The 138,496-nt window shown below is 49.3% G+C and overlaps 2 protein-coding genes and 1 long non-coding RNA gene across 8 annotated transcripts; 2 read left to right on the top strand and 1 right to left on the bottom strand.

The window, feature by feature from the left end:
* Positions 1–67,055: 67,055 nt before the first annotated feature.
* Zcchc24 (zinc finger CCHC-type containing 24) lies at positions 67,056–119,177 on the top strand. 2 transcript variants are annotated; one of them, XM_021663176.2, is made up of 4 exons: positions 67,078–67,540; positions 78,878–79,078; positions 111,888–112,052; positions 115,371–119,177. In XM_021663176.2, exons 1-4 carry the CDS (start codon positions 67,295–67,297, stop codon positions 115,482–115,484), a joined length of 726 nt encoding a protein of 241 aa, XP_021518851.1. In that variant the 5' UTR covers positions 67,078–67,294; the 3' UTR covers positions 115,485–119,177. The 2 variants fall into 2 exon arrangements, with proteins under 2 accessions (XP_060246688.1, XP_021518851.1); XM_060390705.1 differs by lacking the exons at positions 111,888–112,052; positions 115,371–119,177 and adding an exon at positions 83,877–84,160 and having other exon boundaries at positions 67,056–67,540.
* Positions 119,178–129,419: 10,242 nt separating this feature from the next.
* On the bottom strand, positions 129,420–135,474 carry Ppif (peptidylprolyl isomerase F). 4 transcript variants are annotated; one of them, XR_009594145.1, is made up of 7 exons: positions 135,152–135,474; positions 133,989–134,019; positions 133,454–133,542; positions 132,001–132,112; positions 131,375–131,450; positions 130,181–130,370; positions 129,420–129,682 (listed from the first exon to the last, which is right to left on the bottom strand). XR_009594145.1 is itself a non-coding variant. In XM_060390704.1 (6 exons), the coding sequence occupies exons 1-6, from the start codon at positions 135,335–135,337 to the stop codon at positions 130,235–130,237; spliced, it is 630 nt and encodes a 209-aa protein (XP_060246687.1). In that variant the 5' UTR covers positions 135,338–135,474; the 3' UTR covers positions 129,420–130,234. The 4 variants fall into 4 exon arrangements, 2 of the variants coding, with proteins under 2 accessions (XP_060246687.1, XP_021518853.1); XR_002477401.2 differs by having other exon boundaries at positions 132,001–132,097; XM_060390704.1 differs by having other exon boundaries at positions 129,420–130,370.
* A 332-nt stretch (positions 135,475–135,806) lies between these two features.
* LOC132656406 (uncharacterized) lies at positions 135,807–138,028 on the top strand. 2 transcript variants are annotated; one of them, XR_009594146.1, is made up of 2 exons: positions 135,807–135,957; positions 137,548–138,028. It is a non-coding gene; the product is annotated as an uncharacterized LOC132656406 (long non-coding RNA). The 2 variants fall into 2 exon arrangements; XR_009594147.1 differs by having other exon boundaries at positions 135,819–135,957; positions 137,586–138,028.
* The last annotated feature ends 468 nt before the right edge of the window (positions 138,029–138,496 follow it).

Here is a 138,496-nt window from a genome sequence, read left to right as displayed (position 1 = left end):
CTCTTCCGGAGGTCCTGGGTTCAATTCCCAGCAACCAGAACAGGGCGGCTCACAACCAGTCTACACTGGGATCTGATGCCCTCTTCTGGCATGCAGGTGTACATGCAGATAGAGCACTCATATACATAAAATAAATAAAACCTTAAAAAAAAACAATGACTGCTAAAAGGTATATAGATTTCAATAACAATACGTCAATATTGGTTCATTCATTGTAGCAAAACTGCGAGTATGTTAATCACAGAGTGTTTTGTTTGTTTGTGTAGAAAGAGGTTGTGTAGTGAGACATGACTGTGTAACATTTTTAAAAATTAAAAATCCTCTCACTCTCCCCAGCTCACTTTTAGGCGCCGCCTTCTAGGTGTCTGTCAACACGCTGTCTATACGTGCGTTGTTTAGGGTGCTTAGTAAACGTGTTTGTTTATAAAACAGGATTGCAGTACTTTTTTCCCTCGCTGTTTCTTGCAGTGTCCTTTCAGCGGGCGCCCGGGGCTCACCAGGTCCTTCCCAAGGGCTGCACAGGGTTCTCCCTTCCCGTTTGCGGTCCGTTTTCTTTAGTGTCTAGCTCCCAGCTGGTGCACACTTACTGCATTGCCTACTTTTGTCTTGCAAACTAGCCACTCGTCATTTGCATTCCAGGGGTGCAAAGAACAGCAAGAGCCGGAAGAGCCGCGTGGACGGGTGTGTTTCGGTGGTCTGCCCCGCCGCGGGAGGGCTCCGCGTGCAGGCGGGAGCCGCGCGGGACGGCTGGCTATGGCCGCACACGGCCGGTTCTCTAGGGCTGCCGTCTACAGCCTAACACACGCCCCTGCAGGCAGAGCTCCCTCCGGATTGGATAGCGCGCTTCGGAGGCAAGCGGGGAAACTCGGGCAAAGGATTCCAGAGTGAACGAAAAAAGAAATAAAGAGGAAAGGAACACGGTTGCCCCTAGGTATGGTGGAGAAGAAAGTTCCTGGTAGATAAAAGAAGACGTAGTCAGAGGCGGTCACGTCTGGGAAAGGCCTGAGCGGTCATGACCTGAGCCACGTGAGGAGACAGGGGAGGGGAACCTGGAACCGCAACCGGGAGGTCAGAGACACAGAAAAGGGGGCGGGGAACCAAAATAATCCGATTAAGTAGGGAAGAGCAGCCCAGCACCCTGAGCTGGAGAGTTCAGGGTAGAGGGCCAGGTAGGCCGGGTAGGGATTGAGGGGTTGGGGAAAACCGGGCGGCCAGGTCCGCGCTGACAGGGTAAGTAGGGGCATCAGCCTTTTCCCTGGGGTTTGCCACTTAACGCAGAGAAGCAGAGAGAAAGCATCTCCTGAACCAAAAAGACGAGCAGAGGGGCAGAAAGAACAGGAGCTGGCTGTTAAAATTGTTGAAGTCCGCCACCGAACCAGCTCCAAGCTTTGCTGGACTTTAAGGAGCTGCTGTCACCCAGCACTCTCTCAGAGGCAGGGGAATTCTCCGGAAATGTCACCTGGTTGCGACCCAGATCCTCTGCCCCATTCCTGCTCAGTGCTCGCCACTGCAACGCGGGCTTCTGACGGCCCACTCTCCTCTGAAGTGGAGCCAACGCTTCTTGGAACATGACGTGTGAAAGACAAATCGTTTAGGGCAGAGTTTCTCAACCTGTGGATCGCGACCCCTCAGAGTCGATCACCCTTTCACAGGGGCCACCCAAGACCATCTGCAAACCAGCTAGCAAAATTACAGTCACAAAGTAACAACAAACGTTTTTGTAGTTGGGGGTCACCACAACCCTGGAATTGTATTAAAGGGTCGCATTAGGAAAACGGAGAACCACTAGTTTAGGGTGAAACTCCTCTCTGTGACACATGCCTTTCTGCCTCTTCAAAGCCAGAATGTCGAATAAGCTGCCTTTTGTAATTTTTCCTTTTTTATTATTATCATTTATTACAATTTATTCAATTTGTATCCCGGCTGTGGCCTTCTCCCTGGCCCCCTCCCTCATCTCCTCCGGGTCCCACGACCCCTCCCACTTCTCCCCCTATGTCCTTCCCCCTATGTCTACTGCTAGGGGAGGTCCTCCTCCCCTTCTTTCTGACCCTAGTCTCTCAGGTCTCATCAGCCTTTTATAATTTTAATCTTTTTTTATAATTTTAATTTTTTTTTTTTTAAGACAGGGTCTTAGGTATTGCAGGCTGGCATGGAACTAACTGATTATGTAGATGTGAATACAATTCCTGAAAAGAAACTGTCTGGCTGTGAACAACGATAACAAGAAGAGGAGGAGGAGGAGGAGGAGAAAAGAGAAGAGAAGAGAAGGAGAAGGAGAAAAGAAAAAGAAAAAAAAAGAAAGAAAAATTCCAGTACTGTTGCGAGATTAGAATTTTGCAGGTTCAGCCAAGCCGTGGTAGCTCATGCCTTTAATTCCAGCACTTGTAAGGCAAAGGCAGGCAAATCTATGTGAGGTTGAGGCCAGGCAGTTCTGCAGAACAAGCTCCAGGCCAACAAGAGATACCCGGAGGAACCCTGTCTTGAAAAATGAAAAAAGAAAAAATATATATTCCAGAGCAGCCTTGGCCCACTCTGTGTGTGAATTAACGCCTCACAATAAAAATTAAAACCTCTTAGAAGCTATTAACTTAGAACTAAAAAAAAAACCTTAGAAACTATCAACCTAGAAGAACACTAGCTTCCACCAAGAGCTAAGAATGTGGTCAGATAACATCTTGAGCCTATAAACTAGCTCCCTGTCTGTTTGTCCTTCTGTTGAACCCAAACATGTGAGGAGAAAGACCACCGACCCAAACCGTCATGGCCAGATCAATTAAAGCAGGCAATTAATTCAAGCAGCTTTTTTTATTCCTGTATACAGGCTGCCTCCCCCTAAGTAGGCATTCTAAGGGAGCACTCTATAAACTGAGCTATATTTCCAGCCTCAACCCTTTATTTTCAACAAACTTGTTGCAGCCCAGGCCTAGGGTCTGTGAAGTGCTAGGAGCTAAGTTGGTGCTTCTAGCCCTGTAAGCCCAGTTGTGGGGGCAGTGGCCAGAGTCACCCAGGCAACGATGGGTGAGTGAAAAGGTGTGAAACTTGGTGTTTTAATCTCATTCTGACATTTACCAGTAATGCTGGCTTAGTTAGGGTTTAGTGCTGTGAAGAGACACCGTGACCACCTCAACTCTCATAAAGGAAAACATTTAACTGGGATTGGCTTACTGTTTCAGAGGTGTAGTCCATTATTGCCTTGGGAGGAAGCATGGCAATATGCAGGCAGACATAGCGCTGGAGAAGAACTTTGAGAATTCTACATCTGGATCTGAAGGCAACAGGAAGAGAAAGGGTGCCTCTGGGCCTGGCCACAGCATTTGAAACCCCAAATTCCACCCCCAGTGACACACTTCCTTTAATAAGGCCACGCTTACTCCAACGAGCCACACCCACTAATGCCACCCCTAAGCACTCAGATATGAGTCTATGAGGGACATCTTATTCAAACCAGCACAGATGGATGCTGCCAGCTTTGGCTTTCTTGCCTATAAATTCTTCTTCCATAGCATGACACAGCTTCACTGTGCTCAGGGATGCTACAGACACAAGAGAAAGTAAATGCTCAGGAGGAGCATGGTATTATCCATTTGCTTTCTTACATCAAACTATTCAATACATAACAGTTGAGCGCACCTAAGGTGACTTTCCCAGGGCTTGGGAGGCCTAGAACACAAGTATCATTGCAAGTTCCTGTAAGAAAAATGAGGCACGGGAGGGGAGGAGGGAGGGGCTGATGGGGGGGTACAAAGTGAATAAAGTGTAATTAATAAAAAATAATTAAAATAATAATAATAATAATAAAGAAAAATGAGGCAGAGCTGGTATACCCCTTTAATCCCAGCACTGGGGAGGCAGAGACAAGCAGATTTCTGTGAGTTTTCAGCCAGCTTGGTCTACAAAATGAGTTGCAGGACGGCCAAGGCTATTACACAGAGAAACCCTGGGGGTGGGGGGGAGACACACATAGATGAGGTAGAGAAGCAGACAGACTTAATTTCACTACAATGAGACTGCTTTGTTGGAACAGTGAGAGGCCTCAACCTTTCTGTGGGATGAAGGGGAGTACTCTTTTCATGCTTACAGGGGCTGGGGCACATACAACGGTGACTAACAGGAAATTACAGGTATTCTTTTGTGTCTTGACTAGAAACAGGGCGTTTTTGATACCTGCGTAGATTGTTTCTGCAGGTGGATGGAAACGGTCAGGCTGGGGCTAGGTCATTCTTTATGACTAGAGGCCATTGCCCAGAGCAACCTGACTCAATTCCTCATGGCCTGAGGCCATCACCCAGCAGATCCTATAGCCGGGTATGTTGGCTCATGGCTACTATCCCAGCACTCTGGAAGTTGAAGCACGCAGACTGCTGATGCAATGAGGAGGCGGTCTAGACTACATAGTAATTTGCAGTGGAGGAGAGGGGAATTCTTGCCTTCTTAGTGCAAGTGTGTCTAATGGGAAAACAATACATCGTAGATGCCACTTGTAATAAAGATCTTCAAGAACCTCTAGGGGTAGGTGAGATGTATCTAGAAAGTCTTCTAAACCCCCTCACCAGCACCCATGTAAAAGTTGGACAAATCTGGGGGGTAGGGGGTGGGGAGTGGCAGGTATTGCTTGTCTTTAATCCCAGAACTCCGGAAAAAGAGGAAGGCAAATCTCTGAGTTTGAGTTAGCCCGGTCTACAGACCAAGTTCCAGGACATTCAGGGCTACACAGAGAAACCCTGTCTTGGGAGGAAAAAAGTTGGCTGTATCACAGACGTTTCCACAGGAAGCTGGAGATAGACAGAGGGATTCCTGAGGCTTGCTGGCCAGCCAGTCTGACCAACCAGTGAGCTCCAGTCTCAGCGAGAGAGACCTTCTCTCCAACAAGGTAGAAAGTAACTGAGGAAGACTCCTGATGCTGACCTCTGACCTCCACACAAATCACACCTTACATTGCACATACACCAACTTTTAGTTATTTTAATCATGTTGATTCTTTTTGAGGTGGCTTTTTGCTATGCTTTTATCTTTGTGGTTGCTTCCCTTAGGCTCATTCCAATGATCTGGTTTCTAGAATTCAGCATCAAGATGGAGTGTTTTCAAAGCCTTTGGCTCTTTTCTAGTAAATGTGTCTATAAATATCCCTCTAAATCCTTCTTTAGGTTCATGCCAAGTTTAAATACTCCGTACTTTTGTCACCTCTCAGTTATAAATAAATACTTGGGGATGTTAGGATTTTATCCTTAATCTATGGGTTAGAAGTACATTTCCAATTTTTATTTAAAAATTAATGGTTTTCTTTTCTTAAATCAATCCTTCTTGCCATTTATTTCTCTCTTTAATGCTTGGAGATAAGAAAATGCACTCCTTTTAGAAGGCCATCTTCCTTGGCGGCCTCATTTTTGTCTCTGCCGTTGTCAGTGAATGTATATTTGCTATAGGTGCAAAACTCCACTTTTAAATTGTTCTGTGAACTTGCTAGGCAGGCTATTTAGGCCTTTCATCTAATTTTCTCTTTTGCTTTCTGTTCCATCTATTACTTTCTAAGAGGATAGATCGATATTTCCCACTTTTACTGCTATCTAGTCGCAGCGTTCACCTAGTTCATAATCTTTCTTCTCTTATTATTGTTGCATCAGTTGCTTCATGGAAATAACAACACTTTTCACAAGGTTTTAAAAATTCATCTGAGTATCTGCCATTAGGTAGCACATTTAATCAGTTCATGTTGATAATACTGCACAAAAATATTTGGATTCATTTTATGAGCGATAGTATATGCTCATTAGAACTCATTATTGTAGCCTTGTGAACTACTACATGCTGGAATTCTCCCATCATGACTAGTAGACAATTGTGGCCATAAAACCTTCAAAACCCCCCTCCCTCCATCCCCATCACCAGGGTTCTTCTGATCTGGCAACCTCAGAGCCAGTGCCCAGCACAGGAAGACCTTTGCAAGACCATGTGGTGTTCAGAGCATCAAACTCAAGTCAGGAGGCTTCACAGTATGCACCGTTACCCTCCGAGCCATCTCATTAACCCTAAAAATATAACTGTTAATGTTAGAATTCACATATTTGAAAGAAGCCTCAATTATCAATGGCTTTATGAAGCAAGACCGAAAACATTTTGTAAAAACGGAGTTGTATTTATTTAGTGTGAATAGCTGCTAATGAGGCTATTAATATCTGAAAGTTCATTAGTATTTTACTGTAATTAGTGTTTTGTTAAGTAGCTATTGCTTTTGTAAAATATATACCGTGCTTAAGACTTCTTTAATTATCTATATTTAACTTTTTATTACATTTATCTACTTATTGTGTGTGTGTTAGCATGTGTGTTCACTCATGTGGAGGTCAGAGAACTACTGATTTTCTCCTTCTACCACTTGAGTCTCAGGGATCAAATCTGTCAGGTTTGGCAGCAAATGAGTTTACCTGCTGAGCCAACTCACTGGCCCAGCTGTCTGCACTTTCAAAAGTTTATATTAAGTGTTCATGCAGTATAAGTGTATAAACTAATGACATGACCACTCCATGGGGTTAAGGGAAAGGTTTTTTATTGAGAGAGAGAGAGAGAGAGAGAGAGAGAGAGAGAGAGAGAGAGAGAAGCCAGGAGCATCTAGAAGAGTCCAGAACAGAGAAAGAAAGCAGTAGACTAACATGAGCACCGGAGTGGACATGGTCAGGCTATCTGCAAGAAAAGGGGGAACAGCAGGGGATGAAGAAGAAAGAAAACATGCTGAGAGAAACAGGAGCAAAGCAGAGAGCAAGAGAAAGAGAGGTGGGACCCTGCTGTCTAAGTCTGACGTTTCTGGATAGCCTCTGAGCTCTGTACAAGATGAGGGACTCTTTTTCTAAGCTGAGTCCCCTCTCAGCCTGATCTGGGGAACCCCAGATCTTCTAAGGAGTGTCACATAGCCTCAGGGAGATTACTGCTCAACCCTTTCCTGATAAGACATCATTCAGTGTGCACCTGGGGATTCCTGGAAACACTCACCCTATGCTAATAAGGTGTCTTGGTGTCTTGGCTTTCAGCCAACGACTTTTAACCATACCTGGGGTTCTTCCCCCACCCATAGGATAATTAAGCACTGCTCCCCCCGCTTAGGACCGGGCTGTGTTGTAAATGAAGTTTCCCTGGCTCCCCTAGCCCCAGTGAATCAAACACGTTGTTATGCCCAGTTCGTGAGACCCCCCAAACACCACCAGGAATCAACTCCGCTGCAAATACATGAGTGTTTATTTAATTCAAGCTCAAGCCTGGGTCACAGACCCCTCCCTGGTGAAGAGGAGGAGTGCGGCAGGGCAGTCTAGGGGAACAAGGTTTTTAAAGGGAAAACTCGAAATCAGGGAGTTATTTGCCTTGGAGTTACAAGACTGGGTAAGGGAAATTGACTTTTGAAATGATTGGTTTACTTTAGGCCCCAAGTCCATAAATGTTCTGGCCTGGCCATCTGGGCTGGTTTCCTAGCAACCATTTCTCTAGTAGGCAGGAAAAGAATGTGGTGAGGCTAGTTCCTCCCCAAAGGTGGCTGGACATGTCTCCACCTGGCTGTTCAGGCTTGTGCTTTATACTTTAAACTAATACCCAAAAAAAAAAAAAACCTAATTTTTGATTCTTTTGTCTCTCAACATTCATCCTCAAAACTCCTTCCACTGCCAAAAGGTTTATAAGTCCCTGTTTAGCTCAAAATAAATGGACCAGTATCATCTGTTTCACCACAACTGGCTGAACCTCTTCACTTATTCTGGGAAGGACAGGCTCCCTTCCTCCCTGAAGAATTCATCACTGGACCCCCAGAGCTTGGCTGCTGGGCAGGCAGCTCTGCCCAGCACAGTAACCCTCTGCTGGAGCAAGCTGCTGGCTGTTCCCAAAGCAGCCATTTTGTCTGCTCAGACAAAACTGGGCTCCTACCTCTGCCTCTCCATTTTGGAGCTCTGATTGAGCCTGTGTTACTGGCTGCTCACGAAGCAGCCACCAACTGTCCCAAGTCAGGCCCTTGTTGCTTCATGGCTTGGGTTTCAGCGCTCTGAGATCCTTTGACTGTGGCACTTCACCCTTTTCTGCCCCTGAGCATGCACTTCCTGTCCAGCAGCAGTGGCAGGGAATGCCAGCCTGTCCCAGGATAGCCCAGGCTCCTCCCACCAGATGGAGAATAAGTAGAGAATCACAGAGAGAGAGAGAGAGAGAGAGAGAGAGAGGGGAAGGGAGGGGAGGGGAGGGGAGGGGAGGGGAGGGGAGGGGAGGGGAGGGGAAGAGGAGAGGAGAGGAGAGGAGAGGAGAGGAGAGGAGAAAGAGAAAACAAATAGCAGGGTTATAAGGAAAATGAGTAGCTGGGGTCAGGGAAGCCTGTGAGCTGGAGGGAGTTTACAGTAAGGAAGGAGGTGAGGAGGGCTAGGATGCTAGCATGGGCTTTGAAATGTATAACATAGTTGTGATGTGAAGGCGTCTGGAGGCCAGCATGAATTTTGATGTGCTAATAAGAACCACAGGTAGCTGCGTGTCCCTTCTGCCAGACGTAAGGGAAATGAATCCTTTTGTAGAAGGGCGACCAGTTTCTTAAGTTCCTGAGGAACGAGGATTGTATCTAACCACCAGAAATCTTCCTGGAGTTCAAGTTGCCCTCATTTTTGGATATTTGGAGTTACCTTTGGATCTGAAAATAAGAAATTGTACTAATTCCATTTTGATTGATCTGTATGTTCTTGGACCCTGAAATAAATCTTGACTGAATGAAAATATATACATAAATAAATTCTTAGAGCTGGTTATGCTTACCTAGCATGTACAAAGCCCCTTGTTCAGTCCCCAGCTCCCATGGTAGGACACACCTGTAACCCCAATGCTTTGGAAGCAAAGTAGAATCAGAAGTTCAAAGCCATCCCAGTTACACACCACCTTTTAGGCTAGCCTGGTCTACATAAGACCATGACAGAACCTAATTTTTTTTTCATATCAGAAAACAAAGTTGTCACCTCTCCCCACAAACCTGCTTTTCCTCCTATGTTCTGAGTCTCTGGGGTTCACTCTTTCCTGCTACTATCATTCCAAACAGTAATTTAAGAGCAACTAGAATTTTCTTATCAGAATCACTTTTCATGACATGTCAAATAGGGATAGATTCATCCAGAAGCTTCAGGGCTCCTTCCTGGCAGAATTCCTTACAAGGTTATGGTGAGAGGGGCTCAGGCATGTTTTTATCTTGCCTTACTTTATTACAGAATTTACAAAAATGAACTATCTTATATTCATGTAGTTAACTAAGATGGCTGGCTTCCTTTGCATCTCATTTCTGAAGTCCTTCAACCTGAAGTGTCCATAGGAGATGTAGTCAGAGACAGGAAATGATGGTGATATTTACTGTCAGTTCAACATAGAGCTGCTACATATCCCTTCCTGGGTAGGAATGCCTCCCAGGAATGCCACTGTGACTCAGAGATGGTATCTCTATCTCACCAATGACTGCCCTATAGTACCAGTATTCAGGAATGTGTTTGCATGGAGGAGGAACAGGATCTGACACTCGTGGAATCAGAAACTGATCTATGGAAACTCTTCCCGCCACCCTGTTTATACAGTTGTAAGCGTGAGACACTGTGCTGCGTCCATACTATTTAAAATGGAAATTCTCTCTATGGGGATTGGCTCAACACAGAAACATACACAACTATGTGAAATATATTTATAAGTACTTTTTAAAGCAACTTTGGGAAATGCACTTTATTAAAATTTCTGTACAAATCACGAAAGTAGTGGGAACAGAATTGTGTGTGAAGTGGAATCTTCTTCCTGTTGTGTGACTTTTCCTGGGGATGTAGGAACAAATAAGAGTCATTCCAGACAAGAGCACCAATGACTAATAGTTTTTAAAAATTATTCTACCTGAGTCTAACTTAGTGAAGCAGTGAGTTCATTTGGGGTTAGTTGCATGACTATGGGTGAGAGGCTGCTTCTAGGAATGCCTCAAAGAGAGCTGCGTCACCACAAAGACTCACAGAAGCTGGAGCAGGCAGGCTAGAGAGTTCCTCTGCCCCTGCAGTGATTACTGCTTATAGGACCTTAGGAAGGAGCTAATTGTGAATCTTGTCATTTCAGGACTTTTCTCAGGCTTCTAAGTTTCCTTTGCTTTCTAAACTTGTAAATTAAAGTTACTTCTTGAGTCTTGCCTGGCATTTAGGAGAGAAGGTTTCAGTTAGAGAAAAGAGCTACACCATATCTCCTTATCCACCAAATCTTGATTTATCTGATCTACTTTTTCTGATGTTCTAAATCATTTAAAAAAGAATAAACTCAATAATAACTTGTTAGGAAACATTTCTACGAGGATAACAGAGATCTTGACCCACCACTAGAGTAAAAACATCCAGTAAGTACAAGAACAGGAGAACACCAAAGTCGTGATGTTATAGCTGATGCATGAAACGATACAGAAATGATTCCAACACTGACGCTATCAGTAAAGTTTTCATGTTAAAAATCACAATCGTGGCCCATGACTATAATACCAACAATTAAGAACGCAAGGCAGGAGGATCAAGAATTTGAGGCCACCATGAGCTATGTAGAGATCCTTTTCAAAAACATAAGAAAGAAAGCATGTATTTTCAATTAAAATAGCTAACTTTGGCAGGATGTGGTCGCACACACCTGTAATTCCAGCACTGGAGAAGATGAGGCAGGAGGATTGAGAGTTTGAGGCCAGCCTGTGCTACATAGCAAGTTCAAGGCTAATGTGGACTGTATAATACAACCCTGCCTCAAAAACAAACAAACAAACAAAAAAAAAAAAAAACAACAAAACGCTGGGCTGTAGCTGAGAGAGTTTAGCATGTGTAAGGGTCTGGGTTCAATCACCAGTACTAGAAGAAAGGAAGGAGGGAGTGAGAGAAGAAGATATATCATGTGACCATTCTGAGAAAACTGAAGAATCTTAGATTTCATGAAAACATTGTCAGAAAACCCTCCTTAGCTACTGACGTTGTTTCCTGTATATTTTCTGACTCTAAGCCCTATTCTCCATTCTCTAGATACCGCTATCCCGGGCTGCAGGCCCTTGTGGTCTAGGCTGTGCCTCTGCTAAGCTGACCTGGCCTGGGGCTTTCATACAGATAGGTCTCCTTCCCCCAAATCTCCCCTCCAAGTCGGACAAGTTGCAGATCTAATCTTGCCACTATCTAGAAACCTTTGTGGATTCTCCAGGAACAAGTTCAGACCCTATCTGTTCAGCTGCTGTCAATTGTATCGACATGAGGAGAAAGACTATCAACCCAAATCATAGCCAAATGAAAACATGCTTTATTTGTGTACATGTCGGAACTGAATCGATAGCTGTCTCCCCCTAAGGTGGGATTCAACAGACTAGCCCCGAGCTAACTTTTCAAACTCTTTTTGCAAGGCAAAACCAGAGAGTGGAGAATTTTGCATCTAAGAGTGGTTACAGAAGTAAGACCAGGCAGTTAAGGAAAGCGGGTCATGGAACAATGGATGTAGAACATTTTCAAGAACAAGTGACTGAGGGAAGCGGGAGGCTTGTTTGTGGTACATTCTAGGGTTGCTGGGGGAGAGTGCAGCTCAGCTCTGAGAAATAGACTCACGTTTCATAGTAAACAGAAACTTAACTTGGCTACAGACTCAAAATGGCTCCTAGGCCAAAATGGAGAAGGGCTGGTTTCTCACTTAATTTCCTCTATTCAGCCTCAGCTCTGCAGCCATCATGGCCTGCATGTGTCCTCCCTACTTCTGCTATGTCCTGTCTCTATCCTTCACTCATATCCTCTCATCTTTTCTCTCTGGGTAGTTGTCTTAGTTGGGGTTTTATTGCTGTGAAGAGACACCATGACCACAGCAACTCTTATACAGGAAAGCCTTTAACTGGACTGCCTTACAGCTTCAGAGGTTTGGTCCATTATCATCATGACAGGAAGCATGCAGTGCGTAGGCAGGCATGGTACTGGAGGAGCTGAGAGTTTAACATGTTGAACTGCAAGCAGCAGAAGGAGACTGTGAGCCACTGGGCACAGCCTGAGCATAGGAGACCGCACAGCCCCTCTCCACAGTGACACACTTCCTCCAGCAAGGCCACACACCTCCTACTAGTGCCACTGAAGTACATATGTGCTTCTGTACTTTATGTATTTGGGGGTCTCGTTGGAATGTACACCTGCACATCAGAAGAGGGCATCGGATGATTTTGTGGGACTACAGTTATAGACTTGTGAGACACCACTATGTGGGTGCTTGGAATTGAACTCAGGACCCCTGGGAGAGCAACACATGCTCTTAAGGATCTGCTGCTAAAACAGGCTATTTGTGGTCTGGTGCACAAACAGGCCATGGGCGTACATACCCACTTTACACATTTTCCGAGGAGATTCGTATTGCTAGTGCAATGCTGACCCATTCATACATACTGAAGAACTTTCCCCAAGTTCCTCCTGCAAAGAAGTCGGCTCTGCAGAGAGCGTCCTTGACCTTCTCACAGCTACATGCTTTCCCTGATGCTTGAGTTTTCATGAGCGTGTCTAAGTGAAGCCCCAGCTCAGCTTATTTTTAAAGTATGACTCATCCCTTAATTGGCAGTGGGAAGTGCCATGCCAAGGAGAATCTCAGCCTCACAGCCACACGGCATCTTTGAAAAGCTGGGGGGGGGGCGGGAGTCTCTCTATGGATAAGTGCCTTCAGAGCACTCTTCAGGCTTGCTCTGAAATAGAGGGTGGCTTCAGCAGAACAGCGGAGGAATGTGCTCATCCATCTTGAGGAAGTACTTTAACACTTTGCACTTTGATTGGCAGCCCTTGACCCACGTGGAGGAGTAGTAAACAAAAATGTGATTTTTGGACATTAGACCCCTCTGTGGGTTGCTCCTGGAGATGGTGACCCGCCTCAGGACTCCGGAAGAATATGCTTTTTGGTCTCAGCAGATGGAGCAGGCAGCCTGCAAGTACTCGGCAGCATGTGTGGGGCCTATTTCTTTCTCCACATCAGCTACTGAGAGCTAAACTGGAAACGACAGGAGACCATGCAACAGGACAAACCATTCTGATCTGGACAGTTATGGACTATGGGACATGGGTGTGTGTCTTTGGCAAGATACTCTAAAGCAGTGGTTCTGAACATTCCTACTGCTATGACCTTTGAATACAGTTCCTCAGGTTGTGGTGATGCCCAACCATAAAATAATTTTGTTGCTACTTCATCACTGTAATTTTGCGAGTTATGAATCATGTGTAAATATCTGATATGGACCCCTGCAAAGGCGTTGTGACCCACAGGTTGAGAACGGCTGCTCTAACGCCTTAGCTTGGTATGGGCAAGATGTTGAGGACTGGGAAATCTCCTATGAGGTCGGAGTTGGAGACAAACAGATCCTACAAATGGCTCTTGTGAAAGGGACTGCCACTCTGTCCTCCATCTCAGAGCTAGGTGTTGGAGAGGATGGAAGCCTTCAGAGGAGGAGCCTAGAGCGTGGTGAAAATATCCTGTACTGTGGGCACTGCTGTCTGAAGGAATTGAGGCCACTCGCATGGGACCCCAGTCAGCTCCGGAGAGAGTGAACTGCTAGAAAGGGACCAGACAGGACCCTCTCTGTCTTTGGCTTCTCTCATCGTATCATCTCTCACGTCTTCTTGTACTCCTGTAATGATGCCACTTACTATCTAGTGGTGCAACCATGGGTTCTGGCTGGGGACAAAGCCATGTTTGGATTTTCAGCTCCAAAGCTGTAGGTTGAATGGGCCTCCTTTCCTTGTGAGGCACCTAGCCTCTGGCATTTCATTATAGCAGCAAAAACCAGATCGACACAGAAATCCTAGCATCAAGGATGGCCTCCTCCCTTCTCCCTCAAGAGTCTACTTTCTTATTAACACAATGGGTCGCACCACAGGGAGCAGCAGGGACTGGAGGTGAATCCGATACTGTACGTTTCCCACTGTTTCACTCCAGTTCCCAGGTCTAGGTACATTCTCACACCAAAATTCATCCATATTATGTGAGCCAAGTGGAAAAAAATTTAAAGTGAACTCTGGAGTCAGAAAGTCAATTGCTGAACTCGGGCTCCACCCTTCATCAGCCGAGTGGCTGTGGGTGAAAATATTTAGTTGTTATCTGTGCAGCAGAAACAAAACCTGCTTCCCACACACGACAATTCCACAAAACTCTTCAGGCAGAGCTGGCTGCAGCTGTACACAGTTTCTGCCTGCAAACATACCATGGTGGCTGAGAGTCTGGCTCTGAGGGCTGGTCTCAGCGAGTGGGCATGACCGCACTCAAATTCTACCTCTCCTCGACTCGGCTGTAAAAATCTTACATCTCATCGACAGGGCTGCTTGCACACACAGAAGCCAAGGTCTGGAGCACACATGTGTTGATAACATCTCTAAATGCTAGTTCTTTTTCAGTGAATGAGAACAGGAACTGGAAACTGGCTTCAGGGCAGAGACCACCAAGAGCAGCAATTCTGATAAAGAAATTGAGTTCCTATTTCCTTACCTCTGAAATAATCTCCTCTCTGTAAAGATTCTAAAGTCCTGGTTCTTAACCTTTCTAATGCTGCCACCCTTTAATACAGTTCCTCATGAGGTGGTGACTCCCTAGGCATAAAATTATTTTGTTGCTACTTCATAACTGTAATCTTGCTATTCTTATGAATCATAGTGTTAGGAATCTTCTATATGACCCTCAATGAATCATTTGATATGCAACCTCAAAGAAGTTGAGACCCACAGTTTGAGAACCACTTCTCTAAAGGCTCCCCCCCTCCTCAACAAGACCACACACACCTCAGAGAGTGAGAGGGGGCACCCGGGCACCTGGCTGGGCCGACTGGGCTGGCCGGAACATCACCTTGCTCACAGCTTCTTTCGTGAATCCTAAAATCCCACAGACTAGCAGCCTGATGGCACTGCACCCCCCAGAGCCCCACTCGCTGTAGGGATATCCAGTCCGCTCTCTCTTTTTCTCTTAAGTCTCCTGTTATAAAATACTTCTTTCTAAAACCTATCCTTGCAGTCTGTAAATCTAATTCTTCATCCATCAGGCAGATGGCTATCTGTGTGGCCTGTTAGCATACCAAATCTCATATTGACCTCCAGCCTCTCTCACCATCGCAAGTACCTGTTCCAGAGTCCATGCTGGCTTCCTGGCTTTTCTCTGTCTTCTCACCTTGCCCTCGATCCGAAATTTCTCCAGCTCATGGGATTCTCTCTCCCAGCTTCTCATTCCCATATAACATTCCCATTTTGGCCATGCTCTCTCTTTGGTCTTCCTCTCTCCACACACACCACCTTTACCTCTCTTTCTCATGTTTCTTGGCCCACACTTTCTTTCGCTTCCTTTCTCACTCACTTCCTTTCTTCCTTTCTCATTGCCCAGTCCAGGCTGTTGACCATGTCCAATCTACTGCTTTCTCTCCCTGCTTTGGACACTTCCAGATGCCTCTGACTGTATTCTCCCTCATATTTACAATAAAACCTTCCCCTCAACCGTATTTCGGAGTGGCCATATCCTCAGTTTATACAAAGACAAGAACCTAAAAGCCACTGGCCTAGTGTGGCTTTGGTGGCTGTTGAGTCTCTGGGACCCTAGCCTCTCAAACTGATCAAACTGACACAACAGGAATTGGGAAAGATCTGCCTCTCTTTCTCAAAGATACCCCGATACTCCTGAATCACAGTTATACCAGGAGAAAAGGCAGCTCCAGCTCTGTTAGAAGAATCGTGTCTCAGCTCTGTCTCTCAGCTCTCTCAGCTCCCTCCTGGAGCTTATTGGAGTGCTCTCTCTGGTGGGGTTCCTGTTTTTTACCCTTTCCCCTATGCTTCTCATCACCCGCCCCAGGAGCTGCCTGTTCAGTATTTGCTTCCAGTGTCTTAGAGACTAAGGGACTCAGACAGCGAGGCCTCCCTCTGTAGAGCTCCTGTTTGTGGTGCTTCTCACTCAGCGCCTCCCACAATGTCTTCTCTTCCTGTTGCTCTAGCTCTCAGCTGGCTTATGTCTCTACAGCCATGGTTTCTTCCCACTCAGGAATACTCCTCACCTACTCCTCACCTACCTTCTCTAATTTCCTCTTCAGACTCAAAGATACATTAAATGGCTTGTCCTCGGTACAGCTCTATTAATAACCAAAGATGGCACACTTAATTTCCAAATTCTCACATATTTCTGCCATTGTCCAAATAAACCAAATCTCTTTTCTTTTAAGTATTTTTAAGATTATATACACTTGGATTTATTTAAGATTTATTTATTTATTAATTATATAGTATTCTGCCTGCAGGTGCTAGATCTCATGATAGATGGCTATTAGCCACCATGCGGTTGCTGGAATTGAACTCAGGACCTTAGGAAGAACAGCCAGTGCTCTTAACCTCTGAGCCAACTCTCCAGCCCCTCAAAACTCTTATCTTTAGACTTTCTCTATTCTCCACTCTTATCTTTAAACTCTTATCTTTAAGCCTTCTTTGGTCCCTGCTCTTATGTCTGAGCCTTCTTTGTTCTCTACTTGCCCTGGTCTCTTCCTCTAATCACTAGATTTAGTCTTACAAAGATTCAAATATCTTTTGGGTATGAGTAGTATTTAAAAAAATGTTTTATGCTCCATAAAAGAGCTGTCTCTAGAGTTGGATTGTGACCCTCCCTCTCCAGACTGAAGCCTTTGTATTTGAAAGCTTCCTCTAAAATCTCTACCCTGGATCAGGCAGGCCACTTGGCTCTGTAACAGGGAGAAAGAAAGCAAAACAGAACAGCACAGGAAAAGGCACTACGTGCTTTAACACAGTTACAAAGTAAACTATCCCCAAAACGGCTTATAACTGATTATCTCACACTCCTCTTCTGGGTTATATTCCCCTCTCTAAAACTCTAAAACTTGTGCCAAAGTATAAACTTTATCTCAATATATGTAGGAACTATTGTGTAAGTTCACTGGGTATGATTTAAAATTCTGTAAAATCCCTAACAAGAAATCAGTTTAAAACTTGTAACAAAAAGGCTGACAGTTAAAAAAAAAAGTCTATACATAGAAAAATTTTGTTTATTTTTCTATTTATTTGTTTATTTACACACACACACACACACACACACATATTTGTGTTTTTGAGACAGGGTTTCTCTGTGTGGCCTCAGCTGTCCTGGACTTGATTTGTAGACCAGGCTGGCCTTGAACTCCTAGAGATCTGCCTGCCTCTGCTTCCCTGAGTGCTGGGATTATAGGCGTGTACTACCATGCCTGACCTACATAAGAAATCTTTAATTTGCTGCACCATGCTTCTATGTAATTTAGATTCAACTCTTGTTTATAAAAATAGTACTTATTAGTAACATTATGTTTGGTGAATAAGGTATTTTTGATAAATAAGGTTTATCAGTTCCAAAGGTTTATTCAGTTTAGCAGAAACTGACTTTCAGATGTATGTATATCCGCTTTGTCTTGTGAAACGTCATTAAACTTTAGCTATTTAGATAAATGGAGTCACATTTATCCAAATCAGGAAAGTTCCCAGTGTTATAATAATAATGAGTAATATGCCACGCAACAGATGTGGTATAAAGGAGAGGGAGAAGGGGGGGAGAGAAGGGAGCCTATCACAGAGAAAGAGAAAGAGGGAGGGAAACTGAGAGCTTGGGGGGGGAGTCATTTTATCCCGCATACACCTGGCAGTGCGCCTGCCTGTGGCGACAGATAATGACCTCAGAAGTTGCTAGGTCCTTAAAAAGCAAGCTAGGGGGAATGCCTGCACGCTAGCGTTTCTCCCTTTTTGTTTAATTAAAAACCTGACAAACTTAAGAAAGGAGTGGTGAGGTAGGAGTGAGGATATTGTGTTCAAAAATGCTTTTTCCTGCTGGCTTCAGGGTGATGACATCTTTGGGGACCCTAAGACAATGGGGGGCTGAAGTCCTGAGAGAGCCACCTCCATTATTGCTGCCCAGGATGTGTGAGAACATCTGTGGCAGGAAAGGAGCATGCAGGTCCAGCTGATGCAATCTGCAAGGAGAGCCTGGGGGTAGCTGTTTTGGTGCTGCCCTGGATATAGAAAACAGCTGGACTGTTATCATACTTTAAAAAAAAGAAAAAAAAACACTTTAAATTTACATTTCTTAAATCTCTTTCCCCTCACTCCACCTTAATCCCTTCCAACATCCCAACACCAGGTAGGAGAGAGAAAGGGTTGGTGGAAGAAGGGCACAATTCTCTTCGCTGCTTCCTGCTGGTTAGGGCTGTCAGGTTCCTTGGAGCCAGTCCAGTCCTTGTTTCAGGAGATCTCCAACTTCTCCAAGTTCTACACAATAGCATAACCATGGTTTGTACTTTGCAGTGAAATACACGTTGTAGAAAAAGGCAGTAGACCTATTCCTTTGTGTCATTGCTTAGTAAAGGCTTGGAAAATGATTTGGGTTAACAGCACCAACACTCTTTAAGGTGAGCGCAATCTGGGGTGACTGACACCACTCGTCCATGTAAGAAGTTGGGGAGGGGTGCCAAATGCTTGGGGATCAAGTAAATAGTTACCCACAGCTGCACACGATGGGCCGGTCAGCGTTACGCACGGCAGCTCGGAACATCTGAGGCCATCACAGACCTGCTGTGAGCACACAGGCATTCCCGCTAACCTCTGGTGTCATCACCACCGGTGTGCTGCTAGGTGTGCGCCAGATAAAAGGACCCTCCCCCTCCCCCTCCCCCTGCCCCAGATCTGTTGCCTGGCATATTAACCATTATTATAACTCCCCGTCTCTCTGTAGGCTGTATTTGTCGTTAAAAGTTTTATTTTGATGCTAATAGAGTCAATTAGATCTTCAATTCCAAAGCTTAAGGCTCAAACCTAACAGGGATAAAACCGTAAAATCCTAGTCTTATGAAAGCTACTAACTTGCAGTAAATTGTCATAGATAACACGTGCAAGTTAACATTCATTAGTTGTGTTATGATATATAGTTATGATGCAGTACCAGGCCAGGGTGTACTCCCTGCGGAATTACACCACAAAACAGATCTGGTATAAGGGGGCTTACTGTGATGAAGGGAGAGAGGAGTTAGGGCCTGGAGGCAGACAAGCAAGCTATGAAGGCAGAGAGAGAGGGAGGGGGGAGCAGAGAAGGACAGAGAAAAAAGAGAGAGAGAAAAACAACAGTAACAGAAAGAGAAAATGTGAGATCAGAGGGAAGCTGCACTAAGAGAGAGCTAGGATGGTTGGGCAGCCCACTTGGTTCTGCACCTACCTGGCCGCAGTAGGTGACCGCCTAAGAAGTTGCTAGGTCCCTAAGAGGAGCCTGGATACTAACAAGTTGCCTTATAAATGATAAAATTATTTAATGCATTCAGAACTAGTCATGCTAAGTACAAATGTAATTCATTCGCAGGGAAATCCTTTAGCCTGCTGTATATTCCATTCAGGTTAAGCCTGAAGCAAGTAACTGAAAACAAGTAGAGCTTGTTAAAATCTGGTATACTTAACAGATCAGATGGTGGCCCTTAACCCCTCCAGAGGAATCTGTTAAATATGGCACTGAAAGTGTTTAATGAAAAAGGCTTCTGATGGACAAAATGCCAGGGCCTATCAGTTCCCCTAAGTTCTCCTCCAAAGACCATGACAAGGCACAAACAAAATCCTCTGGGAGCTTGCTTCAAACAGTCATTTGGAGAAGAACTGTCCTTCACACCCACCACGACCCTGCTTGAACTGTGGACAACAGAACACTGGAGAACTGACCCCACTCTTCGCCTGTCCATTTCATACATATGTTAAAAACCAGGTCTTGCCTTTTCTAGAGCTACTAAGTCTCCTGGTGAGAAAGGCAGATTTACAGACAGATTTAAACTCTGTAAACAGAGTTTCAATGTAAAAACAGGTTTCAATGTAAAAACAAACTCAAGCTATGATGCTGCTACTTACTAACTAAAACTTTACTTTTTACTATTTCTTTATTTAAAAGAAATTACTTTTCAGTAACTGCTTCCAGGAATCAAGTTAACTCTGAATTACTTCAAAACCAGCTCACTACTGACCTCAGTGGTCCCACAAAATCAAAGGGCCCTCAACTTGCTACCTGCTGAAAGGGGAGGCACTTGCCCTTCCTCAAAGAAGAATGTTGCTGCTATGCAAATCATTCTGGCCAGATTCAAGAAAGTGTTAAAGATTGATAGGAGCTGGCAAAAGCTCTACAGGCCCCAGGAGCCAACCCTTTCGCAGAACTCTTATTTTGGTCTCCCGTGAGCTCCTAGCTAGTATATCTCCCCATCCCCTGTGGTGTTTGTAATAGTGATTGTCCCCTGTCACTTCAGGTCCTTCCTTTCAGGAGAGAATTGACAAATGGACCTAGATGCTTTCTCAGGTCTCCTACTCTTATCTACTGAGCCTTGCTTTGGACCAGCATTCTGAACTGTTTCAAAGCAGCCTGAAGCTCCCTATCTTCAGGTGGTTACGCAGAACCTGTACAATTGAAAGAGATGTCCTCAGCTCTTGCCTGGGTCCCTTCCCCCACCCCCAGCCTTTGAATGGGTCTTTATTGCTGTTTTAGGGTTATGGTTAGGGTTTTTATTGCTGTGAAGAGACACCACAACCACAGCAACTCGTATAAGGGAAAGCGTTTATTTGGGGCTGGCTTATAGTTTCAGAGGTTTAGTCATGGCAAAAAGCATGGCAGCATTCAGGCAGACACGGTGCTGAAGAAGGAACTGAGAGTTCTACGTCTTCATTCTCAAGCAGCAGAAGGAGACTGTGTGCATAGGAGGCCTAGCTTGAGCATATACGAGACCTCAAAAACCAGCCTCATAATGATACATTTCCTTCAACAAGGAATAATACTAGTGCTAATCTCCATGGGTCAAACATTCAAACACATGTGTCTGTGGGGACCATTTGGATTCAAACCACCACAACTGGCGTTGCAGCCTTCCTGAGCCCTGACAAGAACATCCTAAGCTCAGCTGAGAAGCAATTACAGAAAAAATAATGTTGCTCCCTTTTCCTCAACAAAAGTCTGTAATGTTAGGTCCAAAGGAAACTCCATTTCCCTAAATTCCAAAAGGCAGAAGGGATAAATGTGGTGCAGAAGGAATAATTGTGATGAAATATAAATGCAGCGAGGTGGTACCAAGGTGGGCCCATGCCAAGGTGTGCCCCTGAGAAATTACATCATGCAGCAGATCTGGTATAAAGGGTGTTTATTAGGGAAAGGCAGAGGAGTGAGAACCTGGGAAAGGGTGGAGGCAGCAAACCAACCCTGAAGGCAAAGAAGTGGGGGTGAGGGTGGGGTGCAGAGGAAGACAGAAAGCGGGAGAGAGACCTCCTGGAACAGAGGGGAGGAGGATGTCCTTTTATTCAGCACACACCTGGCGCACCTGGCCACCTGGCCGTGGCAGGTGAAGACTTAAGCAATTTCTAGGTCCCCGAGGGCAGGCGAGCAGAATCACCTGTTCCCTCACAGCTATTAGCATATCAAAGTGCATGCTGGCCTTCAGGCTCCTCCAGCATCTGAAATGCCTCTTTCACATTTCAAAGTCCATGCTAACATCCCAGCTCTTCTCACCTCCTCCCTTACCCTAAATTTTCTCAAATTCAGAAGACAACCCCTTCCCCCAAACAGCTACTCATTCTCTTTATAAACCTGCTATTTCAGCTAGGCTCCCTACCCGCTTTGCCTCTTCTCCCTCTGGCCCCCTCTGCCTCCCTCTCTCCTTTTCTGTCCCCCCTCTCGCTCTTGCTCTTCTGTTTCTCTCAATGTCCTCCCCACCTCCCCAGTTATATTCCTGCTTTTCTCCTGGCCAAGTCCAACCTGTTGGCCATGTTCAGTCCACCAGTTCCTCTCTCTGCTCTGGACTCCAGATGCCTCTGGCTGTTCTTTCTCTCATATCTACAATGAAAACCTCCCCCTTAACCATACTGTGGAGCGGTCACGTCAGCAGTTTATACAGAAGTGTTGCAGCCTACCAAACTATAATTATTCTTAAGAATACTTTAAAACTATCTTGGGTAAATTGGCCTCCAGTCACCTAGATGAGCCATAAACTCACTGGTCATGTACACTAGCCATAAATTCCTATATAATGTGTCCCTGACCTCAAGGCCGTGAGAACTGCCTGGCCACTTAACAGCTGCCTCTTTGCTTCTGCAAACAACGCTTGCTTGGTGCAAATGTCCGCAGCTGCTTTTCTGTATACGTCACAAGTGAGGTTTTTGCCTTTAAAACTTGGACAAATGTGGAAGTCGGGGCTGCTTCCTGCTACTCTGCCTGGGACAGCCCCATCGTGCATAAGCGCTTCATATAACTTGACCAGGGTGGATTTTTCTTCAGTACATGTCCCACAAAAGAAATGTCTGTCCTTTGTTGTTCACTCTCAGGGAGGTCACCTATGGTAGAGAAACAAAGAGCAAACAAAAGATCTTCAGTGGCTTCTGCTCTTGTTCCCAGACTTCACTGCACACTGGCACTGCTACTCTCTCCAGGCTTAAACCTGGCTTCCCAAAAGAGCTTCTCTAGCCATCTAGCACTTTTGGAGCCTGGGTTATGGACAAATTTGGGTTTGGACTTTTGGTTCTGCCACTGTGAGGATCCTAACACCCTCTCAGCCTTAATTTATCTTAATCATAAAGTCAGACCAACACCTAACATCTGGGAATTTATTGTCCAGTGGGTTGAGTGAAAGGCATAGAAAACACTCAACCCAGCTGGGGCACAAACTATGCAATTATGACTCCCAGGAAGCTAGTGACAGGTGAGAGGAGCACGCAGGTCCCCTCACATCTCCGTTTGCTTGGGAAAGGAGCACAGCAGTGATACAGGTGCACAGAATGAGCTGGATTCCAGACCGGCTGAGCTAAAGGGTAAGAGTTCTACAGCTGATTAGTGATGTCTGTCAGAGGCCCGGGAGCTGGAGGGAGGGTGGAGAAAGAAGCCCACCCAGGCTGCTCTGATGCTGATCCATTATTTACACCACTGTGAATTTGCTTTTGCACATCAAGGAGGAGGGGAGTGCATCTCTTTCCAGGAACTCTTCTCTGACCCCACAGTTCCTCTCACACTCCAACCCAGCAAATGGTACAGCCTGTTCTCTGGAGCCCTGTTACCCCTTTCTAGGCTGTTCTTAATATTATTCTCAAAACAAAACAAAACAAACAACAACAACCAGAAAAAATGAAACAACAAAAATATTATTCTCAGTGTAGCAGTTTGGGTTTGTTTGTTTGTTTGTTTGTTTGTTTGTTTTTTAGCTTTTAGGTCTGCTTGCTGCACTTAAGTGGTGGTGCGAATGAAACTGAACCCCATAGGGTCACATTCAAGTGTTTGGTTCCTGTTTAGTGGACTGTTTGAAAGGTGTGGCCTTGTTGGAAAGTGGGATGCCTTTACAGGGGGTAGGCTTTGAGGTTTCTCAAGCCCACGCCAGGCCCAGTCTTGCTCTCTCTCTCTTCCTGCCACCTGCTGCCTGCAGATTATGGCGTAAAGTTCCCAGTTCCAGGCCTGTCTGCTTCCCACCGCGGTGATCATGAACTGTAAGCAAGCCCCCAGTCATCGCTTCCTTTCATTAGAGTTGACTTGGTCACGTGTCTCTTCACAGCACTAGAACAGTGACTAGGACACCGTTTGAACTGAACATTCCTGCTAGGCAGCCTGAGAGTGTGCTGTACTTCTCTTCTTTGTTTGTTTTCAAGACTGCTTTTCTCTGCATGACCCTGGCTGCCTTGTCACTGGCTTTACAGTCCAGGCTGGCCTGCCCTTGCCCCTGCCTTCGCGTGCTTGAATCGCCACACACTTTATTGCCCTGTGTATGTGCGTGTGTTTATAGTGTAGCTGGTGTTCACCGAGGTCGGAGGCACTGGGTCCGCTCGGAATTGGAGATTCCGGCTGTTGTGAGTTCCCTGACACAGATGCTGGGGACGAAACTTTGATCCCCTTTAAGAACAGTGCAGGTTTTTAACCGCTCTGTCCTCTTGCCACTCCTAACTGGGCTCTTTCAATTGGTTTGTTAAGGACTGGCTTACTGCACAGGCTGACTCCCAAGTTCTGCAACACTAAGGCCGGCTAAGTTGGGCACCTTCCTGCTTATTTAGGTTTTTAGCGCCCCCAGTGTCCTGCCGCAGCCACTTCTCTACTTCTAAAGCTTGCTATGGGGAGGAATTAGGAGCCAGGAAAGCTAAATACTGCCCTCTGCCGGTCACTTTTCGTGTAGCCGCATCTACACCGTTTGGTGCCGTGTTTAAACTGAGTTAATTTCTCTGCTCCAGATAACTAGTATCGCTTGTCTCAGTTTTTATCTACGATCTCTCTCTCTGTCTCTCTGTTTCTCTCTCTCTTTATTTTGGGGGTCCTCCTGGGACTCTTTAGAGATCCATCTGCTTCTGCCTCCAGAGTTCTGGGATTTAAAAAGTGCACCACCACGCCTAGCTTGAGAAGCTTTTTTTTTCCTTCTAAACAAAAGGTTTCATATATTTATTACTGAACTACTGAAATGAACCTACAAGACAACAGACACAAAGAAAACTCATATTTTCAGCAAACACACTCAGCTGTCCAGACAATGGTAATGTTTTAAACTTGATACAGCCTAAATGTGTGTGGTTCATTATAGACCCGGTTTGGTTCGTGGCCAGTGTTGCTCATCGCTTAGAGTTGTACATGATTTTATTGCCAGTTTTCATCCGAATCCACTGTGGAATGGCACCATTTTGCTTTTGCTTCTTAGCCAGATCCTGACGGTCTCGTGGGAAGCCTTGGTGAGGAACAGAGCCAGAGAGGCACACACCACCCACTGAATGAAGAGGACCACTCAGAATTTCTTGAGAAGGCAGGGTGGAGGTTCAGATCGAAGGCCCGATTCTTCCAGGTATCCTGCAAGCGCTTCACAGTGCGAGCCCTGGGCCGCGCCCCAGAACCGGTGCCCCAAGAAGCAGGTGTTTTTGACAAATTCACCAGGGTGTTTTTATTTGTTAGTATTTTAAAATCCTTTTGCAAAAATGTTTATTTGGGGTCTGTTTTCCATTGTTCTGGCTTTCCTATTAATGCAGAAGACATTAAAATATATTCTACACACACCCTTTACCTCTTCTTTGTGTGCGTCTGTGTGTATTCTCATTTTTTTCTTTCTGTAGCTTGCCTTTTGAATTTCTCAAGCATGTGCTCCTCCATGTATGACGGGACTGCATCAGAGGAGTTACCTGCGGTGTGATGCTGTCTGAGTAACGATGCATCTGAGTAACGAGGGCTGCAGAGATGCTCGCTGCTTAAGGGCACCTGCAGCTCTTGCAAAGGCCCCCCGGGGAGTCCCTCACACCCACATGGCAGCACCCACATGGCAGCCCATGGCCATCAGCAACTCCAGTCTCCGGCTTCTCTTTTGGCCTCCCCAGGAACTGCAGGCATGTGATACACTTACATACACACAGGCAAAACACTAATGCATATAAAATAAGAGTAAGACAAATAGAGCGCTTGAGAGTTGGTTCGTCAGTTAAGAGCATGTGATGCTTTTTGCGAAGGACTCGAGTGTGATTCCAACAACGTGTCAGTCAGCTCACAACAGCTCGCTGCTCCAGCTCCAGGGTGTCCAGTTCCTTTGGCCTTTTTTTCTTTTTAAGGTTTATTTATTATGTGTACAGTAGAGGTCACCAGATGTCATTACAGATGGTTGTGAGCCACCATGTGGTTGCTGGGAATTTTACTTAGGACCTTTGGAAGGGCAGCCAGTGCTCTTAACCTCTGAGCCATCTCTCCAGCCCATCCTTTGGCCTTCTAGAGCACTTACACACACACACACACACACACACACACACACACACACACAATAAATTTCAAAATGAAACAAACTGATATTTTATTTTGACTCTCTCTCCTTTTTTTTTTTTTTTTTTTTGAAACGGGTTTCTCTGTGTAATCCTGGCTATCCTGGAACTCATGCTGTAGACCAGGCTTAAACTCAGAGATCCACCTGCCTCTGCCACTTGAGTGCTGGGATTAAAGAAAAGCATGGGCCACCAACTGCCTGGCTAACAAATTACATAAACAAACAAACAAACAAAAATCTGGGCATGGTGATGCACACCTTTAATCCCAGTACTCATGGAGGTAGAGGTAGAGGCAGGCAGATCTCTGAGAATTCAAGGCCAATTTGTTCTACAAATTGAGCCCAGGACAGCCAAGTCTATACAGAAAAACCCTGCCTCAAAAAAACCAACCAACCAAACAAACAAACAGAAAAAAAACAAAACAAACAAAAAACCACTTAAGTCATGGACTTACTGAACACCCCATCCCAGGACTGATGACCTTGAACATTCTCAGAGCACTCACATCAGCCTAGAGTAGGGAAGGACCATTGAACGCAAGCCTAATTTATAATAATGTGTGTGTGTTTTAAAGATTTATTTATTATGCATACAATGTTGTGTTTGTATGTACATCTGCACACCAGAAGAGGGCACCAGATTTCATTACAGATGGTTGTGAGCCACCATGTGGTCGCTGGGAATTGAACTCATGGCCTCTGGAAGAGGAGCCAGTGCTCTTAAGCTCTGAGCCATCTCTCCAGCCTACTAATTTATAATAATGTTTTGACCTCTCAAGCAATGTTTGTATCCACAGAATGCTGCAACTCATTATACAGAACAGGATCTGCTGTTTCTCTGTGTGCTCTGCGTGGCCTTACCCGAGGCTTACAATTACCAGTCTCACAGGAGCCTCAGAAGCCCAGACCACAAGCCCAGGGAAAGGACAAGATTCAAAACTGGAAGTACAGCTTCTACCGTGGGGCCCTGTGCATGCTGGGTAAGTGCTCTACCAGTGGGCAACGCTCCTACCCTTCCCTGTTGTTCATGGAATAGCCCATCACTTCCTCAGATTTGTGATTTCAGTCCAGTCATGCATGCAGTTTTCATATTAAGGATGATCCGAGCTGTCACACGGATGCTGACAAGTCCTCAAAAGCCCATTTACAGAGGTCTATGAACAAACTGTAGCACTGTTGGGAGCTGGGGGAATTTTTAAGGGTTCAAACCTACCGGAAGAAAGTGAGGCAATCAGAAGCATGTTCCTAAAGGGGATATCCAGACCTTTTTTCTCTCTGGTTCCTGGAGGTCATGAGGTGAACAAGTTGCTCCACCACAAGCTTGCTCCCATGCTGTTCTACCTTACCACAGTCCCAAAGAAAATAGACCCTCGAACCTCAGACCGAAAACTGAGAGGCAAAAGAACCGTTTCCTCAGTGGGGCACAGTGGCACATACCTGTAATCCCAGCACTCAAGGATGCAGAGACAGGCAGATCTCTGAGTTCAAGGCCAGCCTGGTCTACAGAGTGAATCCAGGACAGCCAAGGCTACACAGAGAAGCCCTGTCTCGAAAACAAAAAGGAAAAGAAAAACAACAAAACATAACCATTTCCTCTACCTAGATCAGTTGTTTCAGGTATTTTGTTAGTAACAGAAAGCTAATACAATGTGTCTCGGGACTCTTTACTTTGTGTGATTATTTAATTTGTTCATCATTATCTAACTGTCCTAAACCATACTGCCTTAATGATTATACTATAACACTTCAGTTGGTTGGTAAAGCAACTTACCTATCCTGTTCTTTTCATAAGAAAGCACCCAGGTTTGTTGTTAGTGAGTCTCAAGCATTCGGACAAGTATTCTGCCCTGAGCTCCATCTCCACTCCTGCCAAGAGTTTGTTTTGATTTTCCAGCAACACCAAATTCTAATTTTTTTGTTTTGTTTTAGTCTGGTGAGGGGTGCGTGTATGTGTGTGTGTATGTAGGACTGTTATTCCTAACCTTTTTGTTTTAGACAGATTCTTCCGATGGGACCTGGGATTGGTTGATTAGGCAGGCCAGCAAGCCCTGGGGGTTGGACCCGGAACTTCCTACCTACAGGCAGGCCCTCTGCTGACTGAGCTCTACCCCAATCCCGTTTCTCTCTACTTATAAATCCTATGTCACACTTTCAAAAGCGTTCACATGCACACATTCATGGGGAGACATGAGCGCTGGTGTGTGCGCGCATCACAAGTGCACAGGGTGGAGGTTAGAGGTCAAGGTGGGTGTCGGTCCTCAGGCACTTCCTCAGGCACTTTTGTTTGCGACAGGGTTTTTCACCGGTCTGGAGCTTTCCCGTGTAGTTAAGATGTGGTTCTACTTCCAGCTCCCCCCACCACGTGAACATCGAGCTCTATCATAGCAAAATAAACTTCCTTAACCTGCTTTTGGTCATGGCATTTTATCACAGCAGCAAAAAAGTAACTAATACAGGCGGATTGCCAGGATGTCTGGTTTTGTTGTTGTGGTTCAGCCTCTTAGTTTTTTGTTCTCCTGGCCCATGTGAACACCGCTGATGTAGCAAATGCATGCAGAATTTTAGAAGGCCTCCGCTACTCCTTTATTAAGCCCCATCCCGGAGCCTCCAACTCTTCCCTATCCTGCTTCGCTTCTTTCTTTTTTGATTTGGAGTTTCTTGTAGCCCAGGCTGGTCTCAAGCTCATTGTGAAGCTGAGGTTGTCCTTGAACTTCTGATCCTCCTGAGCCACCTCCTAAGTGCTGTTATAACAGTATGTACTATTATACCCAGTTTATGTACTTCTGGGGCCCAAACCCAGAGCTTCAAGACAAGCACTGCCATCTGAGACACACCCCAGGCCCCGCCTCTCCCCCTGATAACTCTTTTTAGCGCTCACTGCTTTGGTACTGGTGGACTGATTTTTATTTCCTCCCCAAGGAGCATTCTCTAAAGCCAAATCAAATATTTGTTGCTTAAATTGTATGTCCAGGGCTGACATTTCACAAACGTTCCAGGAAGAAAATGTAGTTGCGAATTCCAGGATCATCTTAACTTTTGTTTTATTTTGTTTGCTTTGTTTTGTTTTTTTAACTCTTTGGTCATTTCCTTGGCAGGATCATGTGTTCTGCTCAGATCCTCACCCTCACCGTGGTCCAGAGTGGCCTCCCGACAGAAGAGCAGGGAAGCTTCCGAGACACCACGCTGGCATCTCTCGGGGAAGGCGATCTTGCGCCACCTCTCACCCAGTGTCTAAACTACGTTTTGCCAGTGTCACAAGGGTCACTCTGCCTCCTGTTATCTTGTCAGTCGTTGTTTTGTTTTCGTTTTATCCAAGTTCAATATTGTATTAGTTTTTATTACTTCTCTCCTGCTGTGATGAAACACCATGACCAAGGCATTTCACAGAAGAAATGGTTTATTTGGGGTTACAGTTCCAGAGGGATTAGAGTCTGTGATGGCGGAGCAGAGGCATGGTGGCAGGAGGCTGAAGGTTCACATCTTGAACTACAAGCATGATGCAGAGAAAGCAAACAAAAATGGTTGCATCTTAAGACTCTCAAAGCCTGCTCCAGGGAACAGACTTCTTCCAGCAGGCCTCACCTCCTAAAGCTGCCTCTACATCACTATCAACCTGGGAACAGCTCATTCAAACCACCACACAGGTCTTTTTTTTTTTTTTTCCTGTGTAGCTCTGGCTGTCTTGGACTTGCTTTGTAGACCAGGCTGGCCTCAATTTACAGAGATCCACCTGCCTTTTACTCCCCAAGTGCTGGGATCACAGGCGTGCACCACCATGACCTGTTACGTAATCTTGAAAAGGCTGTTAGATCTACAAGGTTTCTCAGGAGGCCATTTCTGTCTTCTCACTCCAGAGAATTAAAAGAAAAAAAACTTAATAAACATCAGTGATGACTGATCCATTTTTAACAGCAGAGAGAGGTTAATGACAAAAGCCACTAACATAAATGTCTTAATTTTGAAATTTATTATTATTGTGTCTATGAGTGTGTATGATGTATTGTGTAAGTCTGGACACAGTCATGAGCTGACATGTATGGAAATCACAGGACAACTTTTGTGGATCTAAAACGGGATCTAGGAAACCGAATTCAGATCACCAGGCTTGTGCAGAAAGCGTTTTTGCCCTCCCAGCCACATTATTGGTCCCTCCCCAGAGGTAACACATCTGGGGTTTCTTCTCATCTCCTCAGGATTTTAAATGGCATGCTCTTCCTGCTATTTAACTCTGAAATATGAGAATTAATAATTACCAGCCAGGAGAAGTGCTGCACATCTGTGATTCCAGTACTCGGGGAGGCAGAGGCAGGTGAATCTCTGTGAGTTCGAGGCCAGCCTGGTCTACAAAGTGAGTCCAGGACAGCCAAGGCTACATAGAGAAACCCTGCCTGGAAAACCCAAACCAAACCAAACCAAAACAAAACAAAACAAAACAAAACAAAAAAGAATCCCCTCTACCCCACCCAGCCACAAGTTTGAGAACATCAGCATATTCTCCCAGCATATTGATACCCAATGTTTTTCCAGATCCACATTCTGTGGGAACTCTCCAAATGTCCCTCACGGCTGAGTCTGAATTTTACAATAATTGCTTTCCTGGTTAAGCACAACTGAGAAACTTCCTAAGAATACTTTTTATTCATTTGCTGTGTTTTATATGCATTTAGCAATTTAAAAAATATTTATTTTTATTTCGTGTGTGTGGGTGTTTTGCCTGCACGCAATGCATGTCTGTGTAACTCATTCTGCAATGTCTACAGAAGGCAGCAAAGTTCCAGACAGTTGTGCATTTGCTGTGTGGGTGCTGGGAACCAAGTCTGAGTCCTCAGTGACAGCAACCAGTGTTTTCAAATGCTGAACCATTTCTCCAGTCCATTTTTAATGCTTTTTATCTCCACTTTTGTTTTTGTTTTTTTGAGACAGGGTTCCTCTGTGTAGCCTTGGCTGTCCTGGACTCACTTTGTAGACCAGGATGGCCATGACTCACAGAGATCCTCCTGCCTCTACCTTCCAGAGTGGTGGGATTACCTTCATGCACCACCATGCCATGCTGGTTTTTATCTCCACTTTAGTGGTTTTTATCTGCTAGGGTTTTACACCTCCAAATAGGAACCCTATTGATTCTCCTCCCGGGTGCCGATTCTGGACTGCTGACATGGAGATCAGACCGCCCTTGAAGTCCTAGAGACCCACCTCTGGAAGCACTGAAACGAAAGACATGTATGCTGCTGAGTCTGGCTGCCGAGTCGTCTCTCCAGCCCCGGGAAGATCTATTTATAGTTGCTGTGCTTCTCCTGCATTTTCACGTAGCATTGAACAAGGCAGGTTCTTTTCCTTTTAGGCATTTGCGCTGAGTTCTCTGAGGAGGAGGAGGGCAGAGCTGTGTCCAGGACAGCTGGAGCCCTCCCTATGACCTGAGGCTGTGCAGCTGAGTTATTTGAGCCTTGAGTTTTTCCAGGCCAACATGACTTAGCAATTGCAGGGCTCTATGCATTTCACAACCTTCCTCCCAAGTCTGCTTCCCTGACAGCAGACTCCATGCAAGAACGGCATTGGTATGCATGAGTGTGTGTGTGTGTGTGTGTGTGTTTCTTACTTATTTTCATTAACTCTACTTCCTCTTAAAACTGGGTTCTTAAAAGTTCCTTCTGTTCTTGTATTTACATACTCTTTTTTTCATGTATTTTTCATGTTCTGTACCCTAATACGCAACAATCCACAGTGTAACTTAAAATATAATCCCAGGGCTGGGAGATGGCTCAGGAGGTACAGACATGCTTGCACAAACATGGCCCCATCACCACCGTTCAAACCAGGCATTTCCAGGTGATGGGTCTGTGAAAATAGGGGGCTCCCAGAGAGATCAAAGGTTCGTCAAACTAGCCAAACGGCTGCCAGAGGCTCAGCGAAATGCTGTTTCAAGGGAATCAGGTGGAGGGACTGGAGCGACGGCTCAGCAGTTGTGAATGCTGACTGCTCTTCTGGAGGACCAGGCTTGATTCCCAGCAGTCACTCGGTGGCTCACAACTGTCTAGAATGCCGCTCCCAGGCCACCTCCCGCCTTCTTCTGGCCTTCATGGACACTTGCATTCACACATGCACAGGCATAATTAAAAATAAACAAATTTTGCTCTACTTCAAGTAGTTAAGAGGCAGAAGCAGGTGGGTCTCTGTCAATTCAAGGTAGTCAGTCCTGGTTTCCATAGGAAGTTGTAGGATGCCCAGAGGTTTATAAATACCATGTCTCAGAGACAGAGCAGAGGGGAGGGGAGGAGAGGGGGCTGAAGAGGAAGATAAGCCAAGGTGAGGTAAGCTAAGCCAAGGGCAGAGAAGAGAAAAGAAGAGAAAGGACGGGAGAGATGGTTCGGTGGCCAGGATCATTGGCTGCTCTCTGAGGGGATCCAGGTTTTAGTCTCAGCACTCACATGGTAGCTCATAACTATCTGTAACTCTAGTCTGGCCTTGGTGGGCCCTACATGCAGGCAAAACACCCATACACAGAAACCAAATAGTTTTTTAAAAGGTGGAGAATGATGGAGGAAAACATCAGAGCATCAACCTCTGGCCTGCACAGGCACAGACATGGCTGCACATACCTGCACACCCACCCACACCCACACCCACCCACACCCACCCACCCACCCACCCACACACACACACACACACACACACACGCACATGCATGGAGTTTACTTAAAATGACACCAAAGAGAAGCTAATCCTGAGAATTAGATTTAGGAACTGAAAAGACGCCCTGTGTGCCCAGCTGGGAAGCTTTAGCACTGTCAGGAGGTCAGTCCTGTTGACACGATCTGCCGATCTAGCGCAGTCGCTTCCAAAGTCTCATGAACTCTGTTCTTTCCAGGAATCAACAAACACATCTCAAAGTTCTTCCAGCCACCCCCAGTGCTCAGCAGAGGCAAAACAGTCATGCAAAGGACCAAAGCTTAGAGAAGCCATACTGTCCAACTTCAAAGATTAGTACAAAGCCACAGGCATCAGGACCGTATGAGATGGATGTAAAGAAGGACATAAAAAACAAGACAGCAAGACCTTCTCATGAATGCGATCTGTTTTTGATGAGGGGCCCAAGCAAATTCACTGAGAAAAGAGCTGATTTTCAACAAATGATGTTGGTGTAAGTCGTCAGCTGCAGACACAGTGGACAGCGCTGAAGCTTCCTCAGCCTGCCTGGAAACACTGGTCTGAAACTGATGTTATTCCTACATGCAAAGTGAAAACTTAAAATTCACAGAAGATAATATAGGGGTAAACCTTGATGAGCGTGGGTCAAAACCTTTAGTGAAAAAAAAAAAAAAAGCAGACAAATTGAAATAAAGAGGAAATTAAACCTTTTGCTTCTCAAGGGATACATACTATCCACAATGGGACCTACCCCGGGATATGAGAAAAGCTGGCATATCACAGCACTGTGATAATTAATACTGATCATCAGCCTTATGAGATCTGCAATCAGCTAGGACACAGACACTCTGGGTGTGTATGCAAGGAACTTTCTAGATTGGGCTAATTGAAGCAGGAAGGCCCGCCCTGAATGTGGTGACAGCGTTGCCTGCGTTGGGGTTCCGAGTGAAAAGGCGGGAGGAGAAACCGAGCCAAGAGACAATATCCATCCATTGCTGTTTTCTAACTGTGCGTGCAATGTGACCAGCCTGTCTGTCACAGCGACAGACAGAACAAACGGTAGGGCAGACTCACCCTGTGAGAAAATGAGCCCTCCCTTCCTTAAGTTGCTTTTGTCAGGTGCTTTGTTGCAAGAAAAAAAGTAACCACACACTTGCCATGTGGTGCGTCTTTGTTACAGCAGCCTAACTTGTGTCTTGACTTACACAATAGAGGTGCCCATTGATGTGGTATTAGACACACAGGTGAAGCTCGTTCTGGTTCTGGTTTTCCCAGAGCCCTGCACAGCTCCATCGCCCTGAACGCTAAAAAGTGGATTATGTAGAAAGATTTTATTATTATTATTATTATTATTATTATTGTAATTTTTAGGTGAAAAGGGGTTGGAGAGGTGTCTCAGCCATTAAGAACACTGGCTGCTCTTGCAGAGGGTGGAGTTTTGCCTGGAATTCCAGGTCCAGGGAATCTGGCGCCCTCCTCTGGCCCCCATGGGCAATGCATGCATGAGTTGCGCAGACATACCCGAGAGCAAAACACCACCACCTTACAAAGATCTGTACGCAGGACTGCACAACACTCCTCTGTGTCTCAAAGCCCTTCTTTCGCTCGGCCGTATTTTTATTTTAATGTCTTTGTTGGAAGTACGTCTTATCTGCTTTGTTCTTGTTATTAAGGATGTGTGTGTGCTATGTATATTTTACATGCTTGTGTGTGTTTGAGCATGCTTTAGGATGTGATGGGCTATATATGTGCATGTGCAATGAGTCTGTGTAGTGTGTGTGTGTGTGTGTGTGTGTGTGTGTGTGTGTGTGTGTGCAGGTCTGGATTGAGGGAAACAGGATAAGACATCCATGCCTCTAGCCACACTGGTAGCTTGAACTGCTCTATGAAGCACACATCATATTCCCCAGGTGGGGCAAACACGGCTCCATTCACCCTCCCTTGGGTTGCTTCTATTTCTGGCCGAGGCCTGCTTCAATTCACCAACGGGGTATATTTGCTGTAGAGGAGAGCTGACTGTGGGCTTGGGCGTAAACTTCACACTGCCCAGTCTCTAGCTGCTGGCCCCTTCAAAGCCACATCAGCATCCCTGAGCCCCAACAGGACTTCCACTCATGCAGGAAGAAAGGGCACCATCTCCTAGCCTGCCTCCGGGGAGCTGGGGAGCCCTGTCAAGAGCCTGCTGGCTTCTCTAGTTTCTGGAGACATGGGAAGGAATACTGAGTACCAGTGCTCTAAGAATATCAGTTATTGGGTGAGGGGGTTTTCCCAGCTGTCATTCTTTCAAGGATGCCTGTCTAGACCGGTGTCTTCCTCTTCCACTGCTGCTCTTCCTCTCTGCCTAGCACACTCCTGGGGCCCCACACTGTTCTACTGAGATTTTTTTTTTTTTTTTAAACTGAGGTTGAGATCAGAGGAGCCTCACACATGTTCCACAAATGCTCACCATTCAGCCACGGCCCCAGCCTCCTTTTGAAATTTTATTCATTTGTTTGTGCGTGTGTTTGTAGGAGAGTGCTATGCTTGTGAGGTCAGAGAGCAACTCCGGGGACTCAGTTCTCTCCTGTGGAATCTGGAGATGGAGCGCTGGTGGTCAGGCTTGGCTGTAAGTGCCTTTCCACTGAGCCCCCCACCCCTTTTCTCCTTTGTAGCACTTTCTACCTTCTGACATGTTTCTCTTCTTTGTAGAGTGCAGAGTGCAGAGGGGCCGATGCCTACCTCTGCTTCTCCGTGTGCTGAGCAGAGTATCCGGCATTTAGAGGGGGCTAAAAACTGTCTGCAAGGACAGGAGGGACTAGTCACAGATTCCCACAGGCTCAGGGAGCCTGTGCCTCCCTACTGCCCAAAGGCCAGCCGAGCCAGGGAGCGCACCAGTGACTGAGCATGGGAGGTCCTGTCAACTTTCCTCTGCCTAATGGGAAGACCCAGCTGTGGGTGGGAGGGGCACAGGATGGAAGAATGTGCAGTTTGTGGGGACAAAGCTGCTGGCCAGGGACGCACTTATTTAGTCCAAATCTGGCAAGGCCAGGGCAGAGTAATGAAGATCAGGTGCAGCCCTTTCCTCAAGCGAGGCTGAAGTGTATTGCTGGCCAAAGGGAGCCTGGGCTAGGCCCAGAGGGCTGGAGGTAAACACACCCTTAGGACCTGAACTTTTTTTTTCTTTTTTCAAGAGAGGGAGTCTTCTGACTGGACTCAAGGAGCCAAAAGGGCTGGTGTGTTCGTTTTCCTTCAGCTTAGAGTCTCACTGCCTTCAAGCTCCTTTCATGTGGATGATCTCATGTCTGTGGTGGAACAGAGGTGAGCATTTTATAGGTGAAGAGAGGGCGGCAGAAAGATCTGCGGGAGCAGCTGTTGGCACGGCACGCAGGTGGAACCCAGGGCCTGGGGCCAGCACCAGCCCTTCCCCCACACCACCAAGGAGCCATACGGCGCCATGCTGATTTCAGGAAAACAAAAGGGAATTCATGCTGGACCCAGAGTACCAAGGGTTGATTCCCCACTCGAGTGCATATTATGCAAATGACCACCATTCTTTGGGACTCAGTTTCCCCATCTAGACAAGCCTGCAGCTGATGGCATACAGAACCTTCAGCACCAGTCAGGAGCTTTCAGGAGCTTCTGGGGGGCTTGCTCTCCCCCTTCCCCTGCCTTCCCTTGCCTTCCCTTTTTCTTCACTTCTGTCCTGAGCCTTGCAGGCAGAACAGAAGACAGCTCAGACACCCTTCAAGGCTACCGCCAAACAGCTGCTTCATTAAACACCACGGCAGCATGGCAGCTGCCTGCACAGGACCCATCAGAGGCCGATACTTTACAACAGTATATCCTAGATCCTCAGACTTTCATTTCAGAACAGGGGTAACCTCAGCATTCACAGAAACAAGGTGTGGCCTAGGGCTCATGAAGTGGCTCAGAGGGTAAAGTTGCTTGCCACCCAGGTTGGCAACCTAAGTGGAAGGAGCGAACCAGCTCCGACAAGTTATCTTCTGACCTCTATACACAGGCTGTGGCATGCATGCCCTGTCCCCCCTAAGTAAATAAATACAGAACCCAAAAAATTTAAAAATAATATGGTTTATGTGCATAGTGGTTTTGCAGCCCTACAAAGGAATAAAGTATGGACACACTGCGCAACCAAGTGGGCCTGGGGAGCCTCTCTCCCAGTGGAGGAAGCCAGACAAACAGCATTTATGTGGAAATGTGTTCGACCTCGGCAGAGGGCAGCTAAGGCAGTGGGTAGATGTCCTAGCACTGGCTGTCCTGTCTGTGTTGTCCCTCTGTCTCTACTGTCCCTGACATTCTCTCTCTCAGCCCTGGTGCTCACTGGGCTCCATGTTCAGGCAGGCACTGCACAGCTGCCCACCTGCTTCTGAATAGTTAGTGAGCAGAAGACTACTGGCTCAGAGGTCGCCTAGGGGACCTTCCCCTCTCGGCTTTGACTGACATTTGTCCCTTTTCCCTGCATAAGTCAAGTTTCTTGCTTTGTCTTTTGGCTTATCGGGTTCTCATTCGTCAAATGGAGAAACGAAGTGGTTAAAGAGAGAATAAAAGGAGTTTTTCCTATCACAGGCATTCAGGACACAGGAGTGAGTGCAAGAATATGTGGGCCCAGTGCACACGCGTGCAGACAGACAGACAGACAGACAGACAGACACACACACACACACACACACACCTCTAGTGGGAGTATGATAGAAACAAGGAAGGGACAGTCAGATGCCAGTCCCTTAGGAGACAAACCAGAGGAACCCTTGGAACCTGTGGGCCAGCAGAAGCCGAGGGAGCTTACAGGTGGGGTTCTGCTTACATCGAGAGGCCCCCACCTCAGGTCATGTTGCACCATCCCAGATGGAAGCCATCCTGGGAGGCCCAGCCAGTCAAGAGAGCATAGAATTGGCAGAATGCCACAAATCAGAGCTGGGCCCGAGATTGTTGGCCAAGTGACAAGCAGCAGGAGAGCCCTGCATCCTGAAAGGTCCCGCGGAACCCCAGGTATCTGAGACCCCCAGGCATCACAACAACTTGGATTGAATGGCTACAGCCTCTGGATTTTTTCCAGATCCCAGCCTGAGCCTGCCCTGCTGCCTCTGATACTCCTGTTGGGAGGACAGGGGAAAGTCAGGGGTGGGGTAGGTGGGAGGGGAAGCCAACAGCTGTTCCTGAGCTGGGGGCCTGGGAAACTTGAGCCCAGCCACAGGCGGCCACAGGCAGGAGAAGACTGACTGCTGAGCTTTAGCCCAGCCTCCCCAGCAGTCCTGGGATTAGCTCAGAAGCCTTCCCTGGGCCCTGGACATCTGCAGCCTCCAGGCTGCTTCCCTGTCTCCCAGGTCCATGGGGGCGAAGGAGACAGTGACAGCTGTGTCTTAGAGCCTAGAGCTCAGATTCTAAGGCCTAGCAATGGCGTTGAAGCTGTCTGGCCTCATTCCAGAAAGGCCTTTCCTTTCCCCTTGGTCATGAGCTTGGAGGAGCTTGGATGGGGAGGAAAAGCAGGGAATGACACTGTGTGGCCCACCAGACACTAGGGCGCTCTGGGCACTCTACCTCATTCTTAAAACTGTCTCAAGGCCATCAGAATGTGTTGCCTTAACTTAGAAGACAGAGAGATTAAGGGACTTTCCCAGAGTGACCCAGTGGAAATGTCAAGATAAAAAGCCAGGTTAAAAGCAGTTTCCTTCTGAATCTTAAAGCCCGTTTGTAAGTCAAAGAATCAAAAACAGGTAACAGGTTGTCCTGTTGCTGACTGAGAGCATCTGATGATGACCCTGGCTGTATAACTGGGGTGGCATGCTGCAGAGAGAGGCTTTGCAAAGCTGGCCGGATGACCCTGTCCAGTTCCTGCCATGCAACAGATCTGGGAAAAGAGATAGACAGAGAAGTTACCAAGTAGAAAGCTCAAATGGAAATAAAATAGAGGTGACTTGATTTAGAGAAGTCTTTGTGGAGGATGGATTGTTGCTGGTCTGGAGCAAACTAACTTCATGGGGACCCAGTTCATCCAGGATAGGTTGGGTTTTGCTGCAATAACAAGTAATCCTCATATCCCATTGGCTCCCACAACTCTTTTGTGTCTTGTTCTTGCTACTCATTCAGTGCAGGAGCACAGGTCAGCACTGGGAGTGGTGTGGGCTTGGCACCTTGCGTCCTGCTAGCTCATGGATCCAGACCAATGGAAACTTCATCCAAATAGTCTCCCCCAAATTTCAGCAGAAAGACTGGCTTTTAAAATTTCTGCAGTTTTCCCTGGTCAAAGGAAGTCACACACTATGTTAGACAGCTTCCATTCACTGGAAAACATCTGATTTAACAACTTAGGGAACAGTTTTGTTTTGGCGTATGGGTGTTTGGTGTCATTGCTTTGGGCCTGGGTTGAGACTGTTTACCTCCTTTAAGGCCATTCCCTCTCTTAGGGTTTCTATTGCTGTGAAGAGACAGCACAACCATGGCAACATTAACCAAAAAAAAAAAAAAAAAAAAAAAAAAAAAACATTCCATTGTGGATGGCTCACAGTTTCAGAGGTTTAATCCATTGTCATCATGGCAGGAAGCATGGTGGCATGCAGGCAGACGTGGTGCTGGAGAGAGAGGCCAGAGTTCTTCATCTGGATTGGCAGGCAACAGGAAGAGAGAGTGGCACTGGGCCTGCCTTGAGCTTCTGAAACCTCAAAGCCCATCAGCCAGTGATACACTTCCTCCAGCAAGGCCATATTTACCCCAACAAAGCCATCTATCCCTGTGAGGGGCCATCTATCCCTATGGGGGCCGTTTTCATTTTGGCCACCACATACCTCAATGGGACCTTCAACTAGACCTCACCTGTTAAAGACCCCACTATTTCCCAATAGGGCCAATCATCATTATCACTCACCAAAACCAGAACCAGGGATGTTGATGCTGGACATAAACACACACACACACACACACACACACACACACACACACACACACCCCACCCTGCCACAACCCAGGAGCAGATGGGAATGTCTGGCGGACAGCCACAGTGACTACCACAAAGCCAGAGGGGCAACAGGAAAGGAGGTGGGGGAAGGCAGAGCTGAGCATGATCTTCCCCGGAAGCAGTGTCTGTCAGCAGCAGCGTGTAGGCCACAGCAGGTAGGTGCGTCCAAGGAAGGCACTGGAAGTTTCTCCACAGTCACTGCAGACAGCAAGGACGAGAGCTTCAAAGCCAGAAGTACTTATGCTCAGTCCCTGTTCTTTCTTAGTGGCCGTTGCCATGTGCAGGCTGTTGGCCGGCTATGACTCTCACCTCTTCTCCAGAATGTGGGAGTGAGAAGTCCAGTAGATTGAGGTGGAGACTAAATGAGGTGCTATAAAAATGCCTACACCATGCCCTACACCTGGGAAACCCTCTCCAAGCCCATTGTTCTTGTTGTTCCTGTGGCCTGCCCCTCCCAGAATCCTTGGCAGCAGCCCTTCCTCAGCATCTCACATCCCGAAGACATTAGTCAGCAGCCAGGGCAAGGCAGGGAGAAATCTGCACGCTGGCCAAGAACACTAATTTTTCTGCATTACTGCCCCAGGGGCCGATGAGGTTGAGGCCCTCTCTGTACAGCTTCTCAGCACTCACCCACCCCTATGCCCAGGTGTTCTTCTGGTCCCGTGCTCTAGATGCCTGCGAAGCAGCCACCTTGTTTAGCTCATCTTCCGCTCTTCCCTGGCAGTCACTGATCCAGTTTGCACCCCCGTGTTTTTGCCATATAAATGGAGCTTTTCTGTCAGAGCTTGTGTGGAGTCAAGTGCTATATCTGTGGCTGGACTGGTGGGAGGGAGGTTCCCCCTCCTCACTCCTATCCACCACGTCACTAGTATTTTCACTCGGCAGGCTTTTCTGCTTGCAAATTTGAACAGCATTCCTGATTTAAGTTTCTGATATAAAACTGTCCATGCCCCGACCCTTCGCATAAACTTGAATAAGTCCATTTGGAGACATCAAAAGATGTGGTGTGGCACCAAAAATGGGGTCTGTCGAAGCACAGAGGAAGGGCGGGACTTCAGGAAGCTTTCGGAGGCAGGCTATGCTGAGCCTAACCTACTTGCATTCCTACAGGCAGAGGGCTCTCCAGTCGCTGCAGGTCGGTGAGGCTGCTCTGCAGTTCCGGCTTTGGACAGTAGGGGAGGACCAGCGACTGTGCTGGGTCCACCTGGCCGGGCAGGCCCAGAACCCGGTTTCAGCCTTCTCCCCTAAGTCCATCGAGCCGCAGGGGGCGGCAAGGGGCTAGGCTCTCAGCTCAGCTTTCCACTTTCCAGGAGGCTCCCGTCCAAAAGTGCCGTCGGAACTGCGGCTTCCGCTGCTGTTTCCTAGAACTGACTCATCTGCATGCCTCACCTCCCAGGGTGTGGGTTCTTGTAAAGAAATCTGCATATTTAACACTCGGAGTTTGTGTGTCTCCTGACAGGGTAGCCTGGCAACCCCAGGTTCAAGGCTGTCCATGATCTCAGCCCTTAGCACCGGTGCAACCCCCTACCCCCCCCCCCCCATATATGACAGGTCATTTGGGAAAACAGGTGTTTTCCAGCTCTGGCTCATAGCATCCTGTTAAACCCAACATTTCCCCAAATTATTTGACAAGCAACAGAGATTAGACACTAGAGACCACCTTTAGGTCTGACCTCAAGACACTCCTCATGGCCCCTCAGCTCCCTCAGGAAGGCATCTCGGACCTCAGCGGCCCACCTGACTCTGGTCTTCTTGGGACTTTTGGTGACTCTTGATGTTCCAGTTCCAGCCATGCTAATTAAGGGGCGTGCGCTCGGCTCTCCATTTTGTTCTTGCGTGCAGCAAAGCCCCAGCCTTGTTAAGAGACCCTCTGAGGAACAAAAGGACATGGGTTATTCCACCTTCCAAGAGTCCAGCCCACTCTTGTAGCTCAATCCCCAGCAGCCCCACCCCCAAACCCTTCCAGTTCACCGTCCCTCCTCCCCGCCCCCATCTCATCCGTCAGTACCATCTGAGGCAGAGTGCATGCTTGCTTGCCACCATCCTGGGCCCGTCTTGAGAGCAGCAGAGTGCACTGCAGGGGCTCAGAGGGAGCTGAAATCTGCTGCAGCTAATCAGGGGCCACCTGGATTTCCACTTACCGTCAGCAGGCACAGTGGTTTCCACGGTGGGGGTGTGTCCTTTGAAAGTTCAGGTGTCAGAAATTCAAGCCTCAGTCACTTGATTTTGGTGTTTGGAGATGGGACGTTTAGCAAGGAATTTGGATTAGATGAGCACATGAGGGGTGAGGCCTCAGGATGGCATTCAAATTTATCTATCAAGAGGAAGAGAGCTGAGGCCAGCATTTGCTCTCCCAGGTTGGGGCTCATCCCAAAGTTCCCACCAGATTCCAGTGCTGTGCTCTGGACTCTCCAGCCTCCAAAACTGTTAGCCAAATAAACGCTCGTATGTTATAAATTAGCTCGGCAGACCAAGTCAGCAAACACACTGTGCATCTGACCCATATGAAGTGCACAAGAAGGATCCTAACTTTTTATTTTAATTTTTAAAAATTTTACTTTTATCATTATTATTGTTTCTGTGTGTGTGTGTGTGTGTGTGTGTGTGTGTGCGCGCACGCGCGCGTGTGATGTATGTATATGGGTATGAGCATGTTCACGGAGGTCAGAGGACCATGTTTGGGAGTTGGTTCTTTCCTTCCACCTGTTACAGTACGAGAATTGCCATGCAAATCATTCAAACACCGATCTCAGCGAGACATTGATGGTTTATTGAATGCAACACCCCCAAACTGACCACGGTCAGGGACACGTGGGCTCAGGAGGTAGACTGTGATCCTCGTCTGTTTCTAAGGCAGGCTTTTTATATGAAGAACTGTAACCAGGTAACTGGGTGTAGGAAGTGGGGGGTGGGTGGGGTTGGGGTGAGGTGCAGCATTATATCAATGCCAGCCAAACAAAGCATTGCTAAGTACATTGTACCTAGGTAGCTAGGCAAAGCATTTCAAGCTGATTGGCTAGGATATAGGCTTGGGGACTTTCCACTTCCCCACCATTCCAGGAGAAAGGAACATAGCAGGGCATTATGGTTTTGTTTAGGTAGAACATATATCACTAATTCAAGCAGAACATTTAACAGGTATTGAGTTCTAAGTAAAAAACTATTTAAGTTCTCAGGCAGTCAGAGACTGAGAACCTGAACTTAATTTTACTTTATGTTCAAAATGGAGACTTAAAAACAAAATGGCTTCTGTTATGCTAAAGACTAAAGCAGGTGTTAACAAAGGATGTTAACAGAGAATCAATAGCTATGTTAAGAACTAAATTAGGTCTCAATGAAGGCGCTATAGAGTTTAAGTAGGTTAAGCAGTTTGCAACACACCATGGGATCCAAGAGTCAAATTCAGGTCATCAGGTCTGTGCTTTATCCAGTGAATCTTATCACTGGAGCACATTTAAAATTTATTTGCTAATAACTTTTATTTGCTAATGTGCTTTTTAATACATTATCTGCACTCCAGTTTTCCCAAAGTGTGGTTCTTGGAGCATTTGAGTGAAAATCATCTATCATTGTGCCAAATAATTTTAAGACAAAAAGTAATGATGTTTTTATTTAATCATTAAAATACGTAAAAGTAACAGAGTTTTAGAAAAAAGAGGAAAAGCTAAAACAAATTTAACAGTGTAAAGTTTGCTTTATTATCATCATTAAAAAAATTCTGTCTAAGCAAGTGAGAACCTTATTGCAACATCTTTGGGTCAGGGCTTGGGAACTCAGGGGTGTGTTCACCTGCTGGGCCAGGTCCACCTGGGGACAACGTTATAATCCCAATGCAAGGCTGATGAGTAGCTCTACACTTCTCAACTTTGTGGTCCTGCTTCTCATGTATGTTGATTTGTGATCTTACAGTGTCATTGATGCTTGATTGTCCACCTGTCTATCCACCTTACCACCTCATTCGCCTGACTGAACTCCTCAAAGAGAAGTCTTCATGTGGCCACCCAAGCACTGGCCACCAGGCATCTGACAGTGTGTGAATGGCGAATGGGCGGAGCATGCGGACTTCCGAGGAGGCTAAGCTGCTGGGTTGGTGGCCTGAGGACCAGATCCTGGCCACAGGCCTGACAGCTGTGGAGGAGGCTGCTCCGTCAGATCCAAACTCACCCCTAAGGCACTCTCCCACCCCTGGCCAAGGTTCTGTGCCACCCTGGCTTCCTCCCTCAACCCAAGGCTTATCTGCAAATCTCAACACTCCCCAAGGCATGCTCAGAGCCAAGTGGAGCCTTCCATCTGGACTGAATTAAATCGCTGAAAGACTTATGTCCTGGAGTCAGCAGAGTTAGAGGAAGACTTTCAGAAAGAAACTTGACCTTCCTCCTCAGAGAACTGCCTGAAAAGAAAAACATCGTACTGGCGAGAGCCATCCAAAGGGGTAGGGAATGTGGGAGAATGGATGATGGAAGAGGTCTTTGCTCGCTGTGGAGGTTTTGAGTCTTGGGGCCTCTTTTCTCACCTGGGCAGTGTGGATGGTAGTGATTCATGCTTTGTGATGGGGACTGAGTGAGGCAACTAGAGGAGGCGTATGTACGATCGAGCAGACAAATCATTATTATGACAACACGCCCAGCTTCCTACCCTGTGGCCCCTTCCACAGGGTAGCAATCACTACAGAGGAGCAATCACTCTCAGACCTTTTAAAAACAATTCTTTTGATTTTGTCTCTATATCTTGAAATAACTTGTTTGCATTAATGCTATTGGAGTTTGCGTTTTAAGTCTTCCCAATTGTTTTTTTTTTAATTATTTTTATTATTTTTAACCGTGGAGATGAAGGGGTGGGTTCACACAGTTCTCCGCCATCACCCTTCATCTGTCCCTCTGTTTATCTTTGACACATGCACTTACATGTACACACACACACACACACGCACACGCATGCACGCACACACTCTCTTCCTGTGCTTGACCCCCATTGCGACTGTGTCCCGATGCTGACAAGAGTCACTTTTAGGATTTACATCTCTTGTAATGACATAAGCAGTATCCTCCTCTCAGTCGCTTTTTCTCCCCTAAGCAGCACTTTTTTTTTCTTGTGGGATTAGCAGTGGGATTAGCAGTTATGATCTTGTTCAGTTGGGTTTTGAATTGCTTGGTGAGGTTTGCCATAGTCCCCAACCAACCCCCCATCATGCACACATTGTGTAATCGCCCCGCTCCCAGCCACATCTGGGAATCCAGCCCTGTCCTCTGTGGTCCCTCCCTCCCACCAGCTGGCCGCTGGCCATCTCTTGCTCTCTGCACACTCAGCGGCAGGGATCCTCTTTCTCTTTCTTTCTTTCTTTTTTTCTTTCTTTCTTTCTTCCCCCTTCTGTCTTGTGTTTGGTCTCCAGCTTTCTAGATCTGAATGAACTCTTTCTCATTTGTCAGTTTATAGCCTCATTTTTGGTAGGACAAACCCACAGATAGTGTTTTTTTAAAAAAAGGCAGTCGATGAGGTAAATAATCAAAGATTGTTTTCCCACCACCCACTTGTGATTGACGGATTAGCTGAGCCTGGAGTAAAATTCTATTCAACTAGATGCCTGGGCATGATTTTCTTTACAACCTCAAGTTCCAGCACTTTCTTCTAGGTTACAGAATGGAGTACTGGTGTGCGGATGGCTGCTTCTGCTTATAGCCAGGGCCGTAACTCCAAAATCACCAGGACTTCCTTTTTGTTCCGTGTGTCCCCAGCATTTCTTCCTGTCGTTTTCTAGGTATGGATCTATTTTCAGCCATTGTGCAGGGTGGTTGCCGATACTCTTTGACCTGGGAACACACAGTTTGGTTCTAGGAGATGCTCTTGAGTTATTTGGGGGTTATTTTTCTTTGTATTGTTCTTTCTGATCTCTGGTTTCTGGTGCTATGATTACTCATATGTTGGACCCTGAGTGGGCATCCCTCTGCCTCAGCTTTTCCACCATGATTTCTATATATGTATTTTTTTGTTTTCATTTTTCCTAGATACTTATTCACTCCTTCCTTCCTTCCTTCCTTCCTTCCTTCCTTCCTTCCTTCCTTGCTTGCTTCCTTCCTTCCTTCCTTCTTTCCTTCCTTCCTTCCTGTAATCTCAGTACTCAGAAGATCGAAACAGGAAGATCCTTATGTATTTTAAGCTGGCCAGGGTGTCTTAGTTAGGGTTTCTATTGCTGTGAAGAGGAATCATGACCACAGCAACTTTTATAAAGGAAAACATTTAATGAGCCTGGCTTACAGTTCAGAGGTTTAGTCCATTATCATCATGGCAGGAAGCATGGTGGCATGAAGGCAGACATGGTGATGGAAAAGTAGACTAGAGTTTTACATCTGGATCCACAGGCAGCAGGAAGAGAGAGTGACACTAGCCCTGGCTTGAGCTTCTGAGACCTCAAAGCCCACACCCTAATGACACACTTCCTCCAACAAAGCCAGACCTACCTACTCCAACAATTCCTAATAGTGACACTCCCTATGGACCTATGGGGGCCACTTTTATTCAAACCATCACACAGGGCAGTATAGAAACACTCATAACAGGGGCTGATGAGATGGCTCAGGAGGTTTTTAGGGCTCCTCCATGCTTTTGTGTAGTTTGACAGTGTGGTTCTTTTTTTAACTCATTGTAAAACATTTCACTATTTGGTTGTACTTGGCTGCCTCCAGCACGGAGCAATCACAAATAAAGCAGCTCCAAACACTTATGCATAAGTTTTTGTATTGACATTATTTTCAAGTCACTTGGCTTAACTTAGTGAGAAACGGTGAGTGTCACCTTGTTCTGTCACTGGAAATAAATGAGGGCCCCTGAGACCCACACATGCTCAGCAGCATTTGGTTCTTGTAGTGTTTGGGGTTTTTGCTGTTCTAGGAAATTCATGGTAGTGGGCCATTAATTCTTGGTGCTGGGCACCTCTCTATTTGCTTATTTCCTCTATTTGCTGTCTAGTAGTTTGTCCTCCCTCATTTGTGGAAATATGTTCCAGCAGGTTCCATGGGTTCCTGAAATCTCCGATAGTGCCAAACTCCAAATGGGGCATATGTCTCCTGACCTGGGGGAAGCTGAATTTCTATTAGGCCAGTATAAGATGGACAAAGACAGGAAAACCACAAGTTTTAACATTATACTATAATGCAAGTTATTCCAAATTCATGAACCATTTATTATAGAATTTTCCATATAACATGTTTGGAGCATGGCTGACTAAAATTAACACACTTTGGAAGACATAACTGAGAATGGAGGGGAACCACCTTTTGTTTTCCTTGTGGTTACGCTGTTTCATCACAGCAACAGAGACCCTGCTATGACAGACTTGACTGTGTGTTTTGGGGGAAATCATGGAAAGACTTCAGAACTTTGGCCTAGAAAACTCACTGAGGGTTCAGAGCTTGGTAAGGAACTTACCAAGGATCAAGTTCCTGTTGAGGGAACTTGGACGGTGATGCTGAGAGCACTGGGGAGGACAGAGGCTGGTTTGTGAAGTTCCAAGAGAAGAGACTGTACCAGGGCTATCTCCCAGGGCTGGATTACAGGGCTGGTTATATGTTGGCTTTGTGTGGCACTGGGGAGCAAACCTAGGGCTTCATGCATAGTAGGTAAGCACTTCATCAGATGAACCATATTCTTAGATCTTAATAACCCTCTTATAGTAAAAATATGATATTATTTTTGTTACCTTAAAACAAGATTCTACTACAAGGACTTTCAAAGTCTGGTTTGGTAGCTCACAGCTTTAATCCCAGCACTTAGGAAGCAGAGGCAGGAGGATTGTGAATTCTAGGCCAATCTGGGTTACTGGGTTATCTCACAAGACTCTGTCTTAAAGGACACACACACACACACACACACACACACACACACACACCTGCATTTTGAAGATCCAGCTTTTTAACTTGAAGTGTGTTCAAACAATGGATGAGTTTGGAAATATTGTTAATAATTTATTCACTTTTGGTTTTTTGAGACAGGGTTTCTCTGTGTAACCCTGGATGTCCTGTATCTCCCTTGGAAGACCAGGCTGGTTTTGAATTTACAGAGATCTACTTGCCTCTGCCTCCTGAGTGCTGGGATTAAAGGTGTGTGCCACCACTGCCTGGCTGAAAAAAAAATATTATTATCAGATGCTATTTCAGTAGCTTCTGTTTAGTCTTTTGTTTTGTTTTGTTTTTTTTTGTTTTGTTTTGTTTTCTGAGACAGGGTCTTTCTACGTAGGCCTGGCTATCCTGGAACTTGCTAAGCAAATCAGGATGGCTTTAAACTCACAGAGATCCTCTTGCCTCTGCCTTCCAAGTGTTAGGATTAAATACATGCATTTTCCCTTAGGAAAGTCAAGATTGAAGATCATATTCTTGAGCATTTCTTGTTCCCATTTGTTTATTATATGAGTGTTTTGTCTGCACATACATAAGTGCACCATATGTGTGCGTAGTGCCTGTGGACACCAGAAGAGGGCATCAGAGCCTCTGGAGCTGGAGTTACAGATGGTTATAAATTGCCACGCGAGTGCTGGGAATGAAACCCAGGTCCTTGGCAAGGGTGGGATTCTAGTTTGCTTTCTGTTGCTGTGATAAAACACTGACCAAGACCAACTTGGGGGAAGAAAGGGCTTGTTTGACTTACAGGTTTCTGTTCATTACTTCAGGAAACCTGGGATTGAACTCATGTTGTCAGGCTTGTTGGCAAGCTGCTATGCCATCTCTTTATTTTCTCTTCTCTCTTTCTCTCTCTCTCTGTGTATGCCACAGTGGTTGGTTCTCTTCTTCAACCATGTGCTTCCCAGGGATTGAACTCAGGTCATGAGGTTTGGTGGCAAGTGTCTTTACCTACTGAGGCAGCTCATCAGGTGTTGTTTTGTTTTCTTTTTAGACCAAGTCTCACTATAGAGCTCTGGCTGGCCTGGAAGTTCCAGTACTTGAAATAGATTATGTATCTTGTCATATCTTCACTGTTTCCCAAGATCTGCTAATATCTTAAATGGTTAAAAAAATTGAACACATTTAGGTTCATTTTGTGTGTGTGTGTGTGTTGTAATGTGTTTTGACAAATGCATCATAAAAATGATGATGCAAAATAGTTCCACAGCCCTAAGATGTCTCATAAACATGTCCCCTGTTCTTTCCCGTCCCCTTTGCAATCATTGACCTTGTTTCTTTCTCCGTAGTTTTGCCTTTCTTGGAATGGTGCGTGTCAGGAATCATACAGTCCCCAGCCTTTTCAAACCCGGCTCTTTCAGCAGCCTGCGTTGAAGAATCGCGCATGTCTCTTTAGGCTTGGTGCATCTGTTTAACTGCATGACGGCGCCATGGTTTACTAGTCCCTTTACACAGTGCAGGACACATTGGTCAATCCCGATCATGAACAATGATAATTTGTGGACCAGAGTTTGTGTGAGTAGACATTTTCAGTGTTTGGAAAATTAAGCAGACTGTTGGCCAAACACTTTTCTTTCTGCTTCCATCTTCATATCTGTCTCTATCAGAAAAAAATAAAGAAATAAAAATAAAAATAAAAAAAGTCTGCTGCTGAGCCCACAATGCAAGTCAGCTTGCTTCATGGCTTCTCAAAGCCTGAAGCTTTACCAGCCACCTTCCTTTAGCTCACTAATTCAGTTATGTTCTTCCATCAGTTTTCCATCTGGTCAAATTGTGATTGCACCCCATACCTGACCCAATCCCCATTATTCTAGTGAGTTTCTTATGTCTTCTTGTTCCTTGCTGTTATTTTAAGTAGAATGGAGTGGTGGACTGGAAATAAGTATCGGTATCCAGCTTCCTAACCTCAGTCAGTACTAACTTCCTTTTCATTCCCTAAGGATCAAGAAGTATCCCCAGGGATAAAGAAGTATCTTGGGCTTTTTCCCTGTGGCCATGACAAAGTGCCTGAGGCTGAATATATTACACAGAAGAGAGACTAACTACAATGAGACCCATTACTCTGTACGATAACCTAAAATTTCAACAACAACAACAATAATGAAACTTACTTAGCTGACTGCTTTGAGGTTGAAAGTGTGAGACTGGGCAGTCCTCTCTGTTCAGTTTAGAGTGAGGGACTCTTTGGCTGGGTTGCAACCTGGCTGAAAATAGCCAATTACATGCAGAAGAGGCTGCAGAGGGATTCTTTATAACAACCCGCTGCTGATCAGCCAGTACCAACCCCTTCCCAAGGGAGCGTCCCATGATGTAACCATGCCCCATGTCCTAAAGGTTCCACACTCCCTCAGTGCCACAGACTGGAGTCCAAGTTTCAAGCATGTGAATTTTGTGTGTGTGTGTGTGGTCGGTGTCACCACATTCTAACCCTCACCAGCAGACAGGATATTAGTGAAGTCTGGTTCTCTTAGACCTTGTGCCTACAAGTCCCCACCCCTTGTCCCTGTCAGGGGACTTTACCCAGGCTTAGGGCTTTATTGGCCCAGACCCATGGCGGGAACATGCTCAGTACTCTGAGCTGAAGGTCTCAGGGCATATGGTGCTGTATGGACATGGAGAATGGGTACAAATGGGGAGATAGGAGCGCTGTCAATGCAGGAGGAGCACCATGAATAGATTGGTGGGTGTAGCTCAGTGAGAGCATCTTAAGGCCTTGGGACACACACACGCGCACACACACACGCGCACACACACACACACACACATGCACACACACACACACACACACACACACACACACATCACGGGCACAAACATAAAGCGCCCCTGAGTAGATCGGTGACTCTCGACTTCTTGCTAATCTCTGTTTGTTGCACCATTCACATTTCCGAAGAGTGTCTTGTGGCTAGCCTGTCAGTTCTGGGGAAGCGGCAGAGATTTCGATGGGGTAGGAAAAGCAGGTAATGATGAATCAGTCACTGAGAGGAGCCACCTCCCTGCTCACCCTTACTAGCTCTGCTCTTTTCTTTGGCATCTTCCCCTCTTCCATGACATCTCCCCTTGGGGTATGCCAGCCACATGGTGTGCTCACCTACAGCCTCATCCTCAGGACTGTCCTGGTGACATCTCCAGCCATAGTTCCCTTCCCGAGAACTTGCTGGGGGAAACAGCATACCATAGTAGTCCCAGCCATATTTATTTCATGCAGACCTCTCCTCAGTAATGTTTGTCTGTTTGGGTTTTCTTGAGGCTTCCTTGGCATGTTTAGATCACTTACATCTTCTCTTGATTCTGATAACTGTTATGTATTTCTTTGGTAACATTAAAATATCTTTGTTAGTTGGGTGGCAGTGGCTCACACTTTTAATTCCAGCGTTTGGGAGGCAGAGGCAGATGGATCACTGTGAGTTCGAATCCAGTCTGGTCTAGAGTTTCAGGACAGCCAGGAATACACAGAGAAATCCTGACTTGAAAAACCAAACCAAAACAAACAAACAAAATTTGTTAGAATATTTTAGCAAAATTTGTGTGAAAGCAAATACTCCTCTTCCTCCTCTTCTTTCTTCTTCTTTTCCACTTCCTCCTCTTTTTCCTCCTCTCCTTATGAGTTCAAGGGCAGTCTGGTCTACTAAATGAAACTCTGTCTAAAAACAACAACCATAACAAAGAAACAAAAATACCAAAAGGGTGTTGCCGTCCTCCTTGTTTCCTCTTCCTCTTCCTTTTCCTCATCCTTCTCTGCTAGTCCTCTCCTCCTGCTCCTACTCTTCTCTTCTTCCTGCTCCCTTTCTCTTATTATTCTTCCTCCTCTTCCTTTTTTTGAGATAAGTACTTACTTACCTGTGGTGCAGGCTGACTTTGAACTCAAGACAATCTTCCTGCCTCTGATACTGGGATTACTGTTATGAGCCACCATACTGTTCCTGGGATTCAGACTTGAAGGGCCCTGTGATCTCCCTCCAGGCGGAATCTCTTTTGCTGTTTTCGTTTCTTTCTTTGTTGCTGTTTTTTAAGATAGGATTGCATTAAGTAGGCCTGACTGTTTCGAACTCAGAGATCCACCTGCCTCCAGAGTGCTGGGCCTAAAGCCATGTGCTTGTTGTTTGTTTTGTTTTAAAACTGAGGCTCATCACATTCTGGGATGGTTTAGAACTGGCTATGTAGACCAGGCTAGCCTCATACTTGCAGGAATCGTCCTGCCTCAGCCTCTTGAATGTTGAGATTCCCAACTGAAACAGCTTTTGAACAAGCCCAGGACTCTCTCCTGTGGGGGAAAGATGATTGCCAACTGCTTTTCAGAGCCCACTTTGGGGTCTCTCAGTCTGTAGACACTTTTCTAGGGTTTATTTTAACTGCTGCTTCTCCTGCCTTACCGAGCCATTTTCAGCTGGGGTCAGGAGACTCCCAGTTGTCCTGTTTCCTCTCTGGAAAACACTCTAGGGGTTTTGTTCCCATGGGAAGGATGAGATGAAAATCTGGTTCCAGGATGACTCCATAGCTATTTAACCAATTACTGGGGGTTTGGGCAGTGTTCCTGCTGTCCTCAAGCCTGTGCCAGTAAACCATCAGTTTTCAGCACACACACCTCCTTCTCTGATCGCAGCTACCCGCCATTTCCACATTGATATTTTCTCTGGCTGTGAAGAGTCCATGGGAATGAATTTAGGATGGTGGGGTGCAGCCTGGGTCAAAGTCAGATTCTACCACACAGAGCTGCGGCGAGGTGTCGCTCAGGCAGCTTTGCTGTGTGCGTCAGTTTCAGTCCCTGTAAAGTGGGAAGCGACAGCCTGCTCCACTGGGTTCCGGGAAGACCAATGGGAAGGGCTCAGAGCAGTCTGTGCTCTGCTGAGGTTAGCTCTGGTCTTCCTGCCTCACTTCCTGAAACAGGCTTCCTCTAGGGTCCAGCTGCTCCCCTCCAGCTCTGGAGCTGCCCTTGGCCAGTCTACAGGGATCTAGAGAGCTGAGTTTCATCCTCTGAAGCACTGGCCATTCTCCAGGTCAGCTGCAGTTTACTGCTCAGAACCAAATGGCCTCCATCACAGGGAGGAGCCCCAGCTCCTCTGAGGCTGTGCTTCCTTGGAGGGTGTGACCGCTAAGTCACCTCCTTCAGCAGTTCCCACAGGCCCTGGAGTGCCTGGGGTGGCCATGTGTTCTGTGGCATCTGTTGCTGAATCTAAGCTGCCCCAGTCTGGCCTCACACTCAGCACCCCCCTCTGATCTGAATCCCGCATCTCGTTAGGAGGTGGGTTAAGGAAGACACCAGTGCACACTGAAATAGACTAAGCTTCTGAACATCCTCGACTGGGTCTTGCTCTGCTGGGCAAGTTCCTTTGACTCTCAGGGCTTCGTCCCTCCCTCTGAGGGGGGTAGGGGGAGGAGAAAAAGTCACTTGTGAGGTGCACTGAGAATCTGAAAGCCCGCAGCAGTCCTAGAGGGCTGCAGAGATCATTGGGAAGATGTCCCCATACTCCTCTGAAGTTGGAAAATACATTGATTCTTCCAATCTTGAAACACAATAACACAGCTTACAACTCTCCAACTCTCCTTCCTTCCCCTTCCATCTCTCCCTCCCTCCAGGCCCTGGTCATCTCATCTTTTTTATTTTATTTTATTTTATTTAGAATTTCATGCACAAATACATTGTATTTACATCATTTCTACTCTTTCTTCTCCTCCTGCAATTCTTCCCATGCCCCCTCATCCTCTTGCAAATGTATTATCTCTTCTATAATTATTATTACACACACACACACACACACACACACACACACACACACAACCTGTTGAATCCAGTCAGTGCTGTCTATATATATGCACATGTGTTTAGGACTGCTCACTTAGGATCTGGAAATCTATCAGAGGGATCATTCCTGAAGAAAACTGATTATCTCTCCCTGAGCAGCCTCTGACTCCCTGCAGCTCTTCATCTAAGTGTGCAGCCTTGTTAAATTTTCCCGCCCCCAGCCAGGCTGGAATGTCTACTGGCCATCTTGTACGAGCGTCCCTGTCATTTCTAGAAGGTACTGTCTCTAAGTCATCCTGCTCCTCCGGCTTTTACAGCCTTTCTCTCCCCTCTTCTAAGATGTTTCCTGAGTCTTTGGCATTGGGGGGTTTTGCTGTAGATGTCCAAATTAGGTTTGGGATCCTTATTGTTACTTATTCTCTGCCTTTTGACCAGTTGTAGATCTCTGTAATAGCCTCTGTCTGCTGCAAAAAATAAACTTATGAAGGGTGAAAGCTGCATGATCTAAGAGAACAAGAGTAAATACACAGTTGGAGGCAGGATTAGGTAGAGTTTTCTTGCTGTAAGGAGACATCATGAACAAGGCGGCTCTCATTAAGGAAAACATTTAATTGGGGATGCCTTAAAGTTTCAGAGGTTTAGTCTGTTATCAGCATGGTGGGAAGCATGGCAGCATTCAGGCAGACATGGTGCTGAAGAAGGAGAGTTCTACATCTTTATCTGCAGACAGCAGAAAGAGCTGTGTGTCCCACTAGGAGTAGCTTGAGCATATGAGACCTCAAAGCCCACCTCCAGTGACACACTTCCTCCGACAAGGCCACGCCTCCTGGTAGAGCCACTCCCTATGAGCCAAGCATTCAAATACAGGAGTCTATGGGCCATAGATATTCAAACCACCACAGAGGCGATATAGGAAAATGCCCAGTGCACGTTCCCCTCTGTCCCATGGGTCTTCATAGCTGGTTTGGACAGAGTTTTTTTCAGATTCTTCAGTTTACAGCAAGACTTCCAAAGAACTGGAAAAACAGAGATTCAGCTGGTGTCTTTAAGCCTTGTCTCTCCCAAAACCTAACAGTACAACCAAGAGATCAGGAACGTCCCTGTCCCACCCCTTTCAGAGGTCCAGGTGCTTGGGGTAGAGGCTTGACCAAGGGGAAGGATTTCCAAAGCCTCGCTGGTCTCCCAGCATGCAAGTCAAACATCTGGTGGTGCTTAGCTTGTAGGTGAGCAAAGAAAGCTTTCAGGGAGGCGGGGGGGGGGGGGGGGGGAGGGTGCGGCACAGCTGTGGGATGGCAGCAGCCATGCTGGGAGAAGTCTGGATGGAGCCGGCTGTGAGAAGGGTGCTGTGCATCAAAGTAGCCTCCTTCTGAGCTTTCTCTCTCTCTCGAATGCACTGCTCCCACGGGCACCATTGTGCCCAGCCTTGTAGCAGCTCTTCGCTTTTGCTCAAGCAGCTGTGGCAGGGCCCCAGGGCTGCCACCGGTGCTATCCGCATCTTTAAACAAAGCCCAAGATGACAAAAGCCCATACTCACCCATAGGGAGTGCTTGAGAGGCACTTCCTGTTGTGACCTTGGCAGTTGTTCAGCCTTCTTACTTTGATATGAGGATTCACCCCCTTAAAGTATGTGGTTGTTTCTTACTGTAGTCCTGAGATAGACAACTATTACTATTAAATTCAAGATCATTTTCAGCCCCAAATGAAAACCCAGGTCCATTAAGAAGTCATTTGCCCTTGCCTCTCTCCCCCATCCCCCATCCCCCATCCCTCAGTCCCTGCAGATTGCAATCTGGGTCAATTAACTTTTCTATTTCAGACTTTCTTTTAAGAAGAATCCCCTCAAAATTGACCTTTTTCTGCATGGCTTTTGCACTCACCCTGATGTTTTCTAGGTTTGTCCATGCAGTACCTGTCCCAGCACTTTATTTCTTCTCTTGGATGAATATCTACATTTTCTACCCCTCCATCAGGTCATGGAGTTCATGGTCATGGCCTCTTGTAATATGAGTTCTGCTACCATGAACATTTGTGTACATTTGAGTCCCTGTTTTTGGCTGTTCCGGGTAGATCCTTATGGCTGGGTCAAGTCATAATTCTGTCTTATCCTTTAAGCAACCTTCAAAATATGTGTGCAATGGCTGCCTCATTTCCAATGACAGTATTCAGACTTCAGCTTCTCCAAGTCTTCCCGAGTCCTCGTAGATGTGAGGATGTATTTCACTGTGGTTTTGTTTGTAGTTCCCTGGTAACTAATGAGGTTCTGTATTTTTCAGCGACTCATGTATCTTCTTTGTAGTAATGGCTATTCCGATTATTTGCTCATTGAAAACAATTGTTGATCTCTTAAAATAGATTATTTGCTATTTACAATTTATTATAAAATTATAAACATATATCACACACACACATATGGGGTGACTGGGTGTATACGGCCCAGGTTTGCCTCAAACTCCCTATGTAGTAGTTGAGAGTAACCTGGAACTGACGATCCTCCTGCCTCTGACTCCCAACGGCTGGGATTACAAATGTGCACTCCCATACCATACCTGGTTTATGAGGTCCTGAGGCTAGACCTCAGGTAAGCATCCTACCAGCTAAACTCTCTGACTGTCTGTCTGTGTGTATGTGTGTGTGATGTCTGCCTGTATGTGCACATATATGATGGTATACTCTGCCTGCACACGTAGAGGCCAGAGGTCCATGTCAGGTGTCTGCTTCCCTACTTTATTTTTTAACTTTTAAATTCCATTGGTTGAGTGATTGATTGTGAGGGGGGGTATGTAGAGGACAGATGACAACTTGCAGCAGATGGTAGTTATTTCTTTCCGTCTTTTGGGTCAAATTCAGGTCATCAGGCTTGGCAACAGGTACCTTGACCTGCTGAGAAATCTCCCCAGCCCTTCACTTTATTTTTTAGACAAGGTCTCTCAATGAACTTCTTCAGATAGAAGCTAGACTGGCTTGCCAATAAAGCCCCCGGGATTTTCCTGTATCCTCTGCTGCGGCATTGGGCTATAGGCACAAACACCACAGTTTTTCTGTGAGTGTAGGATCTAAATTTATGTCCCCATCTTGCACAGCCAGCATTTTTTTCCATTCAGCCATCTCCTCAGCACCTCTGTTGCTTTTTATTTGTCTATTATTTATTTATTATTCATTCATTCATTTTTAGTTTTTTTGAGTCAGGGTTTCTATGTGTAGCTTTGGCTGTCCTGGAACTCTCTTCGTAGCCATGCTGACTTTGAACTCACAGAGATCCACCTGCCTCTATCTCCCAAGGGCTAGGATTAAATGTGTGGGCCACCACACCCAGTTATGTTGCTTTTTATTAAAGACCTGAAATTGTTCTTCGTCTGTTGTGGACACAAGTCCCTCTTGAGGTACACGAACTACAATGTTCCCCTTGTTCTGTGGGCTGCCATCTCGCTTCCTTGATAGTGTGCCCACAAAAGTTTCTCATCCTCATAAAGTCCCACTTGTCTACTGGGCAAGTGAGCCTCTGGTATCATATCCAGGTCATAGGTCGTTTTCCCTCTGTTCAGATCCTTTCCATCTGGAACATGAGTTCCAGATTCTTCCTCATGTTTGCAAGCCTTGCTTCTAATGCTTGCATCTTGAACAAGTTTATCTGTCTCAGATAACAAATTCCCCCAGGGACAGTTACAGACCAACCCTGACGAAACAAGCCAACTGTATGCAATTAATTAAAGCTTTTAATGATGACTGTTGATGATGACCAAAGGTCACTAAGTTCTCCCCTGAGTCTGCTTCACACAGCAGAATAAATCTATTTTATTTTCACAGACAACAACCCTGAGAGAAGGGACACCCTGGCATTCAGTAGAAGGGGTCCAAAGATGACCACCATCCCTCTTGCTTCCTATCAAGCCCAGGGCAATGCTTTTGCTGGGGTAATGGTGTGAGATCCTGCTTCAAGACAAACAAACAAAACAAAACAAAAGTGGTGCTTTCGCAGGCTCAGAGCCCAGTACTCTGAGCCCAGGCTTGGGAGGTGGGAACTCTGGAGGGTGCTGCTTAGCTCAGGAGCAGATACTCTGCTGGCTGGAAATTGGAGCCTGTCCTTACTGGAAGCTGTTGCTGGGGGGGGGGGGGGTACAAGATCAGTGAAGAGCTTTTTCCAGGACACAGGGGCCCACAGTATACCAACCTTAGATTCTAGGCCTTCCACTCTGAGAGGCCCACAGTATTTCATGGCAAGTTCTTCCCTGGCCTCTGCCCGGCTAGCATACCTGCGTGACTCTGAGGCCATGGGAAGGGTCCAAGCTTGTCATATTGGATTGCCGCTGAACCAAGCTGATGTAGAGAAAAGAAAAGAAAAAACCTCACACAACTGAGAGAATGGGTGACTGCCCCGTCAGCGATAGTGATGTGAGTGAGCCCAGGAGGAAAGACACTTGCAGGAGCTGGGTGCTCCACAGAAACAGCAGACTGGATAGAAAACAATTGCAGACAGAGGAAGGGATAGTCGGGGCTCATAATTCCGGAGGCTCAGTATTCACTCACATGGCAGGCCAGCAAGCCCAAGGCACCATGCTCCGCCCAGGAATCTAAAGCTCTGCTGGTCTTGGTCTTGTCATCTCTGCTTCAGGAACAGAGTCAGAATAGCCCCAGTTTACCACCCAGCCACCAAACAGCTCTTCTCAGCAGGTCTTGGCGTCTCTTGCCTGGATTTCTGCGGTGTCACTTTCCAGTGCCCATCCTTCCCTTGCTGGCTTTTAGTCTTGCTCAGATAATGCTATTCATTCAGGACCCTTGGGGATCCCTCCATTCCATTCATGAGAAGAGCTGCCATCTTTGCAGTGACCCAAAAGCTCTGCACTGCTCTCATTCTCTCTCTATTCTCTACCCTTCACTGGGCTCCTTGGTTCTTCTTTATGTCCTCTGGACACTTGAAACGCAGTTTCACCTTGCAGCCTTTGACTTTCTGATTTCTGGCCATGGACCATCTTTCTCATGATGTTTCCAAACTACACTTCATCCCTTTATTCAGGTCTTTATTTGTTGATTCTCAGAGACAATGTTCCCAGTGGCTTCGTTAAAACAATTCTTGGTTCAATTTTTTTTTCTTTTAGTTTGAGACAGTGATTCTCTATGTAGGCAGGCCTTGAACTTTTCTTTTAGATAGGGTTTCTCTGTGTAGCCCCAGCTTTTGGCTGCCCTGGAATTCATTCTGTAGACAAGGCTGTCCTCAACCCAGAGATTAGCAGTGTGCACCACCGCTCCTGGCTTGGCGTTGAATTTGTGATCCTCTTGCCTCAGCTTTCCAAGAAGCTTGGATTAAGACAAGGGCCATCATGTACAAGTGGATTTTCTCTCTCTCTCCTGTTCCTCCTCCTCTTCTTCCTCCTCCTCCTCCTCCTCCTCTTCTTCTTCTTGAGACATGATTATAGTTTCAGGCCAGAATGGTTGAGGCCATAGGCTGGCCTCAAACTCACTATGTTGCTGAGGATGACCTTGAACTTTTTGCCCTCACCAAGTGTTAAGATTATGGGCCTGTGCCACCATGCCTGGCTTCTGGAAAATGAATCTAAGGTTTTATGGATGCTAGCCAAGTGTTCTACCAACTAAGCCATAGCCTCAACCCTCAGCACCTGGAAGGGCTTTTCTGTTCCACCTTCTTGCTTTGTTACTCTTCATTTTCTTTTAGTGTTTCCTTCCTTCCTTCCTTCCTTCCTTCCTTCCTTCCTTCCTTCCCTCTTTTTTTTTTGTTTTGTTTGTTTGTTTGTTTGTTTTTGTTTTTTGAGACAGGATTTCTCTGTGTAGCCTTGGCTAGTCTGGACTCACTTTGTAGACCAGGCTGGTCCCAAACTCAAAGAGAGCTGCCTGGCTCTGCCTCCCCAAGTGCTGGGATTAAAGGCATGTGCCACCACACTTGGCTTTTAGTTTTTCTTAATCTACTGTCCTTTCTTTATTCTTTGATGCCTTCATACAAGTAAACAATGTATCTTGAACATATCCATCCCAACTCCCCCACTCCCTGCTTCATGCCTCTTTTTGTTGTTATTGTTGTTGTTTTTAAAGAACACATGGAGTTCGTTTCTCCTCTTTTTTTCTTTCTTTTCTAATAACACACTGTGAGTCAGGATTGCCTGTTGGAATGTTGACTAATCTCATTGGCTTGCTCTCAGCAGGGAGCCATAGCTGCAGTGACTTCATGTGTGCAATGACCATGTCATGTCCAGAAGATGGCATTTTATAGTCCTCTCCCACATCTTCCAGCTCTTACATTCTTTCTGCCCTCTCTTCCCTGTTGTTTCCTGGGCCTTAGAGGGAGGATTGATAGAGAGGTCCTATTTAGTGGTGAGCACTCAATAGTCATTGTTAATAGCACTTTGGCCACTTATGGGTCTCTTCATTACTGCAGATCATGGAAGAGAGAAGTTTCTTTTGTTTGCACTCTATCTATCTGTCTGTCTGTCTGTCTGTCTATCTATCCATCCATCCATCCATCCATAAATGTTTAACAACATGGCCACTTAGCAAGATAATAGTTGTAGGTATTGCCTTGGACCTATGACTGCCCCAGCCACAGGCATGTGACCACATTTATGGTACCAGGCCTGAGTTCCTTCCTGTGGCTCAGGTTTCAAATCCAGTTAGAACCGACTGCCACGATTGCACTAGTGGGCGCATCTTTCCTGGCGGGTTCATGTTGGAGCATGCTGGCTTTGTTGCTAGTTGATGCCATTGATGGCTTTTCTTAGCGACGTGCATAGCACATTCAGGACAGTGGACTTTAGCCAGCTGGAGGGAAGTTCTCCGTCAGTTCCAGCTTGATGTCTCTGTCTCGCAATCAGAGTGTGCTGTGTGTTCATCAATGGGGCTTTCCCAGTATCCACACTCTCTAACATGCTGTTTATCACACTTATTTATTTACAGTGTGAGTCCCTCCAGGAAAACGTAAGCTACTGAAGGCAGAAACTTTTATATTTTGCATGTGGCCTTATTCCTAGCGCATGGGACATATGTGCTTTGCTACACAAAACAGAGACTCTGTGAATTTGGATGAATGAGTAACACCCCCCCTCTCTCTCCCAGACCACTCCAAGCTCAAAGAGCAGCCAGTGTCGAGACAGAGCACTCTGATCACACCACTTCCTCCCTTAACACTTTTCAGCCTCTGCTACTTCCCCCCACACCTACATATAAGTAGATAGTCTTCAAGATCATCCACAACCCAGGCTCTGGCCATCTATTAGTAGGTCCTGTCTGTCTACTTCATCGTGAAACTCTATGAAGACAAAAACACACATATATGTGCATGTGTGCATACACACATAGAGACACACGTACACACACATCTGCACACCTGCAGTGAAGACCAACACAGACAAATCTCCTCTCGAGATTATGGGCAGCACAGCTGTCCTCTACCTAGAACCCCAAAGGTGAGGGAACCTTCCATCACCAGAGCTGAGTTGAGCTGTGACCTTTGTAAAGGCTGCTGCCCCGCAATCTTCACCCCAAGACCCAGAGATGCAGCCGCTTTCCATTTTCAATGCATTTCCCCAGAAGGGGCATCTTAGAGTGGACGATCTCCAGCTAGGTCGACCTGAGAACCAGGAAGCTGAGTGCTGGGGGTTGGAAAGAGCCTTGTTTACGGCCATACATAACGGGACAAGCTAACATCTTGAGAGGAGAGGTGGTCACTGGCTGAACTCGGCCCTGTGGCACTAGGTATTCAGATGGCAGACACCACATCCAAGTAGCCTTTTTTGGGGAGGGGGGAAGGGGCACATAGGAGCAGCGTCTCGCTCTTAGCCCAAGCCTGAACCTCATTGGGTAGCAAGGGTCATCTTCATTCTTCCCACCCTCTCCCCCCTGTGGTTCCCTGAGCCTCGGGGGAAGGATCAATGGAGAGAAACCGCCTAGTGTTGAGCGCTCAGTGTCACTGTGTTAAGCACTTTGGCCACTTATAGGTTTCTGCATTAATTGCTGACTACTGAGATCCCTTTGCCTCAGTCTCCATAATTTCCATCATGTTCAATAAGAGATCCTACCTCGAAAAACAAACAAACAAACAAACAAAAACAAAGGGGGGTAGAGAGCGACTGACTGAGACACATGCTGTACATGCAAGCTGCTCACTCGCACACACCTGCATAGAATTGTATGCACACTCTCACACACATACAGAAGGAGGCAGCAAACTAGTGTGCTGGCTAGTTTTCTGTCAACTTGACATTAGCTAGAGTTATCTGAAGGGAGGCAACCTCCATTGAGAAAATGTCTCCATAAGATCATGGCTGTAAAGTATTTCCTTACTTAGTGATTGATTGGTGAGGGCTCGGCCCATTGTGGGTGGGGCCATCCCTGGCTGGTGGTCCTCAGTTCTACAGGAAATCAGGTTAAACAAGCCATGAGGAGTAAGCCAGTAAGCAGCTCCCCTCCATGGCCTCTGTACCAACTCCTGCCTCCAGGCTTCAGGCCTGCTTGAGTTCCTGCCCTGAATTCCTTCAGTGATGGACTTCAATGTGGAACTGTAAGCCAAATAAACCCTTTCCTCCCCAGCTTGCTTTAGATCATCACAGACAGAGAAAACCTAACTAGGGCAGTTGGCATTTATGGTAAGGCTCATCCCTTCAAAGTGAATTAGTCCACTCAGGAGGCAGAGCCCTCATGACCTAATCATCCTTCTCCTCTTGAGATGTTGGGGATCAAGCCCAGGTCCTCACAAGTGCCTGGCAAACATTCCACTCTTGAGTCACATCCCCAGTGTCTAATAGCCCCTTGAAGGTTCTGCCTCTCAACATGGATATTGCAAGGACTGCACGTCCAGGACATGAACCTTGGGGCACATTCAAATGTAACAGAGGACACAGATGGCCAGCACATGCTGGCAGCTTGCAGTCCCTGCTGGAGCTTCTTGCCATTCTTCGATCGCTGCGTCTCTGAGCTGATCCACGACTCGCCCAATAGTCTGCCTATCTGAACCAGTTAACCACAAGGATGCACCGAGTTTGTTACTTCATCCCTTAACTAGACAGAAGGCCTGCTCTGCGCAGAGCTGAGTGAGCAGAGGAACTGAGAACCAAGCAGCTCACAGTCCAGTGCTGGGCTGGGTGGGGAGCGAGAGGAGGGTCAAGAATAGAGGGGGGCTACCTTGCGGGTAGGAGGGCAGCGGCTGTGATCACAAAGTTAGTGTGCAGCTGATTTGAAGGGTGGGGTGCTGCAGGAGACTCCCTCAGGAGGCCGTTCTATGGGGAAAAGCCAGTCGTCCCACTCATCTTGAGGATGGGGCACACAAGTGCTAGAGCTGGGGGGTAACCAGTACCCCCGGGAGACCTGAGATCCCTCTAGAGGTCCAGGCTTGCCAACTGACCGCCATCTGCCTTTCCTTTTTCTCTTTTCATTTCTTGAAAGTGGGTATGACTTTGGAAGGGTGGGAACAGAGTGGCTGCTCTCCACCCACTGCTTTTTGAAGCCTAGGCCTGGCTCTGTGATTTTTCAGGCTCCAGAAACTTAGGGAAACTGCCAGATTGCCTGGGCCAGGTGTGCAGGTTATCCAGGCCTCTGGCACATGGGTTGCTTCTCTCATCTTCCTCTCTCACTGTCTTGCAGTCCTGAGACCAAACAGGTACCCACTGAGGCCTTCCAGTAGCAGGCCGTCAGGCCTTCATTCCTTCCTGAGTGGTCCTGGGATGTTTTCTCCATCAGGATTCTGTTCGGGTGGGGTACACAGCTTGTTAATATCTCACAGATGGGCTGAGCTTGATCTCTAAGGGACCACGCCCTTTCCACCACTCGGAACCTGCAACCTAGGAGACTCAGCCCATGGTTGGTGAGTAGGCTCAACTTTCGCCCCTCTCTTCCTCCTCTCCCCTTGCCATCTCTCTCTCTCCTTCTCTCTTTATCTCTTCTCTCTCTCCCCTCTCTCTCCCTCTCTCTCTTTCTCCTCTTTCCTTCTCCCCTTCTCCTTTTTCTCCCTCTTCTTTCTCCTTCTCCCTCTCTTTCCTTCTCTCTCCCTCTCTCCGCCTCTTTTGCCCTCTCTCTCCCTCTCTTCTCTCCTCCTCTCTTCCCCCTCTCTCTCCCTCTCCCCTTTTCTCTCTCCCCCTCTCTTCCCTCCCTCTCTGTCTCTCTTTCCCTCCCTTCTCTCTTCCTCTCTCTCTCTCCATCTCTCTCCCTCCCTCTTTCTCTCTCCCTCACTCTCAGGGTTGGGTATAGAATACAAGGCTTCACACATGCTAGGCCAACAACCTTCTACTGAGCCAGCCTTGTCTCTTGCTGCTTTCTTAAAGGCCTGACAAGAGTGTGTGGGAGGGCTCTAGTGTAGTCAGGTTGCTCTTATGGCTTTACCATCTGCTCTCTGCAGAAGGACATCTGGGGTCAGGAGGGAAGAGATCTAACCAGTGTCTGGTAAGCTGTGGGCCCTGATGAGAAGGGTCGGTGTCCCTGGCTGAGAGGTTGCATTCACTGTTCGCAAGCGTGGAAGGAGAGCAGAAAGCTGGAATGCAAAGTTATTTTCACTTTGTGGGTCAAAGCCAGCTTCTTATGGATGGGAACCTAGACTATTGTGTTAAGGAAGACCTGAAGTCAGGCCTGGGAAGATCTGTCCACCCGGAGAGAGCTAACCTGGTGGGGGATGGGACAGGAACAGGAGTAAGGAGAGCATTTGTCATTTTGCCCTCTCTGCTGTAAACTGACACCTTCTGTGTCAACACGCAGTCTGAAGGCGCCCAAGTGCCTGGCCCTGGCCCAGGGGGAGAAGAACCTCAGCCTGGTCCAGTGTGGGCTCTTCATCGTATTCTTGATGTTACTTGGGAACACCAAGAGCTCTGCAGAGTCCTGGATTCCTCTGTGTGGTGAACCTCCAGGCACTGTTTCGCCGAGAGAGAAGAGGCATGGCTAGCGAAGCCCTTCCTCCCTGCACTTCTCCTTTGCCTTACAGGCCGTAATTGAATCGAGCACCGATTCCTTCCCCAGGGCCCAGCTCCCTCGCCTTTTTCCATTTCCTTCTATTCTTCTGACATCAGATTTTTGGTCTAAAACCCCTCTAAGACTTCTCAGACACGTTTTCTGGGTGACTTCGGGACAAAGATGTCTCTACTCACTACCTCTTCCCTCATTTTCCTAGACAGTGTGAGTATTATTGTTATCAAAATGGCCAGCTAGCAAATGGTCACTACCAGCTAGCAAAGCATGCTCTGGTCACACCTCTTTTAACTCCACTCATCCCTGGAGAAATGGGTAGGGATGAGTTAGCAATCTTCAGAGTTTAAAAGAGGTAGGGACCTGCCCAAGTTTCTCCTGATTTCTCTCCCTTGTCCCATCTTGTAGATCATAGACTAGATAGAAATCCCCAGCTGTGAATGACCTGAAGCCTGGAGCCTCACAGGAACACTCTCTCCTACTTGCAGTTCCAAAGTTACCAGCTGGGACAAAGTTGCCAGTGTGGGACTAGTAAGGAAACTCAAGGTATGTGTGGTCGAGAGCAGGTGGCTTAGTAATCAAGATTACTGTGTGGCCCCAATCAGTCCCTTTTCTTGCCGGGGCCACAATACTTCCCCTTGCTAAAGTGTATGTCTGGGTAGAGAGGCCAGAGATGGGTCTGGCCCAGCCTATTGGCCGAGTACCAGTCCTCTGGTTCCTTCCTGTCACTTCTATCCACAAGCCCATCCCACAGCCCATGTTATCTCAGGAAATTTGTAGTATTTGTCTCCAGCAGCCATCTGGGGGCTGACCTCAGGCCCGCTAGTGGCTATCCAAACAAGCTCCCAGTGGTCACTCACATTTATTGATCACTTTTGGGTACAGAGCCCACGTGTTGAGCAAATATGCTAAGGACAGAGGGAAGGAGAGGCATGCAAACCCCACAGAGGCCACCCAGGCTTCGAGGGAGCCTGACCTCACTATCCTTTCACCTGCCCATCTCTCAACCCACCAGACACTTCCCTATCAAACCCTAGCCATGCACCGGGCTCTGTGTAGGAACCGCAAGGAGAGGAAAGGGAGAAAGAGGCAGAGGTTATCACCCTTCTTGCACCAAAGTCATTCGGAAGGTCAGAAGAGACCACTCTCTCTCTCTCTCTCTAAGTAGGCGTCAGGCCCTTAATCTCAGGGTGAGAATGAGACAGACGTGTTGTTTGGCCAGTGCCGCTCCCCAGCTTCCTGCCATGCATTTAGGAGATATCAACCATCTTTGTAGAAACTTATTATTTTACTTTGAATATGTGTGTGTGTGTGTGCGCGTGCGCGGTAGTACCAGCTATGGAAGTGTTGAGATCAGGTACCCAAAGAAACCAGAAGAGGGAATCAGAGTCCTTGGAGCTGAAGTTTCTGGTTGTTGTGAGCCCTTAGACAGGGACCCTGGGAACCAAATTCAGGTCTTCTGCAAAAGCAATCCTTGCTTGCTCTTAATGGCTAAGCCATCTCCTCAGCCCTAATCGCCTGTCTTTATAAACTCTGAGGAGGGTGGTTTCAAATCCTAAGCATATTTTTAGGAGCTTGAAATCTCTTTCAGAAATGTAGAGATGCTGGGGTGTTTGTTTGAGACAGGGTCTCATGTAGCCCAGGCTAGCCTCAGCTCACTCTGTAGGCAAGGATGACCTTGAATTTCTGATATTCCTAACTCCACCTCCCTGAGGTTGAGATTTCAGACATGCACCACTACCTCCAGCGTATAGATACGTGTTTGATGAAGAAAAATATTGAGAGTTTATTGGCATACATGTTGTCATTTGAATTAGCAACCTCCAATTGTTTGATATGTGAACTCGTTCAAAACAGGGAGATCTGAGATCAAAGGGGCTCTGGGTGGGTGACACTGGCAATTCTTTGTCACCACTGTCTGGCCCGAGGTGTCTTGGCATGGTGGTTGGCTGGGGGAGAAGTGGCCTTCCTGAGACAGCTTCGGTATATCAAACTCAAACGCTTTCACTCAACAGATACCCAAGTGAATACATGATCATTCCCACTTTACCGCGAACGCAGGCTGGTTCGCAGGGGTGAGGTGGCTACTCAGAAGTCCCTTTTCTGACACCAGGCTGAATGGCTCCAGGACCAAACTGGAGGTGGAGGTGACTTGAGTCCCCACAGGGCAGTCAGTTCCTCTGAGCTGGCCCCAAGAGGCTGGGCCTGGTTGCTGGAACCAGGGTATGGAACCGCACAGACCGCTCCGGGACTGTGAGGTGAAGGCCTCAGGATATGGGAAGTCCCTAGCGCGTCCGGGCTCCTCCAGGCAGATGTGAGTTCTTCTAGGCCAGGTTGGGGTCCTGAAACCCCTTCAGGAGATTACGGGGGGCTGGGGATGGAGCCAGGGAGCAGAGGAGGAGAAAGAGCCGAGGCCAGTCTGGAGTAGAAACAGGAGAAGTGCAAGAAATGGAGGGGGAGAGAAGGGGAGCCCTTCCTTGGGCAGGAACCCGGGGGCCCCTTCAGCGCAGGCTGTCCGCAAAGCGATTCTGCAGATGGAAGGAATTAAGTGGGAGGAGGAGGGTCCTATGGTGATAGCGAGAGGAGGGTGTGTGTGTGTGTGTGTGTGTGTGCGCGCGCGCGCGCGCGCGCGCGTGCGTGTGTATATTTGAGGGAGGTAAGGGAGACAGAAGGAAGCTCCAAACGAGACACGTCTAAAGAGGCGTCAGGGATCACTGAGGCCGTCACAGAAATATAATCAGACTAACAGCAAGAAGAGGGAAGGGGAGAGGGAAAAGGTGCGAGAACGAAGTGATTGGGGAGCGCTGGGAGTGATGGGAACCAGCCTTAGAGCAGGCTGAGTGTTTGGGCCCAGTTGGTTCTGAGCTCCGGGCTGGGGAGGTGCGCAGGCCCGGGATGGGGCTGGGGGTCTCGGAAGGGGCCCCTCCTGGTGTAGGGGTCGGTGGGGTGCTGCATGTGAGGACCCGCCCTCTTTCTTGTCTCGCTCCTCCCCTACATCCATATTCAATGAAACAACCAATGGGGGAACGAGGACCGGGACGGACCGGTCGGGGTGGGGCGGGGTCTCAGTGGACCCCACCCTAGGAGCGGTCCCGGAGGGGTCAGCGCAGAGGCAGATAGCGGATCCCGGGGCGGGGAGGAGCGGGCGGCGGGCGGGGCGGGGCCAAAAGTTTCCTGCCCAACTTTCTCTGCCTCCTTCCTCCGCCCGCGCGCGCCCACGGCTGCAGTCCGGGGAGGCGGCGGCGGCGGCAGCGGCGGCTGCGGGCAGCGCGCGGGGCGCGGGGCGCGGGACGCGGGGCGATAGCAGTCAGGGCCGGGGCGGCTGGCAGTGGGCACAGGCTCCCCGGTGCCCGCCCCTCCGCCGGGAGGGGGGCGCGAGCGGGCGGCCGGGGAGGGGCCGGCACCGCCACGGCAAGATGAGCCTGCTGTCTGCCATCGATACGAGCGCCGCCTCGGTGTACCAGCCGGCCCAGCTCCTCAACTGGGTCTACCTGTCGCTTCAGGACACACACCAGGCTAGTGCCTTCGATGCCTTCCGGCCCGAGCCACCCGCCGGCGCCGCGCCCCCGGAGCTTTCCTTCGGCAAGGGCCGCCCGGAGCAGCTGGGTTCTCCCCTGCACTCCAGCTATCTTAACAGCGTCTTCCAGCTGCAGCGCGGAGAGGTGGGTGCCCCAAGCGCGCGCCAGCTCCGCGCCCGCTGCTTCAGGCCCCTCTTCTATCTGCTCCTCTCTTCCTGGCTTGTCCCGGGCTGGCCCCGCATTGCCCGGCTCGGCTTGGCTTGCCTTGGATCAGCTCTGCCAAACTTGCCGCCCGAAGTCCCTGGGGCGCCTGGAGCGCGTCACCTCCCGGCAGAGCAGCCCGGAGCAGCTCAGGCCTAGGCAGGGCCCTCCCGCCCCCTCTCCGAGTCCGGAGTCCTTCTCGGAGTAAGCAAGCTCAGGGGTGTCTCCGGATTAGGTTCAGACTGCCGGGGTGCGGCTAGGGCGGGGAGCCCCTTCTTAGTCTTTCCTTCTCCCAACCCTATCAACTTTTCTGGCTGCCGCCAGCTGGGACGAAGGGTTGCCGAGCCTGCCCTGAACTCTTCTGGAAGGGCCTAAAAGAATTCTCCCCACCCCCGACCTCTACCGTTCTTCGGTTCTTCGCCTGGAGGGCTCCTCCGAAAGCTGTGGCTCTTCCAGGGGCTTTTGCTCCTGTTCCCACCACTTGGGAACCCCTAGATCCACCCTGCAGCTGCTCGCCCTCCCCCAGCCACATAGGAAGTGGTTTTTGAGGGCTTGACCTAGCAGACCGTTCTGTCCCCTGCCTTCCCAAGCTGGAAGGAAATGAAAGGGAAATCCATGGGGGGGGGGGGGGGGATGTTTGGCTGTGCCGATGGGAGAGAGGGCTCCAGCTGCCTAGTGCCTTCTCCCAAAACCTGGGATGTGTTGCAAAGGCTGCTTGTTCAATGGATTCGGTTACAAAGTCTACTGGGAAGTGCATGTCCTCAGCTAGATCAATACACTGATGGCCATGACCTCCCAGGCCCCTTTGCAGGGTCTTATCCAGAGCCTTCCCAGAATCCATCTACCAATGATTCCCCCTCCCTACCCCCATTTACTCCAGTAGGGAACTGCTGATACCCTCTGTGTCGCTTTCACTTGTCGCCTTGTGGTTTCCCTGTGTTAAAAGGTGCACGAGGTAGCGGGACGCACGCGGGGCGGGGGCACTTTCACATTTCTTCTGACCTCGAGGTGGGCTGGGAATAAGGCCTGTATATGCTGAGGTGTGCTGGGTTTGAGATGTGGAGCCAGGAGGCCTCCCTTTCTGGTCTCAGGTATGTGTTCAACACGGCCACAATCTACTGGAGGACCCATGGACATGTAAGACATTGGCGTAAGGTCAACACCTCCAGGCTGCCCTGCTGCCCTGTGGAAGAGAAGTGGTACAGGAGGGCTGGGCCTAGCGGCAAGACTGGAAAAGGTGCCTGCAGAGCCAGGGGAAGCGTGTGTGTGTGTGTGTGTGTGTGTGTGTGTGTGTGTGCGCGCCAAGGCTCTTTATAAATCATAACACGTGCTCTCTGCCCTGAGGAATGGTCCCTGGCTAGGATCTTCCTTTCTTGTGACAATTTGTTGTCGCTTGGGGCTGGCTTTAGGTGGCGAATGACTTTGGAGGACTGTTTGTAGAGTATTCCTTCATTGCTTGGGTCTCTTCCATTATTAATTCTCTTACCAAACCTATGTTGAGTTCTATGCAAGGATGGGAATGAGGAGTCTGGGGCTAAGAGGGGAGTCATAGACAATACATTTGTGAAAGGAAGGTGGGTGGATGGGGTGCTGTCGTGGCTCATAGTTGGTGCTCATACAGGTACGCTCAAGGGAGGGTCTTTCATCTAGGGAGAAGCTGACCATGACCCAGAGGTCCGGCAGGGTCCCTAACAAGTCTTTACTGGACTCCCTTTGCTCCAACCCCGGCATTACCTTATTCCTCACATACGCTCTCTGCTATGTTGCCCATCAATCTGTGATCCTCTTTGAAAATTTCAAGCCTCCAGGACCCCAGCTGTGGCTCAGATGCCAGACCTGTCTCCTACCACTTCATTGCTGTGTTCCTCAGTTTCCCCCTAACAAGGGACCCAGGGTGGGAGGAGCTGGAGCAATGGGGGGGGGGGAATCCTCTTGTGATCTGACTCTAGGGAGCTCCCATGTCTCTGGGTCTCAGCTTTCCAGCTGAGCAGATTTAATCTCTGCTGTCACCCAGGGTGGTGTGTTAGAGGTTGAAGGCATATATAAACAAGAGAATATCTGCCAAGATGCAGCCTGGGCCAGGGGGATCAGAGGACCTTTCACACTTAAAGGCCCATGGTTTCCTTGGAGGGCTGGAGGGCTGTGCCTACTGACTTCCAGAACGCTCCCTTGGGTCTGGATCTCCCACCCTCACCTCTCAGCCCTTTACCACTTAAACCCCGTTAAAACCCCAGCTGTGTTCTTGAGTGTGCCTCCTTCCTGAGGCCAGAGCTTAGTTGATGACCTGATATGGCTGAGAGGGTGAGAAATCCTTCCTGCCCCAGTCAATGCCACCACCAAGGGGCTGGGTGCAAAGGTAGCAAGTTCTGTGTCACAAGAGGAAACTTTAGGAAGGGACGCAGGGTCCACAAGCATTGCCATTCTGTTGGAGGCCTGGCAGGCCCAGTGGCAGTGCCTGTGGATGTGACTTGCATGCTGACCGCTGACCATGGCCCGTCTGCGCCAGTCCCTGTGCCAGGAGCCCACCCCCTCCTGAACCGCCCCCAGGCTGCTCCCTCCACAATAGCAAAACACCATGAATGCAGCTGGCATTGGGGGAGGTGAGGACACGGGGCCACAGAAGCTTATTGTGCCCCTGGAACCTCAGCCCAGGGAGCTGAAGAGAAGCCAAGGCTTCTGAGTGGCCCTCTGGCCCTGGGAGCAGAGAGAAAGGTGGGAGAGTTTACATCCCAGGGCAGGACAAGCTCCAGAAGGCGGCCTTCAGGTGCACACGGACGCTTTGTAGGGTCTTAAAACACTTCTGGCTTCTGAAATGAGGTGGCCTGGTAAACCCGGCTTTCAGAAATGACACCTGTGGCACAGCTGGATGTCTTCAGAGAAAGATATCTTGGCTGAGCCCCTCCAGGTGCTGTAGAAGGAGGTGGGGCTTCGGAGTGTGTGGGGCCGGTGGACGCATGGATCTTTCTTGCTGAATTCTGTTTGGAATCTAAATTCCCAGCAGGCAGCCACCGCGAATTCCACTTCTGGAAAAGTAGAGTTAAGCATTACTTCTTGGATTCTTAGAGCGGTTCTCAGAGCCGGGCCTGGCAGTCTTTGTATCCCACTCCTACCACACCAGGGAGACGAGACTGCCCCATGTCATTGAACTCAGATTCTTAGAACACATTTTCTCTTTTCTCCGAGAACAGGGGTAGCCGGGAAGTGTGGCCCCACTGTCGAATGTCCGCCCCTTCTTTGTGTGTGTGTAGAACTGGGGGCTCAAACCGGCTGGAAAGCACAGCGTAAGTACTGTGCTTAAGCTCACACAGTGCCCGCTAGCGTGGTAAAGGCTCAGAGAGGTCCTGTAATCCAAAATGTGTTACCAGCTCTTCACGCCAACATTTCCTAACGTTAATTCAACCGGAGAATAGTTTTGGCTCAGGATACTTGCAGTGTTCTTCCAACCATCTCCAGGTCCAGGGATGTTCCACTGAGGCAGACACGCAGTTCCATGGACTCAGCTCTTCGTCTCCTGGGCTGCATAGCTCTGAACTCCAGGAATGTTTTCTTGGTGTCATAAAGTGGGGGAGATTCCCGGGTCCGCCTGTCACTTTCTACTGTTCTTTGCCACTGTGGCCCACCCACTGCAGATTTGTCAACAGTATCAAGGGTCTTCAACCCTTCAGCACAGAGATGGTGACGAGAGCATAGGAGAAAAACTGTAGGGTTTTGTATAAGGTTCCAGGTGGAGGAGGTGTCTCATATATTTCTAGCATGGGAGGACTCCATGAGTTCAAAGCCATCCTGGGCTAGAATAAAGCCCTGCCTCAAAAAATCAAAATAGAGCTGGTGAGGGGGATGGGTGGTTAAAAGGTTCTGACCCCAAGCCTGACTACCTGAGTTTAATCCCTGGGTCACACAAGGTAGAAGGAAGGAACCAACTCCTTCAAGTTGTTCTCTGACCTCTGCATGCATGCTGTGGTATGTGCCCACAAACACACACAAAAATAAATAAATAATCATTAAATGCCAACATTAAAAACAAGCAAACAAAAGCCTCCAGCCTAGACAATGGTAAGGAGTTTGGATGAACCAGCACCTGTGCCTACAGCTGGTGTCTGGAGGCTCCCCAGTGTGGACATGTGGAGCAAAGTCACTCTCCTCCTAGCAGGGGCAAACTTGACTCCCGCCATCTTTGTGGTCTGGTTGAGACAGGAGGCAGGCAGCCCAAACCTCGAAGGAATGTCCCAGAGGTATGGCTAGTGAAGGGTCCCCAAATATCTGACTCCTCCCCTTGGGATGCTGAATGGTAACTCAGGCAAGGAGGCTGCCACTTGGTAGGGGTTGGCACAGGCAGCCTGGATCGCCTCTGTGAAGCTAAGTTGACTGCATAGGTCTGGGCTCAGAGGGAGACTACACCTTGGGCCGTATAAGTCAGGTGGAGGGAGGGCAGGGGCTTCAGTAATAAATTATTAGTGGCAGCAAAAATCCAAGGTGGTGTAAACGGGGACTAGTAAGCAGCGAGCAAATGTGTTTTGTTTTCTGAGACAGGGCCTCACCCTAGCCCAGGCTAGCCCAGGTCAATTCTTGTGCTTTAGTCTCCCGAGTGCTTGGAATACAGGAGCGAGCCACCACCTCCAGTGGTATCTTGAACAGCAAAGCCCTAGAATGTAGTTCCTTGTCACTTCCATCGTATAGAGAGCAAGGCAGAGGCCTGGAGGACTCTGAAGTCATCGTCAGAGCTAGATCTAAACCAATGCTGCATCTCAGCCCCCAGCTATCTCTGTAGCCTGTGTGATAGCTGGTCTCCAAGCTAGCTCCTAACTGTACCTTCCTCATGGCCCTGTGCAGGCCAAGCACCTAGGACTTCCTAACAAACCACAGCGCCGCTCATGTTTTGTCTGGGTCCAAATCTTTTTTCTTTTTCCTTTTCTTTTTTTTTTGTCTTTTTGAGACAGAGTCTCATATAGACCGTGTTGCTCTTAAACCTGCTGTGTAGCTGCAGATGACCTTGACGTTCTGATCTCCCTGCCTCCACGGTACTGGGATTACAAGGGTATGCCATCATGTCTGGTTTAGGTGGTGCTCGTGAACAAATCCAGGCTTCCTGCGTGCTAGGCAGGCACCCCACCAACAGCCACACCCTGCGCCCCGGATCCCAATCCTTTTGAAGAGTCATGGGTACTTGGTTTGGTACTAGGTTCCCCAATATGTTCCTTCCCTAATTGGCCTGGTTTGGGAGACAGGAGAAAAACCATGTTTTCCTATTTTATTATGTCCCTGCCTGGGGCACTGGCCCTGTTGTCCAGAGGAAGAAGTTACATTCAGAGACCTAGGGACAGAACCAGGCATGTGCCATTGGATCTGTGCCCTAACCCTGGGGGGGGGGGGATATGGTGGGGGGCGGGGACACAGACAGAGAGAGAATGTATCTTCTATGACTCAGTCCCCATTTGGCTACACTGGCTAACTTGTAATTTCTCTAAGCACCCAGCAGTCTTATGTGTCCAACCCTTTATACTTGCTGTTGATTCTACCTGTGATATTTCCAGCCCTGTCCCAGTGATAGATTCCACAGTGTTTCCTCATGATACAAATGGCTGCCTCCCCTGAGAGGCCTGGGTGGCTGCCCTAGGGAGCAGTTCTGCCTCTAGCTGCTACGACATGTGCTGTGGCAGCCAAGGTGTAAATACTCTAGGGCAGGCGACAGGCTCGGCAGCTAGGCCGCCTTGCCCTATGCAGTGGTGGTGTCTCTCTATTGTTCTTCTGTCAGCCTCAGGGCTAGGATTCCTGCCTCTCTCAGCTTAACATGATCTCAGTCAGTTGCTTGGGCCACACTGGATGCTCAGCTCGTTCTACTAGGCGGGTGGGGGTAAGGCAGATGCCTTGAAACGTGCTGTCTTTTGTCTTCAGGCCTGTGATGAAGCCGATGGCCTCCCTTGTCTCAGCCCCCTGTGTCATCTCAAGGAACGAGTGTTTATTGGTGGCTAGATCAATTGCAGTGAGCTGACTTGGGAGATGGTGAAGCCCTATCCCTAGCCATGTCCTGATAGTGGCTTAAGCGTGCAGATGGTCCTTACCTTGTTTGGTCGTGAGCCTCTTTGAGAATACAAAAGCATTTGGGGTCCCTGGTGTGAGCCAAGTACATATGGCCCAAGCACACGTGTCTGCCCATGATTTCATAGTTCACGGACACCCTCACTTCACAGTAGATCCCAGCTCCAGGCCTCTGCCATCGAGGGCCTGGCCTCAGTCATACCCTGGACTGGATAATGCTACCATCCTGTCCAGTCCTTGGTTTTTCAGGTTCACATTTTCTGCTTTTGCTTAACAAGTATGCTTCATAAGTGTGAGGCACAGGGTCCCAGTGCTCTTGTGCTAGCTGGGAAGCAGGCAAGGAGCCATGACCCATGAGCACCATAAAGTGAGTGGTGACCCTGGGTTGGGGGCCAAGGAACTGAGGTGGGGATAAAGTCTTCCCTTATCCCTAGGCCTCCTAGGTCCTGTCCAACATCCAGTGTTTACTGCTCCACGCCGTGGTCTCCATTTCTCTCTGCCCAGTTCCTTCATCTAAAAGGACTAGACATGGCCGTTAGTTTAGGACCTTTTACTGAGCACCAGCTGCGTGGGGAGGAAGAACTGCTTTACATGTGTCTGTACTAGCAAAGGATCATATCTGTCTTGGCCAGTTCATATGTTCCTGGCCTTGGAAAGAAGAACATGGTCAGAGTAAGTGTGGCAGGGAAACCCTCAGTTACAATGTGCTTCATCTTCCCGAGACCCATTTCTCACCTGTGCGTACTATCTCCTACACCCCAACCCAGAACACACCCACTTCCCTGTGTGTAGAGGGTGAAGACGTGCACCATGCGGGGTGGGCCCGAGGGACAGAAGTGCAGATCTCTTGGAAGCAGGGGTACAGCCATTGGTGATGTGGATGATTCCTTACTGCAATGTGTGTATGTGTGCTGGGTGCAGAGGGCAGGGTTTGGGTGGCTTTAGGGGATAAGAAGATGCCTGACTGATGAAAGAAACCCCATAGAACTGGGGGCTAGAGCCTTCCTCCGAGGCTCCTTCCCCTGACCCTGCCTTGGCTTAGCGAACAGGACATAGAACATCTCTGCCTACCTGATCTCGCTTGGGTACCCTGCCTGTGGCCTGAACACTACCTTCACCATTGGCCTTACCCATGACCGTGTCTTTCCTGAAAGAGGCTGTGTCTCATTTCCACCTGCTCCCCTTCTGCTCCTGCCTGAACAATCTCTGTGGCTCAGACTTCCACTCTCTCTGGGCACTCTCAGAAGTGTCCAACTACTGGCACAGCATCTGCCTGTCCCTCCTTTGTCTGTGGTTCCCTCTGATAGCCCTGCAGGAGAGTCCAGCTGGGCAGGCTTCTCTGTGCCTCTGTCCTCCACAGTCCACAGAAGAACTGCCGTCTCCAGACTCCAGTCCCCTTCCAGGGTCCAGAGAAGCTGGAGCCACATCTTATTCAGTACCACGGGCTTTACATATGATGTGACACCTGACATTGTCCTCTGGAGCCAGGCCTCAGAGGCTGTGTGTGAATGAGATATATAACTGGCCAACACCTTTTGACTGTGTTGTCTTGGGCAGATTGCTAAGTCTCTTTGAGTCTCAGTTTCCAGCTCTACAAGAATGAGATCAGTGCTCAGATAAATAGTGTCTTAGCAGTCAAGGGGAACTCAGAAAAGGAAAAGATTCTATAGAATATACCAGAACAACTAGCGGTCAGAACAAACCAGTCTTCTCATATACTTTTTCCTGTCTGTTCATCAAGAACCTTGGAGAAGGCTCTGGCAGTGACCTGAGTCTGATGCTGTGTCTCCTCACATATGATGGAAGGATTCCATACTTCCTACCAGCGTCTGGGGTCACTGACACAGGCTGATGATGTAATCCAGTGGCTTGCATCCATCACATAGTGGGGCTGCCCTCCCTTGGACAGAGCAGGGCCTTCGGAAGGCATGCATCTGTGCTCTTCTTGCTGGCCCTGCAGCACAGTGAATGGCTGATCACCTTTATATGCCAGAACCTGGGAAGCTTTCAGAATCTGAGTGTCTGAACCCAGCAATGGTGCAGCTGCAGGGACAGTTAAATCCCCCCCCCCTTCTGTTCCAAGAGTTCCCAACCCTTCTCTGCTCAGTCCCTACAAGTCAGAAAAACAGCTGGGACTTGCCTTTCACCTCTGTGGCCAGAGCTCAAATGGGGCTTTGCAGAGGAAATGGCTTTCTGACCTTCCCAGCCTGCTCTGACCAGGCAAGTTGGACCCTTGGCTCTCTGTTCCAACTGGTGCTGAGTCCCCGAAGCCCTCAGAACCTCGATTTCTCTCCTAATAGGACAGGAATGTGGTTGAATCAACTGACTTCTCTTTGGACTCTTAGTTCTGGGTGATGTTTGTCTTGGGCTGGGGCTGGACACAGAAAGCTGTGGCAGTTATATAAAGAGGCTGGGGGGACAGTGGGGACCAGAATTCTGGGAGGGGGGCTTTTGTCTTGCTCTGTCCATGGATCTACTAGGGAAGGTGTATCTGTGACACTTGGTGGCATCTGAGAGTATTGAGCTGCCACGGAGGGGGTGTCTTCCTCAGATGCCTTTGGCTGTTTGGGGATGCCTGAGGGGCTGTTGTGAGCCTGGGAGTGTGGCCACAAGGCCCAGGAGAGGACTCTTTAGGGTGTAATTAGTGTAGTTTTGGCATCCACCAAACTTCCCCTTCCTCTTAAAACAGTATTGAAGGCTGTGGTCTAGCTTAAGTCCTATCCAGCAAAAATGAAAGAAAGGAAAAGGGGGGAGTCAGAGAAGAGGGTTGTTATTTTGTGAAATTGCATTTCCCAGCCGTGAGCATGAGTCACAGGGTTCGGAGCTTTAGATTTCTTGTTTGGATAAACTTTTCACTAAGAGGCTGGGGCTATGTTGCCCTCACTCAGGCCAGTTTGAGATGATGGAGCCGGTAGCCTCCTGGCACGAGGCAAGGTCTCCCAGTCAAGATACAGAGTGACTCGGGAGTTGGTACTTTGAGACCAGTGAACTGGCTGCTGCTGCCCAAATTTTCCAGGGGGCCGGGCAAAGCAGATCCAGGTCAGGAATTACTGTCTAGCGGATTCAGAGTGAAGGAGTCTGGAGGTGGGTGGCAGCAGTGGCTGTGTCTTTAGTGAGGATATGCTCAGCACCACAGAACTGTACGCTCTAAAATCGTTAAAATGGTAACGGTCATAATGGAGATTTGATCACACACCAAAATATGCCCTTGGTCCCAAGCCACTGCTGTGGTGACTCTGAGGTGGAGCCCAGAAAACTGTTTTTGTTACTAGTTTCCAGGTCATTCAATACAAGTTTGGAACACTCATTTCATCTGTGAAGTAGGAGCAGTGACTCACAGGGCTGTGATGAGAAGCAGCTATCTCAGTAAGTATACTTTTCTTAGGGCTTGGCCTGTTACCATGGCCACCTGTCTCATTTCCACCAAAGCTGTCCCCTTGTACTTCAGAAAGTGACCCTGTAGGCTCGCTGCTTCCAGGGTGAGGGTCACTGCCTCTCAGGAAACCGCTCCATTCTGGGCTTGCCCAAGAGCTAAAGAGCTGGCCCAGGGACGGAGCTGGAGCGCGCTATCTTGGGTTTCACGTTGCACCGGGTGGCTAAGGATCCATGTGGTCCCCTCACTGCAGGAAAGCTGTGTGCTAGCCCTGGGCAGCTCTAGCTGTGGCATCTTTTGTGTTTTTCCATGGCCACACTCTGGTCAAAATAATGCAAGAGGGAGTAGAGAAAGAAAGGGCCAGCTCAGGTGTCCAAGGTACTGGAAGATGAGGGCTGGATCCTCCAGGAGTTGAGTGACCAGCTTCTGAAGACAGAAACGTTAGAGTAAAGGCTACTGTTACTGGAGTTGGGCAGAGTGTACCCCATGTCCTAGACTATTGTCAGTTCTCTTCTCTCCCTTCCCACACTGAGGAGACAGAGGATTGTCCATGCTCTAGGCCCCTGCCAGCCCCTCCTTTGCAAGGGCGTCTGAACTCTTGGCTCCTGGAACCTTGTTTCTCTGTCAGCTTATGGACTCCCAGAAGCAAGGTCTCATCTCCCCATCAGCCCTGAGCGGGAGCTCATCCCTGCCATTTACAGCATCTGCGGCGCCCTCAGAGGACGCTAGCCACTGTACCAAAGTTCACTATTGACTTTCCCAGGGAAGCTGCTGCTTTCTAGCCTTGGCCCTTCACTAGGAAAGGGGAGCCCTTGGCCAGTCCTTGCCAGCCCCACCACAGGCCCCACCTTCACTAAATTCTAGTGGGCCATGCCACCCGGAGCCTGTGATGTCTATAAATAGAGGCTGTATATACGAGCAGGGCCTGAGCTGTTCTGCCTGGGAGCTCAACGGGGTGTCTGGTTCCCGTCATGTGGAGGTGGGAGAGGTAGCCGCTTCCCTCTCCGGGCTTTCAGAGAGGTGGCTCAGGCAAGCTGGGCTCTTCTGGGCATTGGCCCCCAGGTCTGCAAAATGGTAGCCACGCTGCAAGCTCCCACGTCTCTTTCTTGCTTGATGGGAAATGAAGTCAACAGAGGCATGTCTGAAGTCCCTCTATACCTGACAAATGGCTTCCCTTGATGCCATCCGCAATGGTCACTTTTCTTGTTTCTGTGAGAAAACACTAGGCAAAAGCAGCTTAAGGGAGTAAGGCTGTACATTAGCTCACAGTCAGAGGGCACAGTCCATCATGACGGGGAGGTCGTGCCATCAGGAGCTGGGGCCGATGGTCACATGTGTGCACAATTGGGAAAGGGGGGTGGATGAATGCTACTGTGAACCGGATTTGCCTTTTGACTGGGTCCAGGGCCCCAGCCCACGGAATGGTGCCTCTCATATCTAGGGTGGCTTTTCCCAAATCCCTTAACCCAATCTGGAAATTCTTTCACGGACACGGCGAGAGATTTATCTCCTCAGTGACTCTAGGGCCTGTCAGGTTGGTAGTATTAACCTCCACATCTGGTGCAGTGTGTCAAACACTGATAGTAACAACACTCGCAGCTGTTAAGATCATCACCATGTACCCAGGGGTCCTGGGGCCCAGACACGTGACAAAGTGTGGGCTCATGACCTTACTTTACCTTCCTGGAAGCTTTAGGAGGTCGCTTTTATGTTCCCACATTATAGGCAGGGCCCCTGAGTCCAATCTCACAAATAGAGTTAAGATCTGAACTTAGGCTTTGGGGCTGGTTGAAAGTTCCGTGTGAATCAATGTGGGGAGACTGAAAGCCTTCTTTGCCGTAGCCCTGAATAGCCTCTGTCTGTTCCCACAGGCGCTGAGCAGCAGTGTGTACAGGAATGCTTCACCCTATGGCTCCCTCAACAACATCGCCGATGGCCTCAGCTCCCTCACCGAGCATTTCTCAGACCTGACGCTCACCTCTGAGGCCCGCAAGCCCAGCAAGCGGCCTCCTCCGAACTACCTGTGCCACCTGTGTTTCAACAAAGGACACTACATTAAGGATTGCCCTCAGGTAAGGCAGCTCAGCCCAACGGGGCTCTCCAAGCTTCCTCCCTGGCTGGGTCTGTGGTAGGTGGGCACATGGTCTCCCTGGGCCTTCTGTTTCCCTGGTACTGTTAAGTGAGACTGACTGGGGTGGAGGGGCAGAGACACCGCTTGGGCTCATGATGCTTGCTCAGCAATCTGCATGGGCTATTCTGGATCCAAACCAGGTCCCCATGTGAGGCTTTGGTCCTTTGGGTCCCACAAGTGGTTCCTGCAGGGTGAGTCCCATTACAGTGGGACAGGAGGCAGCCAGCAGCTTCTTCATAACTCTCTGGAGGCCCCATCTGCTCAGACTCACCAGGAAGGAATGTGGGCTCCTGGCCAGGAATCCAGATGTGCACCCCTCCCTCAGAGCCACCCCTGCCTCCTCTGCCTAGAGCTAAAATGGATGAGGGTCCTGGCCTACTTGTGCTCCAGGATAGGTCAGGGTAAAGGCATCAGGTGCCAAGAGACCCAGCATCCCTCTCAGAGTACAGGACTGGGAGATGGAGGGTGCTGGGGGCAGCTGCCTTCTCTTCCCTGTGCTTTGCTCTGATGAAGCAAGGCATCTGCAGCTGATTCCTCTCTCTGCATGACAGACTCCCTGAAAGATACAGGATCCTGGGGAAGAGAAGAGAGCAGCCATCTTTTTCAGTGCAGTTATCAGTGATCTTTTCCCCCTCCTGTTCTTTTCCACATTTTACATTTTTTTTTTAATAATGCAGAGCTGGATTTATTTTATATATGTAATGGAAATGGAATCCCATCAACTCTGAAAAGCCATGCAGTATTACCCTCCAGATGCTCGAAACCAGAGTGGAGCTGGGTGGGGAGCCAGGCTGGGCTTTTCACTCATTGCATCCTAGGCATTTCTCGGGCAGGGCTGTGCCAGGCTTTGGGCCCTTGATGCTTCAAGTCTAGCTCTGACACAGCTCTGTTAACAGTTCCAGGGAACTTGTTAGAAAAGCAGAACCGTGGGCCCACCCTAGACCTACCCTAGACTCCATGGTGACAAGTGTGACTCCACTAGCGGAGCCCTACAAGGTGGGAGCTCAGTACTGATGCGGTCCCCACCCCACCCCATCTTTCCATGGGGGCAGTGAGCAAGAAGCCCTTGGAATCATGTGACTTCTCTGAAGGCTGAGCCCACTCCTCCCCCAGGGCTCTCTGATCAGGCAGGAGATAAGGACTCAAGGTCTGTGCATGGCTCTAACTGTCCAACCATTCCTGGCTAAGTGCTCCCACATACAGCCATTCAGGATGCCTCAAGAACCACCCACCCACAGGCAGCTTGGGAAATGGGAAAGCAAGACCTAGTCACATTGAAAAGGGGACAGACCTTGTGTGCCAAACATCCTCTGACAGCCTTTCATGTAATGCTGGTGACTGCCTGTGTGCCAGGCTCACATGAGCTTCTTTCTGGGAGGCTGAGATGAGTACTTTGAGCAAGGAAGGAACTCAAACAGAAGTTGAGCTGTTTAGGGGAAGAGCCAGGCTTTTAACCCAGGAAGGTGAGAATCTTCCGAATAGTGGGATAGAGGCTCTGTCAATTTCCAGCACAGCACTGACAATGGCTTTCCTTTACATTGATCTTAGTTCTGCTGCTGAGGAGGGAGGAGGGAGGAAATGGCAGTGGGACAAATGAGCCTCTGACAGCTACAGAGCTGAAGAAGACACAGAATTGATACTGGGTCCCTCCCATAGCACCTTCCCCCCTCCCCCACCCCCGCCAGCTGAGACCCGTGCTCTGTGCAGCTTGGATGAGCTACAGCTGTCTCCCCTGGTCCACTCCCAAACCTAGTGATACTGGGACTCCCAGAGGCCCAGGGGTCTCCCTGCCTGCCTCAGTGATGAAGGAAGAGTTGGGATAAGGCAAAGGAGGACCCTAACTAGCACATGGGTGCAGTGACTCAGGCAGGAAAAGGACCTGGCAGGGCCTGGCACACTGGAAATGTAGGTTACAGGCTGTCTGACATTGCTGGCTTCCCTTGAACACCACCATGAAGAGAGCACACCCTGTACCCCGTTGGGTGCTGGGTGGTGGGGATTTGGGTGGGCTGGAATTTAGTTGGATGCTATCCACCCTCCACTGACCACAAGCAGCTGCTGGGCCACATTCCTCTCTGTATCCTCACCATCTGACTCCTGAACCAGCTGAGGTGCTTATCCTGTCCGGCGTTGAGGAGAAGTCTTCCCAAAGAGAGGGAAGGGGAGACCGAGCTTCCATAAACCAACGTTTTAAATAAAACTTTATCCAGCAGGTCAAAGATAAGTAATATGTAAGTGGGATTTGGTGACTCAGCCCTGCACTGGGGAGTCCGAGACAGGAAGCTCGTCAGTGTGGTATCACGGGTCATCGTTTTCTTTTTAAGGCTGAGTAGCATCCCACTGATTTGATATGCCTTTATCACTCCTCAGTGGGCAGCTAGGCTGCGTCCAGCCACTGCCTGGAAATCCTTGACTTCGATTTTTCCACTCTGAACTTAATTGTTCCCTTCTGTGGTGTTCCTCAGTTTATCTTTATTTTTGTTTCTCAGTGTGGAGGCTAAGGTTGGGTTACTGACCATATGCCCTCTCATTGTTATAATTTATTTGTTTTTGTTATGAGACATTCTCTCCCTGTAGTCCAGGTTGGCTCGAACTTGTGATCATCCTGCCTCAGCCACCCATGTACAGGTGTATAGCACAATACTTGGCCAAATCTTCATTTTTGTTTTGGTCTTTCTTTCTTTCTTTCTTTCTTTCTTTCTTTCTTTCTTTCTTTCTTTCTTTCTTTCTTTCTTTCTTTCTCTCTTTCTCTCTTTCTCTCTCTCTCTCTCTCTCTCTCTCTCTCTTTCTCTCCTTCCTTCCTTCCTTCCTTCCTTCCTTCCTTCCTTCCTTCCTTCCTTCCTTTTCTTTCTTTCTTTGACAGGATCTTATATAGCTCAGGCTGGCCCCAAAATTGCTATGTAGCCCCAGCTGGCCTTGAACTTTTGATTTTCCTTCTTCCACTGCCCAAATGCTGGAATTGTGCCACTGCAACTGCTTTTATATCCTTGAATGCGTGCGCTCGTGTGCTCATGTGTGCGTGTGTGCCTGTGTGTATGTGTGGCATATATGTGCATGTATGTTTGTGTGTGTGCTCCTATGTGAGGTCAGAAGCTGGCATCTGGTGTCTTCTCTGGTCAGTTCTCCAACCTCCTTTTTAAGCCAGGTCTCCCACTAGAATTAACCAGTGCAGCTGCACTGGCTGGCCAACAAGCTCCAGGGATCCTATTTCTGTCTCCTATGCTCCCCTCATCCTGCATGCAGAGAATATAGGCATGCATGGCGACACCAGGTTTTTATGTGGGTTGTGAGGATCCCAGCTCAGGTCCTTATTTCTGCAAGGCAAGAACTCTGACACCCTAGCTACCTTCCTAGGCCCGCACAGCTTTCTTTACTGTTGCAAACGTTTATAGTTATGAATTACTCTGTGAGCCACATCCACGTTTCAGTGTGTCATATCTTTCATATGCCACCTAGTATTTTCTTGAGTTTTCCTTTGGGTTATTTACAAGCGTTTTGTTTAATAACCACATACTTGTGAGTTTTCCAAATATCTTTTTATAATTTCTGAATTTATTCCACTATGGTCAGAGAACACGCTTTGTGTTGTTCCAGTCCTTCTAAATGTATTGCGGCTGCTGCGGAGCTCAGCATGTGGCTGGCCTGGAGATTGTCCTGGGAGAAGCTTGGCTGGGGTGCTCCGGGCTGTCTGCTGGCTTGCAGTGCTGTTTACGTCTCCTGTTGCTTTGTTGATGTCCTGCCCAGTTCTCTATCTATTAAATGCAGATACCAGTGTCTCCAACTACTGTTACTGAATTACTCCTTTGTCTTCAATTGTCTATTTTTCTTCATGTGTTTTGATGTTTTCTTAGTAGGCATGCCCTATCTTTCTAATGGCTATCTTTCTGATGAATTGATCCTTTTACCATTATATTTTTTTTAATCCTTGGTAATATTCATTTTTGTTTTAAGGCCTATAGTTGCTCAGTGGTAGAGTACCTGGCTAGCACTTGCAAGCACATCTTGGGTTGAATCCCTAGCACCACATGAAAATAAAACCAAAACAAACCTACAAAGTATTTTTTTTTTCCTCATAGTGGTATACCTGGCTTTTTGGTGATTGCTTTTAATCTATTCAAATATTTGAATCTGAAGTGAGTCTCCTGGAAATAGCATGTGATTGATTGGCTCTTGAGTTTTCTGCCCAAACTGGAATCCCTGCGTTTTGATTGTATTCTTTAACTTCACCTTTAGTGTTATTGGTGTAGTTTGACTTATTTCTATTGTGAGTTTCTATTTTATACATTACTTATCTTTTTATTCCTCTACTTCATTCTTATTTCTTTCCTTTCTATTAATTTTCTAATGTAACATTTTAATTTTTAAAATGATTTTAATGCTATTTTGTAGTGATCTACTTGTTGGATGTGGCTGGCATATGCATTTTTTTAAAGATTTCATTTATTTATTTTATATATATGAATGCTCTATCTGCATGTACACTTGCATGCCAAAAAAGGGCATCAGACCCCAGTGTAGATAGTTGTGAGCCACCATATGGTTGCTGGGAATTGAACTCAGGACCTTTGGAAGGGCAGATGATGTTCTTAACCTCTGAGCTATCTCTCTAGCCCCTTGTATATGCATCTTAATTCTCCGTGTCACACAGAAATGTCACTCCTGAACAGTTCTGTGAGCTGCTGGTTTGGGCCTTCAAGTGTTGACTGTGCTGGATCTGTTTCTGTGTTCATCCTTCACAGAGTCTATTGAGCTGCTTGGATGTGTTGTGGTGGCGCAGGCCTTTCATCCCACTACTCAGGAGGCAGAGGCGGGCAGATCTCTGTGAGTTCCAGGCCAGTTTGGTCTACAGAGTGAGTTCCTGGACAACCAATGCTACACAGAGAAACATTGTCTCCAAAACCAACAACAGATACCTGCCATTAGATTTTTGAGAGTTTTAGGCCATTGTTTCTTCAAATATTCTTTCTACTCTTTTGTTTTTTGTTCTGTAGAAAATTTTCTAAATGATCTAAATGTGTTTAGCATTATCTGTACTTTAATTGTGATAAAATGTACCTTGCCAGGTCCCAACGTTGCCTATTAACCCTGGCATTTCACGGCAGCGAAGAGTTTATAGCTAACAGTTTCACTGCCAGTGGCCCTGGTCTGGTAGCATGTGACTTGATTCTTTTCCAGCTTAAAAGGATAGAGCGGCTAAGGATGAACTTCAGTTGGAGGAATGCTTGCCTAAGATGCACAGAGCTCTGAGTTCAAAGCCAGTGCTTCACAGGCCACAGATTACAGGCTCACACCTGTAATGTAAGCACTCAGAAGGGGGAGGCAGGAGGATTAGATAGATGTTCCTAGTCATCCTCTGCTACATATTCAGTTCAGGGAGAACTTGGGACACATGAAACCCTATTTAGAAGAAGAGGACACAGTAGAAAGAACAGGAGAGCAGCCTTCGAGGTTCTGTCCACATGGCTCAGGGGCACTGAGATGGACACTGAGCATCCCATGGATACTGGGTGCCTAAAGCAGAGGTGGAAGATGATGGAGATCGATTGCCCAAGGGACATCGCTCCTCGTGGGTGAGCTAGTGCCCGGCCCATCTCTAGTTGATGTCAGCACTTGTCCAGGAAAGCTTAGGAGTCATTCTTGGAAAAACAAAACATAACAGCAAAAACAACCACACAGCCTTGTGGTCCCTGACCTCGAGGATGTGCAGTGATGATGAGACAGTTTTGAAACCTGAAGGTAAACAGTAAAGTCACGGTCCAATGGCCCTTAAGCCTCTCACTTCCTCTATAGGGATGATGATGCTCCTCAGTTTCCTTTTCACCAAACCCAGGCCCAGGGAAGTTCAGTGGCTTGCCCACAGTCACACAGCCGGTAACTATCAATGCTTGGAACGCAGGTTTTCTGAGTCTAGGGCCCCAGCTCTTTTGTTTATGTCCTACATCCTCAGTCTTTAAAATCAGGGATCTTTAGAAGAGAGGGGCTGTTGGAAATAGAGGACACGAAGCCATACCTTCTCATTCTGACCAGGTTATTGTGCCTCACAATCCACAACAGGTCCACCCTCAGGGGGTCTGTGGCCTGGTGAAGCAGAGAGGTCAGGGTAGCATTGGACAGCCAGATCCAATAGACATCTGTTGGCAATAGACATCTGTTTGTCTGCACAGGAGGCCTAGGCAGTACCTGCTAGCTGTCTGCAGGGTCACCTGGGTGCATGGTGTTGATATCTACAGCCTAATGGGGCAGGGCCCTGAGGATCTGAGCTCACAGTGGCACTGAGCCACCAAACCTTCCAGTTTGGCATTCGTGTTTGGAGCGGGGACTATGAGTGCAACCTTTCTAAGTGTCTCTTGGGCACAGGCATGCTTCTAGAATAGGCACAGCTAGGGTGGTGGCTGAGGTTTGTCCCACTCTGCCTGGGCACTGTGGGAGGTCTCAGAGGGGAGGAGCTAGATCAGGGAGGGAGGGAAGGCATCCCAGGCCTCTCTGGGCACTGCACACCCTTGTTCGCAACTGGCACTCCCAGAGGAGAGGTGGGAGGTGTGGTCAGAGCAGGTGGTGAGGGCTTGCATGCCAGGCTGTAGCCCTGAGCTTGGTGTTGAGGGCAGAGAAGCCATCTGGGTTTAGGTAACAGGCTCATGCTAATAGTTTAAAAGATCACTCTGGGGGCAGGAAGAGGCCTGGCTGCTACAGAAAACAGCCTATGAGCATGGGTGAAAGGTGAGGAGACCAGAGAAAAGGCAGGAGGATCAGAGGTAGAAGGTGAGGCTGCCTGAAACAGCACAGCAAATGAAAGGGAAAAGGACTCCTTGGGGCACAGAGGCTCAGTACATTGCAACACAGTGGGAATGAAAGCCCAAATCATGAAACATTATTCTTGATGAAGAGCCAAGAGACCGCTCCCGACAACCTCAAGCACGAACAGCATCAAGGCTGTCCACGGTCTTTTAGGGGTCCACAGAAACAGCTCTGCTTTTATCTATTTTAAGACCATAAAAAGAAGTAACCATAACAACAACAATAACAACAACAATAATGTAATTAGAGTCTAGCCTGGGTGTCCACACTAACAGTTAGAAAATACAACTTCTAGTAGCTTATAAAGGAAGGGCCACACTAAGGAAAAAGTACCTGCGGGCATGAAAGTCATCAAGTAGCCCTAAGCGGGACTGGTGGCTGCTTGCAACTGGATGGTCTTGCTGATGTCAGGGAAACTCACACAGGTCTTCATGTCATCAGGAAGGGTCCTGATGCTCATAAGGGAGTCCATGAGGAAAAAGGAAAGAGCCTTGAACTGATAAGCTAAAAGGGCAAGTTCAAGTCTTTGTTCTGTACATTGCTCCGCTGTGGAGCACGGACAGGCTGCCTACCCTGTCTGGGCCGCTATCTTTCCACATCTGCAATTTGGTCTTGCATGTCTGTTGACACGGCGGCTGTGTCAGGACAGGCCAGCACACTCAGGACCCAGTGTCCTTTCTCTAAGATCCTCCTCTTCCCAGCATGCCAAGCCTGGCAGCCACCCTTCAAGGCCTGCGCCTCCCCCACTCCCAGGATCGGCTTGATGAGTAGTGGTCCCTGTCTTGAGAAAGGTGGCCGGGGGCTGGGGGGTGGGGTGTCGCCTGTGCCTCCATGTCTGGCTAAGGGCTAAAGCCCAGGGGAACACGGTCCTGAGTCAGCATGCCTGACTGCTAATGTGATCCAGATGTCAGGCGAGCAAAATCATCACCCCCACCCAGCTGGCAGCTCAGGTTTCTTGGAGATTGCAAAAGAAAAAGAAAAATAGAGCAGAGAGACGCTCAGATCCCAGCACAGCTGAAACCTTGGGATGTAAATAGTTTCAGGGTCTTGGCTCTTCTGCCTACCCTGCCTCTACTGCCCTTGGACCCCAGCACTGCCTCCTAGCACAGGCCAGAGGAGCCATTCCCTGAGCCGTGGGTGTTCAAAGGTGATAAGCAGGGCTGACCAGCCATGTCTGACCCCGGGCCGGGTTGCCAACTGCCTCATTCCAGCCCTGACCTTGTAGCAGGTTTGGGTTTTCCCTGGGGGTCTGAATGGGTGGAGCTGTCCAGGGGACAGACAAAGAGGGACCAAGGATCTGTGTGGTTTTCCCTGGCAGAACTCAGGCCAGGGACTAGAAGTTTCTTAGAGCCTCCAAGCTGAGTGGCGTGGAGAGCTGAAAGAGGTTAGCCTGCTCATGGAGTCCAGCCTGTTTTGTAGGAGGGAACAGATGAGGGAAAGTTCTCAGGCTGAAAGGTTGAAAGCCTCTGCTCAGTCCAGAATGCTGTGGCTTGGATCTGGTTTGAGTGTGAGGTTCAAGGGCTCATGTGTAGGAAGCTTGGTTCCCACAGTGTTGATGGATGAAGTGAGAGGCAGTGGGCCCTTACGAGGCCAGGACTGGTGGGAGGTGGTTAAGTCATCGCAAGGAAAGAAGCGACTCTCCCAGGACCTGGGCATGTCTTGGAGAAGGTCATGAAAGAGCTTCTCTTTTAGCCAGGTGACCTCTTTGTTCTTTCTAGCATTGGTGTCCTTCTCCATAGGTGCTTCAAGAGACTTGATGTTTACACTTCTAGACAAAACTGTGGGCTAAATAAACCCATTTTCTTTGTGACATATGAGCTTCAGGCATTTTATTATAGTGACAGAAAATAGAAAGGACCACCAGTGAGTCAGTAGGGAAACTGAGGGCTTTCCCACAGAACCTGAGCTGGGCTCACTTTATGAAAAAATCTGCAGGGGGAAGAAGGAAGAGAACCAGAAGCAGGAAATGGAGTCAGGAGGAGGAAGATGGGAGAGGAAAGGAGGCGGAAAGAAGGGGACGAGGAAGGCTAACAGCATCATTTTGTGATTCTTCTGAGGCATCCTGGACTGGGGGCAGGTGGCGGGTAGGAATGACGCCTCTGAAGCCAAAGATTGCTGCCTGTGGGGACCCGGGCTGTGCCATTCTAGTACTTGGCACAGTACCTGGAATGCCATGAGTGCCCAGGGAACATTCTCAGGAACATGGCTGTGACCGATGCTTAGCCTAGGCTCTCGTGGGTCCTGGTGTTGGGAGGTGCCAGGACTCAGGTTGTACCTTGGCTTTCCCTGCCTTCTGTCTGAGACCCCTTGCCATTGCCCCATACCATCCTGGTGTGGCCCCTTACCAGCTGTGAGCCTCTAGGAAAGTGAACCAGTCTTTCCTGGTCTTGTTTCTTCCTATTTCTAGTAAGGATACTAGAAAGACTGGCCCCAAAGCATGCTGGGAGCTACTGTTTGTCTGAAGTGTGTCCCTCAGTCTCTGAGCACTCACATTAAGCCTGTCAGAGGATGCCGTATTTTTAGGCTGCAGGTCAGCTCTTTCAAACTGATCTGCGGCAGTCCCAAACATCTGGACTGTGCTTCGTAGCTGTGGGTTCCAGAGGGCGCTGGGCTTCTCCTCCCCCCTCTGCCCACAGGAGGGGCTACTTTTGGGATGGGATGTAGGGGTCCAGGTGACAAGGCTGTGTTTCCTTCAGGGCTTGGGAGGAGCAGGGGACAGTTCCAAGTACAAGGAACCAGTGTGTGTGTGTGGGGGGGACTTTCTGGATGAGGCTCAGGGGATCTATTCTGCCCAGGGTGGTACTTTAGGGAGAGGGCTCCCTTTAGGAAGGGAGCATGGCTGTCAGCGCCTGCTAGCTCCCTTGAAGGGATGGTCTTGTCAGGTACTCACGCTTACCTAACATGGACAAGAGGGGTCAGCTGCAGAGGTGGCTTGAAAGTGGAGAAAGAGGGGTGTGGTGCAAGCCATGTGACAGGAAGGAGCTGTGGAGCCAGTTTCACAACCTCAGCTGGCGGTTCTCTTTTTATGCATCATAAAGGAGCTCCTAGTGTCTGTCCATGTTCAGCGCCTGCTACATACTGAGGGACGGGGCGAGGGCAGAACCTGGAAGGAGGGCCTACACCCCTCCAGCCTTTGGCAATTTGTAAGGCCCAGGAAACAGAGCGCGGAAACAGAGCAAGCCAGCCTGTGTTGGTCAGCGTGTTGTCACTATCATGAAGTGTCTGACATAAGTTGGCATTCCAAAGAGGGCTATTAATAGAGCCTGGAGGTTTCAACAAATGGTTCATCTCAGGCTCAGGCTTGGGGCACCCCTTGGCTGCATGGCTGCATGGCTGATGGCCGCGCAGCTGTGTGGCCGATGTCAGTGGCAGGAACACACATGGGAACATGGGAGCTATTCAGTACAGAACAGGGAGAGAGGCAAGGGCTGGCTCCCACTCTTATAAGCACTCTCTGGGAGAGAACCACCAAGGAGTCCCATGAAAACCACTGAGATGCCTTCCCAAGGTATATCTCAATGAGCTGGGGACCTCTTCCTGGCTTCTACCACTTCCTGCTGCCTCACCCTCTGGGACCAAACTGCCAATGCAGGACCACTGGGGGACACTCAAACCATATCCAAACCACAGCAGCATTCTTGGGCGGGGTCCTCTCCTCTTAGACAGCCTCCTGTAGTTTCTCCTGTGGTGCCTGCTGAATGTTAGAAGGACCGTGGAGGCTCCCCAGCAGCAGGCTCTTGGCCTATGCTTCTCACGTGGCTTATGTTTATCTTGGGACTGTTCATGGAAGAGCTGGCTTCGAAGGCCCATGGTTTTGGCTAGGCCATCCTTCTGGCAGAGCCTCCCTGAACAGGATTCAGACTTCAGTCTTGTGCTTGCCCACTGTATAGCCTTGGCTAGGAATTCCTTGCAGGGTGCAGTGGGAGGTGTGGGCCAAGTGCCTCCTTTTCCTGGCTTCCTCTAGTAGCTGGTATGCAGCTGCTCTCATGGGATTTGTTGTTGCTCTTGAGGCACTTGACCCCAGAGCCTCACCCACCCTCACTGGTAAAGTGAGGCTGGGGTGATGTAAGATTCCTCAGATAAAGCAGACACTGGACCCGCCCTCCCCTTCCCTTCTCCCTGCCTTCAGTGGCTCTTCACCCTATATTCTTGATATGTGGACAGACACACACATATGCACACACATAGGCATGCACACATACCTACGAACATGCACACACAAACACACAGATGCACAAGCGCATACTTGGTGTTTGCCAGGCTGCTAAGTCCTGCCTCATGAGTCACCCCATCTTGCACTGCCTTGACTTAGTTGCTTCCCTCTTGGTCCCTGCAGATCCCAGTATGAGCCTGTTTCCCTGGGGACTCTGCTCCAGCCATCCCATGCCTGTAGGACCTTGACATTATGGCTGGGTTGATTCCTGATTCCTTCATGATTCTCACTGGCTCAAGCCCCAGAAGGCCAGAACAGGTCCTCTAGGATCAGCCAGAGAGATAGGAGGCCTCGGGCACCACTGAGGTGAAGATAGGATGGGAAGCTGGTTGTTAGGCAGGGCTGCTCCTTGCTCTCTCTCTCTCTCTGGTTCTGATCAGCTACAAGGGAGTTCAGAGGCAGGATAGCCAACTGGGTGACCTTGACTATGTCATATGCCTTTACTATGCCTCACTTTTCCCTTCAGAATAGTAGATCGTAAACACACATCCAGCCAGTTCCTTACAGCTTTTGTGAGCATCTTCTGAGCTGACAGCTACAGGTGAAAGAAACCCAGAGAAGCAGCTGCTTCTGGACATGAGGAGGCTAGCCTGGAGCGTGGCCCTTGAGAGAGCCGCTGCTTTAGCATGAGAGGCTTAGAAATGAAAGCTCGGGTTGAGGGCAGAGCTCAGTGCCCAGCACATGTGGCCTCTGTCTCCAGCAGCATCAGAGTCAAGTCTTCTGGGCCACTCCTGCCCATGCTGGAGTTCAGGAGCTTCTGTCCCACAGCACAGTGACCCCTACTTTCCTTGTCCTGGAATCAGCGTAGTGGGTCTTCCTCCTAGAGCCTGATGGGAGCCTTGCCTAGAAATTCGCACCTACTTACAGGGAACTCCCTTGCTAGTCTGCTTAGGGTCCATAGGCTGTCAGACTTGGGGTGAAATGGGCCAAAGGCACTGACAGCACCTGTGAGGCTACTCTGATTGGCTTGGGAGTCAGCAGGCCACTGGATCTGGGACAGGACAGGATTGGGGGAGCACCCTTGGTTAGGTGCGCGAAGCTGGGCCTCCTCTGATCAAACCAAAGGCATTTGTGGCCAGGCAGTCGCCATCTACATCAGACAGAGCAAAGGGCCCAATGCACAGCTGAAGTGTTTGCGTTAGACTGACGGCGTGACTTTCTGGTCAGTCGGGGACACACCAGTAAGGACACTGAGGGCTTCACCTTCTGAAATGGGTGGGCTCGCTGTGTGAGGGCCAGACCAGGGAGGGGGCAGCAGGGGTCTCTGTCCAGCCTCCCACACTGAGACTGTTCCTGGTGTGCTTGTCTTTTATCATTATGACATGACTGTCATGTATGAAGGCTGTGCTGAAGACCGTGCACAGAACTGAGTTATATATAAAAGTGCGTGCGCTTTTACATACATACATACATACATACACACACACAGACACACACTCCTCTCTCTCATGTGGCTAAAGTAATGATTTTTTTGTGTTGATCTGCATTCAAAGCCACCCTGGGGTGCGTGTGCCCCCCCAGGTTGCAGGTCGGACACACCCAGCACTCTCAAAAGAGGCCACATGATTTATCTACGTCCACAGCCAGGCCCAGGCTGTCACAGCAGGACGGGGATGGGTTTTAACTGCCATCCCCAAAAGCTCTTCTTTATTACAGGAATCCTGGGGGTGAGGATTAACATTAAGGACCCTGGTGACCCTCCTGGAGGCCATTTGGTAGACAGTGCACGTGTGCAGGGCCAAAGGCTGTCTTGCAGCCTAGGAAATCTATGTCTCTCTCTCTCTGCTCTGGCCTGCATGGCAACCAGGATTCTAGCAGCCCTCCAAGGCGGAGGCTTCTCTAAGGAGGCAACTGAACCCCTGGATCCAGAGGGATCCAAGGAGGTTTGCTGTAGGTGGTAATTAACATTTACTACTAATTATCTTTTAGAAAAGCTGCTGTTAGTCCTAAACAGCTGTATAACCAAATCACCACACAGAGACTGTGTTTATTTAGTTAACCTAGAACATGATGCTGGGCAATAGTTACTCCCTCCTAAACCTCCAAGCCCGCATAGTTTCTTAACATTTAGATTTCTCACATTTTACTTGCTTTTTGTGAAATCTTAGGTCTGGTTCATCTCTCCAAGCTGTTCCAAGATCTCTCCTCCAGCTCTCCTAGCTTTCCTCTCGCCCTTTCTCCTCCCACTCATTTCCTGCCCTCTGGCTCCTCCCCTCTTTCCTGTCCTCTGGCTCCTCCCTTTGCACAACACTGTGGCTAGTTGCTTTATTTTGGCCTGTTTACACACAGTTGAGACAGGATGCTTAGAATAAGTATCACAATGCAATATTAGGATTGAAACCAGAGAGTGGGGGGTAGACATCAGCATTTGAATGAACAAGGGTAAGGTGTACACATTTCAAAAGAACATTATACCAACAGAGGATACAAGGAGCGACTTAGGGAACTCATGGTTGGTGTAGAGGCTGGGGGACAGTGCTGTGTGTCCTTGGGCCAGTTGCTTATAGTCTCTGTTTCCCTATAACAGGAAGGAAGGGTTGAATCCACTCAATGATGCTTATCTGGGACTTCCCCTTAGGAGTGCCTGGGATATCTTGTTTATTTGGGGGTGCTGCCAGTGTTGACTAGAACAGGCTGGGTCACAGAGACTTATCTAGATGGTCATATGATTTTAATGGGCAGATGGACAGAAGTACAGTGGCCAGTATGAAATGGTGCGGTACCCAGATGAGCGGATCCACAGGTGAACAAGCTACACATCCTTCTAGGGTTCCGGGGTGCAGTGAGTGCCAGGGCTCCTGCTACTTAATGCCTGAGCTCCATCCCAGAATCCTGGTCCAAGTGACCTGGAAGCAGGCTGTCTTCCAGATGGCTCTGGCTCCCGAGGCTGTGGGTTGTGTGATTTCATGGTCGAGGCTCTCCCATCTTTCCATACCTGACTTTCATCTTTCTAGGCCTCACACGGGGGTCCAGGTTCTCATGGGCTCTCGTTCTGGGGACAAAGCCTCTCGCCTAAGCGTAGTACATTACCATGCCCAGTTCTAGTCTATGACATGGTACTGTTGTAGGCTTAACACTTTGTCAGAGTCTACACTCAGCAACTCTGTGGTGGTCTGCCAATCCATGTGGGCCAGTGGCTACTGGAGCAGAGGGTCTGGCTTGTGTCTTCCTGAGACAATGTTGTGGGTTGTAAGAGCCTAGACACAGACTACTCTGCTCAGTCTTGGGGTACAATGGAAGTGCAGAGAGCTAGACCCTATAGAATTCCTGCACTCTGGCTGCCGCCAACACTACAGTAGAGGAGTTACAGCTAGAGCAGAGAGGGGTACCTTCCACCATGCAGAAAGGACCGTGGTATAGGCCTGTGGCAGCAGCACATCTCACAGCATAGCTGTTGGTGCCCAGAGCAGCAGAGGGGCTGTCACATACAAAGACCCCTCAAACTCTGCCCTGATAAGCACACATGGTTCCAGGTGGAGAGCAGAGATCCAGGAACAGATGAATTGTTAAGTAAGGCTGGTGCCCTGCCTCCAGCAGGTCCTATTGCATGGTCCTTTCCAATAGCCCTGCCTAGGCCAGGCTTTTTGCACAGAACCATCCGTTTCTGTAGGACCCAGATGACTTTTGGTTCCTCTAAGGTAAGAGAGCTCACCCTCCCTCCCCTCGCACCAGGAGCCCACACATGTACCATCTGTAGCCTGGTTATTTCACCGAGCCTAGGAGGGCTACCTCAGCCCCATGAGACTCTCTCGGCAGGCCATTTTCAAGCCATCTAGACCACACAGTCATGCCTAAGTACTGTAGCCCACCCCATCCCTCTCCAACCCCCACCTCAGCTATGCTAGACTCTCAAGCCTGGAGCCATGCCATAGAAGGTAGGGTGCAAAAAGTCATGTCCCATGTCCCTCGCTCTCTGTGTGACCTTCAAAATGTTCCTGTACCTGCGTTCTTCCATGCTCAGGAACAGTGGAATGTGACTCACAGAATGACCACAAGGATTCAGCAAGATCTTGTAAGGACAAACCTGGCACAGCATATGCCTGCCAGCTTATCAGTCTTGGCACAAACCCTGCCTTGGCGAGAGTTTGTGTTTGCTGAAGGAGACTTCGTGGTCACCCTTATAGTCACTTTAGAATTGAAATTATGCTTTTCAAGAAACCTGGGCTTTTTAAAGACTATCAAGGTACAGGAGGGAAGACTCTTAAGTATATATGAAGCACTAGGCACATTGGTAATGGTGAGACTGATGATGGTGGTAGTGATGATGATAAAAACAGTGATGAGTGTTAGAAGTAATGATGGTATTGGTGATGACATTGATGGTGGTAGCAGTGGTAATAAACACTGGTGATGAAGATGGTGGTGATGATAATAGTAATGATGATTGTGATGATGGTAATGATGTGATGGAAATGATGGCAGTGATATGGTGATGATGATAATGGTGATGTTGCTGGTGGTGATAAAGGTGATGATGATGGTGGTGGTGATCATGGCTTCTATAGACTAAATTCCAATCATGTGCCAAGAATTTGCTTTCAATGAGCCATCATCCCCACTTGGATGATGGGATGGTGCCAAAGACTCAGAGATGCAGAAATTCTCTTATGTGCTTGCTACTGCTCAATGACATGAAGAGATCTGTTTTCACTTGTCATCATTAAATGAAAGGTTGTAAGTCACTAGATGGGCAGTGGATACTTCTTTTTAAAAATTAATTTATTTTAAATTAATTAATTAAAATTAATTTTTAAAATTAATTTATTTATTCACTTTACAACCCAATCATAACCTCCTTCCTCTCCTCCTGGTCCCAGCCTCCCCTATTCCTAAAAGTCCCTGAACCCACCCATCCCAGCTCATCAAGTTGAATCAATACTGATCGAGTCCTCTTCCCTGTGATCTGGTGAGTCAGCCATGCCAGGGGTCAGTGATCGGAAAGCAGGCAACAGAGTCCATGTTAGAGACAGGCCCCACTCCCCTTACTAGGGAACCCACATGATTGTCCCAAGCCGACCATCAGCTGCATCTGTGTAGGGGCCCTCGGTCCAGTCTATGCATGATCCTTGGTTGATGCTTCAGTCTCCACAAGCCCCTCTGGGCCCTGGCTCTGTTGGTCTTCTTATGTACCTCCAGGTCCTTCTATCCTTCAATCTACTGCCGGGTGGAGCCTCTCAGAGGAGAGCTATGCTAGGCTCCTGTCTATGAACTTCTTTGTGGGGCCACAAACAGCCCATGGCAGGGAAACTGAAGATTTTTGTTTTGAGGATAGATGGGAGAATTGTGGGTCTTTTCCTTCTTCCCTCAGGTCTCTTTTTTGTCATTTTTAGAAACCCACCGCTGCCTGTGGCTGCGGACCCACCCCTAGCCCACCTCGTCTGTGGAGATGCGCGTGTGCACAGGGCTCCGGAGGCAGGGCAGCACGTGGAGGTGCGTGCTCCTCATGCCAGGCCTGTGCACACTACAACAGGGCCAGGGCTGTGCTGTGTGCCTGCTGCCTCACCAGGAGCTGAGGCTTCGGGGAAGCCTTACCAACTGGCCCCTCACAGTCCTGCACTTGGTTTGAGCCACTTCCCTTTTCTTGACCACTCTCAGGCCCTAATTTCCTGTCACAGGAGGATCCAGGTCATCCTGAGGTGTTGGGGACAAACTCTCTCATGCTTTAGTCCCTGAGCTCTGTGTTGCCCAGCCTGGCCTGTACACAGGCTCAGGGCCTGTCTGGACAGAGCTGAAGCACCTTCCCCCTATCTGCTCATCATCATCCTTTGATCAATCCCAACTCCAAGGATTCTTGCTTTTGGGGCCACTGGGAACACTGTCAAGATGGGAAAGACAGTGAGGATCTGTCATGGCATGTGCAGGAAGGTTTCAGGTATTGGGGATGGGATGTGAGACCTGCTGGGGACTTTGCTAAAGTCTCCACCTCAGCCGTAACCTGAGGAAAGCACAGAAGCCCTGGAGCCTTTCCTGGAGTGTGGCAGCAGGCTCTGGGTGAGAGGCCTCAAGGGCTGTGGCATAGTTCCAGAACAGCAAGCCCCCTCAAAGAATGGCTCTAGGACATGCGGGGGAGGCCAGCGTCCCCTTTTCTCACATTTTCCACAGCACAGAATGCCTGAACTCCATACTGCTCTTCAGAGTTTGGCGCTGCTGGAGAGGCCTTTGGCTGGGGCACCCTCTGCTGTGTAGAGAGCTAGCGGGAGGTGATGAGAACTGGGAGGGCAACTATGTCTCATGCCCACTAGGTGCCTGACGGCTGGAATACTGGGCTTTCTGCCCTTCTGACCCTGGTTTCACTTGCCTCCCACCCCAACTGCTTCTGCTATGGGCTCAGCCTCTTTCTCATTCATCCCTCCTCCCTGGCCCTGAGGAATCACTGTGGGGCCTGGCAGGCAGCTTGAGACCTCCAGGCCTGCCCTTCCAGGTCACCTACTGGGGACAGAGTCTGCGTCTGTGTAACTACAGAACAGCTGCAGAGTGCCCGACCCTACTCTAGGCCAGCTTTGGAGTACACGCACTCCCCAGGGCACCTTGTTTAGAACCGTCCGTGTCCTGCCACCATGCGGCTGTTCCACGTGCTGTTCTTGCTCCAGAGGTGGCGAGATCTTCTCCGTCTACCTCTATTAGAGAAAGACAGCCATGGCCAGCCATCCCCGTCACTGACAGAGAAGCTTGCCCACAGATTGCTGCTTCAGATTTCCTGGGCCGCATGGTCTCTCCCGGCCACCATCCACCTACCACCTGCAGTCAGAGAGATTTCAGAAGGCCACAGGGTCCCTGGTCCTGTCCATAACAGTCTTAAACTGTGGCTTCCCACAGATGGCAGGCTAAAATCCAAGCTTGTGATGCAGTCCTGGGGCTTCTTAGGCTTGGCCTTTGCCCTGCCAAGGCCTTCTCCTTCATGCTTCCCGCCACCCAGCTCTGCTCCAACTACAGTGAACTCTTCACTGTGACTTCCTCTGCCCTCCCAACTCCCTGACACTTCCTCATCACCCCCAAAAATGTAGGTTCGGTACTCACGTGGTTTCTCTTCTCTGTTCATTCATTGGGTATTTATTAAGTGTCTACTATATGCCTGGCATGAACCACAACGAACAAAGAAGACAAGGAAAGAGCAATTCGCATTCCTGTGGGGTGGCAGCAAAGAAACAGGGACACTGTGATATAAGCCATGCTCAAACAGGGTTGTCAGGGACCACTTCTCTGAGAATGTGGCAACTTGATTAGAGACAAATGAATCAGGGAGAAAATGTTTGGTGACCTGGGGCAAGATCATTCCTGGCAGAGGGAAGAGTGAATGAAAAGGCCCCAAGAACATCCAGGCAAGGATGTTCTTAGCCTGATGGCTCCAGGGCAGAGGGAGCTCAGGCTACTTGGGAGGGGCTGAGGCTCACAACTAAGAATGTCCTCAGTGCCACTGTCCCTTCTCTCAGTCCCCCTGCCTCAAGCTGGGCAGCTCTTCTCCAGGGAACACAGATGGGTGCTTGTCTGAGAGTCCTCCCTCCCCCCCCACCGTCCCAACATGTGCAGTGGGGACAGGAAGTGTCGGATCTCGCCTCCCAGCTGCCTGGTGGGATGCCACCAAGCCAGGACGGCCTGCTTGGGAAGGGACAGAGGCCCTATTGAGCCAGCTCTCCGGGCCAGCAGGGACAATAACCACACTGAGAACTCGGAACATCGGCCAGCATGCTTGTCCAGGAAGTTGCCAGCCACTACCGCCCCCTTCTGTGCCACCCCACCCCCAGCCCTCTCTCCTCTGGCTTCTCAGCTTAGGGGATGGTGGATGCCAGTGGCTACTTTGCACTGGCACTGCCTGCTTTGTGCCAGACCCATGCTGTCTCTGAAGAGAGAGAAGTACAAGATCCTGGGCATACTGCCTACAGATAGGCACAGGTGCAGGGGTTGGGGTCGGGGATAGGGGAGGGGTGTGCACCCTGAGAGCTGGATAGGCAGGCTTCCAGGAGGAAGAATCATGGTTCTAAAGCATGTCTGGAGCCAGGGTCATGCTTTGATGGTACAGCACCCAGGAGGCATCAAAAGAGCTAGCTGACATGAGCGACAGTAGAAAGAGGAGGAAGAGAAGGAGGAGGAGGAGGAGAAGGAGGAGGAGGATGAAGAGGAGGAGGAGGAGGAGGAGGAGGAAGCCATGATCAGGGCCATCTATGACCAAACCATCTGCTTCTTAATCCTGAGTGCTGTCTATAGGTGGGACATGTGTTCCAGAAGGATCTTTGTTGTCATCCTTCTGTACTGGTCTTCCATATTTAGGGGCAGCTGCAAATCCCTGAAAACCCTGGCGGAAAGCATGTGGGGTAGACACCTAGGTGCAGATTCCTGACACCCCTCCCCTGCCAACACTTGCTGACAGATGGGGAAACCAAGCCCTGGACCACAGAGCATGGTGGTGAGGAAGAATCTACCTTTAAGCAGATCAAGTCGTGAAATATCAGATTCTAGGCAGACTCCCCTACAGGGTCAGATCCCTGATGGGCTCTAGGCCAGCACCCTGCTCCTTCCCAGCAGTCAGAATGATTCGAATAAGATACTTGCTGTGTGTCCTTGCCCACTGGCTCTAAGTTCACAGGCTTGCGGTTGTGTCCTATTCCAGGGCCTCACATACAGTGCTGCCCTGCCCGTTCTGGTTGAGAGTGTGAATGGAGTGTCGCGGGGCAGGTGGTGGTGGGCGGAACTCTCCCAGTCATTGACCGACTATAGCCTAGCACTTTCCAGGTGCTTTTTTAGCCACTACTGAACTACAGGAGACAAGCAGGGAACCTGGGGACAATTTCGTAGTCAGACACATGTCACTAGGAGGCAGCCAGGCCAGCTTCAACAGACCCTGAAAAGAAACCGAGGCCCTAGAAACTAAGTCACAAGCTGTAGACTTTGCAGGTAGGGCAAGGAGTTGAGCTGGGGTCGCCTGGCTTCTGTCCAGGCTCTGGAGCACCGGCTCTGGCTATCAGCCTCCATGTCTGCAGCTCAGGGCTGACGGCTCCCAACAGCTGGGCCCATCGGGAGCCACATATGCCAGCGCCAAGGCAAACACTGGTGGGGAGGTGGGGGCGGGAGGTGTGGCTGCCCCATTCTTCTGCTTTCTGAACAGACCGCCGCAGAGCCGAGCAGCCAGGTCTGCAATCACTGTTTCTGTGATGGTTTCCAGATGCTGTGCACTCAGGTTTGGGGCTTGGCCAGGGAGCCAACCCTCCCTCCCCCACTCTCCACCCCTGCCAGTCCTGCATTACAGAGCTGAGCCATCCATCCAGCCCCAGGCTGACACCTTTAAACATTCACGTTGCCCAACTCATAGGCCAGGGAGCCCAGGCTGCTTTCCTGGCTCTCACTCTTAACTTCCTGTGTGGCTTGAGGAGGTGGCTTGCCATCTCTGAGACTCATTTCCTGGGCTATAGAATGGGCATTTAGGACATGTGCTCTGGGGCCTTCCCAAAGTGGACCTCAGGCTAGCAGCAGCCTCCAGGGATGAGTTAGAGAAGATGCAGGGAATCCAGGGGTGGGGCCTATTCTGTTACCATGCAACATCACTGCAGCTCAGGCATGAATAAGACCAGTCCAGTCTTCCAGATTCTTAGCTAGGGCTCCTGGGATCAGAAAGGCAAGAGAGCTGACTTTGAAGATGTGTGGCTTTAGGAAGAAAAGTTTTGCTTTAGATAAGAAAGAGGGATTAAACCACTTACTTCAGTGTGTGGCAGGGTGGCCATGCTCTGGGGAGATGTCATCTCTGAGGTCACAGGTCTTCTGGGATAGACACTGTGTAAGGGCAGGTCTGTGTCATGGGGGGAGGGGGCGCTGTTCAACAGCACTGCAAAAAGTGTGCAAGGGCATGTGTACCCTATGACTCAGCAGCCTGTAAGAGGTGAGAGACCAGAGGGCTCTGGACATACAAGGCTGTCTGGGAAGCTTCTAGAAGAAAGTGTAGCTTTCACTAGATTTGACTGGGAGACATAAGATGCCAGGTTGTGGGACTGTAAGAATGACCAGTCGGAAATGAGGCTGTGGAAGAAGCATGCGACACAATGGGTGAAGCCCAGCCTGGGCTTGGATCCCAGCTCTGCTGCCTCTCGGCTGTGTGACCTTGAGAGATCTGCCACCGTCTCTGTGCTCTGGAAGCCTCATCTATAGGCGTTTATGGACCAGCTGTTGAGGAAAAGCTGCATCCAGAGCAGGAAGCTGGCCATTTTTGGAGTGCTTTATCCTTTGGCCTGCAGAGCAAGCACTTTGCTCTGGAGGACAGTGGGGAAGGGTCAGTTCTGCAGCCGCCCTGAGATGCAAACAGAAGCAGGATGCAAATGGGGACTGTCAGCCTTGCTTCCTGCTGTGGCCTTCTGGGAAGAGCTGTAGATGCTAGGGCTACCCACAGGGGCCTCTTAACTGCTCCTCTGCCTGTCTGCATCACCACAAGTGGACCTCACATGCCAGTGACAGAATCAGACAACAGTCAGAGGTCCGGGGTTCAAGGCCAGCCTCTCCTTTACTTAGTGACCTTAGGCAGGTGACTTACCCTCTCTGGGCCTTCGTTTCCACACCTGGAAACAGTCACCATGAAGCTACAAGTCTAGTGCATAGCCAGCCTCAGCTGGACTCCATACCATCCATGCCTATGGCTCTCAGGTCTCCTGTGGGCCCAGAACTCCAGTGCTCACAGGTGTGAAGCTGAGCGATGTGAGACTAGAACAGAGGATGGAAAGGCAAGCCAGGCAGCGGACAGCTGGGGGAGCCTGAGCCTCAGGCTCCTGCCAGAGTTGCCCCCAAACAGCTGACTTCAGCGTTCCCCATCCAGGGTGGAGCAGATCTCTTTTTTGGCACTTGGCCACCCCACCCCTTCCCCCATTGCTATTTTGAGCTGAGCTCACTGTCCCCTCCTCCCATGGCTGGCTGTGGGCCTCACACCCAGAGTCTCACTGTAGCCTGTAGCCTTTCCACCTCTTACAGAGTCAGCTGCCTGCCCCCAGGACTGGGCAGGACCTCCCTTCAGCCAGGTGGGCAGGCTCTTCCTGACCATGTGCAAGCAGGCCTTTCAGGGAAGACCTCATAAGGCGAACAGTAGACAGCACACCCAAGCAATGCCATCTTAGAAGTGGGCAGTACCCTGCCCAGGCCTGGCCTACCCTCTCTCCAAGTCTTCTATCTGAGAGACCTTTCTACCTCTGCTCTAGATCTCATGCCCAGGACCTGTCCAGCCATTCATGAGAGAAGCAGGAGGGCACGGATACACACACACACACACACACACACACACGCACACGCACACACGTTATAATGAGCCAGAAGTTTGCAGAATGCCTTTAAATTTGAGATGAACTCTGAGTTTGGTGTCCTGGAGTTGGGTTTTGTGAAGGACATGACTCAGACCACGCAGTCCCTTGGAGTACAGCCTCCTCTAGAAGGTTCTCAGCTAGCACGGACATGGAACAATGGAGTGAGAATACTTGAAGGCCAGTTAACCCCAAGGAGACTGGGAGGAATGGCCTTTGAGCTTTGCCCTTGAAGGATATTGGAAAAGCATTAGCACTCCAGGGTACTAAAGGAGTAGGGGGGGGCGGGGTATGTGTGCTCTTATTGACAAGAAGTTGATTTTTATTTTTAAATTTTGTGTCTAAGTTTTATACAGAAAGAGTTAATAAGAGCTAATGCTGGGCCAGCGGGGGCCAGATGGAAAGCGGCTTAATTGTCTTGTGCACATCAGCTCTGTCCTGGAGTACGGGGCACCTCAAGGCTGGAGTGGCTGCTGGAGTACTTATTGGGGGACTGCCTAGCTGAACTGGGGTCATGGCTACAGCAGGAGAGAAGGGAATCGTTAGGAGAAAGGACACAAGGGTGCAACGGTGTAAGCAGGGACCTGGACTCACTGGAAGTGGCCTAGAGTCAGCAGCAAGCTACAGGGCGGCTGCAGGTCTTTCCTCCGCCACCCCTCCCTCCCAGGGCTCTGCTGCAGCCCAAGTCTGAAATCACAGCAGGGAGGAAGCTTGAGTCTTTTGCAATGCCTGTGATTACACCCCTCCACACAGGCCCCTCTTCCCCTCCCTGCCCTCAGCACCAATCCCATCCCTGCGGCCAGTGGAGGAAAGCCAGAGGCAGGAAACAGATAGCCAGGGAGTGGCTGTGCACATGGTTAGAAAGTTAGAAGCTTTCCAGAGAGTTTTGCCCAAGATTACTTCCAACAGCCTGGTGCGGGATTTGGAGAGAGAGAGAGAGAGAGAGAGAGAGAGAGAGAGAGAGAGAGAGAGGTCTGCTTCTATGGTACATGACACAGCCTAAAGGCATGTGGCATGCTGGGTGGATGGGTGTGTGTGTGTGTGTCTCTGTGTGTGTGTCTAAATCTCTGGGTCCTGGGGAGCTTCGTGGTCTCTCTTGGGCTCCATCATTTCCAGTGTGTGTCCTCTTCCCTCTGGGTTGAGGTCACCTATTGTCCTGCTCTTCCTTGTCATCCTGCAGAGGCATGTCCTTTTCTCTCTGGCTTCTCCTGGGGCTCCCCCTCCTCTCTGTCTTCTCCACTCTATCTTACCCCCAACCCCCTCCCCAGGGTTTTCCTGAGGCCCTTTCCTGTCACTGTGAAAGCTCCCATTGTTCCTTGGACTCTTACAGACGCTAGTGTTGTGGGCTAGGGATGGCATTTTTGTGGGGTGGGAGGGGTGCCTGGGGGTTGGGCCTTCTGGGTCCATGTGGGTCTGTGGCAGGATCCAAGAAAAGGGAGGGGGCTGGCAAGGGGACATGGACAGACATTGAATTCAGACAAGGAGGCCCTTGAGGCTCAGAGGAAGCCAGGCTGGCTTCTCTCAGTGGCCTCTGTCCCAGCATCCTGCAGCACCAGCCCACCTGTCCCTCCACAGGCTGCTTCCTCCAAGGTTCCTGGAAGTCTGCAGCTGCTGGGAGTGGGCTGCTGAGGCTCAGGGCCTCCTGCCTGCCTGGGTGTGCTGTGCAGACATATGAGTTAGGGACAAGAGTTGGAGGGTTCTCGAGGAGGGAAAAGGCCAGGTTTGAGCACTGGGTGAAAAGTTGAGCTCAGATGTGACCCTGCAAAGATGGGTGGCGCTTACCCTGACCTAAGCCTTAACCTAAGTCTCTGCCAGGATCAAATGCTGATTTTGAGGGGACTGTTGCATTAGTTAGAGTGTCACCTGGGGAGCCAGGGAGGTGTTTGCCTGCAGGCATAGGTTCAGTTGTCCCACAGACATGAATCTTAGGGCTTCACCCAGAGGGCTAGGGCCAGGTGTGGGTCATGACCCCAGAAAGGGTCTTCTTTAGACGGCCTCAGACTGTGAGCTCTGTGAAGGCAGGACACCCCCCTCTTGTTTATTTCCATCTTCCTGGAATTTTCCACAAAGCCCAGTCAGCGTGGATGTATGATAGATGTTAGTTGAATGAATGAGTGTTGATATGTCAGCCTAGGATCACAGGTCAGAAGGCTTGTGTTACTTGGAGCAGGATTGCTCTCTCTTTCTTCTCAGCCGTTTCAGGGAAAGGACAGGCCCTGGGTGGAAAGTGTCACTCTGGAGTCACTGAGTAGGGCTCAAGTCTTGGTTTCACAGCAGTGGGGCCCTGTGCAGGTGCCTGGGTTGCCCGTGGCATCAGTTTGCTCTCTTGCTTCAGGAAGGGGCCATGGAGGGGCTAATTAGGAATTACTGGCCTAGAGTAATGCTCATTGAAGGGTCCCCAGCTCTTTCAGAGCCAGTGTTTCTTACTGAGAAGACAGAGAAACAGGCCCCAAGAAGGGTCTGCAAGAGCAGGGGCCTTAACATCACACCTGCTTCCCAAAGCTTGTGGGGTTCAGGAGAGGGGAGAGGCAGCGGGGACAGCGAGAGAAAGGACTCAGAAGTTCTGGCCTCCTCCAGGGAGAGCCATCAAACTTCACAGAATCTCCAGATGGGTGAGTTTGTGGCTGGCCCTGTGTCTCATTGGCTCGATTATAGGAAGTCCATGTCAGATCCTGAGACCCAGGGCTGTTGCCCCTAAGGCCAGGGCCACTTCAGCAGCAGGCTGCATTAGAGCACACAGACAGGGCAGAATGGGGCTGGCTGGGAAGCCCATCTGTTCTTAATTTCCTCTTCTTGCCCCTCTGGCTCTGGCCAGAGCTTCTCAGCTTGGGTGCGTGGGCAACCCACGGCTCATGAGGAGGATGCCCAAGGGTCTTCCAGACATACATTAAATGAGGTGATGGAGCTCCAGGCTGGTGAGTGACCCTTCCCAGAGGCCACTTACACCATTCTGGAAACATGGAAACTGAGGCCCAGAGATACCTGTGACAGTGCACTTCCTGTTTCTCTACCTCCTGACACGAAGGGTTCTTCCTGCTGTTCTGGCACATCCTGAGCAAGTTCATAAAGTGTGTCCTAGCAGGCAGCTAGAGTCCACTACTTGGTCAGTGTGGCTTCAGACACTGTGCCCGTCTGGAGCCCTGGATGCATCATAGTGGCTCACAGTGGTTTTAGAGGTAGGACAGGAATAAAGGTTCCATTTCTATCCAGGCCTGGCAGGGCAGGGTCTGACCTCCTTGGCAGCTGGAGGAGGTGAGGCCCACAGCTAGAGAGCCACTATTCAGAAAAGTATCCAGCCTGAAGTCAGGGCACCCTACTCCGCTGCCCGCTCCTATGATCGATGTCTTTGTCATACTCCACCTGAAGCTGCCAATGGATTTTATAACTGACATCTTGTAAATAAGGGGCTGTGAGGGGACTGAGTTTACTCAGAGAATGACTCACTCTGCAGGAACTCCAGGAATCAGGGCAAAGTGACCCACAGGGCCTGTGACAAATGTATACTGGCTTCTTAAGAGAGGGGAGCCAAGGGGTCCCGGACGAGGATGGTAACCAGCCTGGATGCAGTATCTCTGTGGAGAGATGAAGGTCCAACAGAGCCAGCAAGCAGAGCGCCCAGTGCCCTCTCCATCGTCCACACCTGCCGGACAACAGGTGGAAGAAGCTACCTTTGATTTCAAAGGGCTCCCACTGCCTAGACACAGCTCCAGGCGCCCTCTGGTGGGCAGGAGCAGCCTGCAGGAGGGCTAGCCGCCATTGCTTTAAGTTGGGCTTGCTAAGGAGAAACACACGTTCTTCAGGGCAGAGCCTGAGCAGAAATAAATCCATCCACAGACCTGTCCCCCGAAGGCAAATTCTGATCCCTGCTAGCCTATTGCCTTGGACTGTTTCTCATGTTTGTTTGTTTTTTTTTTTCTTTTCACAGTATTCAATCTCCTATCCTCCTTTCTCTCAGGCACTTTCCAAACATCTAACAAGATTCATTTGGAGCTTTTTAAAAATTATATTTACATGTGTGCATGCATGTGCCATGTCGCGCTTGTGGAGATCAGAGGATAACGTGCTGGAATCGGTTCTATTCCTCTACTGTGTGGTTTCCAGAGATTAAACTCTAGTCCCCAGGCTTGGTGGCAAGTCCCTCTGCCCACTGAGCTAGCTCCTGAACTGTTCATCATAACCCTCTCAATGGCTCTGTTCTCATGTATCCACTGGGAGCACCTGAGACCTGCTGTGGATTGTCCTGTTTCCAGTTTTCCATTGTCCTAAATCATGTGGCAGTAAGATCCTTGCAAATGCTTTTGGTCCGTATCGCTGATCATTTCCTTAAGGCCATTTTTTAAAGGGGACCATTGGAAATGTGGTAGGAGACACCTCTCCAGCCCCTGGGGCATCTGATAGCAGCTTTCTCCTCACACCTGCCTCTGTGGCCTTCACCAGTTCTCAGGGTCCAGAAGACTGTTAAAGCTGGACGTACTCTCAGAGTTACAGGCTCAACTTCCTGAGCAGGGCAAAGGTCCCCTTGGCCAGCTTCCTGGTGGCTGTTTACCCAGCTCTGCTTACATCACATTAGGGACAGGGAACTTACTGCCTCCCAGCCAACCTCAGGAGATCTCGGGGACTGATGGGAGCGACCGCACTTTGAGGAGCTCCCACCCCCCCTCCTCTCGACCCTCCTCTTTCAATTTGCAGGGTCTTCCCACCCCACGCCAGAGTAGACTTGCACACCTCCAGCGGCCTTTCTGCCACTGCTCTGGCCACAGTCTTAAGGTCTGAAAAACCCTTCCTTCCCCAGCTCCATCCTGGATTCCTACGTGTCCTCTTCAAATCTCCTAGCTTCTATGGTACCGAGGACCCAACTGTGCTACCAGGAGCAGCTTCTGGGACCCACTGAGCCGTGCCCAGACTCCTGGCAGATGTTATTCCCTGGTGGGGGTGGGGTGAAAGGGGTATGTAGCCCGGGTCAGGAAAGCCTGCTGGGGCCTGGCAGCCTGCTGGCTGAGTGGTAACCCCTGCAGAGCTGTCTGTTGACATTTATGAGAAGAGTCCAAGCCTCTGCTGGGAGGAGGCAAGGGGAGGCGGTCTCTTAAACCGCCTTCTCTCTGGGCTCTGGGCCCTGCCCTCACTGGTCAGTATAAACAACGTCTGGACAGAGCCTTCCAGGAAGTGGCTCCTTGAAGCTGCCCGCCTGCTGGCCTGTGTCTCTTCTCTCTGCTGCTTCTTAAACTTGCCCTTTAGGCCACCTCTGCCGCTGCAGGAGGGCTCAGGAATACCTGACTCCTCCCCCATCCCCGCCCCTCCCACAGCAGCTGGGCTGGCTAGGCGGCCCTAGGAATTTTCTCTGCAAATCTCTGCTGAGGGTTCTTCCCTGTAGAGCCATGGCTGGCAGAAGAGCCTGCTCTTTCAGCTCCTCACATGTGGGTGCTCTCCTGCCCTACCCCCTCGTCCCCCGGTTTCATCAGCTGTCCCGCCGGCTTCTGTAGTAAGTGGAGAGAGAGCCCAACAGGCCATGAACCCTGAGCACAAAGCCCAGCACACAGGCAGTGTCCCACAAAAGCTTGTTCTCTTCCCCCCTTCCTTGTCCTCTGCCGGCACATGGCCAAGTTCCTGCAGCGTTCTTTTGACTTTTTGAGGGTCCTTCTGGGAGAATATTCCACAAGATGAAGACGCCTCACTCCTTTTCTTCTTTGGCTTGTTACCCTTCCTATGCACACACCTTGCGATAGAGGACCACACCAGCTATCAGGCTGTCGCCCATTTCTAAAATACTCCTCTCTGCATTTTGCCTGGGCCTCAGCCCCTCCCTCTGCATCATCTGGAACACTCAGTTGCACTTTGTGCACAGGGCCTAGCTTTGCCCCCAACACCACTGAGTGAGAGTGTGCTGCCTGTGCCTGGAGCGAGCTAAGGCACCTGCGAGGGTATCAGCTCTACAGCTCAGGCCCTTGATCAGCATCTGGTGTCCAGATGCAGACACAGGCAGAAATACTCAGCTGCTTGTTGCGGGTTCCCAGGTAGTAACAGGCAGAGACAGCCTGTGATTAAGGAATCAGACCCTGTAGCCCAGGATCTGAGCTTGCCCTGTGGGACTGAGACATCTGGGAGTTACCAGCATCTGGCCTATAAGTGTGGCATTGGCATGATGGGATATCTGGGCCTATAGGAGACCAGGCACCCCAACCCTGTGTATCTGGCAGACCACTCCACAAGGGACATGTTCTAATTCTGAGCTGTGGTTCTGATCCTCATTCACTTCTTGTCCAACTGCCTATTTTCTCCCTTTGGTTATAACCTACACCATAGTACCTCTGAGGGCTCTCTCATCATCCTGATTCTGAATCAGAGACCCTGGTACCTAAATTCACAGTTTATTTCTAATCCTGACTGGAACCCCATGTTTTGTTCCAAATGTGGTAGGATGAATTGACCCTCCCATTTCTGTCCTTTGCCCTAGATACAATAGGCAAACTCTAGGTCTTGAGGGCTCTCTGAGCAAGAAGAGGTCTGAAGAATCAAATTCCAGAGCCAGCCTGCTGGGGACTGGCCCTAAATCCTTCCATCAGCTAAGGGAAATCTCAGAGCTGACTGTGGCAAGACACTCGTGTGTGTGTGTGTGTGTGTGTGTGTGTGTGTGTGTATAAGGCAGGGAACAGTCCACGTGTCACCCACCTTTCTTGAGGTCTTTAATTAGACTGGAACTTCACCAAGCACACCAAAGTGCCAGAGCTTCCAGGGTTATGCCTACCTCAGCCTGTCATCTGTCCATCACGGGGATTACTAGCCTGTACTACCATACCAGACTAACTTACATGGAGCCTCAGGGTCAAACTCAGGTCTGCATGCTTACAGAGGAAGCCACCTCCCCAGCTCCACCCCCCACCCCTTCAACAGCTTAGGCAGACTCACCTTTGGAAATGGAGGCAGGAGAGCCCATGCATATGGTGTCTTATTTCTGGATGACAGAACCAAGGGAGCTATAGACACAGGCTGCCAGGGTCTATAGACTCAGAGCCAGGGTTCTGGGTGCTGGATGGCAGTGGAGAAACTGGCCTCAGAAGGACTCAGAAAACCTGCAAACTGGGTGCCTAAAGAGCTCAGCCTCAGAGACACCCTCTTGTCAAAGCATCATGACTGTGTGTGGGGCATCTCTTATAACATGGCCCTCTCTCAGGCCTTCCCAGGGCTCATATTGAGCCTGTTCCTGAGACTTCACAGTTACTAGCACGCACGGGGCCCGCCCAAAAATCAGGACTTTGTTGTGCTTGCTTTCTGAGTTTTGACTGAGTTTTGATTTTCACACCAAGAATATCTCTCCCTTTTTATTATGACTCTAGTCAGACATCACCAGTGGTGTGAGCAGCTCCTGGGGGTGGGAGGACATCAAATGCACAGTTGATAGAAATAATCACCTCACACACTGATTCTACTTCACAATAGTAAGTAATTGTAGTGCCGTTAATCCTATTTGCCATGTGTGCCAGGTGCTGTGCTCAGGGTTTACCAGTATCGTCTCACTTAATGCTCAGCATACTCTTTTACATGTTTACTGCAGGTATTAATTGTTTATGTTTGTGTGTGTGTGTGTGTACATGCATGTCACAGCATACATATGGGGGTCACAGGGCAACTTGTGGGAGCTGGTTCTCTCTGCCATGTGGGTCCTGAGGTTTGAACTCAGGTCATCAGAGTTGGCAGCAAGCGCCCTTAAGGACCTACTGAGCCTTCTTGCTGGCCCAAAACGCTCTCAGATGGAGTCACTTCCTCTAGCCTTGTCCTAATTAGGATTCGGATCAGAGTCTGCACCTGGCCTCTCTACCCTGTTTCCTACGTGGGCCATCATTCAGGGAGTTACGGTGGCAACTCCCTGGACCAAGGCCAAGCTTCCTGGACCTGGTGAATATTGTCAAAATGCAGGTTCTGGGCTGGAGAGATGGCTCAATACAGCCTGAGTTTAATGTCTGATACCAATATAAAAAGCTGGATGTTGGCACCTGTCTGTAAGACCAGCACAGGGAAGGTGGAGACAGAACCGTGGAGCTTGCTGGACAGCCGTCCCAGCCAAACTGTCAGCTCCAGGTTCGGGGAGAAACTTTCTTATTAAAAAAAAAAAAAAAAAAAAAAAAAAGCCAGGCATGGTGGTGGGAGGCAGAGGCAGGAGGATTTCTGTGAGTTTGAGAACATCCTGGTCTACAGAGGGAGTCCAGGACAGCCAGGGCTACACAGAGAAACCCTGTCCCGAAAAAGCAAAAACTGAAACTAAAACAAAACAAAAAGTGGACAGTAATTGAGGAAGACACTTGTGTTTGACCTCTAGCCTCCACATCCATGTGTACAGATACAAGTACACACACACACACATTCACACACCACACACACACACACTACACACAAACACACACCACACACACACATACCACACACAAACACACACACACATTCACACACCACACACACATACCACACACACACCACACACACACATACACACACTCACACACCACACACACATACCACACACACACACACACACACACACACTCACACACCACACACACACATACCACACACACACATACACACATTCACACACCACACACACACATCACACACACCACTCTGCCCCCTCTCCACCCCATGAACAAGGTTCTGATGTGCCAACTCTAATGTGGGTCTCAAGATTCTTCCTCTCCTCCTCGTTGCCAGACAATCCAGACACTGCCAGGCTGGGTACCGTAGTTAACGATTGTGTGTACGGGTCAGGCCCCTCACACTCAAAGCCTACAAGAGCCAAGCAGCTGAGGCGTGTGGAGCCGTGGCAAGCAGAGGTGGCTTGGAGAGTGAACGCCGGCTCTAACGGTCGGCACTCCGCGGCCTCAGCCAGTGAACATCCAAGGCCAGCGTGGGCCCACAGCTATGGGTGGCCTCTCAGTTTTAAGTCCTGTGACAACAAGCCCAGCTTTTCAGAACTGGCCTCTGTAGGCTCACAGCAGCTTTATTTATGACAGCCCCGGTTGAGAAGCAGCCTGGAGTGCTCTCTGCCTAGGCATTGGCATACAGTGGCTAGTACTTGGCAGCAAGAGAGGGTGGGCAGGCAGCATGGCTAGCCCGGATTCACGGGGCAATGAGACCGCTGATGTCCAGGCCCGCGAAGAGCACACTCATCTTTTTTCTCAGAGTTGTGCACAGTTTAAAGCTCACGAGTTGTTTATTTCTGGGACTCTATCAGCTGAGCACAGACACTACAACCGAGGAAAGCAAATGTGTGGAAAGCGCAGCTGCACGCAAAGGGGAGCATTAGCTAAAACTCTGCTCCCGAGAATATGAAGCTGGCGAAGCGTTGTGGGAGTGGAGGCAGCAGCCAGAGGTGTTGGTACAAAAAAATAGCGCACATGACCTTGGCCCCACAAGTTTCCCTTCTGAAAATTTACAAATACGCTCGCGGGCGTGTAAGCTGACACACGCACCCGTGGCGGAGGCAACGAGCTTTCGTGAACTCTGCCACCATGCAACTGCGAAGGGCGATGCAGTAGCTACTGGTATCGATGTGATGTGAGAGAAACACCAAGCTAACTGGGTTGGAGGGGTGGCTCCGCCGGTAGAGTGCTTGACCAGCATGCACGAGGCCCTGGGTTTGATTCCCACCATAAAGCAGGCACGGCGGGTGCATGGCTGTAAGTCCTGTACTAGGGAGACAGGGCCGGAGCTTTAGATGTTCAAGATTATCGTTGTCAGGGCTGGGGAGATGGCTCAGTAGTTAAGAGCAGTGGCTGCTCTTCTAGAGGACCCAGGTTCATTTCCCAGCACCCATATGACAGCTTACAATTGTCTGTAACTCCAGTTCCAGGGGATCCGACATTCTCACACAGAATTCTCACACAGACATGCCATATATGCAGACCAAAGACCAATGCACATAAAATAAAAATAAATAAATTACTTTAAAAGAAAGATTATCTTTGTGATAAATGTGTTTCAAAAGAAAGCAGCAAGACATGACAGGAGGCCTAGACAGACGGATGGATTGAATGTGTTTGTCAGTGTGGGGTGACACGGACAGAGATGCCACAGGGACTGGACAGAGGGTGTGTTTTTGTCTTCCCAACACCCTGGGAGCTGAGGCAGGAGATCTGAGTTCAAGACCAGCCTAGAACATGGCTGCTTCAAGGTAGGGAAGCCCACGGTTGGGAGAGGGGGGAGCTGAGGCGATACTGTCCACTGGGCACTGTTCTTGTGGACAAAGCACCTGTGCCCATCCAGCTGCCCCTTTGGCATCTCCTCAGAGGCCTTGCATCCCACTGTCTCTGTCTTGGGGTGACTGTGGAGCTCCCACAGCGGGATTTCCATGTGTGCTTTGAAGGCAACCTTCGTGCTTTCTAGAGTGGTGACAAAAAGGCTAGCACACGGGGGGGGGGGCAGGCTGCAGGCTTTGAGAGCTGAAGGTGGAGGTCCCATTTCCCTTTTACTTCCTGTCTCTCCAGGCACGCCCCAAAGGTGAGGGTCTGACGCCTTACCAAGGCAAGAAGCGCTGCTTTGGCGAGTACAAGTGTCCAAAGTGCAAGAGGAAATGGATGAGCGGGAACTCCTGGGCCAACATGGGGCAGGAGTGCATCAAGTGCCACATCAACGTGTACCCGCACAAGCAGGTGGGTGAGGGGGGGGAGGAGCTAGAGCGGGGGGGGGGGGAGAGGAGCTAGGTGTGGGACTGAGCCATGGATGAAGTTGGGCGGCCCGTGGGGCGGGGAGCTGGGGGGCGCAGGGCATTCTCCCAGCCCCCTGGAAGGTGATTCTTGCCCTGTGGTGAGCCTTAACTGACTTCTATGACATGGAGCCTGAAGCAGAGGCGTGTTGGTGGGGTAGGCAGAAAGGGGCTAACTGGGATAGGGAGTTAGGACAGCCCGGTTCCTACAAGGCCTCCAGGTGTCTGGGTTCCCAGGGTCTAGGCTAGAGGTCTGGGGAGAACTCACCTGACTGTCTTATTACCTAGACAGAGGCAGAGGCAGAGGCAGCTCACACACTCAGGGCAGGCAACCCGACATCAGCAGTGTTCCTGTGTGACCCAGTGTCTGGCAAGGCAGGCTACTTACCGGGTCCCTTCTGTCTTGCCATCCCATCCCTTGGTCATTGATGGCTTTCCCTGCCTTCCCCCTCCCCACATCCTACCAGCATAGCCTAGTGTAGCCTGCTCACCTGCTAGCCTGCTTCTACACAGGGAAGTCCAGTCTAGAAGGAGCTTTGAAGAGCTGGAGGCTCCACTCTTCCCACTCACCATCATCCAGCCAATATTTGTTGAGCACCTATGGTATGCACTGGGGAAATTGAGGTATGAAAAGGCAATAGGATTTGAACCCCCGACCCTTACCCCACCTTTACACACCAGCCAAGTTCTGTGTTCCTGGGCTCTTGTGCTTCTCTCTCTGGCTTAAGATTTGGGAGTATGGTCCCCTTGCTCTCCCAGTGAGGCAGTGGAGCCCGTGTACCCAGGCCCCATGGAGAAGGGTTCTTGCCCCTCCCCCAGGGCTGACCCAGGCCACCCCACCCCTCTGAGAAGCCCTACCCCCACTACATCTGTTTCCTGTCAGGCTCCAACTGTGTCTCCCCCCCACCCCCACAACCCACCCCACCTCCCCAAGAAGAGAAGAAAATACTAATGGGCTTTGCCTCCCTGCTGGGGGTGGGGAGGGGCTCACAGATCAGTCCCAGCTGCTGAGTGTTTCCTTCCACAGAGGGGAGTCATCCTGACAGCTCCCCCAAGCTGCCCACTGGCAGCCTGAGGCTACAGGCTGAGCAAGGCTTAGCAGCCAGCCAGAACCCATTCTGACCAAGGCCAAGAAGAAAAAGTAGTTTAAAGGAACCTAGGGCTAGGGCTGGCGAGGACAAGAGCATTTCCCAAGGATTCAGCTAATGGTCCCACCCTTTCAAAACATTACTGATAATATTCAATATCAATACTGGCCAACACATAAAAGGTTCCCCATGAACAAGGTGCCATTCTGCCACTCTCTTCACAACAACCCCACAAAACAGGTTTTCTATTAGGGTCTTTTTTTTTCTTTGAGGAGAAAAATCACACAAAGAGAGTCCAAATGACTTATTGATTGTCCACACAGATATAAAGACTTTGTGGAGCTCTGTGGTTACAGAATTCTTTAAGACAGTCATTTACTCTCTAGTACACACACACACACACACACACACACACAACATACACACTCATACACAACATACACATACTTGTACATATAGGCATTCTCTCGAACTGACACACATGTACACACGCACGCATGCACATGCAACATAATACTCATACACACACATACACACGTGCACACAGCTGAGCCACGACAGCACCTGTCACTAACCCCTAACCCAAGCTGCAGAAAGGCAAGCTGAGGTGGCAGCCATCAGCCAAAGGGTGGCAGAGGTGTCGTTCGAAGCTCTCTGACTTATGAGACCATGGGCTGTGGATACACTGCAGAGGTGTGGGCAGAGCAGTTTTCCAGAATACTCTTCAAGCCTCTCAGCGCTCCTCATTGGCTCTGCTCCTTACCTCTGGGAGCGCTGTCAGCCTCTGGTATGAATCCCAGGACAGCAGTTACTGGAAGGGTGAGCAGAGAAAGTGCTAGTGAGTTCTCAGGATCACAGGGTGGGAGCATCCTCAAAGAAGGATGGTGCCCTGGGAACAGAAAGCCAGGGGTCTGGGACAGGTAGGAGAATACATGAGCTCTAGAGCTAGCCCTGAGCTGCAGGGCTAGGGCCTGGACCAGGTAGAAAAGCAGGCTACTACTCTGCCTGAGCATGTCGCTGGCATCCAAGGGTCTTTGCCCCAAACCCCATGTCAGCCTATAGTTTCTGCTCCCCTCTTCTTGGCAAATGGTTCCCAGCTGGTCCTGACAAGCTTTCTCCGAGCCCCCAAGTCTGTGCAGAGGACCCTTCTACAGACAGGGTATCATTCTGGGGTTGGAGGGAGAACAGTCTTTGTGGCCAACTGAAATTCTGTCCACTTCAGAGTCACTCCTTGTGAGCCTGTAATGTTTGTAGGTCTTTGCTGGGCTTTGTGGGTAGGTCAGGGAGGGAGAGCAGGCAGGGAAACCCAAGCCATCAAAAGTACAAGAAAAGCTTGAGGGCTGGTGAGATGCCTCAGGGGGAAGGGCCTTGCCACCAAGATTGATGATTTGTTCAATCCCTATGACCCACATGGTGGTGCCTACAAGTTGTCCTCTGTCCTCCGCAGTCATGCTGTGGCACACATGCACACATGTGAACACACACACTTACTACATGAAACTCTTTAGAGGGAGGGGCACGTGTGTGCCTAATGTTGCCCAGGTCACCAACAGCCAGCATCCCTTGGGATCCTTCCAAACTCTGCAAATGAGCATTGTGACAGCATGGATGACATGACATGACAGGGAGGATGTGGACAATAGGCCAGGTGAGTCACCTTCTTTCTCTAGGCCTCAGTTTCCCTGTTAGAAAACAATGAGGCTCTGTTCATGTAGTCACTCAATAAATGGGCAGGCACTGGGCCAAGATCTAAGCTGAGGTTGACCCCAGACCCCAGACTTATGCAACAAAGAGCCCTGTTGCCCCTTGGGTTGAAATGTTGCAGCTATGTCCAGGATAATGGACTCACAAGGCCACTGGAGTGACAGGAACAGATATGAGTGGTTTCCCTTGCCTGAGACTCTGTTTCTTCATCTGACAGATGTCGTTGTGCCCCTGTCCTGCATTGACCCTGGGCTAGATTTGGGAGCTCTCTGAGCTTCATTCAGGGTGGCAGTTGAGCAACATATTTGCCCATGGTTCTGGGTCTAAGACCGCTGCCTTGGCTCTAGCCAGCCCAGAATTTTACCTGAGCCTCTTGGACAAAAACGTCTGTAAACAGGCAAAAGGTAGGGTCCCAAAGTACTGGCTGAGCTACCTCAGTAACTGCAGGTTTTCTCCCTCCTCCCCCACTGCAGAGACCCCTGGAGAAGCCTGACGGCCTGGACGTGTCTGACCAGAGCAAGGAGCACCCACAGCACCTCTGTGAAAAATGCAAGGTCCTGGGCTACTACTGTCGCCGTGTGCAGTGACCTTGGCCACCACTGCAGCACCCCCCAGCTGCCACCTCCCTGTGCTGCCCCAAGGGATGAATGTCCCTGATACCTGAGGAGACTTCGCAGGCTTGCGGGCTTACGAAGGGGAGGCTCATGTCCTTGTCTCATGTGTACCTGACAGGTGCAGAGACAGGAGGCTCCGGGACTCTTCCCCCTAGGCCTGGGCTCTGTAGGGGGACAGAGGCCAGCAGAGGCCTTGGTGTCCCTGCAGCAGGCTCTCTTCCTGAGTATCTTTGGGGCTGAGTAGCCTTGCCTCTGCCACAAGTACACTAGGTGAACTGTGAATCCTGAGGCCTGTGGAAGTCATCCCTCCAGGGCCAGCCAGGCACTATCTCACCCAGAACTGTGCAGCTTGCCTCCTCTGAAAAACCACTCTAGCGAAGTCCTGTTTCATTCCCAGTCCGAAGCCACGGTAGGCAGTCACTTGGTCTAGCAGCTGCTGAGGAGTGGTCCTCTATGTCCACAGACTCCCAAATCTGACCAGCCCCTGACATCACTGCATTGCACCTAGCAGCTAAAAACAGCTTCCCGCTGTCGATGGGACAGGCAGGCAGGAGTGGGGCGTGGGGTGAGGAAGGGAACGAGACACACTGAACAGTGAACAGTGTTCCGGGACATCAGGCACTACCACCTCCCATGGCCTCCCTGAGACTGTCCTGTAGGGTTGGGTTCTGTCAGATGCCCTCTCTTCACCCTTAGCCTCTTATCCATGTCAGGGATGCCACTCCACAAAAACCTGTTCTGGCATGAAGGATGCAGGCCCTGGCATTCTGGAGCCACTTTATGGTACCCGGGCCATAAAGAACATTTCGTCTTCAGCTTCAGTGTCCCCATTAGTGAAATGACAAAACCAGAAAGCCAAGAGGCCCCAGTGATCTCTGGTGTTCTAAAAGAAAGCTGACTGCCTCCGGAACACGGGGTATCACGGGGGAGGAGGGTGTATGCCTCTAGGTGTCCGGTGGCCATCCAGGTGCCTGCCCTCCACACCCGTTTCTGAGAGGCGCAGAGGAAGTCAGGCTGAGTGAGGTCAGGGCCTCTCCGACAGCCCTCCCTGCTTGACTTTCCCATTCCCCCCCCCCAGAAGGTGAAAGATGATCTCCCCCTCTCCTTTCCAAGGTCTTCTCTGCCCCTCACACTGGGCAAGCCTAAAATGAGCCACAGAACCTCTCCTTTGGAAACAGAATAATTATTTCCTACTTCTTGAGGAAGCAAAGAGATTTCCTGGCATGTCACATGGCCCCGGGGGGCACCATTATCCTGGCCAGGGTCAGTGGTGCAATCCCCACCCTGTGACAAGCCACACTTCTCTTGTCTTTCTCCCCTGCACCAGCTGCCAAGACCGAGTTGCTTGACTTTATCCCAATATTATGCCTCTATGGAGAAAAAAAAAAAAAAAAAAAAAGTCAGACCATGAAATAGGCCTGAAATTCAGTGTTTACACATGGTGCCCAGTTGCCCTTTGTTTTCGAATGAAAATGTTTTGTATGACTGAGGAGTCATGGTGAAGTGTTAACCAAGGGTCCAGGGAGTAAGTGGAAGAGATGGGTGTCTGCAGCCAGCTAGCTGCAGGGTGGATTTGGGGAGGACATACCCTCTGAGCATTTAACAAAGGTATATCTGTGCCAGTCCCGACTACTAGCTGCCATCCTGCTGCCTGTGAACGGTGGCGTGCCGGGCCGCAGGCTGTGAGCACCAGCATCACGGACTCCCCAGTCTCGCTGCTGTACTAGGATTGCCCCATCCCAAGCTTCCTGTTTCTAGGAAGGGGCTTTTTCCCTCAGTCATCCCACTGGGCCTCTAAAGAGAATGTTCACAGCAGTGGACCAGTGAGCCTGTGTCCCAAATGAGGACAAGTTGGGAACAGGTAAACTGAGTCAGAGATGCAAAGAGCTCAGCGACAGTCTTTGGAAATCCGGGGCCAGTAGATGGTGAGCTGTCAACCTAAAGAGACTGTTTTGGTTACTGTACTGATATGCACAGCCAGGTCCTCACCTCAGGCAGCCCCTCCCTGGTCCTGCCTTGTAATGCTTTGGCTGAACCTGTGATCTTTCTGAGGCTAGCAAAATATACCACTATCTAGGCTGGTGCTGGAAGAATTAATGCTCAGAGGGTCTGGGAGCCCAGGGGACAGGAAAGTGTGTGGTTTCAGTATATTCAACAGGGACAATCGCTTGCAGTAAGAAGACCCAGCGATCTAGCTGAGAGAGAACGGTGTTTACCCCGTAAGAAGTATTCAAGAGCTCTACTTGTGACTTTGTATTTATTTTGAGTTATACTTGACACAGAATTCTTTAAAAAAAAAATGCTATGTGTGTATTTTGGGAAAAAATTCATAGATGTTAAAATTTCTGCGTGGTTACCAGTTTTTCTTACGATACAGAACTTGGTAGCCTCTCCCCCCCAAAATTCTTCATAGTGATTTTTGTTTGTATATATTTGAGGGTCTTTTTAAAAAAAAGAAAAGAAAAGAAAAATAGGATTGCTTTATACTATTGAAATTGAAAACAACAAAAGGCATTTTTTGAAACGTCAGTACTTTTGAGAGTGCAATCCATAGCACACAGATTTCTAGACATATTTTGCAAGTCTAGTTGAGCTATAAGAAGATATTTATGGTGAGAACTTTTCCTTTTTTCTTGTTATTTTTTTCTATGCCTTGGTCTGTAAAAAGTATGCAACTGAACTACATTAAGAAGGAAATATTATCTACATAGAATTATTATATGAAGTTGGTACATAATTCTAACGAGGAAAAAAATCTTTGCAATTCTTTAAGCTATGTTGTTTTTCTGTTTTGTTTTCCTTGGGTGAAAATATCAGTATTAAGCAACCAGTATATTATTCAAGTGTTTAGACTTATTACTATGCTCTTGTCCTGTATTTATGCAGTTGTGTATTTTGGAAGTTATGCATTTTTAAGGGGAGTTATCAGTGGACAGCATGATAAAAAGGGAATAGCGACCCTTTGTGCCTCTTTCTGAGGTTGACAGGTGGCATTGCAATCAATCCTTTCTCCTGTATCTTCCTGTTATTATCTTGTTATTATGGTTTTATTAGTTTTTTAGGGGAGGGTGGGGAATGAACAAGGGAAGAGTTTGGATGAACAGGTCTTCTCATCTGCCGGTCTACTCTCCTTGCCAGCAAGACCCAAGAAGGTACAAGAAAACAGGAGGCAGGCTTCCTCCTTGCTGGAGCCCTGCCTCACAGCTCCATGCTCTTTGAACTTGGATCTGTCCACCTGAGCCCTCAATGCCCTCTAGCATCTAATGGACTTGAATCTACTCTAAACAAAAGTCTAATCCAACCTCATTACATTGTAGCCAGTGCAACAACTAATACTGAAGTAAGGGGTGTCGCAGCCTCCTGGGAGGTGGCAATGAGGATCGTGGTTCGCTCTCACAGCTAACTTCCCTGCACCGACCCCGGCACCTCTGTGTGGTGACTCTGTCCATGTCTGTGTCTGTTCATGTGTGTGCATTCAGCTAAAAAGACAAACAGAACCCGTGAGCCCCGCCTGGAGGGTACGTGGAGAGGGCTCCTGGCTTTCCTGAAGGCCGGCCTCGGGGTGGCATTCCGTTGTGTGCCTTATTCCTGGAGACTCTATATACAGCTTGCCTATGACAGTATAGCCTTTCCGTGCTGTATTAAAAAGACTTTGGAAAAGAAGAAGGCTTGCGAGTTTGTTTACAAGGAGCATGGGCGGAGCTGGGCATTTTCACGGATGTGGGACAAAGCAGGGCTCGGGAGGACTTGGGTGGCATCTAGTTCCGAGGCTGGTCATGTTGGCTTTGTCCTGCCTCCACCGTCGACCTGCCTCCTCCCAGCCCCTTCGGCCCCAGGTGAACACTCCTTCCAGCATGAGGGCTCTCCCCGAGCGCGGCCCCAACTGGGTGAGATTGTCAGCAGATTAGGTCACGTTAGCTCAGATGGGCTCACTCCCCAGTGACCATATATAGGAGTAACTCGGCCTCCGTCTGCAGCCCTGGGCTCCGGTGTGGCTTCACGTGCTTGAACGTGAGCCCAGGACTGGGGTCTGAGAAACCGACTATCACGTGCAAGCAAACGGAAGGCTCCAGGGGAGCAAGGACTGGATAGGGCTGTCACAGGTTGGCATCTGTGGGGGTAAAGCAACACCCTGGAAGGCAATTTGTCCATGAAGCCTCTTGGCCAAGGACCAGTACTTCCTTCAGCCTCACTGCTCACTAGCTGCCCCAAGAGGCAGCAATGCTAAGAAATCGGTCTGAACACGTTCTTGGATTCTTAAAGACTTCCTGGGCACACTGTGCACCTCAGCACCACTTGGTTTGAGGAGTCCCCTATGGCCCTGGGGAGGGGAGGGGCACTACTGGTACTGTCAGGGAGGGGCTAGGGAGGAGGGGCCTCCAGCCCCACTGCCGGGGCATCCGGTCCCTGGCTGGCACCGCCGACTCACCATCTAAGACCAATGCTGTCTGGTGGTGAGGGACTGGGAAGGAAAACTGAAAACAGTTCTGAGTTTTAATATCCAGATCACTGAAGTTAAACTGGTCGAAGTGCACTTGTGTGGGCAAGGTCCTGCCTCCAGACCACGGCCTCCAGATGGGACTGAGAAAACCATAGAGGACGAGGCAACAGGACCAGAAGAACAGAGGCAACTAACTCCAGAAGCAAGACCCTTGTCTGATTTGGGTTGTAGGGTGAACCCTGGAAGCCACCAAGCCTTTTTCTTCAGAGTAAAGAGAATTCCCACTCATCCTCTGGCGTGCAGAGGTCAGGCAGGCTGCGATCAGTGTCAGTCTGGCCAAGCAGGTGAGCGGAAGGGGCCCACAGAGCAGCGTGAACAAAGGACTGAATGACCCTTGTGTGTGAAACGCCACAGCTGGTCACCTGCTAACTGCTGGGACCTCAACTAGTAGCTAGAGGGGGGCCAAGGGGAGCACACACAATGTCTGCCTTCTCTGCCAGCCCTGCCTCTCCATCACCCATCCCTCTGAGGCGTCGCTCCTTCGGCACACTATGTAGATAAGAGGCCAGTGAACATGAGTTCCAACAGCTGCTTGGCAGCAGGACAGACCCAGGGGAGGCGACCTTTTGGTCTCACTGTCTGCAGCTTAACCAGAAACACTTGGCTCACGGCTATCTGAGGGAGTGGGAAGGGGAGCGAGCCTTGAACCCAGGACCCCTGTGCTATCTGCTCACTAGGAGCCCAGCCTCCTCCCTACCTGTTTTCCCCAAGCCCCATGTGTGTGCACCCATGTGTGTGTGCATACATGTGAGTATATGTGTGCATGAGTGTGTGTGTGCTTGCCCGCTCGCGATTGCTCTTTGTGCTTCATGGAAAGAAAACAAACCCAAAGCAAACACAGGCAGGATTTCGACACTTCCCGAAGCTGTGGAAACCAATAATTCTCCTGGACAGGAAGGATTTCCGGTTGGACTTAATGCTCATGTCCAGAGGCAGCAGCCACTAAGGGACCTAGGAGAGGCAGCAGCCACCAAAGAAGGGATCTTGGAGGGATGTGAGAAGCCAGCCCAGCTCTAGAAAAAAGCTAGGGTGCCCAAAAAGGACAGTCTTTCCTGATGTCACCCACTCGGCTTCGTGGCAGAAGCAGGAGTCCATCCGAAAGTTGTCACCTCCCTCCCAAGCTCTGGCAGTAATTTGGGCTTTCTAGTCTCAAATGTCCTTCAGTAGTCCTAGGGGAAGCCAAAGTAGGGGAAATAGGCCAATGGGGCAGGTGGATAAACTGAGGCTGGAGAGCCCTGATGCCTACAACTGGGGTGGAATCTCAAATTATCATCAGGTTTTTTTTGGGCCAGACTTGGGTCTCCTGAGCTAAAGCCACTGTAAGATGAGCAGCCAGGCCCCACTGTTGTCCAGGTGTCCTGACCCCCATTCCCTACGGCCTGGAAGCACCGGGGTTGGGCATCTAAAGAGTTACTGGCTGGCCAGAGTGCTTGAGCCTGATCCCCAGGCAGGTAGAGGAGAGGCTGAGATGGAGGAGGGTGATGGCTGCGGTGGGCTTGCCTCTAGGGAGTCAGGCCTGCTGGCTGTTCCCTCAGCCTCTGGCCACAGCTAGGAACAGACTGTCCTGGGCTCAGGGCCCCTTAGCACTTCCTCCCCCGTCTATCCTGATGCTGGAGTCCCTGGGGAGGTATTAGAGGTCTTGGCTACCCTGCCCTATCCTCACTCCCACCCCTCCCCCCTGTACGCACAAGCACATACACTCACCCTGCAGGCGAGCTAGCTGCCCACAACAGTGAGAGCCCTCTGGAAGTGGGGGTTAGGATGATAAGTTTCCCTGGTGGCAGCGCTCTGAGGGTGGAGACTACGAGCGAGTATGCCCAGAAAAGCCTTTCCCTTCCTCTCTTAACTCTCTTAGGAGTGAGGAAGCTTCAGAGCATAAGGGAAATGAACTTCCTTTGGACCCAGCTATCTCTGTTCCCACAGGCCACAAGTCCCTCCTCAGCAGTGGAAGATCTGAGATAGGGACAAAAGCCAGTCCAGGCCCTGAGCCCAGCAGAGGGAGAAGTCTCCTCCACAGTGAAGGAATCCTGTGGTGGGAGCTGTGATGTCACTGGGATCACGTCTACTGGATACTGGAGTGTCCCGGCCAAAATGAGACAACTCCTTGCCTTGATGGTCGGGAGTTCTGAAAAGAGACTGGCAAGCAGATGGCAGTGACTGAGAGGCAGTCGGGTAACAGGTTGGTCGGACTGTCCTTGCCATCTCTGTTCCCATTCCTGGGGCAGAGGTGAACCCAAGGCAAGGCAGACCAAATGGGTCCAAGGTGGCAGGTAGTGGGGTGTGCCGCATACTGGGCCATCCAGTTCATACACATCATCTCTTCTGGTTTCCCTGGTAACTTGTAAGTGGGGGTGGGAGAGGGTGGGGTAAGTCAAAACCTGGACGCGGGAAAACTAGGGTTCGAAGAGGCTGAGGAAGCTGAAAAGCCCCTTTCTACAACCTCTCAGAGTTGTTCCTCCACCTCTGCCAGGAAACAGCAGACCTAAGTCTCCTTCCCAGGCAGCCTGGAATCCACTGGCCTCCCCCAGCCCCTTGCACCCTGTCCTGACCCCATGCTCCTTCACTCACCCTGTTCACTGGCAGGCTGACTTCCTGCCTTGCTCGGGGAAGAAAGAGCCTTGACCTATCAGCTCTCCTTGGCCCACAGGCTGTTCTCTCTTTGCCAGGCACACGCCCTCCTAGTTCCATTCCTCTGCCTGTCTCCCTGTTGGGTTTTGGCAAAGAACCCTCGCCCAGCATGCCATGGAGACTTCACACTGTCTTAGCCTTGACCTATCAGCTCTCCTTGGCCCACAGGCTGTTCTCTCTTTGCCAGGCACACGCCCTCCTAGTTCCATTCCTCTGCCTGTCTCCCTGTTGGGTTTTGGCAAAGAACCCTCGCCCAGCATGCCATGGAGACTTCACACTGCCTTAGCCTTGACCTCAGCTCCCCTTGGCCCACAGGCTGTTCTCTCTTTGCCAGGCACACGCCCTCCTAGTCCCATTCCTCTGCCTGTCTCCCTGTTGGGTTTTGGCAAAGAACCCTCGCCCAGCATGCCATGGAGACTTCACACTGCCTTCCTTGCTCTCCCACCACATACACTTGCCAGGTCAGAATCCCCTGCTGTTTTTCCCCTTTGTGCCAACTAGCCAGTCCTTTGCTGTCCTCTGGTGGCTGAATCTGAGAGCTGCCATTTCCTGCTGGTAGGCAAGTTTGATGTGTTGAAGATGAAAGGGGATTTCCTTCTCTTGCTTACTGAAACGTGTCTGTGCATGTACTAACAGGTTGTACCTGACTAGCTCATTTGTAACGTCATCATCTCCCTCGTTCTCTATCCTCAGCTCACAGATCTATGTCACTCCTCTAGCCACTGGCAGTATTCCTTTGGTGGATACGCTATCAACAGAAGGCCCCAGGGAGAGACTCTGCAGCATTCTCTTTTTCTCCTCAGATATTGCTTTTCCTGTTCAAATAACTTTATCCTTTCCATAACCTGATTGGGTCCCCACTTGTAGGCTCAACACCAGGAGTGGTACCAGGAGAACCCTACAGAATTGGATCTGGGAACTCAGTTGTACCTTTGGACTTGAAGGAACAGCTGTACTACCAGCCAGTGGGAAATGGCATGCTAGCAATTCGTGGCAGGCAGTGGCATCACAATTAATCATGGATCCCAATGATACAGTGCCAAGGGAAGAATGTTTCTTGAGAGGCCAGCTATGGCACTTGACTATATGACAGCAAGGCTGAATGTAAGGACTGTGATGGGTAAGTTCTTTTGAGGATGCTTGGTTTACTACCAATAGAGAATGAAACATTCAGGCCCCTCAGTTCTCAGCATAGCTAGGTTACAGACTGAGAACCCAAGATCTTACACTCTCGCACACACTAGGCTGATTCCACTAAACACGAAATAAAACCTTAATTGTGTAGGTGGCTGAACCCCCAATGCCTTTTGAAGTTATAGTCTTATCAAGATTTTCATGTGAAGGAGCATGAAGAATGGAATCCTAACGTTTGGAATTCGGACATGTGGGTGGATCCTAACAAAACAAACAAGTTGAACTGTCAAGGACCTATCCTCCTGTGCTCCTCTGTGTCTGGAGAGAACTGATTGCTTTGTGTAAAACTACCGTAACCAGGGCTGGAGAGATGGCTCAGCAGTTAGGAGCCCTTGCTGTTCTTACAGAGGGACGACCCAGGTTCAGTTCCCAGCAGCTTAGAACTGTTTGCAACTGCCGATCCCGGGGATCTGACGCCCCTTCTGGCCTCTGCAGGCACTTTTACATAGTGTATATACATACATGCAGCTCCCTGAACCTCCACCACTTAAATCTTCTTCTAAAAATACCATGATAAGCTTATGTGGACCAGATACTTTGAGAGAGGACACGGAAGACCCTCCCCAGAGCCCATAAGTAGGTCAAATGTCATTACGTTCCAGAAGGACAGATGGATCCTAGAGGAAGTATCCTGCATACCAAAAGAATTAAAAGACTCTGCTAAGACATATTTCTAAGCAGACTTAGTAAGACAGTTCACATTCCATAAAATTCACACATCAAATGGTTGTTAATATGGTCACAGTCATATGCAAGAGCCAGTTCTTGAATATTTTCAACATGGTATAAAGAAAGCCCATAGCGCTTGCTGCTCTTGCAGAGCTCAGTTCCCAACTGAGCTATGTGTGGTGGTGCACAACCACATGCAGCTCTAACACATGGGGATCTGACACCCCTCTTTTGGCCTCTGGAGATACTTACACCCCTATATGCTGTTGTGAGAATTTTTGCCCTGGGAATAACTAAGCAATGTTTCCCCTCTCCTTCTATAATCCTAATAACAAGCCAGAGTTTGATTCTACCAAAAAATCAATTTGGTTCCCTGTAGGAACCAACAAATTTATTAGGGTTACTTACAGAGTGTGGGGGAGAAATTATGGGCAGGAGTATGGGTGAGCCAAAGCAGCTACACTGTGGCTTTACAGATGGAGCTCCACCCTGCCCCCATCTTCTAGTCCCCAGCCTTTCCTGAGACCCTGAGGCCATATACAATTAGGGTGGAGGTACACACAACCAGTGAGGGAAAGGGGCTGGAAACTCAGGAAAGGGGTACCATGACCCTCCCTGTCTCCTCCTATAACAGACTATCAACAATCAACAAGCCCAGCTCTGATGATCTTTCCTAAGCAGGCACAGCTGAACTCAGGAAAGAAGATGGACATTAAGGTTGTCTTTAATTTTTTATCAGAATTACTAACTGCGCTTGAACATCCACAACCCTTCTTATGGATATATGTTTTCATTTCTCCTGGCTAAATGGTCCCTTATCTGAGGAACTGTCAGGCTGGACCATCAGGGCACGAAGGTTCCAAATGTGTCAACATCCTTAAAAGCACTTGTTACTCTCTGTATTACCCATCCTGGTGTGGTGTGAAGAATTTCACTGCAGTTCTGATTTGCATTTCCCTGATGACTAACGGTTTGTAGTGTCTTCTCCTGTGCTTACTGGCCATTTATATATCTTTGAAAAAACGTTTATCTATTGTGTGTGCATGTTATAAACACACAATACACGTGTCAGAAGACGACTTGCAGGAGTTAGTCCTCCTCTTTGATCATACAGGTCCTAGGGAATCGAACTAAGCCATCAGGCTTGGTGGCAAGACTTTACCCGCAGAGCCACCCCACCAAGCCCGTTTTCTTCTTATCTCAAAATGATGCCATATCTTGATGCACACATCTCTGGCTCTTGAAATCCCCTCATCTCATCTTCCACATGTTCCCTGAGCCTAGTGGAGAGGGAGTGTAACATAGATGTACCACTTAAGGCTAAGGCCACACAGTCACCTCTTTGTGCTTTGACCAGCTGTGAGTCTGAATGAACTGACATCCTTATGACGGCATAAGGAAGCTTCTCTGATGAGGGGTGAGGGTTGCAGCAGTCTATGGTATAAGGATAAGCATTTAGAAGGCAGCTTGATACTATGTTTCTTTGTTTTGTAAATGTTTCTTCTGTCATGTCAAAATTGTGTAACTTTGGGTCTTATTATAATATTGCTTACATATATGAAATTACAATATAATATTAATTGATCTTTCTGATGTTAAGCCAGCTTAGCACCCTAGTTAAATTACAGTTGGTTTTGCACTCAATAGGATCCAGCTAGGCTAAGTTATAGTTCAGTGGTAGAATGCTTGTATAAGGCCTTGAGTTTGACCTCTCAGTACCACAAAACACACACACACACACACACACACACACAACAACATCAACAAATAAATAAACGATGCAAAAGCAAAGCACCTTTACCTGTGTTTCATGGCATGCACTCATAGTCCCAGCTGTTTGGAAAGCTGAAGCGAAATGATTGAGTGCATGAGTTTAAATCCAGCTCAGGCAAGAGAATGAGACCCAGTCTTAAGAAAGAAGCTTAGGCTGGGCATGGTGCTGCTGCTTGTAATCCCAGCACTTGGGAGGCAGAGGCAGGAGGATCTCTGTGAGCTTGAGTCAGCCAAGTCCAGGACAGCGAAGACTACACAGAGAAACCCTGTCCTGAAAAGCAAAACAAAACAAAGAGAGAGAAAAAAAGAAAGCAAAGGAGCCCAGGACCTACACGCTCCCCCAGAATCCTGAGTCCCAGGCTTTAGGCCTTATTACACTTAGGAAACGTTTGCAGAAGTTGTTTTTCATGGAGCAAAATCCTGCAGAACCCAGAAACGTGTTAGAGTAGTGGTTCTCAACCTTTCGAATACTGTGACCCTTTAATATAGTTTCTCATGTAATGGTGACCCCAACCATAAAATTTCATTGTTACTTCATAACTATACGTTTGATACTGTTACGAATCGTAAATATCTGATATGCAGCCTATCTGAAATGCAATCCCCATGAAAGAGCCATTGTCTCCCTCAGTGTGGCGAAACCCACAGGGTGAGAGCCACTGTGTCAGTCTCACATGCACTATGCTAGGGAGGCCAGGTGCAAGATGGCTCCTGTTTAACCTCATTTCCACACACAGGCCTACAACAGGCAAAGGTCACTGTGTGGTAACAGAACTCAGCGGCTTTCTAAAAAGCTGTATAGGGAAGGTTCTGAAAAGATGGTGGTGCTTCGTGTGGTAACTGGTGCTCATTAATCTGCAGATGTGGTTTTCAATATTCATTGATGGTACAATTAAAATGTGAGTTACAATTAAATGCGAATTTTACCTCAGTGAAGTCATTCTGAAAAGCCACCGCGGATCTCAGTAAATTGATGTTTTGGATTTTTGAAAACACAAGGTGTCACATCTGACAGCATCCAAGAAGCAGGCTCACCACCTGATGTACACCTTAGGTGCTTAGGGTTACTGATGTATGCAGTAGGTACTGAAGGGTACTGATGCACTCATTAGGTCTAGAGGGCTTACTGGCCAGCAACAAGTCGGGGTTGTCTGTTACTTAAAATGGTGCTGCACACACAAAATCAAAAACAAAACCTGGCTTAGGCTTCCGCAGAGTGCTGAGGGAACTGTAGAGGATGACCTTGCTTTTGCCTTTAGGGCGTGGTTTCTAGAAAATTCTTGTATGCTTGCTGTACCCCGAGATTCCACTGGATGGAGACACAGCACACACGTCCTCAGGAAACACAAGCCCTCCCACCTCCTAACTCTGAGACCCATCAGAAACTGACAGTAGGCAGGTCACAGCTTAAGAAGGGCCAGCTTTCCTTTCAGCTTGTCACTGGTTACCTGGAGCACCCCAGATCAGCAGACAACTCCAAGAGATAACAACAGCACATCTCTGACCTGTGCTCTGGGGAGACAGGACATCTCAGCAACAGATGTCCTGTCCAGGCCAGAAAAATAAATACATACATTTTAAAGTGAGTAAATACACAGATTTATAAATAAACAGGTGCTTTAAAAACACTCTGCTTAAAGGGGCTGGGGGCTGGGGACAGGACTATAATTCCAGCTACTCAAGAGGTTGAGGCAGAAAAACCACAAATTCAAAGCTGCTACAGAGCAACTTCAAGGCCACTTTGGATATCACAGACCTAGCCTAAAAATACACAAAAGGGTGAGGGGAAGGTATTGGAGTCACGGGTCAGTGGTAAAGCGCTGGTGTGACCTGACTGCTTTTGGGAAGCAGTGTGTGTACTCTAAGAAGCATGAGTGTATTTTCTGTACTGGCCCTTTGCCAGCTGCCAGATAGCATTCTCTAGATATGTCACAATCCAGGCTGTAGCCTCCACATACTCACCTGTAAGCCACTGAGCTACATGAGAAATTATGTTATTATTCAGCTGAGGCCTGCTTCTCAAATGAAATCCTTCGGCAGCGCCAGCACAGAAAGAGCTGCAGAGTAATGTGACACAGGCCTCAGGGTATACACCACCATACCTGGTTGTTCTGAGGATACCTGATACTCTAAGAATCGCCTTGAATATGCTATTCCAGCCAAGCTCCCAACCCTTGTAGCTCTGCTCTGACTTCATGGAAACTGTGACTCTGAAGACTCAGCCTAGCCACCATGACCTCAGAGTGACCAGGCCCAGCCATAACCACACATCACCTGACTCAGGAGTTCTATACGAAATGAATGCATTACTCACCTCAGCCAGAGCCCAAACCCAGGAGGTACTGGCTTGCCATGTCCCTGCCCACCTAAGGAAACTCTTAGTCATGGGCTTGCTACAATCCTCTTTCCTGAGAATTCAGCAATAAGATGAATTTCAAGTTTCAGTGGCCTGGCCCAGCATGGACATGGAAACCCACCCCTAACCTTTGGTGATCTCAGCTCCTTGTTTCAGCAAGCACCCTTCCCTAAGGATCTCTGATCCATGTCATCCTCCTGTCATTACCCAGAGTTTGCCAGGATGACGCATCCACGCGCCTGACATGGATCACACCCAGTGAGACCTAGGTGTCATGCACATATTATACAGCTGAGGGAAACTGAAGCTTGAGCACTGGGCAGAGCTGGCCTCTGCCTGGAGGCAGTGTTCACGGCAGAGGCTGTGGGGACTATTAGCCTTTGTCTGGATCATCTCTACAGCTCAGATGGCAACAGGGATGTTCTCACTGGTCTCTGAGCCAGTAACTGGGATTCTACATGGAGTTCCTCAGCATAGGGCTGAGGGCGTAGTTTATATGTACAAAGATCCTACCACCATAAAACAATAAAACAAACAAACAAACAAAGCACAGAACTTTACACATACTAACTCAAAGGTTAGCTCCAGCTGGATACAATGATCCATGCCAGGAATCTCAGAAGCATTCGGGATCATCAAGAGAGTTTGAAGCTAGTCAATGCTACATACACAGCAAGTTCTAGGCCAGTCTAGACCACACAGCAAGACCTTGTCTCAAAACAAGCACAAAACAAACAAGCTCCAAACATTTAGGTTTCAGATTTCCTTCTAAAACCAGAGACAGCTGTTTTATAGAAAATAGGATTTATTATCACATTTGAGATGAACACAAACAGCTGTTCCCCAGAAACCCTTTGCACAGTAATATTGATAGATTGGATTTATTCAATATACAGAAAAATCAAAGCCTGTCAGAAAGCACTTTCTTCTGGAGGACAGCATGAACATGGGCAGTTCCTGTAAGTTTCCAGCATGGGAATTCACAGTGAGCGGACAGACTCTGCTCACAGGTCTGCTGCCAGGTCCAGCTGCTTCTATTCCTCCGGCTCCCTTCAAAAAATCACAGCAGCCAACCAGTAGGATTCACAGTAACCAGGAGGAAAGACATTGATGTCCGACTTTTCACAAGAGCCCTGAGTTATGTTTCAGAAGCCAGGCTCAGGGGGGTGTAGCGTGTGCCAGCTCAGGCCACACACAGTACAGTGTTATTTGCATCACAGCTTTGTTTCTATGACATCTTATTAAATTATTGCAATGAGGAAGACAATATTAAACAGCAACTTCTGTCCCAACTGGTCAAGGAAAAGTCAGGATCCTCTTCCCTGGATGCTAACTGATCAGCATTACCAATGTTCAAGGCACACATGAATGGCAATCATGGGGACACCTGCTGAGGGTACATGGCCCAACAGCCACCCTGATTCTCAGATAGAGGGTCTGAGAAAGGATGACAGCTGAGAGCAGCTGGTCCTGTGAGGGACTGTGTGCCTGAGTGGTCTTCCCTGTACTCAGTAAGGGGAGGTGGGCATAAGCAGTTCTTTGAAGTACCTGGGTGAACTGCCACATGGGTGGCTGCCACTGTCCGAGCACCTCGGCTATGAGTTAGCTCAACTGGCCGCAGTCTGTGATGACAATCTTCTTAGATGTCTTCCCACTTTTTGAGCCAAAAGATTCTATTTTCTTCACAACATCCATGCCCTCTTTGACATGGCCAAACACGACATGCTTGCCATCCAGCCTGTGGGGAAGGTTGAGCCAAATGAGAAGAGACCCAGAGTCCTGGCCACTCAGCAGAGATATTTGCCAATACTAATTCTCAAAGGAACACTCTCTCCCCCAAAAGCTTAATCAAGTTCCGCGAGCTCCCCAAACACACTCCAGTGGATGCCAGGCTCCCAGCGTAAGTTCTGTCACCCTGGGCTTTGACCTGGCAGCTTGCTCTGAATCTTGGTGGTCTCACCTATGAAAAGTGGGCTATTCTCATTCCGCCCAGGAAAATGATGAGCATGGAGCAATCAAAAAAGACATTTGTACAGTGGACACAGGGACTACTTCAGCAGGCAAGCTGAGCACCAGGACAAGTGTGAGAAGTCCGAAGGTGTTAAGCAGGCCCTGATTTGTGAGCGCCAAGAATAGAACAGGGACTTAGCTCCAGCAAAGCCAAGAATGACACAGGGGGAGCAGCAGAATCTCAAGGTCCACTAAATCTTCCACAAAATGAGCAAAGAAGACGGAACCAGCAACAACATGCTCAGCCGACAGCCTGTGTGGCTTAAAAGACAGAGGATAACAAATGTCATCCTATCATTTAGGTTTCCTTAAAGTGGAAACGGGTTTTCTAAAGTTATCAGTCAACTGTTGCCTCTGAACTCCAGGGACCTGAGGTTTGGAATAATGAAGACTCTGCATAGAAAGGTGCTGCTGAGTGGAGGTTTTACCAAGGAAAAGGCATTCCTAGACAGCACAGGCCAGTGGGAAAGGGGGCTGAAGGGGCTGGGAGCCATGTGCAGTCATGCTAAGGGTATGTGAAAAAAACCAATAGCAGCACTGGAAAGCATGGGTGTGACACAGGCACAGAACAGCGTAAAATATCCCCCAATTCTTTTCCTTTCTCTCAGACAGACACGGTGAGAAGAAAGCCAATGGCCCAGAGCAGATGATCCAACTGCCCACCACCCTCCCCACTGTGCACAGACCTCCCCGAGCTTCATTCTCAGAGGTCCTGCACTGGGAAGTACTCACCAGTCTGTCTTTGTTGTGCAGATAAAGAACTGAGAGCCATTGGTGTTGGGGCCCGCATTTGCCATGGACAGGACACCTGAAAGACAAGCAGAGGTGAGCTGTGTCACCGCTCAGAACAGCGGATGGCTCGCACTCCATCAAGGAGCAGAGAGAACCAGAACTGAGCTCGTGTGCCTTCACTGCGAGCTAGGTTTTAATGGGGGAGGCTGGGGTGAAAGACTTTGGGAATCTCAGTCAGAGAGTTGACTGGAATCCCAGGTATGACCCTAGACTCTCCCACCTTCTACCTTGGGTACTGGTTAAGGATTCCCCAACCAAGTTCCCATGGGGAAGTCTGTCTGGTTTTTGTTTGTTGAAACAAGTCTAAGTGGCCCAACATGGCCTTGACCTTTGCGTTGTCTTGCCTCAGCCTCCCAAGTGCTGGAAATTAGAATAGAAAGTCTGGTTTTTACAGAGCTAACAATGAGAAAGCCCTAGGGAAACTCAATATGCTAGGAATGCTGAGCTGCCTGGAGCTAACAGAAGGAGCATGGCAGGATGTCAGGCAACTGCTGACCACAGCTGCTCTGGCAGCCAGATGAGATGGAACAGCAGAGAACACTGGAGAGGGGCTCAGTTCCACGCACCTGGCCCCACGTGCTTCAGTGTAAAGTTCTCGTCAGGAAACCGGCTTCCATAGATGGACTTCCCTCCTGTGCCATTGTGGTTGGTGAAGTCGCCAGCCTGCACACAGAAGACCTTGTAACTGGTTACCACATAGCTGGCAGCGGGACAGTGGGACTCCCTAAGAAGGCAGCCCCCATCCCACTCAAGGTCCACCCTCAGGCAAAAGGCCCAACAACCATCCAGTGACTGCTATAAAATGGGCAAATGAAAGCCAAGCTTCTGTATCTGGAACCACGCCATAACAAGTCTGGTTTCCAAACAATACGTTTCTTGTCTAATCTAGTTTTTTTCAGTAAGCCTCAAGAATCGTGTCTGAGGTGTTCTGATTTTCAACCCACAGTTCCTAAGAGGGTCACGAGCAGGTGACCAGGGGTCCTGTTTTCAGAGCTGGGCTGGAGGGAAAGACCAGGAAAGAGGAAAGACCTTCCTTTGCCCCAGCATCATCTTCCCCAAGCCCAAGGATTTACAGACACAGGGCTCACACGGGCTGGGAACTTTCCTCAGTGCCCGCCCAGGGCCCAGGCAGCCCAGAAAGGACCTGCATGGAATTCCTGCCCAGAAGAGAACAGGAGCAGTTCTGTGCCCAGTTGGCCACAGCCAAACTGTGGTTTCTCTGAGACAGGACCCTTAAGTGAGAGGTGTGAACTGCCCTCTCCAGCTAAAACATCAACTAAAGTGTCCCCAGTTGCCTTGCCTGTGCCTCCTGAGGCCACCACTCCAACCCACAAAGAGCTCTCCCAATCTCCAACTCCCTTCTTGACTCCAATCACCCACCTAAGTGCCTACCTCCTCCACCAACCCCAGGTGGACCTGGAGCCTCTGCAGAAAGGTCACAGGGCTTGGCTGGGTTCAGCCCCAGCTCTGCCTGCTGCTCCTTCATCACACCCAATGTGTAACCAAGTGACAGCAGGCACAGACCCAACCCACTACTATTCAGTTACAGAACAGCACAAAGGACTTCAAAGAGACCATGACACCAATACCCGTCTCTAGGTTTCCTGGTCTCCACAGTCAACCTCTGACCTTGAGTCTGAACAAGAAGTTTTTATTACCAACACCTATCCCCAAACCTGATGCAGCAACACCTATATGTTTGCAGAACAGGGTGAATATGTGACTAAACAATATACACATTTAATCAAGAAAAGGCATTCCCAAGTCTGGGCACGTGCAATGCTGATCCAGTCATCTTCTCTGCACCCCCTAGCTTGTCCTGTGCCCATTGCTCAGGGCCACACAGAATACCAAGATTAGAGGGTGTCCAGCTCTGGTGGCCCTTCAAAGCCTCAAGGCCCACCCCACCAGCAGCCCCCTGCTGGGTCCCTTCCATGCACTAAGGCCCATCTTGGTTAGCAGTGATCTTAACAACCCCCTGGGCAGCTCCACTCACAGCAGAGGCCGTGTTCCTATTACCTGGCACATGAAGGCTGGGATCACCCTGTGGAAGGTGGAACCTTTGTAGCCAAAGCCCTTTTCACCAGTGCACAGGGCTCTGAAGTTTTCTGAAGAAAGGAGAGGCAGGTTAGGGGTAGGCTAGTCTTCCCTGCCAACCCTCCAGATGAGCTGTGTGTGGGAAGACCCTGCCCCTTCTCCTGAGTCCATTCTTGATCACATGTTTTCCTGCCTTGACCCTGTAACAAACACTGTGACTAGAATACAAGCTCTAAACTATGCCAGCCAGAATAATGGGGCACAAAGCCCAAAGACCATGTACCTAGCCTGCCCTGTGCTGTTACGCAGAAAGGGCAGGAAGCTATCTCTGGGAGCTTACACAGGCCTTCTTCTGGTTCTGAGATGAGGCTACTCAGGGCCACAGGAGGACAAAAGGCTGCCTCAGGACACCCAGCAGCTGTGCTTAGGTTGAAACTTCCACACTGCCACAGTCTGAGCCCTAATTCCTCCCCCAAGCCCATCAGCCTTGCCCGCTTACTTTCCACTTCTGCCTTACCTGCTGTCTTTGGCACGACATCTGCCTTTAGCTATGGGGAAAGAAAAGGGACAAAAAAAGGATGGTCAGTCCAGAAGCAGGTACAGGAAAAAGGCCCCTCACCATTAACATCCAGTGGCCATGACAAAGAACCACAAGACCATTCCTTTCCTATGACCACCAACCCTCCCAGAAACAGCCAAGGCAGTTATCATTTCTGGCAGCTGCTTCCTGAACCCAAGGCTTGCTGGAGGCAGCCTCAGTTTCTTATCTATCAAAAGAGAGCAGTGCCATCCTGGCCCACTTCCGGGACAGAATTGACAGCTAGAGGCCCTAAGCACGAGTCCCCTGAACAGAGCATCCTATCAGAATGAGCTGACGTTCCTCAGTGTAGAGGGAAACTGAGGCTCACAGAAGGGAAAGAGGAGATGGTTAAGGGACGTTTACAGCTTCATCCAAGCCTGTCTCTTGCCTCTTGGCTTCTCTTAAGAATCCTTCCCACCAAGTGGGGTTCGGGAGGTGCTTCTTATTTTCCATAAGGGGAAACTGAGGCATAACAATACCCCCCCACCCCCCAATAAATCAGTCAGTCAGCACTAACTGGTTCCTTTGTTTAAAGTGCAACAGCCTAAAGACAACACTGGGGCCTCCCCCTGATACTTCGGTGACTGTTTCCTAGTTTTCTTTTTAAGGGTCGAACAGGAGCTAGTGCTGAATGCCACCTCAACGAGTGGAGAGTTGGGCTCTCAGTTGAGAACCTTCTCACTTGCATTCCCAGGTGCCTCCTCCTACGTAGCCAGGCCTTGGGGGCGGATCCGGAGTGTGCTGGGCGTTAAGGTCAGGCCACCACGTGAGCACTGGGCAGCGTCTGCACCTCAGGCACCCACCTCAGGGCTCCGGGTCCAGCCTCGGACACAGAGGGTCTAGGGAACCCAACGTCTGCCCTGGCCGGCTAGTGGTCTGTCACACAGTGAGATTTGACCTTGACTTTTCCTCCAGAACAGCCCCCCTCCCCCCCGCCTCCACGCTCCCCAGGGTTCTGAAGAGCCCCGGAACGCACCAAGCTGACGCCTCTTTTCTGAGAAAGGGGAACTGAGGCGCAATGTTTGGAAGTGAGACCCAAGGTCGCCCGGTGTGCCCGGCACAGCACGGGGCCTGAGAAGCTAGATTTGCCCAAGCCTCACCTCCAGCACCACGCGGCCGAGCGGCTGCCCGTCGGCGCCCACATCCAGGTACACAAGCGGGTTCCGCGAGGAGGAGTCGCGGGCTGCGCCGCCGCTGCAGGCGCGGGTCGCGGACAGGAGCGGCGGCGCAGCGCGAGGGCCGGAGAGCAGACCGAGCAGGCGGGGGCAGCAGCGCAGCGCCAACATCGCGGCGGCGGGTCGGGCGGGAGCGCGCGGAAGAACTCGCCGCAGCCACAGCCGAGGTCGTGTGACCCAGGAAGCAGTACCCGGCCGCTCACCGCCGCCTTTATTGGTCCGCTGGCTTCGGGACCACGCCCCTTCCACGCCCCCTCGGAGCCTGCTCGCTAGCGCCCCCTGCTGGTTGCAGTTGGAAGCCGCACTCACTCGTGCCTGGCGTCCCACCGACCGCCTACACCTACACTCAGAGCGGGAAGTCCTTCCAAAGAGCCTCTGCACCCAGACAGCCGCGACCCTGAGAGGATGTGAGGTGGATTAGAGAGGCAGAGAGAAGCAGAGGTACCTTCCAAGACACGCACAAGGTGACCTCAGGCCTCTCGTTCCTGGGCTGAGTCTGTCCCCGTTTGCTTCTAGAGACCAGACCCCCGGCCAGCAGGATTGAAAATGCAGTTTGCCCAATCTGCCAGGGGCATCTGCCAGGCTTCGGTCCCGGGTGACTGCTCCTCCCCAGCCCACACCGACAGCCCTTGCTGCCTCACCACCTCCAGCCAGGAAGGGGTTGGGCTAATGCTACACCCACCGACACTTCCCTGGAATACACACCCTTGCCAACTGTACCGCACCTGCAGGTAACTTGTTAGGCAACCATTCTTAAGGGACGCCGGGAAGTTGGCAGTGTATGATGCAAAAGGGAAGGAGCCCGCAGCAGAGGCACAGCCAGCGCTTGTGCCCTTGCTAATTGGGCATAACAGCAAGCCCTGGTTCCCTGCTGCTGGCTTGCCCCCCGGTCCCTCAACGCATTCACCAAGGGAGCAATGAGAAATGTACCCTGCTTTCTCCTCACACCTGTTCTAGGGATAAATAAATGAGAGAAAGGGAAGCATTTGTTCACTGTTAAAGGCTGTGCTGTGGACAACGTGATGGGCATACTCTAGGCTGAATGCTGAAGGTAAGGTTTCAGGGCACAGAGGGGAGCCCCACTTCAAGGTCTCAATGCCCTAAGAGATGAGAGAAGGAGAGGAGTGGGGGTTGGGAGCAGGGGAGCGTGGCCTGCCCTGTCCAAGAACCAACCTGTGGGGAGGTGTGTGCAGAAGCCAGGCTGCTCCAAGCCAATCCATGAAGTCAGGGCGTGCCTCACGCACATGCCAGGGGGCCCCTGTGAGGGTTCACAGCCCTGTGCTTTGTGCTACTGGCCTGGTGGGTTGTTTACCAGGCCCTAGCCTAGGGTGGCCTCAGCCAATCCCAGAGAGAGCCTGCTCTTTTCCTGTCAGTGTATATAAAATGAGCTGCCTGCATGGAAAACCCACTCGTTCTCTGTTCTGCTTGAGCCACTGGCACGTTTTCTACATCTATGCGACAGCAGTGCACACTTAGACTTAAAAGATGCGGAGAGGAATCACCACACATGCCCTGCTAGAAAGCATCCAAAAGCCCCAGGCTTCCTGTAGCCAACTGACTCCTATAGGCTTTGACTCCTAGAGCCTTTAACACCCAAAGTGGAAACTAATTGTCTTTCAAGCCTGCAGAGGTGGGGTAGGATTCAGTCTGTCTCCTACTGTGATAAAGTGTGCACAATCCCACCCCAGAAGACAGCGAGCCTTCGTTCAGACTCCTTTCACGCTCAGCTCACAGCCTTCCTCAGCCTCAGACTTCACCCATCAGCTTAGTATATAGCCCTTTTCCAGGCCCCACATTGTCGCAGTGACTTGTCAAGGGCAGTGTGTTGGGCTGAGACCAGTCTGTCTGACTTCAAGGTCAGTGTTATTGCAAGCCAAACCCTCCTGGCTGTCATCAGGGAGCTAGACTGGGCCAGGGCCAGAGGGAAGCCTTGGAGGGACAGTGCAGGAAGACAGAAAATGAGGTAACCAGGAGTTGTGAAACCCAGAGGATAAGGGAGGTGATTTCCACCTCTGAGTACAACAGGGGCACAAGAATGTGAACAGGTCATGGGGGGCTGGGGATGAGCCAATAGCAGCCAGGCTGGGATTAATTAGGGTATCGTTGAGAAAAGGCTGTGATCTGAAACATGAACTGAAAATGTGATGACAGCGATCATGGAGGAAGGCTAGGCTGGGGCCTGATGTCGTGGGTAGCACTGGGGAGCCACAGGTGGTAAGATGTTTCCTCTACCTTCCTTCACCTGTTACTCCTTCACGTTCTTTGGCAAACACATTTTTACTCCATTGTGTGAGTCAGAGTAAACTTCTATTTTACCACAGGCCAGATTCTGACATCATTCCCACCTGTTCTGTATCAGGAGCGGCAGTCCCTAAGCTGAGCTACTGCTAAGGACATACCCAGCCCTGAAGAGCATGGACCCAGCTGAGATTACATACTGTGCTGGTCCCCAGCTGCTTATGGACTGGGACATCTTCAGAAGTTTCTCCGCAAACTGCCCAGGTGGCTTCTTATTCAAGAGTGTTGGCAGTTGATATGCCCCGGACCCTGGACCAATAACACGCTTGGACCTTATGGGGCCAAAAAGCAGTCAGGAGAGACTGGGATCAAATTTGTGTTCTGGAGTTGCAAACTCAGGTGCCTGTGGGAGCCAGGAGTAATCTGATCTGGGAAGACAAGAAATGAGTGGCTGAGGCATGCTCCAACTCAAGGGGTCCCATAGGTGGAACTATGGGAGCATCACAACCAGCTAGGCCTTCACATTATCCAATAAAAGCAAAAACACTTGAAGTTTTCAACAAATCTCTTTTTAAAAATTTATGTGTATGTGAGTATGACTGCGTGAGTATGTACACATGAGTACAGGTATCCATAGTGGCCAGAAGAGGACAACAGATCTCCTGAACAGTTGTGAGCCACCTAATCTGGATGCTGGAAACTGAACCTGGGTTTTCTGGAAGAACAGCAAACACTCTTAATGACTGAGCCGTCTCTCCAGAACCTCTCTTTTGAATCAGTTTCATGTAGCCCAGGCTAGCTTGCTATGTAACCAATGATCTTGAATGTCAGACTCTCCTTTTTAACTGATCAATGTTGGGACTTCAAATGTGCACCACCACACCTAGTTTAAATGGTGTGGGGACCAAACCCAGGGCTTCATGAATGCTCGGAAGTGTTGTAGCATCCTCAGGCTCAAAAGCTAATTTTTAAGAATGGTGGAAACTATTTCCTTCCTTCCTTCCTTCCTTCCTTCCTTCCTTCCTTCCTTCC

Source organism: Meriones unguiculatus, chromosome 9, assembly GCF_030254825.1.
Source record: "Meriones unguiculatus strain TT.TT164.6M chromosome 9, Bangor_MerUng_6.1, whole genome shotgun sequence".
NCBI classification, from domain to species: domain Eukaryota; kingdom Metazoa; phylum Chordata; class Mammalia; order Rodentia; family Muridae; genus Meriones; species Meriones unguiculatus.
Note: the sequence above shows the minus strand (reverse complement) of the source record. Positions and strands in the feature narration are given on the sequence as shown.

Bases quoted from the DNA above. Each gene is read 5' to 3' on its own strand.
- Zcchc24 (XM_021663176.2), top strand. From the start codon at position 67,295: ATGAGCCTGCTGTCTGCCATCGATACGAGCGCCGCCTCGGTGTACCAG. The intron at 67,541-78,877 runs GTGGGTGCCCCA...CTGTTCCCACAG, and splicing joins TCCAGCTGCAGCGCGGAGAG to GCGCTGAGCAGCAGTGTGTA. The intron at 79,079-111,887 runs GTAAGGCAGCTC...CTGTCTCTCCAG, and splicing joins ACATTAAGGATTGCCCTCAG to GCACGCCCCAAAGGTGAGGG.
- Ppif (XM_060390704.1), bottom strand. From the start codon at position 135,337: ATGTTGGCGCTGCGCTGCTGCCCCCGCCTGCTCGGTCTGCTCTCCGGC. The intron at 134,020-135,151 runs GTGAGGCTTGGG...CTTTCCCCATAG, and splicing joins TCGGCCGCGTGGTGCTGGAG to CTAAAGGCAGATGTCGTGCC. The intron at 131,451-132,000 runs GTGCGTGGAACT...CTTGTCTTTCAG, and splicing joins ACTGAAGCACGTGGGGCCAG to GTGTCCTGTCCATGGCAAAT.